Source organism: Ammospiza caudacuta, chromosome 4, assembly GCF_027887145.1.
Source record: "Ammospiza caudacuta isolate bAmmCau1 chromosome 4, bAmmCau1.pri, whole genome shotgun sequence".
Taxonomy (NCBI): Eukaryota; Metazoa; Chordata; class Aves; order Passeriformes; family Passerellidae; genus Ammospiza; species Ammospiza caudacuta.
The window spans coordinates 28,601,167-28,745,345 of record NC_080596.1 but is presented as its reverse complement, the minus strand read 5'-3'; the positions used below and the strand labels follow the sequence as shown (position 1 = coordinate 28,745,345).

At 40.6% G+C, this 144,179-nt stretch overlaps 2 protein-coding genes across 4 annotated transcripts in view; both read left to right on the top strand.

Moving 5' to 3' along the window:
- The window catches only part of NDNF (neuron derived neurotrophic factor), a 20,295-nt gene extending 11,759 nt beyond the window's left edge, over positions 1-8,536 (top strand). The window contains exons 2-4 of the mRNA XM_058803869.1: positions 4,402-4,596; positions 5,530-5,654; positions 6,518-8,536. Coding sequence (XP_058659852.1) covers positions 4,403-4,596; positions 5,530-5,654; positions 6,518-7,908 — 1,710 coding nt within the window. The 5' untranslated portion in view covers position 4,402 and the 3' untranslated portion in view covers positions 7,909-8,536. The remainder of the gene's footprint in view (positions 1-4,401; positions 4,597-5,529; positions 5,655-6,517) is intronic.
- An 18,257-nt stretch (positions 8,537-26,793) lies between these two features.
- Positions 26,794-84,921, top strand: PRDM5 (PR/SET domain 5). Of its 3 annotated transcripts, XM_058804079.1 has the most exons (16): positions 26,794-27,029; positions 31,198-31,281; positions 38,089-38,211; positions 42,872-43,055; positions 43,780-43,954; positions 44,687-44,779; positions 45,052-45,173; positions 46,906-46,985; positions 50,270-50,354; positions 51,620-51,777; positions 56,682-56,775; positions 57,802-57,962; positions 59,413-59,506; positions 70,997-71,082; positions 79,856-79,960; positions 84,536-84,921. In XM_058804079.1, the coding sequence occupies exons 1-16, from the start codon at positions 26,937-26,939 to the stop codon at positions 84,698-84,700; spliced, it is 1,902 nt and encodes a 633-aa protein (XP_058660062.1). In that variant the 5' UTR covers positions 26,794-26,936; the 3' UTR covers positions 84,701-84,921. The 3 variants fall into 3 exon arrangements, with proteins under 3 accessions (XP_058660062.1, XP_058660064.1, XP_058660065.1); XM_058804081.1 differs by lacking the exon at positions 44,687-44,779; XM_058804082.1 differs by lacking the exons at positions 44,687-44,779; positions 79,856-79,960.
- Positions 84,922-144,179: the final 59,258 nt, after the last annotated feature.

Here is a 144,179-nt window from a genome sequence, read left to right as displayed (position 1 = left end):
GTCTGGGTGACAGTTGAGGAGTAAAGCAAATTATTTCCATAGATCAAGGAAGATGACTGTGAACAGGTACCGGTGTTGCGTGTGGTGAATCCAGTACTTTGCTCCCTTTTTCCATGGCATGGGTGTGTTTGGTAAGTACCTGTGTGAAATAAATGCACACTGAAGCCCAAACAGATCCAACTGCTTGGATCACCAAGAGCCAAACAAAATGGATTCTTGTCTTGCTGGGTGGGGTTTCTGTGGTGGGATGCAGGCAGGGAGCCTCTGATCCCTTACAGAGTATACCCTGCACAGCTGCATTTCAGTGCTGGAAAAAAAGGTCAGCCAGAAAATACCATAGGCTTGAGCAGGGAAATCAAAAATGGGGGGATTTCATTTGGCTTGGGTTGAGGATGTGCCCTGCTGAGCCTGTGGGAAAACCCCATGAGGTGCTGCCACAGCTCCAGTTAATTTGTCCCTCAACTCAGGACCCAAGCCAGCTGTAAATCCCATTATCCTCTCCACTTCTGGTCCTAATTGCAGTTTACCTGGAGATTTGCAGATGGAGTTTGATACCTGGAGGTCTCAAAGGCAGGAGAGAAGTCTGTGTAGGGCTTTTGTACATGGGGTTTTGGAAAAGTTGGGTAAGGAGATTATTTAAAAGATAGGAATTAATTGTAATTGTCATAAAACCCACGACCTGACTTAACGATTATTTTCGTGTATGTGCTTATAACTCAGCTTGATAAAATGCCATTTATAAAATGGTTATTTCTTCTTTGTGAAAGAAGGAAAAAGCCCCAAGCCTCTGGCAAGGTGGTGCATTTTGAAGTGTTTAAAATCATGTATCTCCCTTTCCAATGTACAGCATGTATTTTTCATCTGTTGATCTTTTTAGGTAAATACAGCTGGGCTCTTTAAGCAAATATCCCCTGAGGTCTGGCTCTTGCTCCTGCAGTGTTTGTGTAGCCTGGGAGCTGCTCACCTGGGGACGGCCCTGCCACATTCCAGGTTCAAACCCAAGGAAACCCTGGCCACCTGCCCTGGCATCCCTCAGCCTGCTCGGGTTCCGTGTCCTGGTGCCTGGCAGGCACAACCGAGTGGCCCTGTCCCCTGGGAGCAGCCCTGCCTGGAGGAGATGGCACCCTCGGGATGCTCCATGCTCACTCTGACTCCCCAGCCAGCAGCACTTTTCCCTCTGGGTTTGAGGCTCGGTCGAGGCAGAGTTTGGGGAAGAAGTGAAAGGTAAAGACGGGCCATTAGAGGGCACTTTTGCAATCCTGGAGAAGGAAAACGGTGCTTATTATTTCACTTAGGACTGTTTGTTTTAGCACTCTCTTAAATTCAGTGATAAACAGCAGGAAAATCCCTCCAGTCAGCAGGAATATATCAATAAAATATTGACTCAGAGTTTAAAAGAAAAGAAAGCAAGACAAACTTGTAGAAAACAGAATAAAAGACATTTAAGGAGGTGGCACAGCCTGGAGAACAAAAAAAACCACAACGTATTTCACGTATTTTGTGTGGCTTAGCAGTGCAGTGCTTAGGCCTCAGCTTGTACCTAGATTCTAAAAACGAATCCAAGGCAAGAAAATTGTTGTGGGATTTTATGAGGACTGGGTGGCAGAGCATGAATTCATAGGCTCACATCTAGCAAGTGCATTTTCTGAGGGACTCTGTCAAAGTCACTGGTGAGCTTGCCCAGAAACAAGCATAGGATGAATAAATGGGCTTTTTGCTTTGCTCTTGATGTTTTGCATGAGTAAACTACAGAGGATTTAGTTTGAAACCCTGCCAAATTATAATGAGTGCTCGGCAAAAACTAAAATCTGTTTATTAACTGGTGTGAAAGGGTGGTGTAACACTGACAGCACAGCTTCCAAAAACTGTGAGCCAGGTTTGGATGCCTCTTTGCTGTTGTCCTGTTTCTGGAAGTGTCGTGCATGAAAAGTGGGCCCATCTTAAGCCTCTGAGGTTAGCTACCTGAAAATGAAAGCACTCAAAATTCTATTAATTTGTCAAAGAACAGAGATTATTAAAGTTTCCTTTTTCAGTAACAGTTGACAACTTTGCAAGGTATTTCATGTGTGGGATGGGCAGGGATATAGAACTCAATTTAATGTGTCTTTTTGGAGTTATTTTTAAGCCGAAATGCTTTTATAATTAGATAAAGAAATTGCAGACAAATCTGTACCTTGTCACTGCTCTGTAGCTGTTAAGGGGGGCGGAAACACTGTTTATGGGAGTTTTTGAAGTGCATTAGCTAGTGAAATTATTTAAGAAGTGAAGCTTAGCCTATAATCAAAATGGTTTATTTTAGTAGAGGTTCCATTGCACTGGAACTGACTATGGGAATACACAGGATTGCAGTTTCAGGGGGTTCATGTGGAGGACGCTGTCTGCAGAAAGCGTCAGAGTTCCTTACCTAACCAAATAATCTGCTGTAACTGTTGTGATTAAGTTGGAAGGAATTTCATCCCTGTTGGCCAAAAATAATACTCGGAAAATCAATAAACAGCGTGTTAGAGCACACGAAACTCATCGTGCTTTGTGTGAGAGGAGCTTTCTGCTGGCTTTGGTGACTCAAGCCAGCAACTATTTTGACTTATGATCTTTGCTCCAAAAGGTGAAATGTCTTTAACTTTGCTGGTGAGTATCAACACTCCAGTCTGAATTTGAGGAACTATATCCACTGTGATCAAAAGCTAACTCAGGACCTGTTTGGGATAAATTTTGACAAAGGCTGGGAAAGCTAAATCAGGATTTACCTGTAGGTAGCAATGGCATGTGTTGGGTAAAGCCCTGGACTCTTCTCCCTTCTGTAGGGCAGAGCACTGCAGTAGCCTGTCATTAAACCATCCCAAATGATAACAGAGCACACCATTTGAGAGCTAAAGTTGCATCCTGTGAGGGTGCAGGTCACTCCTGGCTCATGGATCCTGCTGAGTTTGCCATGTGTTTTCCCTGTCCCATCACTGATTTCAATGGGAAAATAGAAAGATCAAGGAACTGAGCTGGACAGCAGGAGTTGGAGAAAAGAGTAGAAAGGGGGAAGGGAACGAGCTGATATCAGGGGCGAGCCGAGAGGAGGGGTGAGTGGGGGGGAACCTGCGTGTTGGTGGAAGGAATGACTAAATAACAATGGCAGAGGCAGCAAAGTGAGGGTGAAAATGGCCCTCCATGGCCTTGCTGGTGTCAGCAACCCTGCTGTGCAGCTTGTGGGTGGCTGTTTTGCTGTCCTGAGGGCAGGACAGGCAGAAGGGGAGCTGGAGGCAGCAGGGAGAGGGATTTAGGAAGAGCAGTTGTAGTGTGGCTTGGACTACAGTGTGCCGCTTCTCAAGGAGCTTTATGTTTTCTACTTTTACATAAAATATTAGGGGTGGTGGGAAATATCTCAGTGACAAATTTGGTCTTTGAAGTAAAAAGAAGAGTTTGCTAAAAAATAGTAATTGTTTCACAGTGCAGTACCCAGAGCACTGCATGACTGCACACTCAGCCTAGAGACAAGATAAGCTGTTCCTGGCAGCTCAGCTTTGAGCGTGTTTCTCCCCAAAATCAGTGTTAACACAGCTAAGGTAATGGCCTAAACATTTTTTTTCCTTTCTTCTCCTGATTAAAATTGGTTATCATTTAATAATTTAAACTTGATACATTTGTACCAGAAATGGGCTGTTTCCCCTTCCTCCCCCCCATTCCACAGCCCTTATAGATGAGATCATCTACTGTACTGAAAGGAGATTTTCAGCCTGTCCCACTGTATATGTTAGGATAGTAATTTCTGACCTAGTTATAGACATAATAATGAAAGGCTAAGATTATGAATTATTATGCCTAATTTGTAAAGGATTCTCTGCTTTTGTGTTTTGCAATTCCCATCAGGCTTGAGGATTAAGCCCTGCTGAATTGCATGCTAATACCAATGTGCTTTGAATATGTGTGGGTTTGTATCACATGTTTTCCTAATTCGCTATTTTTGTCAAGAACAGTTTCACTGGCAATATTTACTTTCCAGAGGATTGTTGGGAGCCCAACCAAAGTCTCCTAGGGGAAGCAAGGGCGATGTACCTCCATCTGCTCTGTGCTTGCTGTAGCTCCCAAGGCCAGCCTGCTCCGTTTCTGCCATGGCAAAACATCAAAGTGTTACTCAGCAAAGCACGTGGAAGGCTTTGCTCTTTGGTAGCAATTCCAGCTTGAAACCAGTGCCTGGGCTTGCTTCGGTCACTGCCCAGGATGGGCAAATCTTGGTGCCACCCAAGCGCGGTGACAGTCTGAGCTCAGTGCTTACAACGAGTTTTCCTGGTGTTTGTGTGGCAGTGGAGGTGCCTGCAAAGCACGAAGTGCAGTGAGGTTGTTGTGGGTGTGCCCACGTCCCAGCACAGACGTGGTGCCCCTCCTGAGGTGAGACCCCCCTGTTTGCTGCAGGATGCTCCTGCTGCGCTGCCCGCTGCCGCTCCTGCTGCTGCTGCTGCCGCTGGGCTCCAGGCCCCAGAAGCTGCCCACCAGGGATGAGGAGCTCTTCCAGATGCAGATCCGGGACAAGGCATTCTTCCACGACTCCTCAGTCATCCCTGACGGGGCTGAAATCAGCAGCTACCTCTTTCGAGACACCCCTAAAAGGTATTTCTGCCTGGCCCAAGTGAGGAAGCTGAACTTTGAAGGCAGTAGCTCTGGTTGCTGGGTGCTTTGAGATCAAAATTGAGTCTCAACCAGAAAAATATAAATGGCAGTGTTCTGTTTGGTGAAGTAAACATGTGAGCCTGCAGCCCAATCTGGCCTCCCCAGCTGAGGGTCTGTCCAATTTATTTGATTCCTCGGATAAGCCCAGAGCTCCTCCAGACTGCAGAATTTCCCTGAAGTGGGACCACTAACCATGTCTGGAGGCAAGGGGAGCGGGAAGGAAATGAGAAACTACAGGCTTGACCCACCCCACTTGTCCCTCTTCATTGTTCCCTACGGTGCTTTAAAGAAGCAGCATTAGGCAGCCTGGTCTGAAATCCCCACTTCCCAAACTTCACCCTGTGGGTCAGAAAATACTGGGGAAGAACTGAGGCTCCAGAGAATTTAGGGAATTTGTGCCTCATACCACATACCTCCTCCAGCCTTCTTTGGGGAGGAACATTTTACAATAGGCGGTGTGTGGTGCCTGGAGGGATGTGGGAGGGCAGCTGGGTGTGTGTGCACCTCTATATGCTTGCCTGGATACAATGTGTGTCCTGCTTGGAAGAGCATCTCCCTAAGTTCCAGGAGAGATCCTGTTCCCCTTATTAATATCTCTGTGATTATTTGTATTTAGGTAGTATGGGAGTAGAAAGTAAAGCTGCTGGAGGGGATGGCAGGAGGCCAGAAAGCCCTCTGCTCTGCCTTGACACAGAAGCGTGAGCCCTGCTCCTTAGCTCTGGCCCACCAGCCTTTCCATGCTCCCTCTGCCTGCTGGTAACCCTTTTGGCTCTGTGGCCCCACCTAGACCATCCCTGGTGGTGTCCAGTCAATCCCTGCCAGCTGGCTGCCACCAGGAGTTCCTGACATGTGGGTCTGTTACCCTCCCTCTAGGTATTTCTTCGTGGTTGAAGAGGACAACACTCCCCTAGCAGTGACAGTGACACCGTGTGATGCCCCTCTGGAGTGGAAACTGAGTGTGCAGGAGCTCCCAGAGGAAGCCAGTGGGGAAGGATCAGGTAACAAACCATCAGCAACTTCCCCTGTCCCCTTCCCTGCTTTTGTCCTGGATTTAGGGTTCCTCAAACACTGAGTCTCACAGCAGGCCTGTCTTTATGATCTCCTGCTTTTCAGTCTTCCAGTGCAGGAGATTGACAACAGGCAGCAACATGGGAAGGACAAGGACTACAAAGAAGTAAAAGCTGAGGTTACAGTCACAGGGGCCTGAATGCTGCCAGAGCAAACTGTGTTTGCCCAGAGTGACTCATTTTGATGGGGGCTTTGCTGTGAGGTGTTTACACAAGCTAAAATTGGAGAGGCAGGGCTGGCATTGCAGCAGGACTGAGCCCACCCCTTGGAAGGACTCGTCTCCAGACACTGAGCTGTGTAACTGCTGCTCAGGAGAGAAAAGGGCTGCCAGAGCCTCTGACACATGTGCTGACCTGTCCCACACACCACGGGGTATGGCAGGCACACCTCTGGTCCCCACTGTGTTTAGCAACAAAATTTTAGTGTGACTCAGCCAAAGCCAAGGGTCCACATCCAGGAACAGACAGGTGAGTGAGTTTCCCCTGGGGAAATATGCATGGCAACTCCAGGTGGGATGCCTGACACTCCAGTGGAAGGTGTTAGCTACTGTTCATGAGAGTCCATTAACGCTGGTCAGGTGGAGTTTCTTTTGTGTTTGGGTTTAACCTGAGTGCCAAACCAACTTTCCTCTCTGTTTTGACGTAAGTGTTGATCAATTACATCTTCTTCAGAAGACAAAACCTTCCTTTTCCATCTCACTTTTGTATCTTATGTAGTAAAATGTGCCTTTTAGAGTTGTTTTTTCACATTTGCAGAGAGTGTGTACAAATGTTTTCTTTTGCTTGTGTTGCAGGTGACCCAGAGCCCCTTGAGCAACAGAAGCAGCAGATTACCAACGAGGAAGGCACGGAGCTCTTCTCCTACAAAGGCAATGATGTGGAGTACTTTGTGTCCTCCAGTTCCCCCTCTGGGCTGTACCAGCTGGATCTGCTGTCCACAGAGAAAGACACCCATTTTAAAGTGTATGCAACCACGACTCCAGAGTCAGACCAGCCTTATCCTGAGTTACCTTATGATCCCAGAATCGATGTCACCTCCCTGGGACGTACAACGGTGACACTGGCATGGAAGCCGAGCCCCACGGCCTCCTTACTGAGACAGCCCATCCAGTACTGCATCGTCATCAACAAAGAGCACAACTTCAAAAGCCTCTGTGCTGTGGAAGCCAAGCTCAGCTCTGACGATGCCTTCATGATGGCTCCAAAGCCAGGTCTGGATTTCAGTCCCTTTGACTTTGCCCATTTTGGCTTCCCTGCAGACAACAACTCTGGCAAAGAACGCGGTTTCCTAAAATCGTCCAAGTTTGGGCGGCAAACGTCCCCAAAGCCGAGAGTTGATCTGCACAGAGTTTGTATTGGGAACAAGAGCATCTTCACCGTGTCTGACCTGAAGCCAGACACGCAGTACTACTTTGACATGTTTGCAGTGAACACCAACACCAACATGAGCACCGCCTATGTCGGCACCTTTGCCAGGACCAAGGAGGAGGCGAAGCAGAAAACAGTCGAGCTGAAGGATGGCAAAGTTACAGATGTGTTCATCAAAAGAAAGGGAGCCAAATTTCTACGTTTTGCCCCTGTTTCATCTCACCAAAAAGTCACCTTTTCCGTTCATTCCTGCCTGGATGCTGTTCAGATCCAAGTTAGGAGGGATGGAAAACTCCTCTTGTCTCAAAGCGTGGAGGGCGTGCGGCAGTTCCAGCTCCGGGGGAAAGCAAAAGCCAAGTACCTGATCAGGCTGAAGGGCAGCAAGAAAGGCGCTTCCATGCTGAAGATCCTGGCTACAAGCAGGCCTAACAAGCAGGCCTTCCCTTCCCTTCCCGAAGACACGCGTATCAAAGCCTTTGACAAGCTCCGCACGTGCTCCTCGGTCACCGTGGCGTGGCTGGGCACGCAGGAGAGGAACAAATTCTGCATCTACAAGAGGGAGGTGGATGACAATTACAACGAAGAGCAGAAGAAGAGAGAGCAGAACCAGTGCTTGGGCCCAGACGCGAGGAAGAAGTCGGAGAAGGTTCTGTGTAAATACTTCCACAGCCAGAACATCCAGAAGGCAGTGACCACAGAGACAATCAGAGGCCTGCAGCCTGGCAAGTCCTACCTGCTGGATGTTTATGTCATAGGGCACGGTGGGCACTCAGTGAAATACCAGAGCAAACTGGTGAAAACCAGGAAGTTCTGTTAGTGCCCCTGGACAGAGGAACACGGGGAACTCCGGACTGAGCATTATCCTGCTTCCGAGTGTACGGATTGACTACTCGCACAGCTGAGAAGTTGTGACCTGTATTTGTACTGTGTAGAAAAGATATCAGCTTGTATATTTATGTTTACATAAGTCATTGTCTGGAGGAACTGAGGCTGTCTGGTAGCACCTGGCAGCAGTGTTACCGTGTGTCCAGTGACCCACATGTGATGCTCAGTAGATGTCCAAGGTAGGAGAAAACCTCGGAGGAACTGGCACGCCTTTGCTTCCATATTGCATGAACTGCTTCTAAATTATTTTATACTTTAAGAGGCTGAGATACATCATTTGTTCACCTTGTTACTCACACACACAACTCACAGACATATGCCCTTTCTCTCAGTGTAGATGGTAGGGTTTCTGTAAATTATTTTATAGAGTCTTGTTTTAAATGTTTATGTTTCTATGATTGTAAACTATTAAAATCTCCCCCAATAAAATACAGATTTAAACTAAGTATTAACTGGGCTGCATACGAAGCAGTTTCATTGCTAATGTAAATTCTTACCTAGCTGATTTTCATGTTTAAATACTGTATGTATTTCATGTACAAAGTTGCCATAACGTTATATTCCTGTACATAAAATTAAAAAATATTAGATTATATATTACTGACTTTTTGTTGACTGCTCCAAAGAAAGTGGCTTTTTTTTTTTTTTTTTGACATTCTATGTGCACAGACAGGTGTGGGGACAGATGAGACATGCTGAAACTTGGACTGAATTTAGTTTTCCTGTTTCATCATGGCTTGCAGTCTGAGTTAGAGGCCATGCAGACCTTTTGTACAGTCATTTGTTATTTTTTTTGCTAGATTGTCATTGGAATCACTTGCTTTCTGGATGCTGCTGGGTTTGACCACAGTAAGCTGAAAAGATGGTATTTTTTCCATTGACAAGAATGGTAGTGCTACCAAAACCCCAGATACTTTCTTTTAATTTGCAGTTATTTCCATGGTGTAGATTTCTTTAAGGTATTATATTTCTAGATATCATATTTTCTAAATTGTCTTTGTTTTTCTATGTCATCTCCATTGGCTCAAAAGCCTGCAGAGAGCTGGTTAATAGAAAACACTCCTCAGAGAAGCAGCTGGGCCAGCCCTATTTCCAGCAGTGAAGGTAGGAGGGAAAGAGACCAAAATCCATATGAAGGCTGAAACAGGTTCCTCTTAGGCTGCTGACAGGGAAAACCAGACCTGTCCATCCCTGCAGAGGTGAGCTCCAGTTTTCCTTGGCCCTGCAGTGTTGAGCTCCTGGCATTTCCCTTTCTGCTGGCCCCAGCACTGGTGGCTGACAGGAGGGTTTTGTGGCTGCACAAGATCCTGTGCCGCTCCACGTGCCGAGCTTGTGGTGATTCTCCCCACCCAAAAAAGGAATGGGTGCCATATGAGGGCTGATCCTGCTGTGTTTAACGTGGTTATGTAATAAATGGAATAATGGGAATTCAGATTTCTCTGGAGATGATCTCTCTGATTGCTTAAAGGAACTGAGAAATACACACTTGCTGGATTACCATGCCAGGGTATACAGGAGCAGTAGGTCACTCCAGCTGAGAATCCTCAAGGACAGGACAGTGGTAGCAAGGTTAGTGTTGGAGAATTTTGCTCAGAAATGGCTTAAAAGGCAGCTGTGAGGAGCAAATTCTCACAGCCTGTTTCTGTAAACAGCTAAGTTCTCAAGTCTATCTTCAATAACATGGAGGCCTTGAGAACTTTCATAACAGGGTGAGAAAATAAATCTTGGATTCAATAACAAACCACAGGTATTGAAAACAAAAGGAGGGGTTAGTGTTTGTTCTGTAGCCTATCATGAGCTCGAGTTTTGCAATATGCATGAGCCTAATTAACACGGTCATAAAAACCTGCATTTTGGATCAATAAAAGGGAGTTTGATGCTGAATCAAAGGATGGGTCGTCTCCCTTCGCTTTCAACAGGTTCGATCACCAGTTGCCAGGGGGATACTTCCCCTGTATTTCACAGTCTGGAAAGATACTGGATCCTTAAGCTAAAGACAAATTTTTTTAGCATTTCTCTCTTTACTGCTGCCACTTGTGTGGGGATCAGTACCCCTTCCACTGCCTTAGTATGGTGTTTACTTCAAAACACATGTTTTACCACAATTCCAGCTCTGCTTGTTCCCTTTGGCCAGATTTCTCTGTTTGGATATTCACCCAGTTCACTTGGCTTTTCTGCCTGCTAACTCCTTATGTTTGCAGCATGTCACAAAATTTAAAATCTCTCCAACCTGTGTGCAGTTTCTATTTCTGAATGTGCTGTTTTCGAAGAAAAATGTCACAACAGTTGTCTTTATTTCCCACTGGAGTTCTTTTCCTGAACAGCTAGCTCTATTTATTCTTCTGGATGAAACTGAGACCATACTAGTACTACATTTATTAATCATCATGTTATTATTCAGATCTTAATAGTGTGAGAGAAGCTGTTCTTTGAAGGATAGAGTTAAAATAAGGGCACTGTTTTATACAGGGCAAATATAAGTCAGCCTTTACCTGAGAGGTGACTGAAGCAAGTGTTAAAGTAGAATAGGTCTCATCTGCTGGGAAAGCTCCAGAGTGAGTTTTTGTGAAAGCAGAGAGCCCATGTGAAAAGTCATAGCATGGGCAACTTCAAAACAAATATGAAAAGAATTTATAAAGAATGTAATAGATGGATACCTGGTGTAAAAGGTCAAAAAAAAAAAGCCAGTATATCAAATATATATAGGAATATACATACAAATATACATAGGGGCTTTTTAAAGCACAAAGCTGGCAAGTTAATTAAAATAGAAACCCAAGCTGGGAAATAGAAGGTTAAATGGAGCTGAGTACTCATAGTGAATGGTATGTGTCCCTTTGGGGCAGAATGCCATGCTGGAATTTGCAGCTGAGGAACACACAGGGCTACAGGAAAGCAGCAGAGGTGGCTCACAGGGATGGCAGCTCCTCCTTAAGGCCCATCCATTGCAGGACTGTAACAGAGAAATTCTCTACATACGATGTTTGTTTCAAAGCTGCTGAAGAGTCACTGAGCCATGGCAAACCACAGCAAGATAATCTCCAACACCTTCATCAGTCAAAGGGGGCTTACTTAGTTTTACTGCTTTACTCACTGGCAAAGGTGGCAGCTGCCTTACCGTGGAAGCTCCAGGGAGCCCAAAATGGTCCATGAGTTACAGAACAAAAGGTTATGATGGTGGCAAAGCTGCAGAATAAATCCATCAGTGATACACACAGACATTTCAAGAACTCCACTTGTAGCAACAGTAGTTTGGTCTCAGAGCCATATTTCTTTGGGGTTTAAGTAGCTGTTTTAAGACTGGTAACACAACAGGGGGAAAGCAAATCTTTATTTTGAACAGCAAACATTTACCTTGGCACTTCACAAAAAAAATGCAATAGTTGTGGTTTCTCTAAGTCTTTTGACTAGTTAGGGTTAGGGTTATCATGTTTGGATACACTCAGTTAAATGGGATGTGAAAATGCATTTTATTAAATTCAGCACATAAGCCATACTGGGGAACTCTGTACCAGGGACCCTGAACTCTTCTTCCTCTCTTTGCCTAGAAACCTATTCAGAAACCTTTGTGCTGGCAGAGGTCAGCCCTCAGTTTTGTGGCAGTACAAGAATGTGGTCTGACTGAGATTGTCCCAGTGCACAGCACAGCTGCTAACTCATGGTCTCAGTTCTGCAGCTATTCAGTGAAATTCCCATCTTCCTTCATGTCCTCTTCCATTTGATAATATTTGCTATTACTTACCAGGTGTCCTGACATTCCAGTGATGTTAGGAGGCTAGAGAAATATTATTTTTTTTAATTCTTGACTATTACACATATTTTTTTTTTTTTTGTGTCTCTTACTTCTTGCTCCTGGTTTTCTTTCAAACACTTCTGTGTAGAAGGTGCAGGAGAATAAGATGCACAGTTTTGCCCAATAAACAAACTCAGAGCAAGTTCTCTTCCTCTTCTGGGTGGCAGGTAAAACTGATTGTGTTAAAAACCATGGAGCTGTGGCACATCAGCAAAGGCAACTGAGGCCATAGAAATCTGAGGAAAACCTTGCAAACATGCCTTTTTTTGCTGGTTTTCCCTCTTACATGGACATTTTTAATGGCAGTATGGGTGCAAAATAAAACTGCTCCAAAGAAGGTGGTTTTTGCATCTGGTTTTACCCCACTTCCACTGATTTGAGCAGTGACTCGAAGTGCAAGCCAATTCCCCAGGGAATCATCACCCAGAGCCCTGGAGGATACAGCTGGGCTTCGTTAGCAGCCCCACCCCTCGGGCCAGGTGATCCTGCTTCCTTTAAGGAGCCTTTGCAGCAGCTCTGAAAATTCCTTTCCTTCCCCTGCTGCAGGAGGAGAGCAGTGTGTTCTTAGAGGTAAGTGGGTAAGTCTGTCTTTGCTTTTCTTTAAAAGTCTGTTTTTAAGTAAAAGGAGAGACCTGCAGAGGCTTTGTGTTTATGTTTTAACTCTGCCAAAGAGAGTTTCTTGGTTTTGTGTTGTGGTACTGGTGTTTCAGCCAGTTGTTTGTGAGGGGTTAATAAGTGTGGCACTATTAAAATACATTTTCCCCTCTTTTTCTCTCCTTTTGTCTGAAAAGTGTGAAAAAATCCACTTTACTTGTATGAGGTCTCCTGAGCCCGCTAACCTTGTGCATAAGAAGTTTAACTTAAGCTATGATTGTCTTACTTCAGAGAACAAAGTAAAGAATTATTTTTTCTGTTCACTGAGCAAACAGGGAATAAATTATATCCCAAATGTGTGTGGATAATATAATGGCAAAGCTGCTGAAAGGCTGATAGGGAAGAAATTATTAATTGCTGTTTTTTGAGGGTTTTACGGGTGTATTGACACACACTATGGCTGTGTCTTAATTCTGGGTTTGAATGTTCATGTAGGGTAACACCTGCTGGAGGTAAACAGTCACATGCTTTGTTGTTTCCTTGATTTAGAGAAATGTGTTTGTAGCAACAGGCAGCTAAAATGACTGTAAATTTCTGCTCCAAAGCCTTAACTTAAATAAATGCTGACAGGATTATTAAGTATTAATCTTATAATGCATACCTTGCAAAGAGACCTGAATTCTTGTTTTCATTGTGTTAAAATCCTTTCTCTAAGCCTAGCAAGTGTGGTGGTGAAGAGTTTGTCTGACTGTATGAAATCTGGTTGTAAGGTGGGAGTAACACCACAAAGGGGACACAGTGTTGTACCTTGCTTTGCTTCTAGAATGGAAGGCAAGAAATTATCCTGCTAATTCTCAAAGTATGGATTTTTTGGCTGGGGGAGAAAGATCAGAGAGTCTGAAATATAAAATTATATGATTCTGGTACTCAGGGCTTTAATGTAATTCCTAATTAGTACTGATTTTACTTGTGCTGTTCCACACTCAGAATTGCACATTATTTCAGGTGAAAGAGGGATAGAGAACTAAAACTGAGATATTTTTGTGAAGTAAATTATTTTATCCCCTCCCTTCTGCCTGTTGATTTCTTTAGCCGTTAAGCAGGAATGAGTGTGTTGTAAATAATGACTTCCCCACTCCCTGCCTTTTTGAGCCACTGTTTTTCAAATGTTGGATTTTCCTGTTGAGCTCCAGCAGCTGTTTCTGGCTGTGTAATTTAATCCTATATGTAGAGGAGAAGCAGAGCTTTTTCCATCATTTCCATTATTAAACCCTTTCCCCAGTAGCTCTCTGTTGGTGAGGAGAGCCTTTCTTTGGTTGTCTTGAGATGCTCCATGGATTTCAGAGTCCCTTCAGAGTTTCAGTGAATCTATGAAAGGCTAGGGCAGCCACTGACACAGTTCAGGGATGGTTTAGTCTTCTAAATAAGTGTTTAGACTGGTTTATAAACTTGTGGTATTAATCCTGTCAGGGAGACAAATTCTGCCTTCATTTCATGTGTTTGATGGTTCCAAAGCCTGCTTTGGAAGAAGGCTTTTATCACTCCTCTGGAGTCCACATCACTGGCTATAATAATCATAATCCTCAGCCTGCCCAGACAGCCACTGCTGACACCAGGCTGTGGGGAACACCCTCCCTCCCCTTTTTTAGGCCATTTCCTTAGAAGAGAACTGTTTATAAATCAAAGTTTAAGTGACCCAGTAACACTGATAGTTTTGTGAATGCAACTTGTTATTACTTCCCAGCCCAATTTGTCTAACAAAAAAGGGACTTATCTGTCTCAAAATAGGCACAAGTGAATAATGAATGTACAGCTGGCATCTGATCTTGCCGTCATTGTGTATTTTGGCAAGTCAACTGATTGACAATTTGATTTCTGCCTGCTGAAAACTGTAGAGTTGAGGTACCCTTTGATGAACTGTGAGACAGATGCTTATTGTTCGCTTCAGAAAGAGATTGTCTTCTCCTCTGAAGACTTCCCTTACTGAGTCTATCTACAGCAAAGAAAACTGAAGAGGAGCAGGTGGAAGTGTTGGTACTGGAATATTTGCTGTTTATGGACATAAAATGGCATGGCTGTTAAAAAGGCTGTTACATCTCACAGGCAGACAGCATGAGGGTGGGAGGGTGGCTCATGCAGTTAACTACGGTTCTTATTGTGCTTCTTAGTGGAATCAGGGCTTACCTCCTGTGTCCTGGGAAATGAGTTAATTCTCTGAGGACACAAAGCATGGGGTGAGGGATGAGAATCCCTGCTGAGCACAGGCAGGGCTCACACAAGGCTGTGGCCACTCCTGATGTTTTCCTCCCACGTACCCGTGCCTGTGCCAGCTGCAGTCCTGCCCCACCATTATTACTGTGCTCCTTCTCCTCCATTTGCCATGGCACAACTGGGGAGCTGAATGTGAAATAAATACATTTGCTTGGCATGGTATTGTAATTAAAAGGTGGAGCCAATTCTCTGCATTTGTTCAACAGGGAGGCATTGTTCCTCCTCCTGGCTTTTGTTTTCCCAAGTATTGTCTCTTCATGGCCACTGTCTCACAGACCACAAGTTTTGTTTTTGTTTAGTTTGGTTTTTTTTTTTTATTTTTTTTGGTCAGTGTTTGACTCATTTAAGACTATTGGGCAGGTACACTGAGCTGATGCAGAGATTGTGCTGTTCTGGAGGGCTGGTCTGGCCTGTGCTGAGAGCAGAGCAGCTGCAGACCTCCTGCAGATGTGGGCTGGACAGACAGTTGCTCATGAGTGATTCCATTATGTTTCCTCAGATCTCTCTTTGAGCCACATTGGGCAACTGCTCTCAAGCTCTAATGGCTTCCTTATGTTGTCTCCTGCTCTGGTTCAAGCTGTGCAGCTGGCTGCCAGGGGGACAGCACGGTGACAAAGGCTGCTGCAGCACGCTTGGCAGGCAGATGCTGCCTGACAGGGCATGGACAATGCAGGGGCTCTGCTCCCTCTGTAATTGGTGGCTGCTGAGTGCTGGGTAATTGGGCTCATGCCCTCTCCAGAGCGGGTGGAACGGGCTAAAGGACATGGAGAAAAGGCTGCTTTGGTGGGAGCAGTGGATTAAAGCGAGACACAACTGTTTCTGGATCCTGGGTAGGCATAGGTTCCCTGTTGGTGCTGACAAAGGCCCTTTTCTCATTGTGTTTTGGAGCTGTTTGATCACTGTCCTCTGGCCATGCCCGAGAGGCACCACAGCTGATTGTACAATAACTCAGTCTAGCATTCAGGACAGCCTTTGTAGGAGGCTCTGCCCAGAGCTTTTCATCAGCAGCTCCTAGCTCACAGGGAGCACAGGAGAAGTGGAGGAAGACTGGAAAGTTATCAAATTTTTTTTTCCCAGAACCTTGTGCTGCCTTTATTTCCAAGTGTGCAGGAACTGCTTCTGAGATCCTGGCTGTTCCTGAGCCCAGACTGTGCTCTGGTGCTTGTGATGTTGGCACCAACTCACCCTTCTCCAACAGGTAAAACTTGACAGGGCCACTACTTCTGTGCTGCACTTAGCAGCCAAGCCTTTGCCAGCACAATTGAATGAAACACCAAAATACCTCTGTCCTTAAAGAACACAAATCTTTGACAAGAGCATTGAGGTAGGTCTGTCCAGAGCTCTTCCCTCAAAGAGCTTTTAAACCTCAGGTTTTCTTTGAACAAAGCCTACATCAGACAAACCTCTTGCAACAGAGATGAGAGAGAAAAGACAGACTAGACATGGGGAAGGGTTTGTAAACAAATCCCCTGCTGCTCACTTTGTCCCTGCTTCCAGTCTTGCTTTCAGTCAGCTCTGTGGCTTTCTAGGCTGAAGCAGACTGCAAGCCCACTGTGGTCCCTAGGGAACTGTTCCCATTGTCACTGGGGCTGGTTTCTGGCTTGTCCTGCTGCTCTCAGCTATCTCCTGAGCCTGAGCTGTGTGCCTGTGTCTCCTTGATGTTTGCTTCCCCCCTCTTGAGCACACCAAGGAGCTCGCACATGGAGATACCTCATCTTTTCCCCTGCAGAGGGGCCCACTTGGTTGTGTTGTCCCCTTTAAAAGAACATGATATACCAAGAGAAACAATTAAATTGGATACTTTGTCCTAGGCCCTAACCCAGATATTTTTCTGGAAAAAGAAAGGTTTGTTGTGATAAATGTGAAATGTGCAATATAAATATTTAGCTACTGTTAACTCATCTGTTAATGGTTCCTGCTGTCTTTTCAAAGATGTTTGTGTACTTCTTTGTATGATGGAAACATCATACAATACTGTTTTTTCCCATCTCAAAATAAAACCCCATCCTTTTGAGTTTTCATATAATGGAGAAAAAGAGCAGTTGCCCACACCTCGAGTTTGTGCAAGGTTAATAACTGAGTGATTTATTTGACTGTCCTGTATTTCAGCAGGAATTTGTGTTTTCAGGCCCTTAGTTGGTTATTTTTGGTGGCCTGGGCTGCTTGTTTCTGCCAGTTCAGGAGATGTGCTTACAATGAAGAGTTTGCTTTAGTATTTGGTGTATTTTCTGAATGGGATGAATAATTCTGCTCCCAATTTCTACTGTTGTAGACCTGTGTGAATGGAAGTGTAGGGGCTTTGATAAAGAGCAAAGTTCTGATAGGTGGTGATCCCATGAGGAGTTTCTGGGAACAGTAACAAGCCTTTACCTGCTGAAGTAATGGAGCTGTGCATAAATGAATATGGTTCCTTTTTCCCTGCTCCAGACTAAATCTTCCCAACAAGTTCTAAGAAGTGGCCAAACACCCCTCTGAAAATGAGCCACCAGTGTAGTGAGAAGTTACACAAATCCATAACATCTTCCCAACCCCATGGCACCAGAACAGCAAGACACTTCACAGGACAGGGAAAAACAATGATACTGAGGAGGAGGAACGGACATGAAAGAAACAAACATTAATAACAAGAATAGAGACACATTGTCATTAAATGAAAACATCTTAAACAATGACCTTTCTGACAAACCACAGAAATAGCGAACATGCAGCCTTTTTAATAACTGTTCCATACTGGAGTTTTGCACACATACCCCCTGGAAGCTTAATGCAATCCAAAAGTCTGTCCCTTGGACAAGGCCTGGGGGAAAATGCTCTTTGGTGCCTGAAGGAACAAGTGAAAGCTTGCACGTTAGTCACACCTGCAAAAAACCCACGCTCCTGACTATGCCTCTCTCCCTTTCAATGTGAATTTTTACCATTTGATGTTTTCTTCATCTTTTTCGTGGTTTCTATGGGAGGGAAGTGAGGGGAGAGAGGGAAGGAGATTTTTAGTAAATGTTTTGTCATAAAAGGTATGCTTAGTGTCTATGCTGAAAATAACTTGTGTGGAATTTTAGTTAGCACTGATGCTGGGCTGCTGCAGCCCTCAGCAGTGTCATAGTGCATTTGAAATGGATAAATGTCTCCATTTGTATGATAATGGGGGTTTTGGATGAGTTGTCCTGTTAGGCAAATAATACAAGCTGAAGGGATGGACAAAGTAACACATGGGATAATACTAAAATCAGTAGCCGTTGCTTCCTAGACCTCTCAAAACAGTAGATTTCCTGCGAAAAAAATTCTGATTTACTTTATTCAGATTTTTTTTTTTGGTGTATTGAAGCCTTTTAAATTTTCACTTCTTTCTAACAGCTTTCAATAGTGGGACCTATCAGATCCAATAACCATCTGGCTCTTAAATCAGGGATCATTATGTGACTTTAATCTCTCATAACAGTATCTATTAAATTTTGAAAGAGCCAGCTCAAGAGCATTAGAGATTGTGTTCAGCTAAACACAGTTAAAATGTATGTGATGGAGGAATGTTCACCCATTTCTATATAATGTTTTTAGATTGTTGTATCTTTTTCCTGTGTCTTTTATCACAGTTCAGTGTTAGGTTATTATAAATATTCTCCAACCTTCAGAATTTCATTAGGAGTAATGGTAATGCTCATAGCCTCCAAGTCTGTAGAGAGGTGAAACAAAGTAAAATTTAACTACTGCCAATGTTATTTTATGGTGTTTTACCACAATTAAAATGTGTGGTATATAACCCAATAACTCTTACTGCAGTTTGTAAACTAAAGGCAAGTAATGCAGTGTCAAGAAATATTGCACAAATAATGGAATTCAGCAAGTCCAAAGTGCCAAAAAATGATTTCTCTCTGTATAAGATGTGAAGGGAAATACAGACTCTGCTTCTGTTTTCTGCTGGGGGCTCTGTGTGCATAGATTTGTGTGTATAGAGGACCAGGTTGGTGGTGGGTTCAAAAATTCATTGGTTAGGCAGGCAGGATCCCACCAAAAACTGCACATGGAGTGCTCTGCATGCAGTGTCCTCCCCTGCCAGGGCTCCCTTGGTGCTGTAAGGATAACCTGGCTCAGGAATGCATCAGGCACGCGATGCATCCTGTGGCTCCATGCAGGTGAGTGCCTTTCACCCCCAGGGACAGACCAGGGCTGGGCTGCAGGCTGGGCACAGCCATGGTGTGCAGGGACAGACTGGGGCTGCTCTGGGAGTGCATGCACGGCTTGTTCCAGACTTGCTGTGATGACTTATTGCAGCTTGGGCAGACTTTGATATAATTTCCAAAAGGGCATGTTAGTGCCTTGTACCGCTTGAAAGACACACTTTTAAATAAGATGCAGCTGCCCTGTACTTTCAGCCCATTCCCTTGCTGCCTTATGAGAAAAGATGACTAACTCATTTATGGCAATCCTGAGCAGTAAGATCTTTGGATTTATGGTGCACCCAGTGTCCAGATGCCTCAGGGTGCCTGGCAGGCTATAACTTAAAACGTAACTTTAAAAAAATCCCGTGTGATTGGACACAATGGAGCCGAGGGAGGAACAGAAACCCCATTGTGTGACAGAAGAACGGCGTCCCACAAACAATCCCCGACCCCAAGTGGCTGCAGCCCGGCCCAGGGGGTGCCATTGTGCTCTCTGGAATGCCAGAGGGGAGCACTGGGACAGGCAGGCTTGGCATGGAGAAAGCAGAACCAGCTGCAGCCTCAGTCCCAGGAGCTGTGGGTTCTGTTAACCAAGGGTGAATACTTCAGAAAGGAAGTGGCAGGCAGCTCACAGATGTCTTTTATAGCTGTTGCTGTTCTTCAAAAAGCCTGCTTTTCAGAGTACACTGACACTTATTAATCTAATGATTCCTCTGTGCATACAGACACGAACATTCTTCCTTTGGTCCTACTCTAGTTTCAGATACTTTCAGAACTCCCTGTGACTTTAATCTGTTCTCAAAATCAACTTCTGCCCCAAAGTGCAGGTGTATCAAGGGTTTGAATCAGCTGCTGCTCTTAGGTAGCTGCTGATAGGGGGACATGTGAGATCCTCTACCCACTTACTTCAATCTCTATGAATAGACCTGTAAAGTTTAAATAGAAGGCTCTGTCTGAAAGAGGGAACTTATTTGAATCATGCTATTGTTGCTTGTAAGCAAAGACATTTCTAATTTTTGTCTTATTTTGAAAATGTAATAATGAAGGGAATAAAGACAAATCATATTCCTGCCTTTAATCCTCCTATTGCTTTCAAAACTGAGCAATTTCACTATGAAGTACTTGTAAGAACACAACCTTTGAAATAGCTATTGGTTTTCTTCATTTTTTCTTTGTTTGTTTTTCTAAGTACTGCATAAATAAATTTACAGTTGATCCTTGCAGACCTTGGCAATAATATCCAAAAATCATTTGAGCCAGAGTCATCATACTTGATGATTCTTATATTTTTTTTTTAGAGTCTAGTCTGACATATTGATGTTTGGTATAGAGCTGCTGAGTACCCCTGGTGTCAGATGGAATATAATGAGGATGAGAGTTTTTAAATGGAAGCATTCAACAGAAAAGTCTTTTTCAAACACTCATCCTGCGCAGTTTAATGAGAACTTAATTCCTGACAATGCTGGTGGTTTTAATTTTTTTTGTTGCTGTTGTTGGATTTTGTTAGGCTCAGTTCATTCTAAATGTGCATGTGGTGCTCCTGATTATGCAAGCCCTTAAGCTTTATAAAGCAGCTCATGCCCAAAAGTATTATTGAAGCTGGTTCTGCTGAGGCCTCTAGGTGCAAAACTCCCAGATTTGTTTAAAATTTTCCTATTCAGAACAGAATATGTACTTGTATTAATATTTCTCTTTCTCAGAACAGAACATGTATGGAGTGGAGCCAAGACCCAGAGAGCAATTTAAGTGTCTGTCCTCTATGCCTGTGTTAAAGCAGTAAGACTTTCCCATTCTTCCTGAGGAATTTCTTAAAGCACTGGGAGGGAAGTATTTTCTGGGGGAAAATGTTGTTAACTGAGAAAGTGACTTCAGGGGAGGGCAGGCAGGAAAGTGAGAACCAAGGGAAGCACTGAGGTGTGTTCAGCATAGCTGTTGTCCATTCTTAAATCAGTAGTTCTCACCTTGGTGTGTGCTACTCCCTCTTAGGACATGGATGTCAAATGGCATGGTGTGTTGATTTCAGCTGTTCTAAAAATAACTAAAACCAGCAAAGAAATATAAATCCAGCAGCGTTACAAACAATACCCCAGTTCCCAGATCCCTGGTGTCAGTGGGAATTCCCCTTGCATTTCAAATCTACTGTGTCCAACCCTAGTGGTTTGGGCTTTTGTAGGCCTTAAAGCAAACTGTTCTCTTCTGGGACCAGGTTTCCTGAGCAGGGGAATTAAGTTGTTCCAGCTCACAGTGCAGGAAGAAATGAGCACATCTGTAGTGTGGAGATTTAAGCCCTTCACTGGTGGGTCAGGCACAGCTGAATAGTGCAAGATAAGAAGCTAGGGGACACTCACCCTGTTGAAAAGAGAGTGACTCAAAACTGTTCTTCTGAGAATGGGAAGGAGATAGTGAGGCCAAAGTGCATAAAAATTATGTGAAAGATGATCTGAGACAAATGTCTAAGCAAAGGACAGCACAGATTGTGAAAATGTGTGCTCAGAATGGCAAAATGAATTTTCCATAGCTGGCAGTTCTGAGAAATACCTTCTGTGTGTATGTAGCCACTCTCCAAGGATTTAAAAACATTCTGTCAAGCAGCTTAATGATACTCCATGTAGTGGAGATTCATGGAGAAGTGAAAATAGGAATATCCAACAGCACCTGGCAGACATGAAAGGCAGAGGTCAGTCATGAGAGTTGTCATCCATCTGCTAAAATAATATCGGCAAACCACTGTGAGTTCATAGTAGTCAGCTGTCTTCCTGCTACAGGAAAACCCAACGTGGTGTTCCAGCTTCATGTCCTGTTGAGGAATGGTGGAAAAATATTTCCCAGCATTAGTGCTCTTCCAAGGTTTTAGAAAAAACTTGTTGTATGGTTGAACTGCCAGACAGGATGAGTTAAATGACTGGCACAGAGCAGGTACTGAAAGGGAGCCTAATTTCCATGTTTTTTCAGCAAATAAAATTGGAGAGCTCAGCGTGGGAATTAGCTTGGTGATGAACCTCGTGTTCCATGAAGATCCCTCTCATGATTAGGGAGCAAGCAGAAGAGGAAGCAGGCAAGTTTAAGGCTGATTGCTCCCAGAAGGAGCCCAGGATCGGCTCCAGAGCAGGCTGTAATGGGAATTGGGAAGGTGTAACCTTTATGCACCAGGGCATGCATGGCAATGGTTAGGGCTGAAGGATGGGGCTCACCAGGGAGAGGCTGGATCTGGGAAGTCACTTTCCATTAATGAAGGAAAGGCTGAGTCAATCCTGAAGGGGCTGACAGGAAAAACAGGGGGGTGACATCAATTAGGGAAGTCCCTCTCAAGCTGAAATAAGATATTCCTGAGCTGAGGAAGCCACTTCTGGGATGTGTAAGGATGTGGCCCAGTTCATGTGCTACTGCATAAAGTGTTTCTGTCACTTGCTGTCCCTCAAGAAATTTATGGAGATGGTTTATACTAAATGTTTTAAAGTAAGTATTTTTAACCATTCTCTACTTGCTTTTTAGACTTCTTTCCTGTATCACTCGTGTGAAGTTTTCATGGGAGATAGCAAAAAAAATTAAATCTACCACAGTCCCATTATACTGGGCTCCTTTTAGGTCCATCACTATGAAACCTTAAGTACCAGCTTAATCTCCTACCTACTCAAAATTTTGTCCGGTTTTTCCTTTTATTTTAATCCTACTTTCAAAACCTGTCAAACAACTGAAGTGGATGCTTAATATGCCATCAGCTGGAGAATGTAAGTACAAATGCATGTCTGAATTTTAGTATATTCAAAGGGGAAGGAGAAAAAATTTAATTCTGAAATTCTGGCAGCAACTTCTAGGACTTCAAATATCTGAGATAGTTTGACAGCAACTACTCTGTGCATGTAAGCAAAGAATGAGACAAGTTTAAAACTAATCTTATAACGTACAGCTTTTCATGGCCTTGAATATCACAACTCAAGGATTCTGTATTAGTTTACAGAAAACCCAAAAAGCCAAGAGTGCATTGATTAGAAGAGAGGTTTTGGTAGGGAAATAATTTGTTTGTTGAATTTAAAAAGCTTCAAAAGAATCACTGTAGGAAAAAAACCACAACACACCACAAAAAAAAAAAAAAAAAAAAAGGCAATCCTTAAAAATAGCTCTGAAAGGAATTTTGGTCAGCAAATCAAAGTGCATTAGGGAAAGATCAACTTAAGCTTTTCAGAGCACCAAAAAACACAGACAAAACAAACAGAGCTGGAAAAGACCCCAAGACACTGAGTAGATGCGACTTGTTGTCATATTTTAAACAGGCACATTTAATTGTTTCAGAAAGTAGATTGTTTCACATGAAAGAGAGTGAGTTCTGAGTGGGTAGTTTGACATACGGTTTAAGTTGACTCCATGTCAACACAATTTGTTCCAGGTACTTCAAAGTCCCTGTGCCTGGTGATTACTGCTGGCAGGAGTGCCACTGTCCCCAAAGCAGGGCAGGCTCTAAAGGTGTACACAGCTCTCACCAAGTTCAGGTTGTTCTGTTTTGTTTTTTTCAAGTGGAACTCTGTACAACTGAGGAAAGGAAAAAATCCCCCAACCCTGATAGTTCTTTATGCTATTTCTCTTTCCATCTTTCACTCAGATTCTGCCTTGAGGCGAGCTGGAACCTTTCCCTCCTGAAAACTTTCAGTGCAAAATGAGTCAGGGCAAATCCTGTTTACATGTTGGTCCAAGCACTGCAGGGTGGAAGGTCTGGGAAGTCACTGTGAAAAAAGAACAAGGTACCAAATGAAGTTCAGGACTTTGTACCAAGGCAGAGAAAGGGGCTTGGCAAATTCCAGGGAAATACCTGCCTGAAACCTTTGCATTCCTGGTCAAGCTAGGTGTTATCTGCACACCTGAAACGTGCAGGTACACATGAGCTAAGAAGGAACAATCTGACAATCTATGTGTCCTGCACATGAGGTACAATCCAGATAAAATAAAGATTTGCTTTAGAAGAGCTGCTCCTGATCACACCAGGTTAAGAGGAAGAGGATGGGGTTGGAGAGGAGATCCATAGATTCAGGAAGGAAGTTCCCAAAACATATCTGCAAACTTGCAGAAATGTTTTGTGGACCAATTCAGACTGGGAAGGAGAAGCCATTATCATGAATATCACCCTGTCTCAGGGGTGTCAGCTGCCAGAATCTAATTCTGGCATTGCTAGGGATGCTGCAAAAGTTAATATTTTAATACTGCTCCATGCAGGGAACTCTTGAAAGGGCTAAAAGCCATAAGCCTCAGATTTCAGTCCAACTGCCTGCAGAGCAAGGGGAGGGAGGATAGAAATGTCAAGTCCCTGAAAAGTTTTAGAGATGATACCACACCATCTAAACAAGGGATTGGCAGTGAAAAGGAAAATGCGTTGGAGACCACATTTTCCTTCTAAGCTGCTGGACACTTCAGGGGCTGGCATGTTTACTTCTGGCATCCTGAGGAGTATTTTGGTCTTAGATCCTTTTGTTTGTTAGAATGTGACATATTAAATATGACACTTAATTAGCTGTTCCTCAAGTGGAGGCCTAACATACCGTGCCTCCTCTATGGTGTTGCAACAACAAGTAGTGTAACTCCAGACAAAAGCTCTTGCAGTATTTTGTCACCACAGGTGGATTCCTGCCATGGAATTTCATGTGGGGCACAGCAGCATTCATGACTCCATAAGAGCCTCCATCTGAAAATACCTTATTCCTTTTCCAAGGAAGTTATGAACATGAATTTTGACAGTGTAAGGCTTCAAGTCTGAAGGCTGCTGGATTCCCTTGTGTTTCTCCTTGGTTTACTGTATAGGGCAACACAGAAACAGAGGGTCAACGTGTTCAGTTTGTTTGTGCTGCACTGCCAGTGAGTCACAGCTGTAAGGGTAATGGCTATTAAATGGGGGAAAAGGTATTTTGCTGCAAGTGGACAGGCAGTTGTGAGTTTGTGATCAATGTCACACCGCCAGTACACCATGAAAGGAAAGACTGGTGACAGTTTTGTCCAGTGCTACAACATGTTTTTCCTAATTTGATTAAACAGCATAAGACACAGGTAATGGCCTTCCATATTGGAGTAATAATGGCTGAAATTTAAAAAGTAAAACAGTTGTTCTTGTGTACTGAAAGAGCTTAAAACCAAGACACAAATGCATCCAAACTATAATATTACTTTTAACTTCCCATAGAAGAAATCTTTTAAGGCTCAGAATGAAGACGCCCCCGGTAGATTTTTTTTTCTCTTCTGAAGCAAAAAATACTGATGCCTTTGTAAAATGCAAAATTATTTTAGAATATTCATGACCTTTGGAAAAGGTCAGAGACAGGCAAAATGATGCTAGCATTTTAACCTGATATATATTAAGAAAGACTGGCATCCAATCAAGGAAGTGTTCTGGTCTCCAGAAATATTGTGTTCAGTTATGCATGGGGAATCTTTAGAGCTAATGTTAATTGAAAGAATAGTTAAATTTTTGCTCTTAGTCATAAAACTGAAGCAATTGCCCCAGGCAACTTATTTCCTCTCAGTTCAATTTATTGTTTTTGAGATGGTAGAGTTCTTACTTAGACAGATTTACATGCTCCATTTCTATTACTAAATTAGTAGCCAGTGTCCAGGCTATCAGTGAAGGTGTGAAATCTGTGGGTCTGCTGCAGTTTTATTCCTAAAATTATTCTTTCAACCATGTTGTTAGAGCCTTTCCTCCTTTTTTCTTGTCAAATTAAGGGCCTCATGAAATTTACTAGAGCATTTGCTCATATATTGAATATAATGAATGAAGTATTATATAAATTTCTCTGTATATACATGTGTGTTGGTGGAAATATACCTCACATTTGTAAGACATTTATGATAGCTAAACTACGACACTGCAGATGCTAAGTACAAAAAGCCATTGTGTGCAAATAGATAAGGGAACAAAAATAGTCAAAGTGAGTTTCATTTTCAGCTAGACCTGATTTTTTAAATTTAATTTTTGCCTTAATGTCCACCTGTGGATGGGCAGGAATCCAACTGATCCAAAGCACTTTATGATGATTTGATCCCTGGCATGTGGTATCTAAAATTCAGGATATTTGTTTCATTCCTTCCAAACGACCCTGACACAGAACTTTCCTAACATTTTGCTGGAAAACTGTGAGCTTTTAATATTTAACTTCTACTGTTTATACATCTGTTAACGTAAAAAGACGTAGAGAGAAAATAGCTTGTTACGCTCCGGTGGTTTAAGTATTATCATTACAATTTTAAAGTTTGTCTATAAATGGTTCTTTTCCCCTTTTCTTCCTTTTCCTTCTGCTTGCCTCACATGCCTTCGTACTTATTTTTAATTCCTTAATCAGATATGATTACATATTCCTTTTCTAGCTACAAATCCCTATTCTAGCTACACCACCACTTCAGTTTAGAGAGCAACAATGAGTATGGCGTGACTGAAAATCCCAAAAATCCCCAAGAAAGCCATTCAGCCTTCTAAAAGGTCAATGTATATTGTACATATATATATAATGTGTATTTATAATATATATTGTGCATATATATAACGTGTACTTATAATGTATATTGCAGTTTTGCGAAAGAGTACTGGTGTGACGCCAGCAACCCGTGGAAGTCGAACTTTTCCTCCCTGTTGGACTACACTGTGCGTAGTTTTAGTCAGAAAAACATGCCTTTGCTGGGTATGTCGTAAGAATATACAGAAATATACAGAATGTTTATTTTTTTCTTAGACAAAACGTCACGTTTGCACGTTTGCGCGTTCGCGAGGATGCCCGATTTCTGCCTTTAGATCCGCGCTCCCTCAAAACCAGCCGCCGAAAGGGAAGGATTACTTGGTTTAGGGACGAAGCTGCCTTCACGCGCTGGTGGAACAGGAACAAGAGGTGGGACAAACCCGGGCTGGGGGACAAACCCTCACGGGACCCCGCCGTCCCCTCACGGCGCCGCCGCTGCCCCGCCGGGCGCGCGCGCCCCCTGCGGCCGCCCCGCCCCGCCCCGCGGCGCGCGCTGGCCCCTCCCCTCCGGAGCCGGGGGAGCCCCCGCATCCAGCCCCTCTTCCTGCCCCCCTCTCCCGGACTCCCGCTCGCCGCTCCCGGTGGGATGGAAGTCCCCCCGTAAAAGCCTCTTCCTTCTCCCCGGTAGCAGGCGGCCGGGCCCGTGTTCGGTGCAAAAATGCTGGGCATGTACGTGCCGGATAGGTTCGCCCTGAAGTCGTCCCGGGTGCAGGACGGGATGGGGCTCTACACGGCCCGCAGAGTGAAGAAGGTGGGTGATGGCGGGGGAACGGCCTGGCCCGGCCCGGCGGGGAGCGGCTGCCACGTATCACCGGGGAGTTGGGCGGCTCTCCCGCCCCTCTGTCCCGCTCCAAGTTCGCCTGAGCTGCGCTGTGCCCGCCCGGGCTCCCTTCGCTCACGGGAGGCGCCGCCCGCCCGCTCCCCCTTCCCGGTACACGGAGCCTCCCGGGGTGCGGGGGCCGGCAGAGGGTTTGCTCTGAGGAATTTTATGTCCCCCATTTTGTGATTTATTTATTTATTTAATTTTTAAAAATAGAAATCTTGGTTTGTGCGCCTGGCACAGTTTTGAGGCAGAGCTCTCCCGGGCGGGACCGCCTCCGTCAGGGTCCGGCTCTGAGGGCAGGGCGGCCGCCCGGGGTTCTCGGGCTCCCGTCACCTCCCTCACGGCTCTCCGGGCTCGCTCGGCCGGACCGTGCTTTAATTCCTTTTTTCGGCGTAATAAAGCCGGGCCCCTGAATCATGTCATTCAGCTGAACCCAGTCTCGTACTCCAACCAGGTGATGCCTCTTCGCACTTGATAATTGAAAGTATTTTGATCGTGTGAAATTCCAGCTGAGACTGCCCAGGCGGCTTGTTAGGACACATAAAGGCATAGCAAAACTATGAACCCTTCATTAGTATACACTTTTCTGTGTTTTGTATGTTTCGACTTCCATCTTTGTCCTCGTTTCGGCTCTGATTTTTTTCCTAATTTTTTACTGGTTTCATCTACAGGACTTGGACTCGATGGGGTGGAAGTCTCACATTTTTAAGGTGTCCCTGAGTGTTAAGGGGACCGTGAGGGAACAATTTTATTTCGTTTGGTTTAATTATTTAAAACTTTTCTACTGAGGTTCTGAAGTTTCATTTCAAAACTTTTTGGGTTCACAGAGCAAGGAAGGTTGTACACTATTAGCATTTGTTAATTTCTGGACTCTGAAATAGAATGAAATAGAATGAAACTCATGGGAATTAGTATCCGCAATTCTGGGCTGGGGGTCAGAGCTTCTGTCCTTTACACTGTTGACAACTGAACCATTAGAGCTGCTTGCTGGGACAAATAAAGTGTTTTCCTGCCTAAATTATTCCACCTTACTTAGGAACTTCATACAGGCAAAGCGTGTGGGGTCAGAGCCGTGCAACCACCTAGAAAAAGTGTTGCTAATGCGGTGTGTACTTCATGTGGACTGCAGAAGGCAGAGGCAGCTGCAGTAGGATCTGCTTGTGTTAGGAGTGTCTGGTGACGGTGTCTGTCACAGACCTGTCCTTTGGCACTGAGTCCTCTGTGCTGTGCAAAGCCCTGCTCTGAAGAACAGGCAGAGGAACCAAGTCTTGAGTTGCTCTGTGGTTTATTAAAACATACTCCTAAAATTTGTTGGGACCTAAGTCCCGTGTTCTTTGTTGGGAGAAAAGTGGATGTGTAAATAGCACAGGTGGTACACTGGACACCAGTACATGGAGCCAGACTCCATGTTGCTCTTTTCCATGGAAAGAAAATTTACACCTGAATTGCTCTCAACTTGTTCCCCAGTCTAGTAATGAGGCAGAAGTACCACACTTTGTGGCTGTGATTAACAGCAGCTTATAGGTGTTAAATTAATTCCATGGACTTTTGGGATTGGGAGGAGGTGTTGAATGTGACACTTTATTGTGAAGTAAAACCTAAGTTGCTAAGTATTAAACATTGCACTGTTTTCTCTCTGTTGCTGCCACACAATTGCAGTTGTCTGAACTGAAAGTAAAAAAAAAAAATTGGTTGATCTTATAATCAGAAATATATTGCAGTACCAACTGCAGTAATTGCAGTACCAACTCCCCAACTGTTGTGAAGGCCTCTGAAAATTCTGCTATTAGCAAAGTTTTGGTAGTAATACATTCTGAACTGCTGCTGCCTTCCATCTGCTTGTGCACCTTCAGGCGTGGGGGGCTTTCAAGATTTTGTTTGTAATCATAAAAGGTGCAAACTTTGTTTTGTTGCCTTAACAAAGCTGTGATTCCCGAGTACCTTCTGTTTTCCATGAGCTGGCCCCAGGCTGCAGAGCACCCACACCATGAAGCTCTCAGTGTAATCATCAGAGAGCCATTGCATTTCTCAGTGTTTTGCTGCAACTGGAAGATTAGTCACTGCTGCTTTTTTGAAAGCAACTGTTGAAAATAGCCTTTTCAGCACTGGAAAAACGTGCTTTTCTGTACTGAATCATTTCTCTGCCTTCAGACTGTGTTGGGTGCTCGCTTTTATTGAGCAGAGGGGAAGTTGAAGTCTTGAGTGTGGTTTTGATTAATGTATGTTGGCATATAACAACATGTCTATTAACCAGAGATATTGTGGGGGTGTGTGTGTGCGTATATATATCTATGTGAAGAAAATGGTCTGAAAAGCTAAACAAATAATTGCACTTATCCCCATGGACCAAGACATCAGGTTTTGGTTACTCCCCAAATTTGAGAAGCCATAAAAAGCACTCAGAAATCTGCATCACCTGCTGCTTTTGTTATATTTACTCTGTGTTCAGAGGTGGATGTGTTGCTTTTGCCATTGTTCTGAGCTTCCAGAAGGATTTGAACGTTGCAGTGGAGATTTGCTGGTTTGGAGCGCTGAGGTGGGAATGGTGTGTGGAGTTTGCAGTTCTGAGCTGTTGCTGTGCCTCAGCGATGGGTGACATTGGCCCTGTGGGTGCTGTACACATACAGCTGTATTTGCCCATTTCCACCTTCCTTGCCCATGAGGTGAGAGAAGGAGGAAGTTTCAGCCTGAGTATTGAATCCCAGGATCTGAAAAACTGGCAGGGCAAGAACTCTGACATTATTTATCAGCAGCATGATGAAGGCTGGTGTGGAAATCGATGAGAGGTAAGGCTATGAAGCCCCAGAGTGCCAGTTTTTACTGCCACTGCCCCTGTCTGGCTCCTTTCTTGCTCTGGGCTCCAGTTGCTGACTTGTGCTGTTCTTGTGCTTTTACCTTCTGCTTTGCTGTTCCTTGTGGTGAAAAGTTCTTTGTGCACATTTAAAAATTTGTCCCTCAGTTCTGTGCCTCATTCTGCAATGTCAGTTTCCTTTTCCTTCGTTTATTACCAGTTCAGGTTTAATTTTAAATACAAGTTGTTTGTTTTTCTAAAAAAAATTGATTTCCTGTTTCCAAGACGAACAGTCCTGGATGCTTTCCATTCCACTTTTTTTCTTTACCTGTAGGCAATGTGTAAAAACTAAGCAAGAAGGAAAGCATGTAGCAGGCTGTTGCTGGGAATATGCAATGTGCCTGGAGGAAGGGATAAGTGGACAAGATCAATACTTTTTTTTTAAACCAAAATACTGTTGCTTTTAGAAGAAACACCAAAGTTGCTTTTCTGTCTACACTTAAAATCTCTAATGCTTGAAAGGATAAGCACTTCTGGATGTGAATGCTGCCTGGAGGAGCGCAGCATCCTGCGTGGCAGGTTTTAGGGCCTGTCCCTGTGTGTGGGGGTAGGTTGAGCCTGTGGGAGAAGAAAGTCCTATTTAATTGTTTTGCCCTGCTGCTCCTGTGACGTGTGTGCAGGAAAAAACCCCTGATGCCAAATACTTTTGGAAGAACACATCAATGGATACTTTCACAGCGGGTGTTATGACTAGCAGGTGGTAGGACATTTTAATTTTGTTTATGAAGGCTCAAATTAATTCATAAGTACATGCGTACTCCCTTACAATTTCAAACAAATCTCTCTGTATGATCAAGCCCTCAGTTATTCAGTCTTTTGATTTGTGGCACTTCAAAAAGTAGCGTTGCAAATAATCTCACAAATAAATCTAATGTAAACTTGGTGCGTGCCAAGTTCTTTGTTTTAGTTGGATGCCTGTTGCAAGGTGCTTCCTGAAAATTTTGTAAGAAATATAAGAAATTTGACTTGTAGATTTCAGCCTTATTTAAAATAAAGAAAAATCCTGCTTCCCAAAGGAGAAATAAGCATGCAGAAGGTAGATATGGTTTTATGAGTTTCTTCAAAGTATGAGAAGAATGGGAATGAGCTTCAAGTTGAACCCTCAAGGATGTGCACCTTCTTGGCAATAAAGGAAAACTCTCCTGTTTAAGGCTAAAAATTACTCCTCTGCTGCAGTTTGGTGATTGACTTGGCTTTTTCTTTTTTCCTCCTACTGATTCTTGTTCTTTTATAATTTTCCCTCAGGGTGAAAAGTTTGGCCCCTTTGCAGGGGAGAAGCGAATGCCGCAGGAGCTGGATGAGAACACAGACTGCAGGCTCATGTGGGAAGTGAGTAAAGTGACTTCATTGCACCTTGTGTTCTCAGAATTAGGTTTTATTGTAACAAATCCTTTCTATTTTGTGTCATAGCTTAAAGATCCTGTAATGAGATTTGGTACTTTTAAATTACGCTGCCTGGGTGGAGGAGGATTGACTTCCTTAAAGCTAAAGAAAAAACAAATGATGGTTTCTAATCAATGAAGTGTGAAAAAACATCAAGTCGTGCCAAATACGAATATAATAACACTGTGAAAAATCATTAAAACATGTGAAAATAATTAGAAAAATTAATTTGAATTGGGAAGCAGATTGTAAGTTACAGAGATACTGATTTATGCTAATCAGCAGGTACCAGCTTATGGCTTCTTTCTGCTGTAATATGAAACATTTCCTTGTGTGACACTTGTGTTGGGATTTGGATCAAACTGCATGAGCAAAGTTTTAAAATTTGACCAGTTTTTAATGCAATGAGTAGGTGTGAGGTCTGTAGCAAAATAGAAGCCTGGTGCAGTGGGCAGGCATTTCACTGTGGAACAGCAGTTTATGCACTAGGTCTTGTCCTTGGGTACATAACCCATCCTAGCTCCTGTTGTACCTCTGTGTGCCAGGAGTAAAACCTGAGTTCAGTTGAGGAGATTACACTGACTGAAAAATACTGGCAATAACAACATTTCCAACTTGCTAAAAATGCCTTCTTTTTTCTGCCTCTGTTATGTCTTTGTAATCTTTATTTACTTCTCTAGTTCTTTGAGCAGAATTTATTTTTTCTTTTTGTTCTTTTTTTCCTTTTTTTTTCCTCAGCCAAGCAGTTTCTATTGAATGCACATTTAGTCCTCTTTTACACTGAGGAGAAGACTCATTTCTTACTTTTTTACCTTTCTGTGATTAGAGGTGGAAGGACTGTTTACTGCATGGTATAAAAAAACTTATGTTTGACATCTGGCATAAAGCACTATCAGTGCATTTAGCACAAAATACAGGTTTATTTGAAAAATCTCTGGCATTAACATCACTGAGCAGCTTATGAAGAGAGCAGAGTGTTGATGCAGCCTTAGCAGAGCTACAGATAGATTCCATGCCCTAGAAAGATGTGAGAATGCTCAAAGCCCATCTCTTTTAACCCAAACTCAGTATTAATATTGTGAGTGGTGACATATTCCTAGGTGAGTGCTCACTCCAGCCTCTGAAGCTGTTTTCTCCCTTTGTTTTGTCGATTTCAGTCTAGGGGTGTGCCCCAGATGCCCTTTCCCAGAGAAGAGGTGTGGACAATTCATTCCCTTTTGGGTTGTGTGCTCAGAGGAAGCAGTTTGATCCTCTTTGTTCCCAGCTGGAAGCAGAGCAGTGCAGTGTGCATTTATTGCAGGTGTTTGCTGAGCACAGGACATGTGGGTGTGCCCTGGCTCACTTGGCCCTGCCTGATGTGTCTGCAGGTTGTTTTAAATCAGTCAAATGCTTGTGCTACGACAAGGTTTTCAGAAGAGACAGAGGGTGGATGACAGCAGTGAGAAGGCCTTTAGGTTTGTTGGAAAGCTTTATGATTTTCCAGATTTCTCATTGCTCATACTTAAATAGATTTATCTGTTGCTGCACGACAGGAAAGAAAAGGCAAATACGTTTATTTATTGGTGACACTAATGTGACCCCGTTGACAGCAAATCAGAAAATGAGGTTTTTATGAGCTGTTTTAGAATCATTTCATAATATCTTACTGTAACCTAGTTTTGAGAGCCTTGAAAAGATTCCTGCATACCAAATTTTATGACTTCCTGAGTGTTTTAAACCAAGTTGTTCATGTTTACTGAAGTTGATCTGAACGTGAGCTTTATAATATAATTTAAATCATGCTGGGAGTAGTCTGAAGTTGAAAATTGAGACCAGGAATGCAGAAAGTAAGGCTTGGACAGCTCAAGTAGATGGTTATTCCAGAGCCTGTGGGAAGCACGCACAGAAACTGGCCAAGTTTGTGTGTAGTCAGCTGTACCAAAGATATTAAAAATAATTAATTTGAAGGCTATTGGTGGGAGGCACACTAAAGCCTGACTTCACAGTCTGATGGCCGTCAAAAAAAATGTTTTCAGAGAGAACACCTTCAGAAAGAAGTCTCAAGCAGTGGAGGCTTTTTGTAAGTCAAGGGAAAAATTTGGGCATTAGTGCAACATTTCTCTCCTTGGCATGTGATGCCTGGGATCCAGGCTTCAATTTTATGGAATATTTTGCTGTGAGGAAGTTTGCCACGTGCATTTCTAGTTGTGCAGAGTAGTGCACTGTGATGTGGTGTGTTCTGATCCAGCCATTCCCTTTTCTCCGAGACCAGCATTGTGAGTTGGCATCTCTAAGGCATCGTGTTGAGATGGAATTGTATGCATTGTTTTCCTCTGGTCTCAGGGAAAACGTGGCACCCAGAACATTTATTGAGCCCAGTGATTTTGTTCAGTAAAATACTGAAGATGTTAGTTTCTGTTTAAATATAGCAGAATACCATTACTCTGTCTGTAACGTGCATAGTTGTGAAGAAATCAAAGGTTTATACTTGCTCATTCAACAGATTCCTGGGAAGTGGAAGATTCCAGTGGGTGGGAAGCATCCTTGATCTTGCTGTTATCTTTGTAAGGAGCTACAGGCCTAAATGTTGTATTTATGAGTGGTGTGAAAGGGAAAAAAAAACCTCAAACAAGCCTGTGGTAACCATTTAGTTAAGAGTGCTAATAAAAAGCCAAGAAAATGCCCAAATTGCTTTGTGCTTTCTCTTTCGTTTTGGTAAGAAAACACCTCTGTGTTATCCCTCAGCTCTCTAAACGTGCTGGTGAAGGACACAGCTTGTTGATGGTGATGAATTGAGAGTTTTGTTCTTACACCTTGGTTAAATACTTCTTTGTGTGTATTAGTAAACTTGGCATAGCAGCTTTGAACTGTGTTTGCTGGAGAAGCAAGTGCTTAAAGGCAAGCAGGAAATAATCTTCAGGTTAGAAGTTCACAGAGGTTTTTGCTCTGGAGGCTCAGATGTGCCTTTGTGAAGGGAAGATATCAGTTCATTTATGCGTGTTCAGTTCCTTTTCTTCATTATCCTTAACCAAGAAAGGGGAACTCATTTCACTCCTACTGGATTGTGGCAGGCATGTACTTCTGGTGATGACTTTGGCAAATGTTGAAACAGGGAGCGCTGGAAAGATTTGGTCCTTCTTCAAATACTCTGACACTCCATGAAGAAATGTTGGTCAGGGTTGGATGGAACATAATACACCATGTAATGCTGAATGTTACATATTTCAGGTTGGGTTTCTGTCTGTCTGCCAGGATCATGTTTTCTTCATTGTTACACTGAAACCAAAGAGATCAGAAAACAGTCTTTCAATGGAAGCCAATGTTTGTGTTTATTTATATAAGGAAATGAAATGAACTTACATTTCTACTGCTTCACTTGCATCACTTTTGCTGTGACAGTTGTTTTCAGTTAAATAAGCCTGCCTGAAAACTGGTGAAGGCAACAGAAAATCTGCTATTGGCTGCAGCCAGCTTCAGATCAGAGCTGTGGTGTTTAGGATTGAGGTATAAGAAGTCAAGCACATTAAACTTGTGTTTTGTGACTTTTTTTTTTTTTCCTTCTTTCTTTGATATCTTGCCTATAAAATGTGCTTCTGGCTTAGGAAGGCTCTTACACACAAGTCATTAAGTAAAATTATGTCCACAGATTAATGATAAAATAAATCTTAATTAGGTGAATTCTGTGTTTGCTGTCAAGGTGAATGTAAAACCATAAGTCTAATTCTGAACAATATAGTCTTGAATTTTGCTGTGTGTAGACTACCTTCCCAGTGATTGTTCCTCAAATACTGTTCATATTGAAAACTGTTGGCTTTTAAATGTTTTTGGCTGAATCTTTTTTAATTTTCAGAAATGCTTTTGTTTTTCTCATTTCTTAAATGATCTGGGCTTTTACACAAATCAGAAATTGGTGCACTATCTCAGCTGCAGTCTACATCCCAGATTTTCAATTTTTAGTAAGTTATTCTCTAATGGGATAGATAGATGTCCAGAGTATTTACTAAGGTCATAATCAGCTCTGTTAAGACTTGCTTTAGTCATCTTTTGCCATGTTAAATGTATGGCTTTGTATTAATTTTAGTGACTTTTGGAGCAGGCCCATTACTGATCTCTTGGTTTGTGTGATGAGAAGGATCTGTGCCTGAAAGTAGCTGAGTGTTAACCTCCCATCTTCAGTTATGGGATGTGTTTGAGATGCTGGAAAGCACGCGCTGCTCGGCTGAGGTGTTTGCATTCCAGTCTGAGCTTACTCTAGAAGATCACACACAGGAGAGAGGGATATTTGGGTGTCATTCCAGGGAAAGGGAAGTTCAGCCCTGCTCCTGAAAGCTCCACAATTTGCAGGAGTTTGGGAGTGAGCCTCCTCTACCCTTCTGCCCCTGGCAGGGTCAGGTGATGTTAGGCACCACAAGGAGCTTCATTACCATGGAAAACTTGCTGTGTGTTTTGGCTGAAGGAAAATGTCACGGGCTGTCTCTGTCCTAGACTTCTTACTGAGCAAGCAAATCAGCAGTTGCTGCCTCAGGTTTCTTTTGCTGGAGTTATTTTAAATGTCTCCAGCAATGTTAAAATGTGAGTTTCCCCTCTGCAGTGAGCTCTGTGATGGTCTGAACTCAGGATGCAGAAGTATTGCATCTAGCTGTTTTATGCTGCAGCAATAAAGGTCATGTTTTCAGCTAACCCAAAAAGAAGCAGTGCAGAAACCAGTACTTTCCTCTACATGATTGTTTGATGAACATAGATTTTTTGATTTAGAAGCGTTTAGGAAATTGTTTCCAGAAAGCAGCTTAGATGTTATTTAGGCCTGTGTAGGGTTTCATATGGGGAGCTTATACATTGACCAGGGACACATCTTCTCCTGATCTCTTCTGTTCCTGAATTCTTCTGGTGCTTGTTAATGTGGCATCATTCAGACTGTCCTGATTGGCTTTGGGGTGGAACCTCACGCTGTGTGGTGACAGTGACAGTGAATGTCCTGTGTTTCCTGTTACATTGCAGGCATTTGGCTGAATTATTTCAGTGACACCTTGTGTGTTGATTCTCAAGAAGGTAGTTCTTGGGCACCTCAGTTTGTGGTACGTGGTGTGGATGTGTGTATCCATTTTAGGTGCTGGTTTTAAGTGCTAGGTTTGGGGTCCTCTGCCATCAATTCATTTAGGAATCTTCTGTTGATGCATCCAGGAAAGGACTGGTTCATGTCACCAGTCTAGTCCACGCAAAGTGCAGTGATTTTGCACTTTTTCTTGATTTCTCATGCTCACATCTGTATATTCAATGCAGCATTATTTCTTTATGAGGTGAAAGAAGCAGTAGAAAATACAGAATGTTTTTAAGGGATTTATTGTATTCCTTTATCGATAGTTTCCTTATGTGTTAAAGCTCTGCTTCGTGTTTGGCATCTCTCTGTGGATTGGCAGAGACTCTGGAAGCATAACTGAGATGACTGTGATTCACTGAAGCAAATATAAATTATATAATTTAAGGATCAAGCCAATAAAGAAAAACTGATGAAAAGTTAGATAGTGTCATGTATAGTTTTTATAATAGGACCTGGATTACTTCTCATTCCAACTGAAAATCTGATGGAAGCCTTTCTAGGATCTACATGGTGGGCTCCTGTAACTTGTGCTTTGGTAGCTGAAGCACCAAGCCTCTGTAGAGCTGGGTGATTATTACAATATCCCAGAATAGTTTGGGTTGGAAAGCACCCCGAAGAGCATCCAGTTCCAGCCCCCCTGCCAGGGACAGGGATGCCACTCATTAGATCAGGTTGCTCAGGGCCCCATCCCATCTGGCCTTGAACACTCCCGGGGTTGGGACATGCAGGGCCTCTCTGGGAAACCATTAGTGCTTAAGGTCAGATAATATTGTTTCCAGATGCATTTCAATGTGTAGGTTTGACACTTTTCACTGTGGTTAATCCATGTGCTGGAAAGTAAGAGCTTTTAAAGTTTGAATGTTGGCACCTTTTCATGATGTGTCCTTTTTCCTTCAGAAGAGCAGTAATGAGTTTTGAAGATCCTTATTTGTTTGCAGAACTACAGTAATTCTTTTTTTGCTTAATCTGAGAACAACGTGCTGTCACCAGCTATTATTGTAATGGAATAGAGTTTTTGTCTTTTTAATGATACCCTAAATGTTTAGGTAATTGAAGCAGTCATACTGAAGAAATATGATATTGCATTCTATTAGAAACAAATATAGCAAGAATGTGAGCAATTTATATACAAAGCCATGAAGACAATCTAATTTTGATCTTACATAGCCAAATTCCCTAGCTCTTAGGAAATACCTGCCCTGGATACTCCTTGTTGACAGATGGAAAATAAAATCCATTCATTATATAAATAAATCACATGGAACAATAGTGTGGCTGTATGACCTTTTTGCATGGCTCTCTGTTGTCTGGATCAGTGGAGATTCAAGTGATGTGTTATTTAAAATGAAACAAAAGGGGTTTTTTGGCAGTGACAGATGTATTTGTACAGCAGTATGTCTTTGTGTTTTGAGGGGGAAGAATGACTTAGTTAATATTAAGTTTTTATTTCTGTTATCTTCCTTTTTTCACTGTAAGCTGGAATTCTGTCAAAATTGTAGAAATCATATGAATTATATGGATCTGTAATGGTAGCCAGAAGGTCTTGATATGGAGATGGATATATCTTGTGTGCCCAATTCTTTTTCTAAAGTGTTTTTTTCACTGAATGGACAAAGCCTGGACATATTTGGTTTTTAGTTTTAATTTTGCTCAGGGATTTGTTTGGAATGTTTCAGGTTCGTGGGAGCAAAGGCGAGGTGCTTTATATCCTGGATGCCAGCAACCCTCGCCATTCAAACTGGCTGCGCTTTGTCCACGAGGCCCCATCCCAGGAACAGAAGAACCTGGCAGCCATCCAGGTAGATTTGGTGGATTTCTACCATTTGATTCCTGTTGCTCATTTACTAATTGGATTTCCTCTTTGGCCTTCGTGTCTTGTAATAAAATTGCAAGATCTGAGCAAAGTAGCAAACTGCTTTTCCCTTTCTGCCTTTGTTTTTAGATGAGAGCTCTTCTGCTTAAGGTAATAGCACAAATAAGAGTGGTAGGGTGAAAGACCAGAAAAGTCCTTGGAATCTGATGCTATTTGAAAGGCATAAGTATTATAATTATTTAGAGACCTCTGTGTGTTTCATGCCAAACTTGGATATATGGGCTTATTTGTGTGTAAACCAGAATCATGCATTTTACATTGTTGTTCAATAAAATTAGTAATATCATATAATATAGGTAGCATATTATATAGTTAATTATGAAAGAGTGACAGGCTTGAAAGGAGGTATGGTGCTGAAAATATTTAAGTAGAAAATAGATAATTGAACAATCTTAATTGTCTGATAGGATGATCATATAGTGCCTGAGGATGAATTAATAAAAAAAAGTTTGTTTTCTTGTCTTTGCTGTTGATCTGTTTATCCAGCTTATTTTTTCATTTTTATAGTTGTCATTTGCAGCACTCTCTGGTAATGAGTTCCACTGCTTTGATTATGTTGAAATATGCTTCTGTTTTTCTTCTAGACACTCCTTAATTTCACTTGATTTCCTAGTTCTGGTATAACAGTGAATAGTTACTGTATTTTTCTGTGCCATCTTTGATTTTATGGAACTCTATTATATCCTTTCACTTCTATTTGATAGCTCTTCTCTCAAGCTGGAGAATCTTACTCTGTTTAATTGCTCATTTTTGGAAATGTTCTGTGACTTTACAGGATAACACAGAGACAGGGATACCTTTCCATCCAGCTGTTGTTCTTTTGGAGATTATTAAAGAAATTAGCTATCTGGGTTTTTTTTACCAGCACAGTTTCCCAGTAAATTAATTTCCACTCCCACATAAATAAGAATTACATGACTCTGCATTTTTTTTCTCAAAATGTATACTTTACAAAATGTTGTTTCAGGTCAACTTAAGGTATTTGCTGATGTAAGCCAAACTGGAAAACAGTCAGGAAAAGGAGAATTATTTATCAGCGTTTCTTAAAATTACTGTTCTGCTTTTTCATAATGAGATGACTTTCTTCCCCCAGGATTAGCCTGTGTGTCCCTGACAAAATAATTATAGTTTATTTTGAGGCCAGACAAAAAAAAATTTGGTGTTTCTATGCCAAGAAAGCAGAAGTTGGTTTCTGATGAAATTCGTTGTCCTCCTTATGGTAGCAGACATGAGGGGCTCTCATGCAGGAGGTGTGATTGGCACCTCATCAGTGCACAGTCATTGGCAGCAAAGGCAAAGTGAGGCTCACAGCAGAGAGCAGTGGGAACAATTCATGTTCATCGTGATCTTGCCAGTAAATGACCTGAACTTCTGAATAGAACTTTTAATGGAATATCCAGTGCATACCAGTGGGTTTCTTTATAAGGAAAATGATAGAAACGAATAAGAATTTGCTAAATTATCTCACAGGGTTTTTTAGGACTTTAAAGCCTATCCTAATCCACAGTGTTCAGATGGAAAAATATTCTAGCCTTCATTGGGAGCTGTTACTGAAAACTGGAGCATGGAGAAATGCCAGGATTGCTGTAGTAGTTTAGCCTTGTGTTCTGTTCAGTGTCACATTTGTGTCTCCGAGGTTTTCTGCCTTGCCATGCAATGTAACACCATAGGAATAGATCAGGAGAAAGACCTGAGGCTTCTGGATCTTGGGGCTGTGTGTGGTTCAGGTGCTGTATTTTAGATGAGGTATGATCTGAAATCTGGGCTCTGTGTGGGGATGTGTGAAGTTATCTCTGTGCATTTCCTGCATTGCAGTTTCTGACACTGCCTGTGTTGGTGTTACCTCTGCCAGACTTGACATCCTGGAGCTGCGGGGAAGGACTGGGAAAGGCAGTGTGCTTGTTGGGAGAGGGAGCCAGGGAGAGCTGGCACAACAGGTAGGCTGAAGAGATGGTTTGCTGCCAGGAAATCAGATACAGAGGGAAATCAGCTAACACTCTGAGGGCACAGAGGGAAAATGGGTAAGGATTAGAAAGGCTGGGATGCAGCCACCTGTTCTGGCTCTGAAGGGTGGAAAAGCCCTACACTCCCTGAGGTAACACAAGACTGTGCTGCTTCCTCCTCCTGTGTTCTAAATTTTCAGGAGTGATGACTTAAGTGTTTTATGCTTTTGATTAAAGTGTGATGGGCTGTCAGTGGTCCTGTGTTCCCTCTTATAAAGCAGATGTGAAGGTGTTTAACTGTATGGAAAAGCCAAGAGTCTGCGTGGAAGACTCCTGTAGTGGACCAAAAAGGAGATAGCAAGGGCTGTTGGGCCTGGAAAACTCTATTTGCTGAGCAGGTCTGTGTGGCTTATGGTGTAAAAGAGGACAGTGAAGGCAGAGGTGAGAAAAACACAATTGAATAATAAACCAGGAATAACAGGAAGGGAGGTTGTGGTGCCACCATGATGAGCAAGCACCTGGAGTTTTCTCCCAAGGACAGTTGTGGTTTGCTGCAGGTGAGTGTTAGGAAAACAGCCAGCACATGGGCAGGTGGAATGGCTGCAGATGTGTTCTTAGAGGGATTATTCAAATAATTTAAAAGGCTGTTTGCTGTGCCTGCATGCACATAGATTAATGTGATTCATACAGGTGCTGCTGGTGGGGGGAGAGAGATTTAAATTCTTTTGTGGTTTCTGGAGAGCTTCCATTGCTTTCACTCAAAATGCTGCCTTGAGGAGCTACTACAGCTAGTGGGTATATCTTGATTAATTAGCTCTCTGAATACGTGGCTGTTAGCATTTGTTTGGATGGAAAAACCAAACAAATTAACGTTGGAGGAGAAATGAGTTTAGATTGGGCTGGGACCAAAGCTAATTTCTTTCTAATGCAAATGTAACCCAGAGCACTCTAACATTGACAGCTCCTAGTACTTGGGGCTTTATTTTTGCTTGGGATACATGACTTTTTCTTTTTTTCTTTTTATTTCCAAATTTTGAAAATCTTTTATTTTTTAAATTCTTTCCATTATTATTTTTGGTAATCCAGTAATAGATTGTGCTTCCCTTCATGAGGTTGTCTTCCTTTTAGAGTAAGGTTGTCCTAAACAGTGATGTATTAGAGATTTACCCCACTGGTTTTATCCTGTCTGTGTGGAGACTGAGTGTAGAGACCACCTACTTTTCCTCATGTCAAGAGGATTTGTTTTGACTTTAGACTGTACTAAATTAAAGGTTTCTGCAGCTTGACAGAGACATATGAAACCCAGCAACTTGTCAATGTGTACAGAGGTTAGGTTGATGTGCTGATAGATATCTGGACTGCAGAATAGATCTTGAGGAAAAAAAAAAAATCATAATTTTTTTGTTTTCCAATGCTGCTGTTGAGATAAGGACAGAAAAGTGCTGCATCCTTGAAAGTAGCAGCTCTATCCAGTCTACTGAATTAAGTAGGTTTCACTCCTGTGTGACAGTATCTTGTGTAAAATATAACAGACCTACTGCAGCTCAGGGAATGCTACATCCTTGTTGACAGTTTAAATTAATCTTATTGTGTCCCAAAAATTAAAAATCATTATCTTGTCCTTGCTCAAGGAAGCTTGTAACAAAATGTATGGCTAGGTGCAGGGCGAAGAAGCTTCAGTTAACTTTTATGGGTGTTACTCAGATAAGATTTAGGATTTATGGTAGAACTGGGAGTCTTCATTGCATAGAAATGAGTCTCCTTCAGTGCTTTGGGCAGCACTTCAAGCAGTTGGTTCACATATAGAAAGAAGAAAAGGCATCTCCATCCCCCAGAATATCAGTTTGGGGAACAGATGTACAGATTCCTCCCCACACCCCATAGTGCTAGCCTTGGTAACTTTAATGAAGTAGCGTCAAAGCCCAAAGTTGTTAGTTTATGTAGCTACTTGGAAGCTTGTCCAGGCATTATCAAGAAGCTTTTGGAGCTTTTTGTTTCATAGTTTGTGCTGTTGTGCAGAATGGGGCTGGATCCTTTGGCCTTTTGTGGATCCACACTGATTTAAACCCGCACAGGGTTTAAAGTGCATTTTCCAGATGTGCCTGCTAATTTGATAGTGAAGATAACTGACCAGGGGTGAAAGCCCATTGGAGAAGGCTGGGAATCTTGAGGAGAGGGAGAAAGAGAAAATAACACTATGTAAACATGGTGCTGAAAGCTGTGATAGAATTCCTGCAGTCAGCTGGGGAGAGAGATAAAGCTGTGCTGGTTATCTCAATTTTGCTGTTTTTCTAATCCTCAAATCTTTCATTTTCAAACCCTGAAGTTGTTGTCAAGTGGACTGTGGCAGGAAAGGACTTTAATGCCATCTCCACCTTGGTCTAAGCTACAGGGGAAAGTGGAAAAGCCTCACAGGTGAGGCAGGGGAATATTCTCAAAACAGCAGAGTACAAAAGCATCCTGTCCATGCAGCCACTCTGGGAAACAAGTCTTTAGCAAGGCTGTTGTAGCATTGTGCTTCCTGAGGAGTGGAGCCAACCCTTCTGTGGTTGAGGGACAATATTAGTTTAGGGTCCCATACTTGTCCAGATTTTTGTTTTTCTGACATAATTGTTTATTGCCTCTACTTCCTGTTTGCAACAGGAGGGGGAAAATATTTTCTATCTGGCTGTGGAAGATATTGAAACAGACACAGAACTTCTGATTGGGTACTTGGACAGTGACATGGAAGAAGAGGAGGAGGAGGAGGAAGAAGTAACTGTTATCCAGGAAGATGAAGACAGTGGCAGCAATAAAGAAGTTCAGCCAGCTGGTGAAAAAGTTGCAGGTGGGCAATATGTAAAACATAGGGAAACTTGAGAGCTTGAAAGTGGTGATGAACAAAGAGAGCATTCACTGTATAGGACTGGGGAACTGAAGAGACCCTGGGGTTGAATCTGAGTTCTTGCTTTATTTTTATCTCTTTTTTGGGGTTTGGGTTGAACTTCTTTGCCTTATAAGGAGCAGCAAGTCTTGTGAATTAGTGAATGAATGAGTGAGCCTGGATAGTAACCATTAATTTTTGAACTGAAGACAGAGTTTGTTTCACCTGACACACAGGCTTATAAATGCAGAGCTTTTGCTCTAAGAGGGGTAGTTTCTTTCTTACTTAGTGGGAGAGAAATAAACCTTCCCATAGAGCTATTCAGCCAATCCTAAGGCATGTAGGAAAAGGAAGGTGAGCTGAGCTGTCTGGGGAATTCTCAGCATGTTTGTCAAAGATGAAGGTGAATTCATAAACGACAACTTGCATTGAGGTTCTGATTGAGTTGAATGACTGATTTGGGCCAACAGTCTAAGTCACACCCATCTTAACACTTTCCATCCATTTTCAGTAATGCTGGCAGTAATCCATTTGAGATAGGCTGTCTATAATCTCTTCAGAGACACTGTTTTTTGTGAGTTTCATGCCACCCTTTTGCATAATCTGTTTCTGGCAGAGAGTCTCTCTTAATGTAACCAAAAAACCTGGGACCTACTCCTTTACATTGGTGTTGCTTCCCTTCATGCAGCTCCCCTCGCCTGTAAACAGGATCATGCGTGCCCAAACTGTGAGTCCAGCTTTGCCAGCCAGGAGATCCTAGCAGAGCATCTGCAGACTTTGCACCAAAAACCCATTGAGGAAAAGGAATTTAAGTGCCGAAATTGTGGAAAGAAATTCCCTGTTAAGCAAGCTCTGCAAAGACAGTGAGTAGAAACAGCAGTGTTTTCCAGGGACCATTTAAATCAATTTCATTCAATCCTTTGTTTCTCTTGACCTAATCACAACCTAAGCTTTAATTTTTTTTGCATCTGTATTTATACCCTTACCCTCTGCTTTAATCTTTTAATGTCCTAATTTCTTGTATTTGTTGTAGAATTTCCAATGGGAATTAGAAAAATATTGACCATTTTTTGTGTGTTAAAGTCATACACTCTGGAGACCAGACCAGAGCAAGTTTGGTGCAGCATTACTGGTCTCCATCAGTGGAATATTTAGTAGTTTAGGAGGTGTCATTTTCAAGCTGTGGATGCTGGTGCTGAATTAAAGTAAGATTTAAGGAAAATAAAAGGAAAACCAGCACTTTATGTTCATTTAATTAAATATTTGCGTGATGGAAAAACAAAAATGGAAACATCAAAGATGTGAGGTTTAAGAACATGACTTTGTTGTCCTTGAGAGTATAAATATGCAGATTTGTCACTAAAGTCATATATCTTAGAATTATGCTTCTGCACAGAAACATAACTGGTTTTCTTTTGTTGTTTATATATGCATTTTCTTACAATTAGATAGATGTATTACTTTTTATTATACATTTAATTACAGATTGTTAACCTATATTTTGTAAAGGTATATGTAGTTTGTACTTACTGCAAGCCTGTGAAAGTTGTAGGACGTTGCCCTTACTTCAGTTTTTCTCTTTTTTTGTCTCTTAGTGTCCTTCAGTGCACAGAGAATATCAGCCCAGGAGACTCCTCAAGAAGTTTCCAGTGCTCTGTTTGCAATACTGCCTTCAGCTTGGAATCGAGGTTTTGTGTCTGAGTTACAGGACTGCTGTCATGTCCTTGCTGGCCTCCCTTTGCATGCTAGCTTTCCAAAAGCTTGGGAGTGTTTGGGAATCCTAACAGGGCAAGGACTCAAATGCTTTCCTTCCTCTCTGCTGTAAGTAATGCATGAGGTGGCCTTGGAACTCTGCAGTGCAGCATGTGTTCATCTCTGAGTACTTGCTACAGCTCTGATTTCTGGAGACACTGCCTGATGTGTTTTTGTTTTTTTCCCCTCTCTTTGTTATCCCATGTAGTTATGAGCAGCACAAGGAGGCGTGCAGAGGGGATGCCAGGTTCATATGCAAGGCAGATAGCTGTGGGAAGAGGTTCAAGAGCAAGGATGCCCTGAAAAAACACAAAGAAAATGTTCACAGTGGTAAGAAAGAGTTTAATGTTCCTTCAGAAAAAATCCCCACTGATGTGTTTCTAGCTTTAAATTTGCAAGTCAGAGTAAACAATGTCTTTGATTTCTTTTTTAATGGATTCATTTGTATCAAATAGAAAATTAAGAAGTAACTTAATTGCAAGAGTTACTATTCCTCCTCCCGCCGCAGGAGAAATTACTGTAGGCCACATGAATCATTAGTCTCCTGCAGAAAATGTAATAGGAATCTTGAGGAGTTTAAACTAGGCAAAGAGTAGATGAAGCAAAATGTTACTGGAGTGAGGAAAGTCAACCACTGCACAGGAAATGGTGAGTTCTTGATTTTTTAGCTTTTTCAGGACACAATAAATTTTTTTTGCCTAATCAAATGATTAAGCTTGATGAGGGTTGCATAAAACCCTGTAGCATCTGTTTTGCAGAAAGCCAGACCAGACCATCCACTGGTCCTCTTAGGCCCTGGTGTTTTCATATCTGTCTGCTGTGAGTGGTTTTCACTGAAATGTCACCCTCTTCTCATGGGAGGGCAAAGCACTGCTCTCAGGTGCGCAGCACAGATCCCAGTTCTGGCATTCTGCACTCTGTGTGTCCCCTCTCCTTGTCAAAGGAATACCTTTATGTGTGGGGACAACAGAATTCCAGAGTGCACAGAAAACCGTCTTCTGTTGATGGTGACAGCACTGAGATGCTTTTTAAAATCTTAAAATCTTTTTAAGATTTTCACTCTCTTTCTGCTGCCAAACTCTTGCAGAGTAGAGAAAACTTTCTGTCATTTTCTTACAAAAATTGTCTCCTTTTTTTGGTATCATTAATAATTTTTTTCATCTATGAACACTTATGTTTAGGCTTAGTTTTTGTCAGTTATGTAGTAGTATATGAATTCCACATTGAAGGATTAAGTATATTCCAGTCGTATGTGTCTATTTGTGCATATAAATACTTGTCGTAAGTTTTGTAACTTTTTACTTTTATAATGTTTCTAATGTTCAGTGTAGTATGGATGTGTTTTACCTAAGCTAGGAACTATCTTGCATAGGCATCTTAAATTATAAACAAAGAATTAGGTTTATTTGTGGCATACTAGAAAGAATCTGTAAAGGTAAGTAATAGATAAACTCAATTAAGTGGTCTGTGACTTTTTGAAGCAGCTGTGAAAAGGGAAGGAAAATGTCTGGTAGCTGACCTATAGCTTGTTTTGTAATTTGCATTTTAGGAAATATTTGAATTCATTATCTGGTGCTAATATGATTGCCCTGATTAATTCTGCTAAAGACCATTAATGATACTTTATGTAGTAGGATGCTTAATGCTTTCTAAATAAACAAAATAGGAAATGGTTTTGACTTAATTTTGAGGGTTTTTTTGTCACTGCTGCGCTAACTCCTGTATTGATTTCTGGATGAAATGAACTGTTCAGTTGCCAAGTGAGCTGTTCTCAGCTGTGAACTGTGCTCTTCATGTGGGATTGGTGGGGTATGATAACGTCTATTTGAAAGGTTTTTTTCTTTATTGTTCTGGTTTTCTTAATTTACATTCCACCAGTGACTGGTTTGTTGGACACCCACAGAGAACTCCTGATACAGAGTACTTTGAAGATGGGATACAAATGTAAAAATCTTATGTCAGTCAAATGACCTGTGAAATGTCACAGGCTCAATGGAAATATTTAGGTTCTTTCTTAGCACTTCCTCTTGAAGATGTTGATGGTATTTCGTTTCTGTTTCAGGAAATTCTAGGAAGAAGCTGATGTGTTCAGTGTGCAATAAGAAATGTTCCTCAGCAGCAAATCTGCAGGAGCATCGAAAGGTCAGTGAATTGAAGGCTGGCTCACAGCAGGCACTGACTTGCCTGAGATGTGAGGCTGTGCTGCTCATGTCACTTGAAAGCTGCTGTAATTCAAGCCTTTGGGTGATCTCTTTCATGCTTACAAAGCCAACCTGGTGCAGTGTGGGTATTTGCTTTTGTAGTCGCATTTGCTCAAGCCAAATATCCCCCTAAAGTTTTCATGTATCTCTTCCCAAATGCTAATATGTTACTCCAGCATTAAGTCACAGTTGCCTGCTGTTCTTCAGCGTTCTTAAAGTGTGTTATGTAACCATGGCATACATGCAGACCATAAAATAGGTTAATGAGCCTTCAAAAAATATTTCTACAAAATACAGTAATTTTATTATTGCTTTTTGAAATACCACTTAGGGGAGTTACTTCTGCTGTAGTTATGCAGTAGTAAAAAAAATTCTTCCTCAAACCCAGATTTGAATGTCTTTTTTTAAATGCACATAATCTTTTATAACCAGAACAGGAGGGGTTAACAGATTGAAAAGCATCTATTGGAAATAAGGGTGTTCATGTAGAAATACAGATGGACCATGAATATGAGATTCTGAATCCATTATACCCAGAGGAAGTCCCTGCAAGATTAATTTGATAAGCCACTAAAACCCAGGAGAATCTGTTTTTGCAAAAAGCTGCATTGTACTGTTTATCAGATTAACTGTAAGTCTTTAATAATACCCTGGTTATAACCTGAATCCATTGAGGATATAAATGATATCAATTAAAGTATGTTGTTGCAAAGGAAATGGTGGGGCCCCTCCTTTTTAATTTGTTTTTCTCCTTACTTGCGTTAGTATGCCCTGCACTTCTTGTCTAATAGGGCCATATTTTGTTATAGTGGTGTTCCTTGCCACATGTTGTTACAAGTTTTACACATTGGCACAGGTCTTGCACATCAGGCCTTTAAAATGCAAAATATTCTGGTTAGAGTGTCCATTTTATTAAATGTTTGTTCTGTTTAGGTAGTTGTAGTTCTGGGCAGACATTGTGACACACAAGTTTCTCAAATATGATTGATGTTATCAGTTCAGCACTTAGCTAAAGAATCACCATGAAGATTTTGTGCATAAAACTTTCTTTGCTCTTCTTTTCTTTTAAAACATCCAGAAAATGGCTATTCCAGACTTACACACTTATATCAGAGCGTGAAGGAGATTGCACATACTCACACTGTTTTTTTGCTTGAATTAATCTCCTTATGTAGGAAGAGGGGCAGGATCATCAGCATTGGCAAAAACATTTGTACAGGCAGTAAGATCAGTATGAAAATAATAGGTAAAACCAGGAGAAAAAGACAAATTTTTTTCCTCCTACCCATTTCAATGTAAAGAAATAAAAGTGGAGAATAAAAAGTTGAAATATAACAGAAAATAAGCCCAAACAACAGAAAAAGTCTGACAAAGACAGAGAAGGGAGGTAAAGGGGCTGGCTGGAGGGGATTGATGCATGTTACTTTCTGAAGACATGGTCATTCACATCTGTAGTTTTCATGTCAAATTTAAACTCATTTTTAGCTTTGTGTGTCTTGTGCACTGCTTGTGCCTTAACTGTCTAACTGTATTCTGATACTTGAGTTCTGATGTCTGAGTAAAATGCTAAGTTCAGTCACTCAACAGTGATAATAATGAGAAGGAAAGTGAGGGGACTGTTAATCTTGCTGATGCAGATTACTGCTAAATGATTCCTTTCAATATAAGGATCTCATGTTTTGGATTAGAATTATTCACAGGAAGTCATATTTCAAAGTGAGCAGGTACGTGTGAGTAGCACAGGCTGCCAGGCCTCTCCACTGATGCTCCACTGTAATGGAAAGGGGAGAAACATTCAAACCAATCTCAGGGTGGCTCGTTCTTTTCCCAGTCAGAGTTGGTAGTGCTGCACTTCCAGTGTTTGTAGGTGGGCTGGGGGAGTCTCTTCCTGGCTGTACAGCTGTGGACTGAGCTTCTGACTCTTCATGTAATGGTAAATGATCACACTCTTAATGTGTTCACGGTAAAGCAGCTCATTCTTCTTTTAAGAAAGAAGATTAAGGACACTTGGAGTGTAGGGCAATCAGGCTTTTTTCGATTTGGAATTGCAGGTTTTGTGTGTTATGGTTAAGACTGGTGCTGGTGCCTTTCTGGATTTCTCAGCAGATTTCTTACATGGACCTGTATAGTTCCATTCAGCTGTAGTGCTGTCTGCCAAGGGACCAGAGCAGGGTGTAGATCCTGTAGGCGCACAGGCTGTGGAGACTGGGGTGGGGCTGCAGCTGAGCCTCATCCCCAATGTGCTACAGCTGTGAGCAGCAGGTGAGCAGCATTGAAGGTAACGAGAGCCCAGGGACACTGCCCAACCACCAAAGGGTGCAGGGCATCAACAGGAGGGGATAAAAGGCTGGGCTGAAGACCAATAAGGTGCTGGTGCTTGAATCCTTCTGCAGTGTTAGTCATGCCTCCACCATCAAGATCCTATTTTGGTCAGAATTTGAGAACCCTTGAGTGCCTCAACTTTTTAAAATTTGTCGAGCTGGACTTCCTGCAATATTGGCGTGAGTAGAGTCACACTTGAAAATCATCTTTGCTTTCCAGCCCCTGACCCCTTTTTTTTTTTTTTACCTTCCAGTTCCAAGCATCTTTTTGGGTTAATTTCTGACCTTTTTGTTTAACACTGAACAGTGTCTTATTCTACTAGGCAATCGTTATTTTTTATTTACCAGTCAGCTGCCTCCTGGTTTTCCAGCAATTGGTCCTAAATGCTGTCATGTGCTGTGATGTTGAAAAACCTGTATTTGGAGTTTGAGACAATGCTGCCCCTCCACTGTCTGGCCTCTAAAAGCTTTTAAGAGAAACAGTCCTGCAAGGGTGTGATAATACTTGTTTTTTAAAATTCTGACAGAAGCTAAGAAGTGGTTTCTGTGTTATTTTTACATGTATCTTGACTAGAAGAAAATGTCCTGACACGTTAGTCTGCATTTGGTTCTTTAATGCTTTCCTAATAAATTTTGAATGGCTCTGGTAGATAGAAACACAGATTATACAAACTGGCAGTATAATTGTAATGATGATTTTTTTTGTTGGCAGTTACGAATTTTTACTTTTGGGAGATGATGTTTTCCAGCAAGGGACAAGCAAGGGTGAAATCACAGAATATTCTGGAGTACTAGTAGAGCTACTGGCTAATAAGTAACTCCATTCTGTTAGAGTATTTATATCTGTGTAAGTGGTATAGTCTTGTTTTAGCCGCACATTTGATTATCATAAAACATTTTGCAGGTCCATGAGATCTTTGAGTGTCAAGAATGTGACAAGAAATTCATTTTGGCGAACCAGCTGAAGCGCCACATGATAACTCATTCAGGTAATGTACAGAAATGCGCAGAGCTCTGTGTGTGTGGATATGTATTTCATGCATGTGGAGTTTTACCTGGATTAGTTTCTTATGGAAGGCTTCATGAAGTCTCTGCTATCTAAGTTGGGCAAGCCAGTCTCAGGTTCCAAGGAAACTGTCTAAGGCAGCCTTTCCAAGCCTTCCAGGATTCCAAGTGATGTGGTGTAGTCCTCTTCCTACTGCTGCTTTGTCTCAAGCTGTTTTGTCCTGCTAGCTAGATGAGGTCAGTGAGCTGCAGTGGGGCAAAAGGTTGCTACATGGCAGAGAGAGGAGGTGAGAAAACAGTACCTGAGATTTTCTGCTGAGGAGAAGAGGCTGGGAGCTGGGTGTGCTGTCAGTGATCTGTGCTACACTGTTTTCCTGTGTATCTGTGTATGTGTTAGCGGGCTCATAGCTTCTGGTCAGAGGAGAGCAGCTCATGGGCCACCCCATCCACAGACCACCCGCAAACGTTCCCTTGTGCCAGCACGAGTCCCCTGTGAGCAGGGAGTGTCCCATCGCTGGGTTTGGCAGTGTGTGACACGAGGTGGCTCTGCCAGGATATCTGGCCACTGCAAGTCCAGCATTTTCTGTGTCCCTCACCAGTGATTAGAAACATCAAGCAACACAATAGAAACACAAACATTGTTCTGTCAAATGCATTAGCATTTAAACAAATGCAGATTTTTACAGCTGCACAGGCTTACAGTTGAACTGTTTTCTTGGTATCAGTCCACAGCAAAATCTCATTCCTTGTAATATAATCTGTATCTCAGAGGCTCCTGGCTTTCTTTTGACACTTTTGGATGAGCATTAGTGCAGTTAAGTTGCAGTCACCAGTTGAAGCATAAAGGCTTTTTGCGTAGGAACTTCTGGGTTTGGAAGCTAATATGTATATCGTTAATTAAGTTTTAAAACATTTAAACTGTCATGGCCTCTTTCACATTTGTAATCTGGAAACACAGTTTTCCTCTTTGAAGTCATTCTCTTTTGATTTAAGCTAATTAATCAGAGTTTAGTTTTAGCAATGAGTATTGCAAAGAATGTGCCAATTTCTTGAGATACGCCATGGCTCATCTTTTGTGAAGTGACTTAACTGTCTAACATAAAGGGCATTAGGTGTCTTTCTAATTGGTTTAATCTTAATTGGGTTGACTTAATTGCAGAAATCTCTCTGAGGAGATGACTGTCTCTGCCTTTCATCTTCTCCCCCTGTATAAACAGGAGATTAAATGTCCCCCACTCATTTTCTGCAGAAAAACGCCCCTACACCTGCGAGGTTTGCAGTAAGTCCTTCAAACGACTTGATCAAGTGACTGCACACAAAATAATACACAGTGAAGATAAACCTTATAAATGCAAGCTTTGTGGAAAGGGATTTGCCCACAGAAATGTTTACAAGAATCACAAGAAGGTAAAGCACTCTGCTGTTGTTGTTTACAGGTCTGCCAGCCTCAGATTTGCAGATTATTTTTTTTTTAAGTGGTTCATCGTTAAGCTCTGCCATGCTTATGAACATGGGATTATAGTATTGGAGAATGTAGTTTTAGTGTTCTTTGTTATATCCAAAATTTCAAAAGGCTGAACCAATTCTCGTAAACAAAAAAGTTAAATAAGGAGAAGTAAAGCATAGTTGCTTGGTTAAAAGCATCAAATAAATCCCATTTTGACTTTTTTTTGTTTTGTTTTGAAGTTTTTGCTTTGCTTTGGTTGTGGTTTTTTGTTTTTTTTTTTTTTAATTACTAGATTACCAAGTTGATGTCACTGATTCAAAGATGTCTTCAAATACTTTTTTTTTTAATAGTGTAATTGAATAAAACTATGTGTAGTCCTCTTGCAATCATTATTGGACTTAGCAGCAGATGCTTTCAAACTGCACTAAATTTGAACTTGGTGCAGTGTTCACATATTTAAGCAACATCAAAAGAAACATTACCTGAAAAATAGACTCACAAAGGGATGTTCTGCCTGTGTTGAAGCTCAGATCTGCTCGGCCTAATTTTTGTAATGCCTGTCATTAGTTTTGACCTGGGTTTGCCATTTCTAATGGCAAGGCTCTATCCAGGACTGCTGTTTCAGAATTACAAGACTGTAAAAAGAAAAAAAACTCCAACCTGATATAGCCATACTTCCAAGCCTTTCACAGTGTGGCTCATGTTATATTCCATCTGGGAATTTGGCACAGGATCTTTGCACCATCTCTTGCACTTGCAGTCATAAATCATGTAAGAGCAATAATAATGCCTCTCACAGGATGAAATGGTGATGACTGTCTAAAACAACAAAGCATGCAGAAGCCTGCTGAAGGACAAGATTATATCCCATTCATTATATTTTATGGTCTAGACTTTAAGGAAATTGGACAGAACCTTGCAGATTGGATATATTCTAAGAAAAAATGTATAAAATATTACCTAGAAAGATAGGTCTATATTTTAAATGAATACTTTTTACATGTTTCCTGATGTTAGCCAGCCATTGATGACTGGTAAGGAGTTTGGGTTGAAAATGGACTTCAGGATTAAGTATGAAGGAGTAAACACTTTGACCCAATTCTGTGTTTAAAGCAGCAGTACCACCAGCGTAAACCAGGATTAGAGGTTCCACTTAATGGGAAAAATATTAAAATTTAGACAGCTTTAGTGGGTACCAAATTTTGATGGAATTCCTTAAAGCATTTTGGAATGCTGGTTTCCTGGACCTGTTTGCACCTAATACTGGCTGTAAATCAACTCTGCTCTATATTGAGAGAAACTTGTTCCTGGGTTTGCATAAAGATTACCCAAACAGCTGTGGCTGTTCACTCATCCACATGTAGGTCTCTAAATTTACTTGCTGAGTGAGGAGGTGAACAGGAGAGGCAGGAGACTGACATGGATGGCCTGAGTTGCTTTTTTAGACACACCTCTCTCCATTGAGGAAACAACGGGAAGAGAGGGAGCAGGCAGCAGAGCGGAGTCTGGGTGTGTGTGCACAAAAGCCAGTTGTACCATACAGCTCAAAGAGGTGGTCGTTTGGAAGGCTGAAATAGTTTAGAGTGCCATGATTTTGGGAAGGCTGTGCCTGGGGAAAGAGGACGGTGGTTCTCTTGGTTGTTCACAGGAATGCTGATCCAGGAACGTGTAAATGTAAAACTTTATTGTGTATTATACTTCTATGTATTTCTTCATCTTATGTTTCTAATGATTTTTAAATGTGTGTTTCCTGTAAGATGTCTTCCTAGGTTTATTTTCCTTTGGAGGAGGAGAATTGAATTTGAAATAATTTCAGGGTTCTTTTCTGAGTTTCAGGATTATGTTATGGGCTGGTAGCAGGGAGCATAGATACCTGTAGTAGGAGTGATGGGTATAGCAGTTAAAACCACTTAAATCAACAGCATTTAATAGAAAACATACCTTTAAATTTGATAGCAACATACTTAAAAAACCTTGGGATTTTCCAGCAGACTTGCATCCTTTTTATATATAAGAGAGTCCAGATACGTTTTGTGCCTTTGAATTCTTTATTTGTGTTTTAGATGGAAACTTGTTGCTTTTGTTTCTGTAATTCCTGTGTGTGTGTGGTGGGGGGGGTTAACTTGATTTCATGTTGGAAGTCTCAGAATAAAAATGGCTCCCACAACATGTGTTTTTAAACATCTTTCAGATGTGGATGTCTGTTGGGTCATTTCAAAAGTGCAGAAGGAGATTAGTTCCTCTCATTTCAGAGGATTTCACTGGGAGATACAGTGGAGTTGCCAAGAGCCTATCTGCTCTGTTCAATGTAGCACTGGGATGTGAACCTGAACTTAGCACTTGTTATGCTCTTAGAGCTGCACATGTGAGGCAGGAGCTGTGGTGCCTCTGTGATCTGCTGCTCCTGCAAGCAGGTGCTGCACTGCTCTGCGTAGGTGCGTGTGCAAGCTGGCTTTGCCACTTCCTGGAGGTGTCCAGGCTGGGAAGTGTTCTGGGGTATGGAACCAGCTCAGATGTCCTCTGGGAAAGCTCAGGCTGTGACTTGAATGCTCTTAAATGATGGGACTTAAATACAGTTCCATTTCTGTGACAAGGCAAGAGAACAGTATCTGAAATGTGGAGGGAAAAAGGGATTGTGCTACTGATAAAAGTGGTCACCTTTCATGCAGGTTAGACTGGATGAGGGTGCATGTTCTGAGCCAGGTAATGCAGATTACCTCCATACAGGAGATGGTTTTGCTCCATCTGTTCCTTTGTTGTTATGTACAGAGGATGAGTTCAGAGAACAAAATATGAGGACATGACAGTCGGCAGAAATAGGTCATCAGACACAGGATTTTAAAGGGTTTATGGCTAATCCAGGGTTGTTTGGTCCTGGGGAGCATAATGATTTGAAACAACTGTATTCCATCAGTTTATCTATTGGGAATAAGTAGCCTTGGGCTGGGCTTAAGCCTCCACAGATGCTGTGGTAGGAAAGGCTGCCATGAAATGCTGCATGAGAGCCCATCCTCAGTTGCTGGGATGATCTGTGGGTATGCCTAGTTAGGAGATTTTGGGTATGTGGGTATGCCTAGTTAGGTGATTTTCTTTGTAGGGAAGTTAAGATGTGCAGATCAATCTGTGTATTTTGATCAAAAGGTGAGAAGAGTATAAAGGAGATGCTAAGGAGGAGTTCTGAGGAGCACAGTGACTTGTACAGACCTGTCGCTCACGTGCTGAGTGCTCCAAAGCAGGGCATTTTTTAAAAAGCAGCATGACTCTTGCGCTCGTGAAAGGTGCCAGATTGACAGCTCTGGAGACTGAACCCTTCTATTTATCCACAGAACAGGTACAGCACAGGCAGCAGCACTGCAAGCTTCCCCACAGTGTCTCGTCCATGTGTCCCAAGCCTGTTCTGGAGGAACCCCCTGTTGAGGTGAGAAGGCAGTTCAGTCTCTTCATGTCCTGTCAATCCTTGGCCTCACTGCCAGGGGGTCTGAGCAGGGTGCCAGCTAATGCCAGCCTGCTGGAGAGTCTGGGCTGGAGCGTGCAGCAGATTTCAAGGAACATGAGATATGTTCCACACCTGTGATGGTCTTCCAGCAGCCTTTTTGCTTTCAATGACTTAGGTTGAGGTCAAGGAATTGATTTTGAGCCCCAGGCCTCCCTATACCACTGCAGGACATTCAGGGTTTGGTGCTGTGTGTGAGAGGACATTGGTGTTAAAATCAAAATGGGTTCAAGGCCATCAGCCAGCCTCTCAGGAATTTTACTGTCTGCCCAGAGCCTCCTTTTTTCCCCCAGTTGAAGGGGTAGAATAACAGTTGCATGGATTCTGGATAGCAGAAATGGATTATATAAATATGTACTATGCTGATATTTGCCCTTAGTCTACCAGATTAACTCATTTACCTAATTTCCTGTATATTATAAAACACTTACTGTCCATCCCCTTTTCCTCTGGGCACTTCAGCTTGTAATAAGGTTCTTGTGAGCTAATAAAGTATTTGGATGCTGATGCTTTAAAAACCTGCTTTCCTTTGCAAAAAATAGTAGGAAATTGGGTAGATAGTAAATTAATCAGTACAACTTATTATCTACAGTGGGACAGCTGTTGAAAACACTAGGAAGCAGGGAAAGTGCTTTGGAATTTATAAAAGTAAAATAATGCTGGATGTTTCCCAAGATTTTCTTTTCTTCAGAAAAGAAGTTTCCTTCATCAACTCTGCAGTTGAGGAGATTCAACCAAGCTTAGCCTTTTATTTTATTCATAGCTTTGAGACTGTTTTTCAGCTACAATGAATTTTTCTACAGCCAACAAAAATCTCGGTACTGTTGCTTCCATGGCTTTGGTTTTTTTTTCTGGTGGTTTTTGTTGTTTGTTGTTTTTTTTAAAAAAAGAAGCTATATCAATATATAAGAGTAGTGTCACGATTTGAGGAATTTTCTTTGCCAAATTTTAGGTGTTGTCTTGAAAATCAGATTGGTTCTCCCTTGAAACTTTAATGAAAAGAAAGAGATTTGTGTGCGGACAACTTCAAAGGATTTATTCATATTAATAAGAATTCCAGGCCAGTGTTAGTACTGCTGAAGCAATGCAGCTGAGCTTGTAGTTTTTTCCTCTGTTTATTCTGTGGTTTTATGTCTGTTTATGTGCCCACCTCATGTGACACTGTGAGGACCGGGATGGCACAGTTACTGAGTAGCTGCTGTGCTGGCTTTTAGGATCCTGAATAAAGGTAGAATGATTATTTTACTTCTTCATCCCCTGGTGCTTCCAATTGTGATATCCCCTCCTGAGTCCCATCTAGAAAATGAAGCAGTTACTGCAATGGTGGATTTCCATGAGCCTTTCCTCTGACACGTTGTCTTTCATCCACAGACCCATTCTGAGGAGAGACCGTTCCAGTGTGAGGAATGCAAAGCCTTGTTCCGAACCCCCTTCTCTCTACAAAGACATCTGTTAATCCATAACAGTAAGGGCAAAGTCAGAGGAAAAACAACTTTCTCCATTCTCATATGTGACTGACAAAAACAAACTTGCGGCACTTTGCTCCAATATACAGCTTGCTGTGTTAAATTGGTACTAGGACTCAACTCTGTATCCAGGGAGTTAAAAAATTCAGAGCCAAATTTAAACCTTGCCTTCAGATGCACCTAAATGCAAATCCAAATATGCTGTAGAAAATCCAGCAATTATTTGAGGTCTGATGGCAAGAAATTTGTTTCTGCATTAAGTGTGATAGTGTTACCTCCATTTTAAGAAAGGACAAATGCAAACAGAGATAAGTTGGTGACTTGCTCAGCTTTTGTAGGAAATCCAGTTTAGAGGTTGACTCTGATATTGTCTCTCCTGTGCCAGCCCAGGCTCATGTTTGCTGCCTCTGGCACAGAACTGGAGCAGCTCAGGGAAATACTGTGGCCATTTTCACTCATGAGTAACTTTTCTTGGCATTCTGTGCTTTTTTTTTTAGTTGACTGTGTTATGATTTATTTTTGGTGGAATTTTCTCCATCTTTAATACTTGCAGACTATCATTCAAACCTTTGAAAATCAACAGTTTTGATTTTAGAAAGTGCTCATGATCTAAAATCCTTGCAGCTTGGAAGACAGTACTTGGTTTGGGGGAATATTCACACTGGCATAACTAAGAAAACCACAAATGTTTCCTTTTTTAATCCTGCATAACAGTGTTTCTGTTAGATGAATTATTGGATTGGCATGTTCAGTTTGTTCTTTTACGATTATCTTTCAAAGCTTCTGCAATTTTTTGGATGTCATAAATGTTTTTCCCAGTGTTAAATGTTAAAAATGGTGAAGGAAAATATTAAAAACCTGTTCAGTAATGTGCATTCTAATGAACAAGCATTTCCAGAATATCCAAAATATTCACCTTGTGCAGAATTGTAGTCTTTCCTGAAGGTTTTTCTAAAATCATGTGCTGTGACTTTTTTTTTTTAAGAGGATGGTAGTTGAGGAAGATGTGTTTTTCTCTTTGTTAGGTGAGAGGACCTTCAAGTGTGATCATTGCGATGCCACTTTCAAAAGAAAGGACACATTAAATGTTCATATTCAAGTTGTACATGACGGACATAAGAAATACAAGTGTGACCTGTGTGACAAAGCTTTTGTGACACCCTCGGTCCTGAAGAGCCATAAGAAAGTGAGTAGAGCAAACTGATCATTTCTTGTGTGTTCTTAAGGTTGTTATTCAGTGTAGAATCCCCAGAGCTGCTTCTGCCTCTCTGGCTTTTCAGTAGATTGACTTTGCCCTGAAATGCTGATTGCAGGTTATTGGTGCCCAGCTGAATCTACAGCTGGTGCTTGTGTATAAATTCAGTGTAGGTGCTCCAGCATCATGTGTGTGGCAGGATGGGCCTGGCTGCACTGATCATTTCCACCAAACTCTGCCAAGGAATTGGGGCAAACTTCAGGAGGAGGCTTGCTCACTAGTTTAGTCTGAGGTAAGATTGATGTTATGGGGAAGAAATGCAAAGAAAATAATTGAATCAAGAAAAATCAGCTGAGAAAAGTTAGTTAAGGTGTTGCCACCTAATTCAGATTGTGAAAATTTGTTTAAAAAGGTCATGCATGTAATGCTTGCCATGTAGTATGTGCATCATACATTTGTGTAAAATCAGAATTGCTTTTGCTTTGTGCTCCTGTCAGACCAGGACTGGCTGTGTTTGTGAGCCTTGTAGTTGTGCTGTATTGCTCCCAGAAATCCTTTTGGTATTTAGGTGTTTGGAATGAATTAGTAGCTGTGGGTCTGGTACATCCCAATGTTGCTGGAAGAGATACAAATGATCTCCAAATAACTGTATCCTAATCAAAGGGAGTTTAACATTCATATCTTTAATGTCAGGGAATGAAAACAGTGCAAGTCCATCCAGTATTGAAATGAGCTCTCATTTACTCTTGCTTCAACTGCAGCATAAAATGTACTATGTGAGAAAGTTTTTTTATGATGTAATGAAGAATTTTGTGTCATTATGGTGTTTTTTCATCAACATAAGGATTAATTTCCCTATCTGAAGAGGGTCATGTGCTAGCTGGAAACCAAAATAATCAGCTGCTCATATAATTGAGTGTGTTATCTTTCCTATCTCATTTAAATTAACACTTCTAAATGAAGTAATCAGAAATTCTTTACTTAAAGAACAGGCACAGTTACAAGGAAAAGTAATTCAATGCGCTGATAGATCTTCAGTTTAGAGTTGTGTGTTGAAAGTACAGTGTGGAAAATGATAGTGACCTTGTGTGTAATTGATTTCAGGGTGATCTTGCCATTGACCACACAGGTTGGATGGAAGAGTTTGTAATACATTTTTTTTCCTATTATGAAATAATTCTTCTTATATCAGTGAGGCCCTCCAGCCTTAAAAGCTTGATTTCAAAAGACAAACTCAGTGATTTAATGCTGGTGAAATTTACAATGTTGTTTTTGTGATCAATTCTTTAACACCTAGAGCTAATTAGAATCTTTGCCTGGTGTGACAGTAAAATGCATAATAGAGGTAATAGCAGTCAGTGTCAATACAATTAAAAATTCCATATTTCAATTTTTTATTTAATGCTGAACAGTCATTCTTGTCTATCCCCTCCCCATGTAGACTCACACAGGAGAAAAAGAGAAGATTTGCCCATATTGTGGACAGAAGTTTGCAAGCAATGGAACATTGAGAGTTCACATTCGAAGCCATACAGGTATTTATTATGATGAACAGAGAAGATTTTCTAAATCTGTAACAAGATAGCTCTATGTCCACAATTTATCTATCTACAAACAGGCAGATTTACATGTAGGCTTAACACAGCACCTTTGTCAGGCATTTTACCTGCTTAATGTGTAAAAACTGTTGTCAGGTTTCATTTTGCAAGTTTACACTTTCATTCAGATAAATGGCATCAGGCGGCTGAAAGAGGTTTCTTTGTGATAATTTGTTTACAACATAAAATGGTGTAGATTTGCCTTTGGCATGCCATTTTCTTGCCTCTGCATAACCAAGTTTGGCTTGCAGGGAGATGGCAGTAATTTCTGTGTGCTGCTTGCTGATGTTACCCATCAGTTTGCCTGGAGCAGAAAGTTCCAGTTTTTCAAGCTCATCGTGCAGATGGCTCTGGAGATATTCAAGCAGAAATACTTTTCACATGTGTGCTGCTACCAGTTAGATTTCAGGTCTGTCAAGCAGACTTTCCCAAATATAGGAGTTGGACTAATATGAGTGTAGGGGGATACAATATAAGAAAATAAAGGTAATATAGAAAGTAATTTTACCACATAAGAAGTTGCAGCTAAGCCAATTACTAAAGATTAGTAGCTGGCCTGACTTTAACAGGCCACAGCTGTAGCCAATAACAAGAAGAGTGCTATAAAAGAGTGGGTTGGTTGGTTGGCTGAGGGGAACTGGAGTCAGCTGGTTGCTGTGAGGAGGAAGAGTCAGTGCTTAGAGGAGCTGTCTGTGAGAAACGTCAAAGAGGTACAAAACTCTAGCAATGTGGAACCCTTGCACTGTAATGACAATAGAACTCTTGCACTGTAATGACAGCAGTGAGTTTTGTGAAACCACACACGAGGGACCTCTAACCCTGAGTAGACAGCCCTGCAAAATTTGTAACCTCTGTTATAGGAGGCTGTGACATTTTGAACTTAGTTCAAGCAGAAAGGCACCGAAGATTTCTAGTGCCTTTGTAAATTAAGTGCAGGGGGAGAAACTGCCTTGCCAGGAGATGATACAGGTTGGAATTACAGCAATTTGGAATGAGGAAATCATTTATGAATGAATAATGGTGCAGGTGGGAAACTTTCAAGGCCTCTTTTTTTTACCTGAGAAGCTAGAAGCAGTCATTGTACAGTTACTACTACAGGAAAAATGCTGTGCTAAATTCATTTATAATGACCTGAGAGAGAAACTGATTTGTTCCTCTTCCAGTCTTGCTGCTAGTCCAGTGTCAGTTACATTTTTGGTGGTTTGCATCCTTTACTGTGAGAATTAGCCAAAATAGATGTTTATGGTTGTTTTTGTCACTCTGTTACGATTTCTGGCCAGTTTTTGATTATCCTGATGAATAACGGAGGGGGGGGGTTGCTCCTAAGTTATGACTGTAGGTTTAAAAAGAGTATCTTTATTACATGGCAAAATTCCTAATGTAAGGTTGAGTGAGAAAATGGCCTAATTGGATTCTTGTTGTAAATCTGGAGGGACGGTTTTGTTTGGTGCTGTACCTGAAGGCTTCAGCCATGTTGTTCTTTGTCATAACACAAGCACACTGATCACGAGAGGAAATTGTTGTCCAGTGTTCAGTGAGCCTGAGGGAACATGGATTTCTGAGGAATACCTTGCATCATTCCCAAAGAACGTAAGGGGAGCTGCTGAAGGAAATCCAGGTCATCTGCGAGCAGGGTAAAAAAAAGTTGAGCACTCTTAAGTTCCCTACAATGAGAAAATTCTTGATAGCTTTATAGGGAATTTCTGAGCAGTAAGAAATCTTCAGAACTTAATTTATTCAGAGATGAATGTTTGGTTTCTAAATGTTGCAGTGATTGGTATTGGTGTCTGTTAAATTATTTGGATTTGAATTAATAATTTCAAAACCGTGCCATCCTTTTTCTCTTTGGTCAGACTTGAAAGTATCACTTTTCATTTTAAGCAGCCACTGTCTGTTTTCAGGAGATGATTCATCCTTCTGAATAAGCCTTGAGCTTTTGGTGCAACTAAGCAGTCCACCATAAATGTAAACATTGCCAAGACCTTTTGTCTTTGTGGTTACAGGTGATGAGGTTTGAGGTCTTTGTCATATTATCCCATTATCTTTCTGTGGTCAGCTAGACTTTGCTTTATTGTCTACTTTGTGTAGAGGTTTTGTTCTGTATTTACAAAACAAATTCAGGTAGAGGTTATTTTAAAAAGTGTTGTACATCACTTTTTCTCCTCCTTATGTCTATGAAATTCTTCTTTACAAAAGCTGAGGTTTTAGGGTACCTCTCAGGTTCTGCTTTGGAATGATATTTTTGATATGCTTAATAATCAATATACAGAAAGAGAAGCTCAGTGGGGTTTTGTCTTTTATTTAATATGCAGCATGTGCTCTTGAATGTTGTTCCACACAGACATGCACGCTTCCTGGATAAGCAATTTCCTTCCCTCTTCTGTGTTAGAATAAGACTCTGTAAATGAGCCCAAGAAGCACTTGGCCTTTTGCAGCAACTGAGCTGGTTTGGGGTGAGTGAACATGTCTGCATGTGCATGTACAGAGGGAAGGGGGTGATCTTTGCCTCTGAACCTGGAGTGTTGCTCTGTAATTCATCATCTGGGTTTCAGCCTTGGCATGACACAGACAGCGCTCTGCAGGTCAGCTGAAACACTAGAGCACATTCTCCCTCTCCTGTATCCTGTTGGTTTATGACTTCTTAGGGTCACAGGGAGCTGGGGTTAATTCAGCAAAAGAATCCTTTGACTGTGATATAAATTCCTTGGCTTGTTCATAAATTTTAAAAGAAATCCTACGGTCTACTCCACGGGCTGGAAACCCAGGGGCTGGGAGGTTAATCGCTTCCCTGAAGTTTTAAGCAACTTTCTGGCTGCAGTTTGTGCAGCTTCTCAGTTGCCTTATGCATATCTGTTTAAAGGTGTTAATTGCTGTGGGGTGTGTGTGGATTTGTGTGTGCCTGTGTGGGTATCTGGATATAAAAACACACATTTTATCTGTTTGCTGTTTATGCTGTTGCCTTCCTAATTAGTTGTGTCTTAATCCCTTCCATCCTTGGGATGTAGCACATCGAGCTGTGCAGCAGTGAAAGTTGTTCTGAAGTGGTTTATATTTGCAGGTAAATTTCTTTTAGAGCTAGGGGAATTAAGGGACTTAACTGTAATTCTGTCCTTTCTTTCCCTACTGATACGGAACAACTAATGGCCATAAAGGTCTTCCAGAAAATGATGTGTAAATATAGGTTAAAATATAACCTTATTTTGCTTTTACCATCACAGTTAGTCCAAGTCCTGATAATAAGCCAGTAAGATAACTTACATCTGTCCTAAATGTTCTCTGAAAAGATGAGTTTTTCAATTCTATATAATTTGAAAGCCATGACTTATTGTGTCTTTCTTACATGTTACATGCTCTGCTAGGTGCAAAAAGCAGGTTGGTTTTTTAAGCATGACTTGAGAAGGTTCCTTGAAAATTGACTTCCATGTGTATGAGTAAAAGATAATACCGAGAGATTACATTAAAACAGCAAAAAGCATTTGGACCACAGACTTTTTTATCCTTTGTGCTAACACAATGTTTTTCAATTTATGTTAGAGATTGTTTTATAAGCTTTCAAAGATATATGACTTGAGTTGCTGATTGCCTTCTTGAAATGCCTCCTGCACTGAGAGCCTGATGTTATGCACCTAATTTTGCCATTGTAGTCCCATTTCTACAAGTTAACTAAGCTTTTGAGCATATTTACAATCCTACTTAGTCCCAACTACATAAATGTCTCAGTTCAGATTTTGCACTTCTAAGACAAAATTCCTGGGCAAGTAAAATTTTAGTAGTGGAGTTGTAATAATAAAGATCTTTGGTTTTTAACAGTAGTTCAGTCATCTCTGAACACAGAAGACTTCAAAGTAGTTGAAGGAAGTAATGAGTTCAAGTACAGGATAAATTTTATTTATTATGGTGTAAAATATATCACCAAAGGTTTAATAGCTAAACAAGCAACTGTTTGTTCGTGTACATAATAATGTACAGCCAGGATCCTCATTCCTGCAGATCTTCTGCTGAATTACCTTACAAGTAATTTATATTTTCTTACATAGGAAAAAAGATAAAAGGCAAGCTTGAGGGAACTTCCTCTCATATGCCAATGAAGTATGTGAAGGAATGTATCTGTATCTAGTCAGTGAACAGCTTGCAAATGTCTACAGATAGGTTCTTTCTATTAATAACTTATAAATGATCCCACTTTTATCTACCCAGTTTAAAAAGGAGCTTGCAGAAGGCCTCAGAGGTAAGGTTCTGCATTTCTAAACCTTTCAGTTTATACATCATTGTCTTGTTCATCTCCAGACAACAGCTAAATCTTTAAAAATACCTGTAAAGTTTCATGCAGCTGTCAGCTTCTTGTTGTCTGTACCCATGAATGAGGAAATGTTCTTTTGAGGGGTAGATTATTTGAATGAGACCTCTTTAGATCAAATGAGTTACTGATGGATTAATGCTGTTCTTTAAAAGACTTAGTTGACCATTGGGTTCACTGAAGTAATAGATGTTACATTTTCCATTCATAGAGAAATCAGATTGTTTAATTCCACTGATATCTGCAAAGAATGGAACTGTTTTTTTCTTCAAAGTTGTGTCTGGTTTTTATTTCTTACTTAAGATTACTTAAAATCTTGATACCACTGTAGAACTGATGAGAGGCTGTAAGTAAGTAATAATGGTAGTTCATGCTTCACTGCATGGATTCAGATAGTCTTCTTATTTTGTAGGATTTTTTACTAGTCTTTATGATTCATTTAGTGGCAAATAGCCAATATCTCAATTATATCATTATAATTTCAGTGGACCACATAGGGCAAACATTTTACTGGTCTTAACTAGAAATAATCTGAATTCTTTGAATAAACCCTAAACTTTGCAGAAAACAAACCATCTCAGCTGTGAAAATACCACTTCTATACCTCAAAAATTAAAGCATTACTAAATACTAGGAAAAAGATAAGTAATAGGAAAAAATATTTCAAGTCTTCTGTTTTTTTCTTACTTTGCTAGAATAGGATTTGAGGTTTTTTCTTAATAAATATGTGACTGTTTTAGTGGATGGGAAATGCACGTTGTTGATTTACATGAAACCAATTCTAGTTCTCCCTGGTGACTGGAAAATGAGTGTTGGAGTTTGGTTAGAAAGCATTCACAAATAGACAAACTCAGAGTTATTCATCATCAGTGAGGAAACAAACCACCTGAAAAAACAGAGGCATTTCATCTCTTGTCTTCAGAGTCTGCCAGATTTGAATGTTGGTTAAAATGAAGTAAGAAATGTCTCTGAATGTCCCATACCTGAGGAGTGTTTCTCAGAGCACAGGACTGTTCTCAGAGCAGTCAGACCTATCCCTTTCCTTATCTGGCCCATGATGAGTATAAAGTTACCTGTGCTTTTGGTGTTTCTGGGACTTGTCTCAGCTGAGGTCCTCAAGATTTTATCTTTCAGATCACAAAGTTGCTTAGCTCTTGGCATGAGAGAGCTGTTCCTGTGTGGGGACTCCTGTACCTTCTCAAGAGCTAAATTTTGAGTGTTTAGTGGCTAAAAAAGAGGCAGGCCAGGATTTTGCACAGGCCAGATCACTTTTTATTGTGTAGGCTGGATTCAGACTAGTCCAGATGTCGTAAGGAAATCAGCTCATTGTTGCAGTTGGCCAGGCTTCTTGATTACTCTTCCGTTCTTTTCCCTCCCTGGAATCCCTGGTCAAAATGACAGAAATGCCTGAGAGATGCAGGCTATTAAATGCTTTTGAAGATGCTCCTCAGGATGTAGGAAATTGGCAATTCTACACAAGAGGAACTTCATTATTTTAAAGAGGTGTTGGTTTTCTCACAGGACTGCAACACCAAAGTGGTGAAATGTACTGAATATTTTCTTGACTTGTGAATTTTTAATCTTTCCTCAGTGAATGGTTTCCTGACATTTTCTAATTGAAGTTCTGATGGAATCACTGGGTTCACTGAATTCCTGTTTAATTTAATTTTGATTCCTAATGAAGTCCCCTTCCAAGTGGGAGAAATTCAGAGCTGTGTATTTTAGGTTTATTTGTGTTTGTGTGTGCATATTTGTATAGTGCATTAACTGAACCATGTTCAATTAAGGACACACAGTTTTTAATTGAATGGGAACACTGTTTAAGGGCAAGAGCAGCTGAGAATAAATGTGTGAAGCTGTCAGGTGCCCTCTCTGAGCAGTGTTCTGAAGCAGATGTCACAGATTATAATTTTGTTACATCCATTAACCTTTTGCCCATCCTTACTTGCTGTTGAATGCTGTCATCACCCCAGATTATCTCTGACTAAAAAAGCCCCCTTGAAATTTCCATTCTGGGCTGCCCTGTGGATCATCTGGTAAGGAGTGTTAAATGTGTGATCCAGATGGCCTCCAAATTCCTCCCCAGGTGAACTCTGCTCATTCCACTGCAGTTGGGCAGTGGTAGAGGCTCCCTTCTAACCCTCTCCCCTACCCCAGGCTTGAGTTAGGACTTGAAAAAGGATTATAATTAGCTATAACTGTTGTGAAAGCTGATGTTTTGAAATAATGCACATATATATCTATTTATACAGAAAAACATAACAATTTTTTTATTTAAAAAAAAATCTTCTAATCCCCCAAAAAGTTATAGTTCACCATCTGAAAGGGAGAATAAGGGAAATAGTCTGTGGAACAGTCTGAGGACCACATTGCTGTAATTATATTTATTGATTTTTGTAAAGAAAACTAAACAGAGGAGTTCTTGAGACTGCATATGCTGCACATGATCTGATGTTCTGTGCAGTTTGTTGTAGGTCTTTTTCTGGTGTTTGTGGGTGTTGACCAAAATCATTGATGCTCAATTCCCCAACTGGGCAGAAATGTATTTAAAAGTGTATGAAAAACCCCACCTTGATAATTTCATTGCTTAATTCAAATTCTTCATTCCTTAACTGAACAATTGAGTTCCGGACAGCAAGCCAGAGAATCCTGCTTGAAGGCTAACATGAATACCTGAGAATTGTATTTGTGTGTATTTGTGTCTAAGCAAGCTGCAGGGGAGCAGGGACAGCAAGCAGGACTGCAAATTTCACAGATGAAATAAAATCAGTGCCTGGTATGGTTTGAAAGAGCAGTGAGACTGTTTCTTTGGTTTGCTGGGCCCTTCAGATTAGGACTATTTCTCAGATGGATGTTTCCTTTTTAATTTTTTTCATTGGATGGGAATGCATTTCTCAGCTGTAAAGTACATATTGGCTTAATCTTATTTGAGGCTATTGTTCTGAAGTAATCAGTAACATTGGTAGTTCTAATCAGGTTTTCACCTAACTTGAGAACCAGCTTTGTTTTTGCGGCTCAGCTGACTCCAGGGAATGCAAAATACGGTATGAAAATAGCAATGCTTATGACCAGCTTGATTAACTGTCTCAAAGTCCTTATTAAATGTCTACCTGTAGCCACTGAAATCTTCAAAAACTAATGTATATATAGATTTGCTTCTTAATTGTTTTGTGTCTGAGTTTGGGAGATCTGTGTGCTAAACTCAGTGTAGATGCTGCCTTAGAGCACCTCTGATGGCAGATGTCTCATGGCAAGCTGTCCTGAACCCAACCAGAATGGGAGAATCTGCTATTTAACTTCTTAAGCCACATTAAGGTCCACTAGGTATTGTCATCTCAAGCTAGAGATGGAGAGGAGAAAAAAATATGTCCATTCTGTCATGACGTAGTTTCAGATCAAAATCCCATATGTTTTTCAATCATGGAATTGTTTTTCATAATCCTTGTATTAAGGTTAAATTTATTGTTATTATGTTAAAAGCTCTGATTTTTTTGTTCATACAAAATCTGGAAGTAGAATGTCTAGACTTTGAATTATGCTAAATCCACTGCAATTTATCCCAGGATTATTTATTTGGGGTTATTTGTACCGAAGTGCCATTAATGTGTTGAGCAGTTTGTTCTGGAACAGCAGGGACGTGACAGTCAGCTGTAACTCAGGGGTGAACTTACACATTTGTTACGTTTGACTTGCTTGACTGTTCTGTTATTTTAATGAAAGCAATAGCTTTGTTTAGAAAACAAATTTCAAAAACACGCAAACATAAAAATACTTCTATGTTTTGTGTATATAACTATATATAAAAATGTGTTTATGTAAAAATGCAGAGTGCAAATGGCCTAGTTGTTAATTGGCATTGACTTTACTTAAAGTGCACCCCCTCTTAGTCTGGTGTTATCACAAATTGACACCATCTCATAAATGTTCTTCTAGCAGCAAATCCAAGAAGAAGTTGTAGTTTATCTAGGGGAAATCTTTCTTTCACTTCAATTCTTAGTAACTCCTTCTTGTGAAGACGAGGGAAATAGAGGTTCATGACTTGCCAGGTATTTAATTTGCTTTTCTTAGTAACTCTTTGGTAGAGATCCATTCATTTTCTGATCAGAGGAATTTTGCATCTGGAAATCTCCACAATTTTAGTGCACAACCTGAAATTTATTACTGCAGTGTTTGTAATGGGGTTTTGGTAGTCCTTGTCTGGCTGTAGATGGATGTGAAAGCCCTGCTGGACAATGTCACTTTGCCAGCAGCTTCTATCACATGGCCCTTGCTCTCCAGTTTGTCTCAGTGACAATTCTAAACTTTGTGCAAGCACAACCCCCTCTCCTTTGTGGACACTGGCAGTAGTTTTCTATGAAATGTTGCACTTCACAAGTGCACAAGCCTTCACAAGTGGGAGGAATATTTCTAGCATTCATTTTTTCAAATCTGTATTTCCCCTCGTTGCCATCTTATTCCATCTGCTTATAACACGATAAGAGGAAGTTAAACTGTTCCTGTTTATCTTACAGGACTTAGAGTGGGACAGAGTGTGTAAGACTTCTCTTGGGGAACACCTGCTTCCCAGTAATCTCCTTAAATGTGGAATCATTCTGATGAGAAGCTGACTGGTAGCATGAATAACATTTGCCTAGGCTGGCTCAGAAGCAAGGAAGGAAGTTATTTTTTATGTAGAGTTGTAATAATCTTGCCAGATCTGCTGTCCACAAGATCAGATATTTAATGTAAGTTAGTTAGCTGGGCTCCTGAGACAGTAAATAGCAAAAAAGATGCATTGTCAGAGGGCAGTTTATTCACTTGTGAGACAGACTACAGAGGCTCTGCCCAGAGAGCAGTTAGTAAGAAATTTATACTAAGAAACTTGGTTGTTGCTAGCACAGATGTATTTTAAGTGGTCCATTGCTAATTTTGTAAAATCCTACAAAACTGAGGTAGCAGATAAGTTATAAGTTTAAAAGATGTTTATGCTCAGGGTAGATGCTTGTGTCAGCACCAGGGAACTTGAATAAATTCTAAGCATGCAAGCTCCAAAGGTGAAAGAAAATAACAAAAAGTAAGAGCAACAGTAAAATTACTTAGGAATATCTTTTAAGTAGTTTTACTGGGAATTTTTTCACACAAGTGCATGAGAAATTTATATAATTTAGAAAAACAAGATGGTTCCTAGTTTGAATGTCAAGTCAGAGCTGGCAGTCTAAGTTAGGCAGTAAACTCGATTTTTGGAGCAGTGGAGATTTTTGGCAGTGGACAGTTTCTAACAGCAGCTCCAAGCCCGACTTTTTCAGGTGTGACTTTTTCAGGTGATGTGGAGTCATTGTTGCCCTCTGCTGGCATCTGCCGAAAGCTCCTGAGGCTTTCCTCATCAAGCACCATGGTGTCCGTGGTTGATTTCAGAGGGACGCTGTTAATCTGTTTCAGACAAACTCAAGCCCATCCTTTGAAGGCAAAAGTCTTTCTCTTTAAAGAGACATGAGGGAGAGGGAGGAGGGTACAACTCCTACCTGTCATCGCTCATCTGCTTACAAACTGCTGAAAGCTTTAAATTCTCTGTTCAAAAGCCCCCAGACATAAAAATGTCAGCTGAATTAATTCAATATTTGAGTACTGACAACTGTTGGAGTGTTTGAATTTTGGGGGCATGAATTAAAGGCATCGAGGGTCAGGAGAGAGAGGATCATATATCAAACTGCTCAGTGAAAATACAGCTCTAACACAGAGGTTGTCACCTTCCTAAAAAGAACCCCAAAACCCCAATTCACACCGATTCTGTTATCTCTCAGAAAGCTGAGCTTTCTGAGAGATAACAGAATTCAAGAGAGAAGAATATTTGTGTTTACAAGTGCCTTACTGGCCAATCTTGTGCTTCTGACATTCACAGTTCCCTCTACAGAAGTAGAAGACAAAAGAGCAAAATAATTGTTCTACAAAATAGAGGAGGGTGGCCAATCCTCTTCCCTAAATAATCATCTCACCTCAGGTGCCCTTGAATCTCTACACAATGTGTGAAAATGGAGATTTCATGTCCAGCAGTACCTCTTTGTAAATATTTTTGGTATATCAGAGAAATAGTGTGGTTTGGATTTTTTAAACTCTGAAATGGAGTTAATCTTGCTTGCCTGTTTTAGAAGATTGAGTGTGAGTGTTAATAAGTGCCTGACATTTGGTCTGTGTCAAATCTATGCATGCAGAAATATCTTTGTGAGCAGAAAGCACTGCATTGACTTTTATAAAACAGGCTTTGCTTAACTTGTGACAAACCTTTATTTGAAAAGACACCTTCAGCATTATGGTTGTGTAGAACAAAATCCATTTTGTTAACAGAAAATTTTCTATCAATTTTTCTACTGTGTTTTGTAATGGAAACAGCCTGATCTTTGCTTTTAAAGTGTTGTATGCAGGAACAGGAGGCAGTACACTCAGATACTGGTGCATTGCCTGAAGAGGTAAAAATTCAAGTACATGTCTTCCAAACGATGGTGCTCAGAAACTCTTTGCTGTTTGTCTCTGAACAGCTCAGTATCCACATTACACTAATGTGAATTTGGGAAAATGGATGCCAAATGACACCGGCGTAATGGAGCATTAAACAAATACCTTTCAGATATGGGATGCTGCAAGGGAGATGCTAACACTGTTCTGCTTCTACTTCAGTCATAAATTGGGACTCAGATACTGCAGAAACTTTTGATTAACCAGCTTCTAACACAGATCCAGCATTATAAAAGAGTGGATTTTATATTCCATTGGGATTCTGACACCCAGAGGCCTCTAATGATGACCAGATGTGAAATAGAAAAAATATTTGGGAGCAGTTAATGCCTAACCATAAAAGTGACCATGTGTAAATCACTGTAGAATGTGGTTTGAGCAAGGGCATTAGGTGTTTTCTTTTTGGTTTTACTTCCCCCAAGGCTGTGTGTATTCATATATTGTAGTGCAAGATCAGTCAGCCAAGAGGAATATTTTGATCCAGCACTCTATCCCACTCAGGCAGGATTATTTGTAATTTTTCTAAAGTTTAAATCTGCTTTTTGTAGAGAAAAGCAGTTCAGTTTGACCAAGAGCTGTGCTGCAAGGCCTTCATCCTCTGAGGGCACATTTCTGGGTCCTGATGCTTCTCTTGTCCCCAGGTGAGCGTCCTTACCAGTGTCCCTACTGTGACAAAGCTTTCAGCAAGAACGATGGCTTGAAGATGCACATTCGCACCCACACCAGGGTAAGTCCCCCACAAGGGGAGTTTTTATGCTTGCTTGAGGATTGTCTGGGACTCCTGTGCTGAAAAGCAATTAATTGCTGTTTGTGTAGTGATTAGGCTCTGCCAACCAAGGTATTTTATGCCTATCAAAATAAGAGGCAAAGATTCAAGTCATTAACTTGCAAATTCTAATTAGAACTCCATTACCTTCTTTTTTTTCTGTGTTTAATTTCTTTTATGTTGAAATAATAGCTGTACTAACCTCTTCATTTAAGCCATGGTTATTTATAGATATAAATTAATGTTTACTGAGTAAACAGCTCTGTAAAGGCTTCACTGTGACTGAAACTTCAATATCCAGTGCTTTGATTCTTACTGTGCCTGTAAAGTCCAGTCACTGTGAGCTTTTCTAGAGGAGCACTTTATTAACTGATGACAATTTTTATATAACTTTATTTAACTGGGAGCTGTTACAGCTCATAGAGATCAATGCAGCCTTGAGGCCAAACCAAAAAAATTTTGCATCTACTGGGAAGTAGGAAAGGTGACATTTGACTTAGTAGTCTCCATATGCAAGTGGGCACACAGAATTGCTTTCTAAATAAGTACAATTAAAAACTGTTTAAATTTCTGCTGTTCTGTGTTGGTTTTAAGCATATTAAGTCTAAGGTGCTAGATAAAGTTGTAGCTTTTGTACCCCAAGCTACGCAAGTAATGAGTAGTTTGTGCAATACTCTTGGTAGTTCATTGGGAACAGGCTAGTCTCATATTGTTAGTTGTTTCTCCTTTTTTTCCAGCTGTTAAATCACTTTAAGTAGTGCTATAAATTCTTTTCTGTTGTTACTGTCCCCTCTTAACTGTGTTTGCACTATGAGAAATTTCATGACCCATCTAAGTTCTGCATGACTGAGGAGTAAACAAGCTCTGAAATGGTGCCAAATCCTTTTTTTTTTCCTGATTTTTCATACAGTTTGAGTAAGAACAACAAACACTCCCTAGCCTCTGTAGAAGGAAAATAGAGGAAAAATAATGTTATTAGGCTTTTAGAGTCTACAGTGATTTACGCCAAGTGATGTTTTCTTCTAAGCATTTTTTAGCTGATAGGAAAGGAAGGAGTTAGGAAAATAAATTTTAAGGAGCGCCTATTTCTTTTTAATATATGTAGACACTGTAATTAGACAGGCTTTAGACATAATAAAATTTGTTTTAAAATGTCTCAGGAAATGCTCTACTGTACCATGGAGGCCAAATACCATTCTTAGAGGTACAAAGAACTCAGTGCACACCAAATGTAATCTAAGTATTTCCATATACTTGAGATGTGTTGATCATCTACATCTCAAGGGTCACGTTTCAGGTTTTTTATTTTTGTGTGTGAAGGGGCTATGAAGACTGCTGGTCATCCCCACAGCTATGCTGTAGGATTAAAATGTGCAGACCAAACATGGTTTTTTAGACTTGATTAGATTTTGGTTCTTTTTATGATGATGCTGCTCTTACCTCAAAACTGGACAGTGAGGCTCATTCCTATTGGATTGCCATTACATATTCATTTATCTCCATGTAAATATTTTTTTTACTTAGAAGTAACAACAAGCAGTACTGATAACATTTACATTAACAGTAATTTCTTAATTGAGGTCTGTTGCTATAATCTTGCATGTCCCAGCTTCCCCTTTTCCCCCCAGTTCACCTTGTTTAATATCTGAGTAGAACTGGACAGCTAAAAAATCAAAGGAGGTGTTAGGACAAGGAGGGGAAAAAAAGGGTTGAAATTATTAATAAAAACAAAGTTTTTTACTGACTTCCATGGATTTTCAAGCCAGGAAAAGGAGTTATGCCAGAGTCTGTTCTGCAGAACATTATCCATGGAGTACTACAGGATAATAAGCTATTGTTGTTTTATTGTTCAGGTGAGTAAATATTACTACCAGGTATTTGTAAGTAGCTTGTACTAATATTAGTGCAGGTACAAGGGAATAAATATGTATTTTAGCTGATGTGGAAGAACAGAGTGGTGAAGGGAACTGGAAAGGGAAGGAAAGGAAATGTGGGAGCAGCAATACTGAGAGGTAAATGGGGAAGACACCATTTGTGTCTTGGCCAGAATGTGAAGATTTATTTAATCTTAGTAGTAGATTGATGTTTGTCAGGAATTCAGAACCAAACCAACCCCCCTTGAGCAGAGGAAAGAGCTGCTGAGCTGCCCAGGGGTGTCTGTCCTGAAGTGAGGGCTTGTGATCTGAATCCTGACTCTGAAGGAGATGTGTTCTAACTGCACCATGTAAGGACTTCTCCAGGGAAGAAAGAAACCTGTGCAGAAAGCATTTGAGACCCCTGAGCACAATGCTAATGCACCAGGACTTCTTCTATATTCCTAGGCTGTTTAAACAAAGATGAACTAAAGATTAGGAAATAAAAAATGCACTGTGTTTGCCAAAGGTTTGGGTCCTTCTGTCAGTTCTAAGAACTAGAAAAACCAGGAAGTCCCCCCTAAAATTTCTCTTTTCAGTCATCCCATGTTTTGACTTTTAAAAATGGTGTAAGGTTGTTTGCTCTTTCTTTTTTACCCTTTCCTACACATGCATTTTATTTGAAATTGCATGCAAAATCATTGTTGAAAGTAAATAGCGAGATGTATGAATACTGAAAGTATTTTTCTATCAGCTGAGCCTAGCAATGTGGAAATAAACACAATCATAGCACTCTTCTGCAATGATAAATTTTTTATGTATAAATATCTTGAAAAAAAGAATCTGGTCTTTTGGCCAGAAAGTTTGTGAAAAGTAGCTTTAAAGTAATACTGTGGCATTCACCAAAGACGGTAGAGATTAAATCTCAGTGTATTTTACCAGTGGGCTTAAATGCCAGACCTGATGCTGGGGATCAGGAAAGGCTGCTGGAAAAATCATTGGAGAAAGTTGATTAAGGTCTGGCAGCTGCTAAAGTGAGCACAGCCTGGGTGGCCACAGGTGTCAGCTCCAGCTCTGGAAAACAGTAAGAGTTGAAGCTATTTGAAAATGGCTTTTCATGACTTGATTTGAATATTTTATATTTATATATAACAGATATATTTAATTTTTATAACTGCTTTAAAAATCTGAGTTCCAGTGGGTGGAAGCTGCCAGCCTGTGCTTAAATGAGGTACATTTCTGAGGTAATTTAAAGATTGGAGGCATTTCAGTGTATAATTTTTGTTTCATGCATAAGTGCCTACTATTTTAAAACACATTAATATTTAAATAGGTTTAAATTACAATATGTGTAGGAATTAACCAACCTTGAAATAATTTCGAGTTTTATTTATGGATTTCATGGGCATGGGGATAAATCATGGTGAGTGTGGAAGTGAGGCAGTTTCCTGTAGAGGACTCTTGCAGACAGTGTTTTTGTTCCCTGACCAAGAACAGGTCCTGAGTTAAACAGGCTCTCCAAGGCAGTCATTTGGAACTTTACACTGGCCCCCCTTTTTAACCCAAGGAGTATTAAGATAATAATAAATGAGAAATAATGCAAGGACAGTATTGACATAATTTCACTTTTCCTGTGTTTCTCAGGTAATATTTGAACGTAAAGTTTGAGGAAGTGTTGTGTGTTTTAGAAGCACCATAGAATGCTGTTGTAAAAAAATATGTCTTTGTGAAGATAGACTTCACATGACAGTGAGTAATGAGATAATATGATGTGTTGCTTGAATTTGGAGGGGTTTTTCCACCTTGGATTTTATCTATGTTTCCCTGTTGGTGAGATAGGGGTTGAGTTCCCATCCATCTGCCTGAGGATGATGACTTTGCCAGGGCTGTGGTTTCTTTGCTTCTGGAATCTGTGTTTGCACATAGACTGTGGAAGGTTTGAATACCACTGCACTTATATTTTCACACTTTTTTATGTGATGTTGACTGATGATCATGCCTTCCTCATAGAGTGAAAATGTACTTTTTCAATATTGATATTGTTGTTTTCCAGGAGCAGGTGAACATCTATAGAATTTTCATCAATGCTGATTACATAAACTCTCCTTCACTAAATTTTAGGGCCAGAAATTACCTCAGAAGTTCAAAAAACTGCAAAGGAACAAGAACTTTTCAGTTTATGGGCAGCAAATGGGCAGGACTGTCATGGAAAATTGAAAGTTAATGATATGGTAAAGCCCAGTGAATTGCATATACTAGATCTTTCTAAGAAATGCAGTTTTTTTCTTGCAGGCATTTGAGATAAGATTCATGCTTTTGTTTTAATTATAAATTTTATTGCAAAAAAGATTATTTTTAAAATACTCCTAAAACTGAATTAATTGAGACCTGTTCTAAAAAAACCATTAGCCATTTCAAATAAAAGTCACATTTTGTTTAAATCTGCCAGAATTATTTCACAGTTGTTTTAACAGGAAAATTTTTTGGCCTGCTCGAATCGTTGGAAATATTTTTTTAAAGGATTGTGCTTTTCAACATGTTCTTGTAAGTGATTTTTAATTGAGGCTTAATATTATAAGTTTCCAATGCCTACTGTTTCTGTAGAGCTGTAAATTCTCATCACCCTTTGTGTTCCAGTGTCAATGTTATGTCAGTAATTTAAGTAGGCCTCTGTCTCTGGGCCAGCCACTTGCTGTAACCTGCAGAAACTTTCTAGTTCTGAGAGAGCATCTTGTTAGTTCTTGAATTTTTTTTCACACTTAGATACAAAACTGGAGTCCATTAACTTGGGCTATCTGTGATTTTACGTGTAAGCAGATTTCCTGCATTTTCAGGTTGGCAAAGCTGAAGGATTTCCAGATTTCTCTTTGTGAGTAATGAGCTCCTGGTAGCTACAGACATGGCTGGTGTATTTTAATGTTATCTGGCTGGTCATGTTTGTGCATTCTAGGCCACATTTTTCCATTTGCCTGATGTTTTTTCAAAGCAGGTTTTTATTAAACCTTCTGTTCAGGTGATAATGCAAGTATATAAATCATATTTAGTAACAGTAATATGAGTATTTTCAAAATTTTCACATAAAATGCCATTTAAAAGCAGATAATGTTACTGTAGCAGTGTCTCATGAACAGACATTTTAAGATTTTTCTGTGAGCAAAGGAAGACTTTGTTTTAGAATAATGGAAAGAAAGGGATTATTTATTTATTTTAATTGCTTTTTGTGTCCTGTAGCATCACCATTATTCCTGTCAGTTGTCACATTTACGTCACAAGTGTAAATATTTACATGTAATACAAGACCTGATCGGCTTTTCCTTTTTCTCTGAGCTTCTCTCAAGTTTCAGTTTTCAGCATGTTGAAAATATAGGCCCATCAAGTTGGTAGTTGTGTTCCTTACTCTTATTTTCATCTGAGATATGTTTATTGGGTAATAATTATAATAATAATATTAATAATAATATTTAAATTATGTTTGTCTTGCTGTAACTGTTGAGCTGATGAAATAGTTCTAAATTCAGATTTAGAAAGCAACTTGGAGAGACTCCTACTGAAGTCACTCCCGTTTCACCTGTGTAACCAATATTGCCAGGTTTACAGAGCACAGGTGCTACCTTAGTGTGCATAATGTATTTATAGTTCTTAAGGACCATACAGGCAGCTGCAGCAGCAGCTGGCAGTTCAAATATTCTGCATTTGAGTAATTCCATCTGCTGGGCTTGCAGGACACTCAGTGCACACTTTGTGTCAAGCCGTTGAAGGTTCACCAAATGTCCTTGAGATTTGTCATGTTTTGAGTGAGGTCTTTGCTAGTGCAAAGCACAACTTGCTTAGAATTCAAGGTGTGATTTGTGATTGAGCCGTCCACAGACACAGGAGTGTGTACTGCAGGCCCTGTTTTATTTGATGTGGTTTTGAAAATGTTTAATTTCTCTCAGTTTTAATGGTGAAACCCACCAGAGATGGGAGCTTTTGGGCCAGCATGGGTCAGTCTTACAGCAAAGCACCTTCCAGAGGATCATTGGGCTCTGCTTGGCCTTTCCTTGTTCAGAGGCAGAAAGGTTGTAAATCCTGACCTGCATATTTCTGTTCGTACCTGGCATGCTTAAAACTGAGGTATTAAATCACTGCACTATCAGCCATGTCCTGTTTCTCTCGCTCTCCCTGCTCCCTTCCTTGTTTAGACGGTCAATAAAAGAAAACACATGTAACCCTTCAGCTTAGCTGCCACCACAGCCATGGCCTGGCAGAAGCTTCTTCAGCAGAGGGCAGTTTTATAGTACCAGCACTTGCTAACTCCACTGAAGTCAGATTTGGATCATCTTCCCAATGAGCTCCTGTTTTGTTGATAGTTAGCAGGTTTTTCCTTTTTCTTCATGTTTTAAATTTGTCCAGCTTTTTTCTTATCTCAGTGTTGGCCCCTTTTGTCCTTTGGTGGTGGCATTAGCTTTTTCAGACCTGTTGCTGTGGTTTTTATCTTTTTTTTTTTTTTTTTTGTCTGTTCACATTTAAAGCAGTGATGATTATGCCAAGCAAATATCACTTTTTCCATGTTACAAGTGTTGCTTTCTCCAGCCGTTGTGCAATGGAAATTTGACATGAGGGGGAGAAGAAGCAGAGAGAAAGGGAAAAGCACAGAATGTTTTGTTTTGAAGAAATTGATCTGTGAGGATGATGTTTTCTTCAAAATCAACAACAAAAATAAGTCTTTTTCTCTGGAGATAAACTGAGGGCCAAGTTTTGCTCTGGAAAGCACTACTGGTTTTCCTGAAACAGACACAGATGTGAATGGAGGGCAGCTTCACTCAGGAGAGAGGAGGCTGGTGTGAATCAGTCATGTCTGCTGAAGTCACTGGAATATACAGATGGAAGGTATCTAAAATTAGATCAAAGACAGCTTTGGATGTGTTTCATGCACTACAGATGTGAATTTCAATACAAATGCCAAGGGGGTGTTAGATACACCATTTTAGCCACAGAGAATAATACAAATATAAAATATAGAATGGCCAAACATAACCTGGGGGAAGATAATACAGCCCAGGTTTGTGACTCCAGCTTCCCAGAGTTTAAAATGGCTCTTTGTCCAAATTGGAATCCTGGAATCCATTTAGCACTGGAATGACTGACCTGGTCCTTATCAAGTCAGTTCTTCAGTTAGCTGAAGACCAAGATAATAAAAAGGGAGCCAGTCCACCTGGGGCAGCTTGCAGTAGTGAATGCTTTTGTAGGTGTTTAAGATGTGCACATCGTATACTTCACTTTGCGCTTTCTGGGGAACAGCCTCCACACAGAAAGGCTGCTTTTGGAGAACTCACAGAAATGTGGTTTGTGTTAACCACAATGCAAAACCAATTAAAGGGTTCTTGCAGAAACCTGCTTTTCACATAGCTTATTCGTACATTTCCCTTAAAAACAGAGCAGACCCTGCTCCATGAAATTGTTAGTCAAGTCAGCAAAGCTCCTTGTGACATGAACTTCTTGGTCTAGATGATATTTTTTTTTTTCTTTTTGCAGATCAATTCAGATCTTTTTTAGGCAATTTGTTATGTTTTGCTGTCTACTGAAGAATCATGGCAGTAACACTGCCTTTTCTAGGAAACTTGGTGGGAGGAGACTGTGAAATAAAAGAACCCCATCTTTGCCCCACTGAGGTCTCTGGACCTGCCCTAAAGAGAGAGACTGGGACACAGCCAGCACTAATTAATTGTGCACTGTGTTAGGTGTATGGTGAATGGAGACCTGATGGTTCCCAGAGACTGAGAGTAGGAATTCAATAACCAGACAGCTTATTCTCTTGGTTGCTTTAATGGCTGAGTTATTCCATCTCATTCATCCTTGCATCCCACATCATATCCCCAAAGAACTTGATTACTGCCTATTATTTGTTAATTCATAGATCTAGCTGCTTTTTTTGGCCTATTGATTTATAGACATTGCTTTCAATTTAATTTAGTAAAAAGCATTTACTTTTCTTAAAATACCTTTCTTCAGAACTTAAGCAGTACAGAATTAGAGACCACAGAAAAAGGTAGAACAAGAGTGAAGGAAGTCTAGTTGGTGCAAAAATAAGGGTGCCTCTAGAACATGAAAATTTTAATGAGGCCATGTGCACTGCCATAATGCTAATTTTTGCATTTAATTGATTTATTGTTGATTTCTATACAGTTTTTCTGTAACTTTAGTGGAATTGAGGGGGAATTACACCTATAAAAATTTCTACACGAAGGAAGAACATAAGAAAAAAATCTTTACATAAGTGGGTTTCCTTATTTATCTCTAATTATTTGTTTCAGGTTAATGAGATTGCAACTTTTCTAACATCATGTTTTACAGTAGCTGCTAACCGATAGTTCTAATAAAAATACAGATGGTTTGGTTGCCATCTGCAATTCTTTTGAGATTCTGCAATGAGTATGTGATTAACCTTCTGTCACCACTTTTCAAAGTAAGTTTTTCTGCTGCCACAAGCTTTCCTTGTACGTCCTCTTCCCCTGCTTGGAAACCTCCAGACAAACTCAAAGTTTCTGTAGATGATCTTACTTGTCTGTGTGCTTTAAGCATTTTTGGGGGATAAATGAAAGAACATTGGAATTGTATGTTTCTGTACCTTTCACGTGACAAAAAGCAGGCTCCCCAAATGGCTGAGTCTGAAAGACTGGAACGGATAATTAATTCATAAGTGGGTGCTGAAGTGGAAACTGTCAGGCCTCAGCTTTCCCAGCTTTCACTTAATCATTTGAAAGTCGTTTTCTGTTGTTTTCACTGACTGTAATACCTTGGAGAGAAAATAAAACTTGCACCATCCAGCATGGAATTCCACTCCTTTAATGGCCTGGGCTCTGTGTTGACTCACTTTCACTCGCTGTTGTCATTGCGCGCAGGAGAAGCCGTACCAGTGCTCCGAGTGTAACAAGGCTTTCAGTCAGAAGCGAGGGCTGGACGAGCACATGAGGACCCACACCGGGGAGAAGCCCTTCCAGTGTGATGTGAGTTCCTCTCCTCTTTCCCCTTTGTCTTCTCAGCCTCAGGATTTAATTGCAGGGGTATTGTGGCCTTGTACTTACAGCTTGTGGCATGGTTACACTTCACGTGGGCTCGGATTGCCCAAGGAATTCAGGACCGTTCAGGGAATTTCATGTACCCTCTTTGCTTGCCAAGAGCCATGCACACCCGTTCATTTTATGGTTTTGGATCCCATAAGGGTTATTTTCACCATTAGTAATGCAATTTGTACATTACCATTTACAAGTTCGTGCTGCTTGGGTTCCTGTATGAATTGTATGACAGGTTAATAGTTGGAGATTAGCTGGTGTAGGAAAAGGGATTTAATTTATTACATGGAATCTCAATGCTTCTGATGTTGAATGACACAAATATGAATTCAGAATTGGCTGTTTCTGGTGAAATCTGGTCTGATATTTTCAACATCTGCCCACAGCCTCTAGTTGCTCAGTGAGGGGATCTGGGATGCTGTGCACACTCGCAGGGCTGAAATGCAGCATATCCTGTGACAGTTCATAGATCACTGTCAGGTACCCTTGGTGCAGCCTGCCCCCCTTGTATGCAACATCTCTCAGCTTTTGGGAGGTAGGTGGGAAGGCTGAATGTGCAGAAACTGTTGGGGAATAATGTCTTCCAGAATTATCAAATGCCAAAATTGTTGCTCAAGGATTTAAAGGCAGGTATCAGAATGCGTGTAGAATTAGTGTAGGTGTTTTGTTTTGTGATACTGAGTCTTCATGAGGCAGTCACAGGCAAGTGCCAGCTCTCAATTATATCCTAGATGGCTCAGTCTCAGCAGCTGTAAATTTCCTCAGAAATTTATATAATTAGATGCAAAATTAGAATAACAGCTTGGCAGGAAAGTTTCAAGGGTCTGTTAACTGTTCTGGTTTTTAATGAATGATCTGATGTCATTTCATTGAGAATAAAATATATTAATTTCATGAAAAAGTTCAACTAAGATATTTTGTTGACGTCTATAAGTTAAGAGATTTGCTGTATTCTTTTGGGATAATCTCAGCCTGGCTCTGGGTAGTACCTTGAGGATTTCTCTAACTCCAAATCATTTGACAATAACTTTTTCAGCTTTCAGATTGTTATACTGTTTAGCAGCTCTTGGCCAGCTTGCTGTGTAAATGCAGTTTTTCCCACACTGTGGATCCAAGGTTCACTGCTATTGGATTCAGAGTGTGCTTTTGCAGACTGACTTGGTATGGTGGTTATATTTTATCATTTTTCCTTGCTTTAATTAGCAATAGGAGCTGTATGAAAGCATACTTCCCTTTTTCAGCTTTTCCTTCAGTTTTCCTCATTAATCAAGTAGACATGTACTTTCCCAAACCATAGCATTTCTAGAAGCAGCTGTAATCTGTGTCTAATCCTAGTCCTTCACTTGAGAAATCTTCAGAGTGTGCCTTCAGTTACTGGTGATATTTTTTGTACTTCAGTTTTCTACCTTGTTTCACCAAAATCAGCCTTCAGAAGGAGCCTTTTGTTGAGAGCACAGAGGCTGCTGAGCTTTTGGGGTTTGGACATAGGAGCAGTTGCCTCCACTGTTGACTCCTGCATGCTCCAGTCACCCAGGTGCCCACCATGGTCTGTTACTTAATTCACACTTGTAGATGGCTAAAATTGATGTTTTCAGTCTTTTCTTCTTATTTCACCTGGGCTCCTGTTCTGCACATGCTGGGGACACAGTAAATGTCCCCCAGAGCAGCCTATTCCTCCAGAGCTGTCTTGAACATTGCATGATTCCAGATGTTTATGCAGCAGTTACAGGAAAAGCAGTAGTGGACAATTACAGAAAAACATCCCTGTGGGAGGCATTTATTGTGGACTACCTGATTTTTTACCTACCATTTTTTATTCTGCTCAAGGTAGCTTTAGATGCTCTCATTATTTTTTCATATAATGACTTGAGTGGTAATTTATGACAGCAGCTTCCACAAGTTCTTATCTCTGGAATACCACATACCAATTCTTTTAATCTATATTTTTGCTTTAAATAGATTTTCTTTTCCAGGGTCAGAAATAAAAATCATGTCTTCTCTTCCTGTCTCACTCTGTCTCAGGCACATGGAACAGGCATTACAGTGCAGGACTGAGTTACATGTGAAATTAATCCTTGTACTCTGTTTGAGGGAGGTGCTGCAGTTTATTTATGCATCCATTTCTGTGTCTTATCAGTCAGCAAAAGCATTTTTAGACCCTAATGTATCAAAGCTCTCACATCCCACGGATCATAGTGGAAATTGAATATTCCCATTTTAAGATGGCAATTCTAATACATGTCACCTAGAAAAGTGAAAATAACTGAAATATGGAAATAGAAATGCAATTTTTCATAGAAAATTAGATATCTGCCCTCTCCAGTCCAGCCTGTTTTTTACTGGAAGGCCAATTGAACTTCAGTTTCTCAGAGACAATAGATTATTTTTGGGGGGCAGAAAGGTCAAGTACTGCCTGTCCTGGTTTCTTTCCAATACAGTATTTCCTTCCACTCTGCCTCTGGTTGACCTTACACTTTATTTCAAATGTCAGTCTTTCCGTCCTCCCTACCTGACCAAAACTTTGATCATTTTCAAGAGACTGATTAGAGCTCAAGTGCACATAAGCAAGAGTGATTGTAAATCTGTAAAGTATCAGTTGTGCTTACAAAATCGATATACAAATCAAACTCTTTTAAAAAGTCCCCAAAACTTTTTTCTGCATAAGAGCAGCACAGGATGTGCCATACCTATAACAATACTGTGCATTCCATGTGTTTTTTTGAAGAAGGAAGGTAGCACAACATGTTAGAGCCTTGGAGGAACAGAAGGACACATTACATTGGTCGCATCAGCAGAATAAATGAATGACAAGTACTTTGAGGCTGTGTTATAAGCTGTTTATTTTAGAAATGAAGAGATGTGTGTAACATACACAGAACACCCATCTTGTCTTGTGTGTATCCCTGATTGGCCTCCTGGCTCTCAAGAAACATGGAGTATTTATGAGTGTGTGACACTTCTAACACACTGGGATTTGTGGCTGTTGTTTATGGGTTCCCCTTGTGTGCTCTGTGAAGGGGCAACAAACCTGGCTGTGGCAAAAGCGGTGCTCAGAGCTGGCCGGTGGGTGCTGCAGTTGAGGTTCTCTGTCATTAATGAAGGGTGGCTGTTGCTTGGGTCTCAAAGAGGTTTATTCAGAGATTATTCACTGGGGGAAAGCTGGAGAGCTGCAGTTGCTACATGAAGGTCTTCAGCATTACGTCATGTCATAAAGTCAAAAATGTTCTGGTGCAGCAGCACGCACAGCGCAGGGAGAAATTATTTTGGGTACAAAACTTGCCTCTGGCCATTGCCATTTTATGGTCATTTACTGGTTTAGCCATAATTGGCATAAAATCCAAATGCTGGAGGTCAAGATAATCTAACTTGGATAGTCAGCTCTTGTTGTGGTTTCAAAAGGAATCAGGCCTCATTCAGCATTTGCAGTAGTTGGGTGCCAGTATTAATTTAAAGCTTTGTTTTTCTCCAGAGGAATTGTCCTGGCTTCCTTGAGGTTTTTTCTGCATGAAAGAGATATTGTCTGGAATGAACATGGAATTTTAAGAGTGCAAGCCTATGGATGTTCATTCTTGTTTAATTGTATAACTTCGGTCTATTTCATTTGTCAAATCAGCAGCTGCTTCTTTTTCTTTTTTTCTTCATTTCCCTGTCAAATTCCTGCTAGAATATTTCCTTGCACAGTAGGTGAATGTGACAGTATAACTGCACAGTTTCAGTCGAGTTGATGTCATGCTTTAACTTGTAATTCTAACTTTTCTTTGCTGAACTTGTTCTTTTAACCTTTTGTTTTTCATTTTAACTTCAGTACAGGGGTTTTTATAAAGGAATGGCTTTAGTATGGGCAGAGTCCCTCATGCCTCTGTCCATCTCTTCCAATGGCAGAATGAAGTGGACTGCTGGGAATACAATGGAGGAGAGAGAGCAGCACACCAGATAATAATGCAAAGGAATTGCACCTTCATTTATCAAATGTCTGCCATTTTCTGAGCCAGGCAGAGAAAGGATGAAACAACAATGTTTCCTTTACATTAGTAGTTAATCTTGCCGTTTTCAGAACCTGTTCATTCTCACTCCTCCCTCCTTGCAACTGAGCAATTGGAACTGATTCTTTTGGAAGCTGCAGGTGTAATTCTGGAGGTCAGGAAGGAAATACTTCATTTGAACTGATGTTTGCTCATGATGCTTTGTCACAATTTTTGCTGCATCCCAGATAGAACAATAGCATTAAAAAAAACCTGAACAAAGCACCACAATGTTACCAGGACACCTCAGTGTGTTGGTGTTTTGAAGATCGAGTCTTTTTAGACAGACAGCATCCCTGTGCCTGTGGTACCACTCCTAATATACAGCATAAAAAGATTCCAGGCGGAATAAAAATCTTTCAGGTGCTCTGAAGGAATTTTTCTTCCAAAGACTAGCTCATTTATTAAGTACTGCAGGTATGTGTGGCTGCAGTCTCAGTGATGTAACCTTAGGAGTGTTGTCTTTGTCTTGTGTTCACTGCCTCAGGTTTGTGACCTGTCCTTCAGCCTGAAGAAGATGCTGATCCGGCACAAGCTGACTCACAACCCCAACCGCCCCATGGCAGAGTGCCAGCTCTGCCACAAGAAGTTTACAAGGAATGACTACCTCAAAGTACACATGGAAAATGTCCATGGAGAAACTGAGAGCTAAATACAGCCTCAGTGAGAAGGGTGGATCCAAAGTGCTGCGTTTGTACGTGCACAAGTTTGAGACTTGCCACCTGGCCAGTAAGCACAGTCAGGAGAAACAACTGTATTGCCTTCACATGTTATTTTTCCCAATTTTGTTGTAAATATGTTAGTAGGAAAAAAACCCTGAAAGACATTCTGATGTAAAACAGCTTGAAAATTAAAAAAACGAAGATACAAGAACTTTGGAAAAATTTTATCCTCATTTAAACAAAGAAGCTTTAAAAAAACTTTTCTTTGTTAATGACATCCTTAGAAACTTAGATATTAGTAGCAGTGCCTGGAAATCCTGGACACTTGCAACTAAACTCTTGGCTGCCTGCAACTGTATTTCTGTATCTAACCTACAATGCTCCATTAAAATTATTTAATTTGAATCCACACAGAATTTGTCATTCTAATTGACTGCTAATTGTATCCAGGCTTGTTTTATTTATATCATAATTCGGCATTTTGTTGTAACACAACTTTGTCTCATTTTATTTGCAGCTTTCTCATTACTGTATGAAACTCATTAACTTGAATTGATTCTTGAGATGCCAAAATGTGTGGGTAGAGAACTGTGGAAATGTGTCAGCATTCAGTATTCCTGCATGAGATTGAGGAGGATTTATTTCATCTGGTTACACGAAACAAGACTGAAGTGAAAATGTTGAGCAGTTTAGTTTTAGGTGCTGTATTCATACTCATCACTGTGGCTGGCAAGGCAAGTGAAAAGACATCTGAACAGGGTGGCTTGAGCAGCTAGAATTGTTGAGTTTACATATGTTTGATTTCCTGGTGAATAGCTGGTTCCCACAGTGTTTCTTCCTGCTGAATCAGATGCCCTGGATTTCTTCATATCACTTAAATACCTTTTTCTTTTTTCCCCGTAGTACTGTTCATGAGCACTGGGACAAATACTGCTTTAAAACCAAGTAACAATCAAGTTCTTCGTGTTATCAGAGTGAGTTGTTTGCTGCAGAAGACTTTTCAAAAGAATTCCCACAGACCCTCTTGTACAGCCAGATTACCAATAAATTCTTATCTACAAGGACAGTAAAACTGTAACTTCAGAGGGTGATTGCATGTGGAATTCCTGAGTTATCAGCAGTTAATATTAAGGCTCTGGCATTAGCAAACTGTTCAGATTAATTTTGGACCTGTCGGTGTTTTGCAAAATGAACAGGGACATGTGTTTTGCAAAATGAACAGGGACATGTGTACAGAGTTCCTGCAGATTTTGGAGAAGTGTAATTATGAATAATTCTCTCGTTTGTGGCAACTTCTTATGTGTAAAAGTATCCTAAGCCTTCATGCACTATTTGCTTCCTGAGAGGTAAGAGAAACTTGGAGACTTTGCCAGTTCCATTCCACAAATCATTTGTTCACATAAATTAAATATGTTCTAAGTGTCCAAGACAAATGTAGTTGAAATAAGCATTACAAAACTGAGTAAAGAATATTTCCTCATTTGTAGAGATTTTGTTACAATTTATCAAAACAGTTTATTTCTAGGTCCAGAAAACTTTAATTTACTGGTAGTTGATATAAAAAAAGAATATAATTTTAAGGGTTAGAGAGCAAAAGCAACCAGTATCATATACTGAGTTGTGTGATAGGTTTTTAGCTATATGTTCTTGAATGTCTCCAAGGAGAATGAGATTGGTCACTTTTTTGACATGTCTGAAGTGGGTTCCTTTGTTGTTGTTGTTGTTTGCCTTTTTGATGCCAGTGAAAAGAATTGAGTCATAGGAAAACCAAGATTCCAATTGTTTGTTTTCCAGCCTTTTATATTTTTCCTTCTATTTGGTCAGTACAAACTCAGGCAAAAAGAACAAAAGGAAATTAAAACACTAAAAAAACCCACCAAACCAAAAAAACAGAAGTGAAGGTTTTCTAAGGAATTCTTGAGGAACAAGTCTGTTAAAATACAAAGAAGAAAATTCTTTTGAGGAATAAAAGAGGATAATTTAACATATTTACATGTTTTGCATAAGATTTTTGCCAGAGCTGTACTGCAAAGTTGCTTTGTGTTTAGGGTTAATATCTACCTTTGACAAGAACATCTAGTTGTGAAAGTCAGTAAGTAGAGAGGAGAATATCCTGTTTTTTAAACTGTTTCTAGGTGAGCTACAATACATAAGGATTAATCTTGCTATGTGTAATCAGCAATGCCAGTTAAGCAGCTGAAGCTTTGATCTTGTTAATGGTGTCAACAGAACAAGGGATTGACAGGATCCATGAGGGAATTCAGACCTTGCTGGCAAACACAAGAAGCAGGTGCAGGAGGTTGAAGCCCAGCTCCAGGTGAGGATCTTTTCTATCTTGTCCTCCAGGAACTTTCCCTTTGGGCTGAAATGACTGCAGCCCTGAGCTGCTGCAGAGCCAGCACCTGGCTTGGCAGCTCCAGGTCTTGCCACAGCAGGAGCTGCCCTCTTCTTTCCATGGGGGTCTGAATTTCTCCCAGTCAGAGGTAATGTGTTTCCCGTTACTGGATTCATGAACTGTGTAATTGATTTTATATGCAAGGCAGACTTACCAGTATGCTACATCTTTTTATTTGATCTGTAGTTTTCTTAAAGAAAAAAAAAGCAACAAATCAAAACAAAGAGAAAGGGGGAAAAAAAGCAAACCAGCAAACCGTTCTTCTTTGAGTAAAAATTTCCATTGGCAGTGTCCCACTTGGTATTACCTGGAAAAAATAAAGAATGTTTCCTGCACTTGATTTTGAGAAGTGATAAAGTGAAACCTGTTGCTGTAAAGGTAATTGTAAATTTTTAGTGTTGTGTTTGTATATTTGTTTGTTAATCATAATTTGTTAAAATGCTGACTTTTCCTTAGTGAGTGGTGCCTTGTAGAATAATATGAAAATCTAGAGATATTCCTGTAAGTGTGTAGTCACTGCAATTTAAGAAGGTTGTGGGGTTTTTTTCCCCATTTTCTGTAATTTTGTGCAGATACTGTTCCATTTGTTCTCCTAATTTTTCAATTACCTTTGGCTCCTCTTGGAGAGAGCTCCATTTCTGATGTTGGGAACAGCAGCACTCTCACTAGTTCCTTTTGCTTTTCGTTCTGATCAACTGTAGGGCCTAAAGGTGATATAAATCATTGAAATTATAAATATCTTTTAATTTTCTAATGTTAGATTTCTGGTCTGTCTGTATGACTCTGAAGGATTTCATAGATTCTTTAATTTAAACTATCAAGTCCTAAGCAGAAATCAGATAAAGGAGGGGATAGTGTAAGTTAATCTCTGCTAGGCATTTTGTGTTGCTTTAGGTTGCAGCCTTTAGTGCTCTACATTTGTGTCAATAAGTACCAGTGCTGTTATTCTTCCAAGACACCTGACTTTGTGTTTATTTGAATTTTCAGTTTGAAGGGTAGCATAACAGTCCCTCTAAAGCACCACTTTCAGCAGAGGAGCTCAGTGTGCTGCTGTCAGGGTGTGGTCAGGGTACAGTAAAATGTTTTCAGTTCAGTTACAAGCTTACTGCACTGAAGTGTTGAGATTTTCTTCACGGTGAGATTTGAGATCTGCTTGTTTGGGTTTTTTAGGCAAATGTGAGCTCAGAAGTTGTCTTCTTCATCGTGAATTCTGGCAGCTGTATGTCCTGTGGTACATCAAGAAGATGGGAGAAATTTAAGTAATTTAAGTCACAGCTGAAGAGTTGTCATAGATGAAGTTTTCTTGACCTGGAAAATTATTAACTGAACATTTTAACCTGGGATAGCCAGTCTTTTATTTAATAGTTATTGCCTATTTAGTTCCTCTTATCTCCTGTCCCCTTCTCTTTGTAAGCTGTTTCTGACCCTGTGCAATACTGTGGGCAGGGGCAGACAGTGACCTGGCAGAGCTCAGTGTTTGCCAAGTGTTTGCTGCTCACTTGACTTTCCCTGAGCCCTGTTTGTTATGCTCAAGTAGCAGCAGTGTCAGGGAGTTTGTTCACATCAGCTGCCTATCACCTTACAGCAGCAGAGGGATCAGAGCTGGCCATGATATCCAAGCTGTCATCACCCTCCAGAGAGGAGGGAAATGAGGAGGAAACACCTGCCTGTGTCACAAGTGCAGGAGAGACTTGATGGTCCATTTGTCTCCATGGACTCCAGCTGAGGTAGCAGGAAAATATTCCTGGATCTCCATCACTGCACTGTGCCTGGGCCTGGTACACCACAAAAATCTAGGTAGTGAGATGGAGAAAGAAAAACAAAACCCCTGGTGTTACTGTGTAAAACCACAAGGTCTTTCCAACAACTATCCCAAGAAAACTTGGATTTAAGAATTATTGTTCAATTTAAGAAAGAGAAAAATAGTAAGAGTTGCCACCTAGGTTTTTGAAATGGTGTGATCCCACATGGCTTTCACCAAAAGTGTTATATAGCTCAGATATATAAAAGGCTAGAATGGGAAGGTGAGATCACAGTTTCATGGGGCTCTGGAAGTCTGATTGTGTGTGTGCTCCTGGAAATCAGTAGAGTTAACTAAATTTTGGCATTTGATTCCATTTTCTAGGTTTTCCCTAGCGGGATGTTCTGATAAGCAGGAACTTGGTTCTGTATAAATACAGCAGAAAATGTCCCAGTTTAAATTTGATACTTTGCTCAAAAAAATTTAGAGCAACAATGAGACAAAACTGCAACTTTTTATTATTGTTATATTTATTGTTGTTATATTTATTTTATTATTGTTATGTTTGTTATATATAAATTTCCCATAAGGCATCTTAATTTATCTATATATAAATTTCCCATCTGCATCACAGACAGATATGATCAGCTGTACTTCAAATGTCATTGGTCATGTGTTCAAAGCCTTTATCTTTCAAATCTTAGAAGCAATGGAAGTGTCTGAGCATGTTTGTACAGCAGCAACATCAGGTAGGTGTAGCACATAATGAACTGGGAATAACTGATTTTCAATTTTCTAATTTGTTTTGTTGCATGGTGAAGCAGCATGTTCTTGGCTGAACAATAATTGAAGAGAGGTTGTTTTCATTTCTGGTTTTCTCTGAGAAGGACATTCAGCAAAAAGGAACCAATAATAAAAGTTGGTTTGGGTTTGTGGATTCAGGGGGTTTTTTGGTTATCCTTCTATAGGGAAATACTATAAGCCCTTAAATCCACAAGTTCATTTCCAGTTACCAGCTGTTCAAACAAAACTGGGAGGAATTGCTACAACAGGTAAGGCTGCTGCTGGAGGAGAAACCTCCACTGCAGCATTATCCAGGTTTGGTTCTAATTGTTGTGATCATTTGCTACTAATGTGATCATTCTCTGTGTCATGCCTCAGAGAAATATTCTTTAACAAACTTGATCTGCCAAATACAAGGTAGATCATAAATCCACTGAGCAGGACAAGAAGCTCCAAAGTCGTTTCATAAAATGACATCTTGTTCTAAATGTTTTAAAGCATTCAAGTCCTTTTGTCTGGCATGTTCTGACTTCTTAACATAGGTCAGTTATACTGTGATAAAACTTGGAGGGTTTGGTCCCTACGTTACCTTCTGCCTCTGCGTGCAATTTGTTCAGTTTCATAGTAGGTAAAGGGGGGATTAGGTGTGCTGAGATGAAATAATAAAAGCTCTTTTGGGCATGGAAGAAAAAAATTGTGATTACAGATCTCAATTTGTTTTCTTCCTTTAGCACTTATAACAAAATTATTAAAAACTTAGAATAATAAAGCTGTGGATGAAAATAGCTATTTAATCAGATTCTACCTAGAAAAGGCAGTAGGAGAATGAATTATTAAATTAAGAGTACACTAATCTTTAGAAGATGCGCATTTTTTTCTGTGTTCATGGGAATTTGCTGTTTCAACCAGGGCAGGTTGCTGCCTTCCCTTCTAGTATTGAGCATAGAGTTTAGCTTGTAACTTAGTCTTGCCAGGTGACACTGACAGCTTATGCAGAGGACATTTTCTGCTGTTTGGCTTTTGCAGAGAAGAAGGTTCTTGTATTACTGGCTTATTCTGGGCAGAGGGTGCCAAGGCCTGAACTTTCCTATCGTTCCTTGTGATGTGAACAACCTTGAGCCATGTAATGACACCTTCTTAAAATCTCCTAAATCTCTTGCTAGATTTTTATTTGCTAAACTCACACTGTTTGTCTGAGGGAAAATCCTGCAGTTTTGAGTAATCTGACCCAAAAGTTTTCCTCAAACGAGTGCAGTGGGAAGTTTTCTCTGCAGTAAGGGCAGTTGTTGATAAGCCAAGCAGGTGAGGTTATCCCTTTCTAAACGTTTCCTCAGCTAGGTCCTGAATACTTGTGTGGGATGACCGGGTTGGGCTTGGCTCTCCAATATAGAAAAAGACTCTGAGATCAGTTCTGTTGGAGCTACAAATGAGACGTGGTGCACTAAACTAAACCTTCTGTAAATTCTTCTGCCCACACATTTACAGTGCAGCAAAGCTTGAAGCAGTGATTCTTCTCCTTGCTTTGGTACTTTACGTTAGCCTAGCAATTATAGGGTTGAATGTGACTATAGAATTCAGATGAGAATTGGAGTAGAAAAAGCTGTGAAATCGATGATTTGAACTTTGTTTGCTTGTTTGTTTGCTTGTTTTCCTTGTTCTAAATATCAGTTTGTAGAAAGCCACCACAAAACAGGACATGACTGAGCCAATCACTGTAGGGGTAGCAGAGGGGTTAAAATTTATCTGTTCTCAGTCAGAGAGACAAATTGCTGATTGGTGTGCAAGTTTAATCATTTCTTTTTAAGCATAAGCAGTTAATAGCCTATTAGAAGTAAAAAAAAAAAAAAAAAAAAAAAAAAAAAAAAAAAAAAAAAAGCTTTTCCCTGGTATAAATTAGTGCATTTCCTTTGTACCAGAGTGATACCTTCCTGCTGTATATTTCAGTGACACTAGGAATTATTTATCTCTTCAGCTTCAATTGTCTAATTCATCTTTTTTTGAATTGACAAGTCATACAAAGAATCATCCTACTTAAGTTTCAAGCTAACAGCTACCAGCCATGTGGTTGCTCAGTGTGGATGGTGGACCAAGTTATATTTTCTGAGTTGTGTTAAATGTTACAAGGCAAGATTTTTCCAGAAACAGAAAATTAGTAGTCAGTTTTGGAGCCCTTAGTTGTGATTGTAAATTGCTACTCTTGAGCATAGTACTGATCAAGTGTCAAGTTTTCAGTCAGGTGAATAAATTTATTAAACCTAAGAAAGTTCCAACCACATGTGTGTTCTCTAGCAGACTTATTTCATAATTGCTGGTAACTTCCCTTGTGAATATAAAAACCCAGTCAGTAGCTAATCCTGTAATTACAAATTTCCTATGATTAGCTGTGCTGTTTCCTAAATTAGAGTCTGGCAAGGTCTGCTCAGGATATGGGCTACTGTCATGTTGTCCATGTTAGCCACAGTTCACCCCTCTGTCAGTAGAGTATAAACACATAAATGTTTTGCTTCAAAAGGTATTTTCAGAAATATAAAATCAACTTCTGAATGTGCTTACTCTGAAAGAATCTGGAGCTGTGTATTTGCTGTGCACTCAAAGTGGCTGTGGCATTTGCATTTGCTTTTTCTGAAAGCAGATTCTGGCTGAATTAACTGCTTTCACCATCTCTTTTTCTGCTTGGTGTTCCTCATGCCATGTTTTGAGAAGCCCCAGACATAAAGAACAATATTTTCTAGAAACCAAGCAAAATAGGTCACAGATGAATCCTTGGGTCTGTGTTTCATTTCAAACTTACCTTAGGTGAATCCACAGCTGCTGTAGATTTTGGCAATACATCCTCTGAGAAAATGAAGAATGTTTTCTTGTTCTCATCTTGTACTTGCTTAACTTTGCTTTGGGCAGTTGATTTACGCTCATGTAGGAAGAAGAAATTATTACAGTAAATACATGTGCCAGAGTGTGGTTATGGAGTTCACTGTTTACAGTAGGCACAAACAGTATATTAAACAATATATTTGTGTACTATACATGTGTGTAGCATGTATGCGCATACCCAGATCAAACCATGGACACTGAAGGGAAGAGTTGCTGTGGATGTGAATTAATTTTTAATAATGACTGAACAAGGCAAATTATGTGGTCATTATAATTATCTGTGGAGCCAAAGCTGGCTTCAGAACAAATGAAGAATTGCCTGAACCTGGTTAATAGGATTCATATTTTCAGCATATGGCAAGGTTATGTTTTTGAGTAAAGGCAATCAGTAGTCTAAATGCATTATTAATAAAATTGCCCCTATCATATGGTCAAATTCTTCTTAAACCACAGAACCAAGACAAGCCCAACCACACATATTTCAGAACACCGGGCAGGATTTTGAGGCTTCTTTTGATCTGCCGTCTTTGAGTGTCTTCAGTTTACCTCTGTGTCTGCCCTCTTGTGGATTTTAAATGCATTAAATACTGTAGATATAAATTACCCAGGTTTTAAGACAGCAGGTCTTTGAGATGATCTGGTGACTAATTTGCATTATCTAGAATAGAAAGGGATGTATGTATTCTAGGATTCTTCTGCATTTCTTCTGAATGCATTATTTGACTAAAAGAATTGTTCTGCCTACTCTGGTTTGGGAAGTTCTTTTGTTCTGTTTTTGAACCATATTTGTCAACCATTTGTTGTCATTTCTCACCCCATACTGTCACACAATTGCTCTTCAAATCTGTCTTAGGGAACTGTGAATGGAAAGATAATGACAAGGCATATCAAATACCACTGATACTGTCGCAGCTTTAGGAACTTCCTCTAGTGTCATAAGGTAGACAGGCAAGAGCCTTCTACAATGTAACACTTTTCCAATGCCACCTCTAATTTCTATCTAAAATATTGCTGTGTTTGCAGTAGTAGTAAATTGCTTTAAAGTTGGAGGCCAAGGATCACTCCTGTTCTGAATGCATCCGAGAGGATTAGTGTAGGTGAGCCTGCAAGGTAGAATATAATAAATAATACGAAGTGTTGCTAATGTTTTTAAGCTAATGCAGCTTTGAATTTTGCTACAGAAAAAGGAGGTGGTGTTTGATGTTCATGATGTGCAGCAGAGAAACTTAGCTAATGTAAAATGAATGACCTATCAGGCAGTATCATTGTGTCAACACAAAATAAAAATAGAAAGCCTCTTAGATTATATCTTAGGAAGGATAACAGCCAAAGCACAAGAAAGGAGAAATGTACACTATGGGGCCCAAGTCAGGAATTGAAAAATAAGTGTGAAAAGTGAGCTCTTGAACAGAAATTGTAAATAGTTACTGGTTTCTCACTGTCCAAGGTGCTGATAGCACCTGAGAGACAGCGACAAGCTTTGCACCACGAAGGTGGGGACCTGCCTTCTGGGACCAGTAAATCCCAGATCAGGGGCAGATCTCACAGGCAGATTTTGTTGTTCTGCACAATGCATGGCATGAGGAGCTGTCAGAGCCTGTCCTACTGATAGTGCTGATATTCTGATAGGCACCATGGAATCATGGTTAGAGCCATGACAGAAGCTTGGCCAGCTGTATTTTGGCATGAATGTTAACCTATATTAACATTATTCATCTGTGCTTACATTAAATACTTTGTGTGACGTTCCAGAAATTTTTTTTTCCATTTAATTTTGAGAAAGTAGTAAAAATATTCAAAGTGTGTGAAAATTTATTTCTGGATGATTACTGAGCTTTAATGTGCCATATACTACCTCACCTAGACCTGGCTTGTAATCTCTGATTTTGTTTTCTCTGTTTACTTTGGTGTTGCAGAATTGCAGTAGAGGCTTTAGAGGTCACTTTGGTTAAGGTGCTGCTGTTACAAATGGTACAACAACATATAGAAACTGAAAGAGATAAAGGCATTGAAGTAAATTTATGCAATTTCTTTGACAGAGATCACACAGACCACAGCTCCTGGATACCAGCAAGATGCTGTTGTCATGCTGTGACACGTATTGCAATAAAATTTCAAAGCACATCCATCTCTACACATGAAACTGCTCACATAAATGATAAATGGTATTTTGATAATTAATTCATTGTTATAGTTACAACCATAAGTGTGTGTGTTAGCCAATACTGTCCTGCTGTTCTATGCTCTAGTATGTGTGTGGAACTATTTATTCCTAGGACATACATATGTGTATGTGTTTGCTAAGACTCCAAGGAAACATTTAAATGCATGTTAGACTTCTGTGAAAGTCCATAGAATGCACATGATTTTTAGAAAATAAGGCAGAGGCATTGAAATGCCTTGATAAATAGCAAAGTAAGGATGTGAGAAGTTTAAGGCTGTTTTTGATGTCCTTGCTAAGTAACAACTTGCTTTGTAAATATCTTGGGGGTTTTTGTAAAGCACTGTTTATTCTGAATTAGTGATAAAAAACTTCTCCACATATTTTAATACTGACAACAAATTCCCTTCTTCTGCCAACACGACATTCTCATTTTGCTGAAGAAACGTAGCCTGTTGCTGTTTTTTGCATCTCAGCTTTCAGTTCTACTAAATCTTTCAGTCACTTCTCTTTACATCTCTGTTTTCAGCACATTTAGGTAATCTGTAGGGTTTTAAGTTGTTTTAGCTTGGGTCCATTGTGAGCCATTAATACAGCCTTGACAAGGTCCGTGGTGTGGAACGTTCTGGTCTCAAGCAGCAGCAAGAACAGATGGGGGAGCAGAGCCGTGTCTGACATAAGGCGCGCAAAAAGGTGCAGCTCGCCAATTAATCACTGCACACTGCTGACAAATAAGTGACAGTAATTGATGCAGCCCTTTGAGAGACAATCTGGAACTACTGCAGCCTGGGAAAGCTCATTCATTTCTGTTCCTTTCCTGGCTTAGTGGTGAATAACTGCCCTTCCTTAATTGCTGCCCAGTGTTGCTTTATAGGGTGACAGTGTCAGTGACAAGCCAGGAAGTCAGAGTCTCGCTGGAGCATTATCTGGCTAAGTCTTGTCTGCATTCTGCTTCTACAACTATTGATGTTTTCTTTTCACTCTGCCAAAGGGCTTATGCACATACACCTAAAGTGCATTTGAGTACTTAGAGGTGTTCTGTTAGGTTTTCTGCTTGCCAGTCTCACTGTCAAAATGTTTTCATTATTTATGTTACACTCCTAGGCTGGAGTGTCAAGGTTTCTAAGATGCCCAGTAGATTCCAGTAATAAAATCTGTACACTCTGACTAGGTCTGATTTGCACTCTGTGCTTTGTTTTAGGTGAACTTATCTGACTTTAGAGGAAAGCCAGAAGGGCTTATGGCTGTAAGAAAATGTGTAACTGTTTTAACAGTCAGTGTGCCAGACCAAGGCAACATATATTCAAACCACTGTCTGCTGCTAAGGTCCTGCTTACAGAGTATTCCTTTTCCTGACAGCAGGGCGGAAAGTCCAGGCTCTGTCCACAATACCAGAACAAAGAGAGATTTTTGCTGAATTTTCTTTCCAGTAGGCAGTGGCTGCTTCCATCACACTGAGCAAACTTTTCTTCCAGAACAATTGTCTGCCTCGGTGATTATTGGAGCGAGGCCAAAATATTTCACTTTGGTGCAATAATATTGTTACAGCAAAAAGAGCTGCTGAGCAGAACCTGCTAGGACTGTTACATTTGTGGGTAGGGCCACCTCCCACATGGTTGTGATTTAGATCTGCTGCCATTTCCTTGTAACTATCAGGCTGGCTCAGATATTTTCACATCCCTGTTACTCCTGAAGGAGTCCTCTGACTGTTTCCTTGTCTTGCTTTCTCACCTCTCCACTGCTGCAGAAGAACAGGTGTCCCCATCTGAGAAAAGGAGGAGATAGATTGCCCCCACTTCCTGGACTGGGGAACTAAAGCACAAAGCAATTAACTGCCCTGTTCGCCAATAATCCAAGCATTTGCCTCTTGCACTGAGTGAAACAGGAGCTGCAGAAACTTGGGGTTTCTGTGAGCCAAGCTGGTTACATCTGATTTGCCCAAACCTCTGTAGAGATTCAGTGTCAGAACAGAATAGATAACTAAGTGTAGGAGTGAGGAGGGGAACAGAGAGGAGCTGCTAATGGATCATGTGTTTCCTTTCACTAGAATCCTTGCCAGTGGCTCTGGCAATTTAGATCTTCCTAGCCAAGAACTGCACTTCCTCTCTGGCCACAAATGACAGATTTTTTTCATACTTTCTTTTAGCCATATTTGTTTTCTGAACACAAATTTGCCTCTTTTGAGAAGGCTGAATTATTTCCTTGCAGCATTCTTGTTGCAGTTGTGTTGCTGGAATAACTGGTGAAAGTGTGCTAGCAGCAGACTGCAAGAATGTTATTGTTCCCTAGCAGAATGGTTAAAATGTGGGGCCTTGCAGGGTAGGATGTGTGAACTGAGGAGAGAATATCTCAGAGTCTAGGTGTATGGCAAATAAGATGCAGAATGAGCTGTCATTCTGCATGTCTTATATGAGCTACTTTCATCTAAATTGAGGTGTTTTTTTCATGTGAAATAGAGGAAAATTGAATTTTAGCCATTGCAAAAGTTCTGGCAAATGTTTTGTTCTCACTTCCACGGAATCTCTTATTTTAGTAGAATTCTTGGAGTACGTTAGGTATGATACGAAATCTGTTTTCCCTCTTAGCTTTTTTTTTCCTCTTTGCCTTTTCCCTGCCGGTTATTGTTGCTGTTCCATGTCACCTTCTCAACCCTTCCTTTCCTGTTCATCTTTCTCTGTGTTTAGATCGTTCTCCAAGAAATCTGGAAAGATGCATCCGTCTACTTGCAGAACAACAAATGTGCAAAATGAGTGGTGTATTCCCTGCTGATTTCACAACTTGAACCAGTATTTTTCCCAGTGTTTCTGCAGTCTTTCTCCATAGGCACCTGCCAGATCTTGGTCCCTGCTCAAACTCTCACTGCAGTGGCTGTGCACTGCTGTGGACTTCTAGGATAAAACGAGACCTAGTAAAATGCATGTGCAAGCAGTAGAAGCAGGAATGGGGGTTTTTTGTAACATAAGTAATTATGCAGAGTGCAAGATCCCTAGAAAAGCTTGTATGCTTGATATAACTTGCAGTGTTTTTAACTTTGATGCAATGTAGCTGTTACTATCACCTGCAGTGATATATACCTACTTTAGTGAGCTGCTCAATTAGGATTGGTAGTTTTAGTCACTTTTTCCTAACCTTTTCAGAGCTGCCTGAATAGAGGGCAGACAGCATTGTTAGGTTCATTCAGAAGAGCACTTGAGACTGGCTGCTTGTGGTTGTGCCCAAGCAGGTACTGGGAAGATAAATACCAGGATATTTGGTTCCTTACTACACTTGTGGTTATCCAATATTTCAGTATTTCCAAAAGAAGGAGCCAAATGACACCCATAAGTGTTGGTGGGAGAAGGAGCATTGTGTTGAATGAGGAGGTGCCATGTCCCTCTGGAATTGCTTCCCTGCTGCCCACTTTACCCAGCCAAGAGGAGCCCCCTTGGTGGCAATCTCTGTGGAAAATTTATTGAAGGTTAGTAAGGTTTTGGTTTCTTCCTAGGTGTTTACTTAAGAAAGAGAAAAACAAAAGCATCTTAATTGCTTATTACTGATACTTTATTGATTCTGTCTTGTGCTGGATTTCCCCTAAAGCATCTCCAGTTTGCATTAATGGTGCTTGTCTGAGTGTCGGAGTCTGCATGTAATGGGGGCATTGGGTAAATTTTTGTGCATGTTTTTCTATTTGGTAAAGGTAATACATAAGCTGTAATAAAAAAAAAAAGATCTGAAAACCCTGTTTTCAACTTGTAATGGTGTTTGGGTGTTACATGTGTTGTCAGCATTTTCTGGTGAGATTACAGTTTTATTTGATGTGTGCACTGTGGTGGTCTGCTTGTTCTTTCTCGCAGCCTGGGATGTTAAGTCTCTTTCTATTGTAACTAGTTAGTTATTCCTAAGCAGTGAGCTTACAGCTTAGATAAATAGTTGAGAAAAATGAAGGCAAATACTATTTCTAGTTTGCGATTGATAGATGATGAATGAAATAATGAATTGGCCTGGCCATGCTCTGAAGTCTGTGGCAAAGTTAGAATTTGAAACCCTTCTGAGTCAGCTGTTAGATCAGACTCTTTGACTGGGAAGAGTTTCAGCTGCACAAAATGGGGTTTTTTATATGGAGTAGTTTGAATGTCACCTAACAAACCAAGTTCTCTTCTTGTTTTGACATGAACAACTGAGATTTCCTCTTTTGCTGGCAGACTTCATTAACTGTGTGGCTTTTTTAATCACCAGGCACTCACCCAAAATAGCCTGTACATTGTTGGAGTGTCCTTAGTGGTAGGAAGCATGACCTGCTCTCTGATACTGGGCCATCCAAAAGAATGTAGTAAATTTTAATGCGATTGTAACTTGGCCAGCATTTACATAAAAGACAACAATGATCCTCTTGTTATGGAGATCATTAATGAAACATCAGCACTGGTCTGCAAATGTGCTACCATGTTGTGATCCAGCTGAAAAAACAGCCTTGTGTAACTTGAGTACGTTGCATAACACAGGAAGAGGAAAAACAAACTAAATTTCCAATGGTTGTTTACATTTTAACTAGATCCCAGTGAAAAGTCTACAGTGAGTAGCTTTTTGAGTTATTTGACTTCTGTGTCCTCTGAAGGAATATCTGGGAGGCTGAATGTGTTCTTTTCAGGGCTGATATTTGTGGTTGCCTTTCTCAGTGTGTTAATCTGATGTTAGAAATCCAAACACTGATTTCCACATAAGTCATGTGGCCCCATTTGTATTTCTGAGTGGAGAAGGGAGGAGTGCTCTGCTCTGGGGCTTGTGGGTCATTCAAAATCCATCTTCCTTGAGCAGTCAGGCATGTAAGTTGGAAATTTGCTTACCAATTGGTATCTGGAAAGATGAAAGCAGTAAGTCACATCTTGTGATAGCCAAACTCATTGCAGTAAACAAATGGGAACATAGTCATTTGACAAACTCCTTTCCCTTCAATGGTGTTCTTCAGTTTTATCTCACTGTAGCAAGGCAAAAGTTGCAAAACTCAGCAAGATTTCAGGAGCACACAACGAGTCAGGAAACTCTGCAGCTATCTTTTGTAAATTCTGCCATTTTCAAGTGTTTAATTCCCCTGAGGATTGTGAGTGATTTGATCAAAATCTGTGTTGTGGTGTGCTGTAATGTCCCATTTTGGCCTTCCAGGTCACTTTCCCAGGTGTGCCTATACTCTCTCCCTTCCCCCTTACCCCCATGCTGAGTGAGTCCTGTCACCCAGACTTAGCATTCCAGCAAGGCATCGTGTGGTTGGTCAAGTTCAAAGGATGCCACTCAGGCCCAGGGGTCATTGGCCTGTCTGGGTGTCATCTTCCACTGGGCCCCTGCCCCTCTCACCTGGTTGGTGGCTCACCTGTACCTCCCCTCCCCCCGTCCCTGAGCTTAAAAAGGTCATCAGACCATGCGGTCGGGATTCTGTTGGAGCAGTTGCTCACGTTCAGACCTCTGTAACCATGGAATAAACCTCTGGACATTAAACCCTCCAGCGGAATCCTCTCCTTTTTCTCTTCACCATCGCCTGAAGCTATTCCTCCTGAGGTGAACGGGGTTCCAACAAGCCTGGACTTGTTCAGTGCCCAGCTGCAACCACCAGCTAGCCAAGGTATCTCTGGGGTGACACGCCGCAGTTGCTGCCTTTGGCCCAGCAGCGAGGGTCAGACTGGCCCAGGCACAATCTAACTGGTAATATTGGGAGCCTTTTTTCCAATAAATCTGAAATGTTTGTTAACTGTTTTAAAAGTCCTCTGCTCTTTTTAAACTGAGATTTCTTGAGGAAGTTTATCTTGTGAGAAAGTTTTTGAAGGAAATTGCATCCAGGTAAAAATTGAATGTAGAAAACTGAACTGCAAAATGAAACTCTCAGCTCCTGCTATAGATGGTGTGCAAACTAACATAGGCATGGATTTCAAGAGACCAATGTTGACTTTTTTTTAGCAGGAGATTTTTTTCTGTGACCTCAGCAGAAGGGACACAGACATTGCTGACCCAAAAAAGATTGCTCAGCATCACTCAGCAGATTGATATTGCCCTACATGTGAATTATTGATGGATGGAACAGCCACACTATGATTTGTTTTTCGTTATTAGCTGAAGAGGAAGGGAGGGTGCTGTGCTGGCTTGTTTCAGTAAATACTGTGCAGATGGAGACTTTAAATTTCTTCTGAACTGAACAGAATTGCAGGGCACACACTCATTACAGTTTCTTGTGTTATCATTAAAATTAATGGCCCTATCATCTTCAGTGGAAATTTCTTTAGTTTGGTGACCCTTCAGTGGGTGAGTGAGAGCTGCAGAGGATCTGAATCCTTTCAGACATGGCTTGGCCTGGAGTATTTTGTGCCAGCAGGACCTCAGGGTAGATGGTGAGAAGGCATTTGACAATGGATATAACTGCTGTATACCACAGGGCTAAAGCAACACTCAGCCTATAATATCGGCTCAAATAAACTATGTAGTATTAAATTTGCAGTAAGTATTGTGGCTTATTTGATCAGTAGAGCTCTCCCATCTCTCCCATCCCTGTCCCCCAAGCCACAGATGCAGCAGTGGCTTTTCAATTGACTGAGGACACCACATAATTAATGGCTGCCTGGAGATTATTATTTGGATTTGGTTTAACTTGGGATCTGGTGATGTTTTTGTAATTATTTTTTCCTTTATTTTATTTTTCCCATATGAGAATAATCTGCTTTTGATATATATTGTTACCCTTAGATTTAAAATATGTGACAATATGCAAACTGTATTTCAAATGGTGCAGCACTGGCCAGGTTCCAACCTGGGTTAGATTTATAGGATAACAGTGTATTGTATTGTTTTGTGTCAGATTCTTGGAGGGACATGACACTTAGTTAATTTTCACACCACCACCACCCATCTTTCTATATATAAAACAAATGTTACAAAACTCAGCAAATAGGTGAAAGCTGCATGTTTCTATTAAAGGGCTGATTGTTTCAGGGAAGATGCTTGATCTAGAGATTTGCTGAGATTGACCCTGAGTGTGTGTGTGTTCCAGTATCTTATTTGTCTTCTACGTTTCAGTACAGCCTGGAGGTCCTTGGCAGCTGAGCTAAGGGCTGTACACACATAATAAGACAAGTGGTCTTCTCTGCACTTCAAGAAGAGAGAAACAAGAGCTGGAAACCAAGAACAATAGTATAAAGTGCATCATGTCCTTGGTGAAGGTACATTTCTGGTGGTTTTGGGTTTTTTTTACTTTTATAGCATACACATTATATGGACTGAGCTTTGCCCTCTGGTTGTCCTATTTTCTAGAGCAATGACCTGGAATAAAAAGTTGGTTATAGTTGGGGATGTGCCACTCTGAGGAGAGAGAAAAAGGGAGGCAGGTGCATCACTTCCTTTAGAGTGTGTTTTGTGGTTGCCTATCCCTGGAAAAGCTGATTTTATAACCCAAGGCTCTGAATCCCAAAGTGGCAAAGGAAGGACCCCTGGGTTTCTCTATGAACTTCTGTTTCTGACATTACAGCAAAGACTGTCTTAACAATCAGATAGGACAATTTTCAGGTTAAAAAGAGACATTGGTTTTGTGCTGCACTTTGTTTTGTTTGGTTTTTGTCTGCTCCTCAGTCCATTTTCTTAGAATTTTCTGTTTCCAAATCTGTACAGTGAAACAAAATATTAAATGATTGCTACAGTAGGAAGTAGCACATCAGAAATCTAAAGCAAAAAAGGCAGCATGGTTTGTTTATCCTCTAATTAAAGGTAGATTTTTCTTTAAAATACAAAAAAATCATGTTTGTAGACGGCTAAATACTCTAAATCCTGAACTTTAGTGGGAATACTTTGGAAACAGCTATGATCTAGAACTCTGAATAATTTACTGTGGCTACTTGATTCTGTGATCTATCAAAGCCACACTGCAGTAATTGAAGCTGAAGCTGCTCAGCCACTGGAACTGCATAAGACAATAGGGGTCATTGTATTTCAGCAGAGAAAAAGGGTTTGATCAAAGTTCTGTGCGTTATCAGAAGTAATTCCCTCTTGTAACAGGAGGCTTCCTGCTGATACACATGTTTTTAACAGATACCAAAGCCTATTTTCTAGTATTTTTGCAGGAGGATGTACTTCTGTTCCACAGCCCATCCTTTAGTAGAAGTAAGTTCAAAGAAATGTCGAGCAAATGTCACTAATCCTTTTGAATTAGCGGTGCAAGTTCACGAGGTCACTTGTTACAGTGAGGCAATACACAGAAAGCCTCTAACAATTGAACATGTGTTGCATGTAAAGCCAGAAGCAAAGAGAACTGGAACCCTGACATGAGATTGAGCAGCGTGTAGTCTGCATCCACATCAAAGCTCTCACATGCCTTCCGCCCAGACAAGGACGTGGAGCTGGTAATGTCTCTCTTTTCCTGGCTGTAGCCTCAAACATCAGCCTCTTGGAATCAACATTCTCAACTTGAGCCTCTGAAAGTGTGTCCAGACGTGAGGAGATTTAGCATTGATGGCACTGTTGCAAATAACTGGATGTAGTTTACTTTCTGGTTTACTTCTTTTATCATATTTATTACATTTGTGCACGTGGTGGTAGGCATTTAATGAAATCGTGTTTGGAATACCGTTCACGATTTTTCTGTTGTTTTCCTCCTGAATCATATCAGGGGTCGCATGCAAGAATTCTGATGCCATTTGCAGTTTTACTAAGATGCACAAAGTCATTCTACATTAGATGAAACTACTAGAGATCAGCATGCTCTGAGTTTGTCATCTCTTCTCTTGAAGAAAGCAGACTGCCTTGCTGCTTGATGACATCCACCCCTCTACATTTGCTGCTTAGGTTTCTTTATAGGCCTGCACTCAAAAGTTAGGACAAAAGTAACAGGAAAAGGAGTGCCAAGATCTCTAAGTTTGCTCTGGCTTGGAGCTGCCACAATGTGCAACTCGGTGCAGTGTAGATAAACTAGTGCTGATCCCTGGAGCATCAGAGCCCAGCTCTTGGCCTGAGTTAGCAATCCCACTGCTCAGACCTTACACTTGGAAAGGGCTGTGCAGTTTAAACTGCTGTGGTTTTCAGGTTTGAAGGTAATTCAGTGCATCATCACTTTGGGTGTTTGCTTTGGAGTCCAATCTGGAACATGAATCCCTGTGGGATTTCCTTGGAGGGGGGACAAAACATTATCCTCTCCCTGAAATGAAATGAGATTCCATTGACTGTCGGATAGCTCCTGTTGTCTGAGCGCCAGTGCAGCACGGAGCAACTGATTCATTGCTCGCCTGTGCTGGATGTAGCTGTTTTATGCTGCTGCAAAATGAGTGTAAAACTCATGGCTTACACTGGGAGGTGTTTAATTGCACCTCACTGCTGGATTTATGGCTCTGTCTAGGTTCCTGAGTTTAGTGGAGCTTCCACTGCAAAGCAGCAGTGGAAAACTTTTGGGAATTTATGGCATATAGACGTGTAATGCCTGTTTTCTTAGATGCAGCTGGCAGTTTAACTGAGGACCTTTGTGCAACATTGTTTGCAATTTGATTTATTTTGACTATCAGCCGTGGTGAGCTCTTAGAAAATCATTCTGAGCTAACTCAGGACGTAAGTCTTTTGATACCTTCAAGACATTAGTGTTGTTCTCTGTCCTTGAAAGTAGCAAAGAGAGAGATTGTTTGTGTTCACTGGACTGACTTTTTTCCAAGCACAGGGAGAGCACAGTGCCTCCAAAATGGCTGAGCATTGCTGTACACAGAACATGTGTTCAGAGAGCAGAGCATCAGCTGCCCCTAAGTACATCAGCTGGAATTAGATGGCTGTGGAGTCAGTAAGATTAAAATTCAGAGGCAGATGCCAGCAATTGGCATAGGATGATTTCTGGTCTTGGAGCTTTCATGCAAAGTGCACAATATTCCTCCCCTCTAATCAGAAGCAGATCTACTCCACCCAGCTGTCCTCCTTACTCTTGCACATTCTTCCATGAGTAGCATGAGCCAGGCAGTAAAAACTTCATTTCCCATAATATCTTGAAGGAAATCTTTGGGATTATCACCGCCTGTTACCACTGTGCTGCACTCAGATGCTGCTCCACGCTGCAAGGTGAAGTATACAGTAAATGCAAATGTGAATGACAATAGGAGGAGCAGATACCTGGGAAAGAGAACCTTGCTGGCAGGATTGCTTTTGCCTCAAGATCCCTGTCTGGATATTTCAGGACTCTGCACTTCAGTCCATATTCTCTGTTTTTCTCCTTCATCTCTTTGTACCTGCTCTGGTTAGATTGTTCCCATAACAAAAACCAGCCAGAAGAGAAGATGAATTGCTTGTAACAGACCCGACGCTGCAGGCCTGATACTGGCGAGTCGTGCTCTGTGGGTGGGATTTGGTTTCCTGAACGTTTATCCCTGCTGTGCTCTGGAAGATGCCCCAGGACAACTCACTTGGGCCAGCATTTGCCCAGAAGGGCATGAGCTCCTGGCTCATTTGTCAGCCTCTTGGAGACAAGGAGACATGGCCTGGGGCAGCTGAAATGCCACTGCACCCCCCTGTTTACACAACTGAGTGCTGCCCACAGTGAGCCCTTGCACTCTGTGCAAAGGTTGAAAGTTTCCTGATGAGGTTTGTTTTTAGACAGAAAATTGAGGTTTCATTTATTCCTTTGTGTGATACGTGCCTTTGCTGTGGGCAGAATTCCCAATTCAAACTTGGTTGTTCAGCTCACAGCACGAACACAGCCTGCCAGAGGGAAAGAAACATCTTCCAAGCAATTCCACAGCAGCAGCTTACACCAGTGACTCCCGTGCTCTGTTGTACATTATCACCACTTAGGAAGCCTTGCTTTTCTAATGGAATATTGTGCTGTTTGGAGGATGGTTTCCACCGTTTGTGTGAATCCTTTTTTTGCCAGAAAAAAAAAGAAAATAGGAACAATTAGCAGAAAAACAGGCAATAGCAGGAATATGTGTGTTTCTGTCATAATGCTAAATTCTTATGATTTCATTTGCAGATTTAATAATTGTGTTTTCCTTGGTGATCTGAGAGCAAGTAATGACAAGGTAAAGAAGACTTGAATGTTTCCAAACCCAAGAGAATATATTCCTGCAGGAATATGAATTCAAGTGCTGTTCTGGCTCCTTTTTGTTCTGTGCACTGCCTTGTGCAGTCTTTCTGGAGGATGCATAAGGATTTATTTAGAAATGCTGCCCTTACTCCTGTGATCATCTCCACATGGGGCAGAGGTCGGTCTCTCTATCATTTTTGCTGGGTGGGGGTCTTAATTTGGAAAAGACCTGGCTAACAGTCTGCTTATATGTTTCTGATCTGTCTTAATGTGATTATGGTGACTTGTGCTTCCCTCCTGTTGCTGAGGGGGGGATTTTCACAAGTGCTCTGTTGGCCAGAGCCTGTTCCTGTGAAAGACGTCAGGGAGACTCTTCTGGGTGTAATGGAGGTTGAAGTTGGGCAATAATAATAATAATCAGGTCTTTTAAAAATTGTTGTTGTTGTTGTTAATTTTGTAGGCAACAGGTGGAACAGTTGAAATTAAATACTCAGGGCACAGGCAGCCTGTCAGGAGCTGCTAAGGAAATGTGTGTGCAGGAATTCCACAAGGAGAAATGTAGTTACTGGTGTGTGCTGACTAAAAGCATTGCTTGACAATTGGTGTTGAAGAATAGAGAGAAAAGAGAAAACAAGGGTAAAATATAAACTATATGGTGAGAACATAGATGCTGATGTCCAAAAAACAGATGAAGATTACTGTTTTGTTACCTGTCTACAGGTATTCTTGATTTCAGTACTCTGTTGTCATTATCCTATTATAACCCCACATCTTTTGCAATGATTTAGTCCATCATATGCTTAACCAGCATCATGCACAATTGAAAAATATTGGTGTAGTTTATACAATACATGAACGAAGAATGTCCACCAAAGTGAACTAGAGCAGATGAAGTACAGAAAAGCCCTGAAAGCATATTTATGATTCCTCTCAATCATGTCATGTTAGCCATGACATTGGTTGTAGCTGTTCTGCTTACCTGAAGATCACATTAGCAGTATTTTATCTGTAGCATAAAACAGAATATGGACATAATATGCATAAGTAGTGCCTGTCTCCATGGAGAAGTTAAAAGGAGAGGATGCAGACATCCTGGAGGCACTCATGGTTGCGCTGAAAGGGACAGGATTTATGTCCACCTCTTCTACCAGGGCACTGTATTTCAAGCTTTATGGATGCTGTCAGTCCCAGGCAGCATTGCTTGGAGAACTGCTACAAGATGTTGTAAGGACTGTTCAGTTCTTTTCTGCAAACCTGTGAGAGGATTCTGACGAGTATTCAGATGATCAGAGCTCAGACATTAACTGCATTATTCCTCGAACAATGCTATTAGCACCTGACTTAAGAAACCCATTTGACCTTCCTGTACGTGGATGCAAATCTGCAGTTTGACAGCCCTGAGCTTTTGCTACTTCCCCAGTTTCAGCTAGGAAAGCTATTAGCTGGAAATCCTTGATATGGTTTCCTATTTTGGGGATTAGTGTAATCAGATGTGTTTTCTAATTGCCTTGGACAGTGCCAGTGTTGAAATATTTCTCCTACAGCTTTCCAGTATCATCAGTATTTATCAGTCACAGTTCCTCATTAACACAATACTACATTTCTAGATTATCTGCTAGGTTCTCTACATACATAACAATGCAGATCTCAGCTGTTTCCTTTGTGTTACTTTGTTAGAAAAATGGGACATTTATCGGTCTGCAGTGATACAGTTCCTAGTAAAAGGATCAAAGGAGGAGTTTTGCTTTTTTCAGCAAATGTTTTTATTAATCAAGTTAATCTTCCAGGAACATTTTTTGTCTTTATCTGCTGTCTTGAAAGGGAAGAAAAAGTGATACTGAGTTTGAGATTTGCTCAGTCACATCTATCTTGTATAAAATTTCTGTGCTTGATTGGAAGTTGCTGTGACAAATGTGAATAAAAGAGGGAGAGATAATAACTACTTTGCCATACTGAAAAATGTAATTGCAGAGTCAGTGCTACTGTCTAAATAAGCTGAAAGAGCGCCAAAAACTCTGCTAGTGTTGCAGAGTTTGGGTCTGGATGCCAAAATTGAATTTGATCTTCTCTGTTGGTATTCTAGTGTAATTTTCTAATCCTCTCTTATTCCAGAGAGAACTGTGGCATTTTGATTTATTTTTCCTCTACAATCTACATTGCCCTAAGCTAAGCAGAGGGTTTCTGGAGAAGAATGCAAGACCCTTGTCACAAAGCAGTGTTCCAAAGTCCCAAACTGATGCTCTGCTTGCTAAAGTGAGCAAGGCATGCTCTGGCACCTGGGTCTTGTTATATTGGCCTCTCTGGCAGTGAAATACCACCTTTTTCATGAAAAAGAAATGAAATAAATCCAAAATCCACCTCTGACTACCTCTAGTGCCAGCTACAGATCCTTGATGAGACTTACTAAGCCAGTTGTACGTGTCTGAAGCTTGGAGCTGTTTGATGCAAAAACTGTCAGGATTATCTTCCCCACAGTGTGGCTAAGCTGGCAAGTGGGGAACTAGTTAATCATCTGTCTCCTGGATGAGGGAGTTTGGGGAATTCCTGGGCTCCCAGCTGGGATTTAAGTCTCACTTGCTTTGGTGACAGTTCTGCTCTGTTTGTTAACAGTGGTGACAGTCTCAGGGAATCATTCCTTCATGCTCACATAGGCTGTCTCTTCCCTGTGCTTAATTGTGTTCAAGTTCTAAAGCAGAGTTCAGCAGGGAAAAACACATCTTTTAAAAATGGGCAGCATTATCTGCATTGATCCATGATGAAAAGAAGTTAAAGTAAAAAACCTAATATCTTTAGGTTATAACCTAGAACCATGCAGCTCCTGGCTCTCATGATGAGGTGTGGGCATGGACTGTGTTCGGGATGGGACTGTGAGAGCTGTGACTTGGAAGGCCACATTGTGACCAACATTTGGGAAAAGAGATCTTTGTGTTTTTTGACCCTGAGCTAATTTACGTGCTTCCAGGGACTGCAAGCCTACTGGTGCTGACAGCAGATGGCTCAGAATATTCTCCCAGGAGAGTGTGAAGTAACTGGAGGGATGGGATAATTGAATTTGTGCTGTTGGCCCTGAAGTCCAGAGCTGTTACAGGCTGTGAAGGAGCACAAAGAAAAGAGTTGACCACGATGGATGTGCAGCAGTAACAAGGTGAAATTGCATTGCCCTTTCCACAGGACTGATAGCCTGTTAAATATTCCACTGTAAACAGGAGTAAATGAGCAGGCAGAGGTTCCTCAGATGTCTGGCAAAAGTGTTGTTAATTCAGTTGTGTAGCTGGGGTTGAACAAGTGGCGCAAAGCTGAGAACTGTCTTGCACTCCATTTGTTTATTTTTAAAAGTTTGTGCTTCCTCCCATTTTTCTTGGCCATTCTGTTGAATATATTCGACAGGGAAATAGGAACTGTGTGTAACTGGAAGCATTTCCAGATGGGTTCTGTACTACAAGAGTGAATACAATCTGTGGGACATACATAATATATGGAAACAAAGCCTATACACCTAAGGCTTGAAAGTACATTAAGCATAGTAAATCTGAAGTGAACCCACACCTGAAGGAGTAGAATGCACTCATCATCAGCACATATGGCTGCTAGTGCCTTCCTCAAATAAAATTTTCGAGGAGGCAACAGAAGTGACAGTAATGAATGCCTTGCCATCTCTTAAGCCAAGTAGTAAAATCTCTGCTGGTGAATTGATCTGTTTTGCTTCTTATCTTATATATGTAGAGCTGGAAACACATACAAGAACACAGCATCAGAACCCTATCCCACTCCCCAAAGTGTTGGCTCTGTAAGCTCCCTCCAGGGGATTTTACAGAAACCATGGTCTCATTGCACATGTCTAAATAAATAGTAAAGACAAGCATTTTGCATTAGAGATGGTACAGTAAAACAGCAAGGTTATTAATTTATTTACCTCTGGCAAAAGCATTTCATGGCTGTAGCCATCAGCTCAAATTATTTGTTACAGTGTCTTGACTTCTTTGAGTATTGTTTATCCGACAGTATTTACACAGAAGCTCATTTGTGAGAGGTTTAAACATTTTTGCAGGGTGAAGTTGGTATGTGTTTAACATAACATAAATACAAATTATTTTAGAAAATGAGGGCAAGACACAGACCAAAACTGCCTTTAAACTTCTGCTGAATTCACAACAGGGAGCTGGACTTACATGGGTTTTAATACTTCAGATTCCTCCCCAATCCTTTTATTTTCTCTAAAGCAATTTCCAGCAAAACCTCATCTTATTTTCCCTTGCTGAGACAGACCTAAGCATCCCTCATTCTTTGAGAATGTCCAAATTCCCTTAGGCAGACACCCAGGAATGTGTAATTTAAAAACAACAACAAAAAAGGAAAGAAATAAGACGAAAAAAATTATAGCTGCAAGGGTAATACTGCACTCATAACCAATTTTAAAAAATAGACAAATATAAAATATCCTCTTGAGTGTAAAACCTTAGCAGGTAGATATTAGCACTTGATTTATATTTGTACATATTTGATAGGTAAAAATTAATTTGCATCTCATATGCATACTACTGCTATTTTTGAATCTCATCTTACAACGGATACTGCTGTGTAAAGATGACAGGTGGATAAATCTCTGATTCTTTCATCAGAATGAAAGTGTCTGTAAGTTTATCTCCTTCCTCAAGAAAAAATGAAGCATTCTCATTCCTGCCTGGATGATCATGGGAAAGGAAAAAGTAATGTTTCTAGGGTGTTTTAAGTTTTCATTTTGTTGTGGGAAATGTTAGGGGCCTTGTTCTATCCTGAGCTACCTCTATTCTACCAGCAGATTCCAGACACTCCCTGCAATGTTTTCAGAAATTAACTTCATGGCTAAGTTATGTATGAACAAGAGAGTGTGCAGAAAGGCGAAAAATAGGGAAAAATTTAAAACAGCAAGATTGCCATTTTGTATTTTTTTTTGCAGAAAGAACTAAGGCGACTCTTTCTCAGAGTTCTTTGCCTGCTCACGTTTTTAGGGAGGGTTGCTTTTTCCATCAATTCATCTGTGACCTGGAGGAGCCATGGTGACAGATTCTCAGATTGTCCCCAGAGTCATTCAAGCCCTGGGGTGATGTTTGTTCTGCCTCTAACTAAGGCCAAGATATTGGATTATAGCATAGTCTCTGCCATAAATTTAGTGTTTCCTCTCTTTAAAACCATCAATTTAGGTTATACTGTCATTATGTTCCTTCAAAAGTCTTTGCAACTGAAACCTTTCCAGAAGGTGAAAAATTAAATTTCCTGTCTGAGGAGCAGAGAGATAAAATCTGCCTGGGTTCCTGTTTCTGTACAAAAGCCCTACCATTGGATAAAATATGCCAATTTAACTTCTTTTGGTATTATTAGCATCATGAATTGTTACATGGAACTTTTGGTTCCGCAACCTTTGTTGAATTCTTTTGGTGATATGTACATTATTTTAGAAATGATTTTGTGTATGACACAAAAGAGACAAGTTGGTCTGCTGATGACAAATGCATGTGCAATACCCCTGTAAGCAGTTCAGACTTTATAATTCAAGATTTATTCCTGATGCTTGGTCATTCCCTGTGTTATATTGTTCTTTTTATGATGTGAGGAACAAACTTTGAGAGAAAGGAAGTTGTCTCCTGTTTTTTGAAGCACTGTCCAAGCTAAAAGCCACTACTATGACTCTGTGGGTAGTCTCACACCTTGGTTTTTGATTGTCCAGTGCTGCTGGAATTGTAGTTCCTGGATGTGTGTCTAATTTCTCCATTGTGTAGGACACATATCATGAAAGTGATGTTCTCCTTCCAGAAGTTCTCAGCTTGAAATTATACAGCAGAAGTAAAGGTAAGAAGTAGTATCACAAAATCAGTCAAAAATGATAAAAAGATCCAGTTACTCAGCCTGCTGTGGTCTTTCAGGCAAAGTGAAAAGTGAGGTTTTTATCCCAAAGCAAAAAGATTTGCAGGATTTTCTAAAAATAGCCTTTTAGCTGTGAGTTTTTTGAAGCAGACAAGCAAAGCAGATTAAATTAATACTCAAAACAATCAGCAAACATGACGCTTCTGCGGGCACAACTCTGAGACAAAGACACTATTTTTCTGTGTCAGTGATATTCCTGAAATATGGTTGGTGCAGTTAATTTCAGATTTGATGGTTATTAACATTTCTGAAGTGTCTGAAACGCTGGCTTGGCTCTACTGTCATGTACTTTTTGAATTGATAGTGTTTTGTAATCCTGTTGTTTGTTGATGAATATTTGCACATTTTCTTGGGCTTCTGCCCATAATTTACAAGGAGATGCTTTGTAGGCTGCAGAAAACCCCAGAAAATTTCTTGTCTGGGTATACTCAGACAAACTAAAATAAACCTTCAATTCCAAGATATGATACATGCTATTCCTGCTTTGAACACTGTACCTTCATCACATGTGACCTTGGTGTTTGCTGATTTGGTACAGTGCCACAGCAGAATTCGATGATCCACTGGAAATCGTGATTCTTTCATGTGGAAAACAATAAAAAGCATATGGTATCAATTAGACTTCACTATTTCTTTGAGAATTCAAGCACTAGAAATAAAAAACACTGTCTGAAGACTTTGAATTTCCATTAACTGGAAACAGTTGGTATAAATTATTTTTACTGAAACTGCTCTACTGGCCCTGGGTAATAAAAGCAAAAAAAACATTGGCATTTGATTGACTTCATAGTTGCAAGATATGTCATGCTCACAGGGAGCATAAAGTTCCAGGTTGGGCAGTGGAATCATTTTATTAAATACCATATTTGTCATGGAGAAGCTCTTGGAAAAATCAGTGTCCTCTTACCTTAATTTCTACTGCATGTCTGCTGAGCTTGGCAATTTATACAATTTATACCCAATACACTGGGTAGTGAACATGGTGGTAGCTGCACTCAGTGTAGGGAGGTAAGAAGAGAGGCTTCTAGAGTAATAGGAATTTTGGTGAAAATTAAAGCTGAGTTCTTCAAAGGAACAGTTTTGCTGGCAGTGTATTACTAAAGCATGGCTTGGATCTGGGTTTTGGAAATTTCAGAGCTGTGTATGTTGTGGGGCTTTACTCTCCCAGGGAGCACATTCATTAGAAATGACCCCACAGAAGTCAGTAACTATTATGCAAAAAGTTTCTTTTGTTTCTTTGTTCATTTGGTCATGATTGAATTACTCTGCTGAATTTAGAGTAAGTCTGAGTGGTGGCATCTCCATTCAATTTCAATCAAATCAAACTTAGATTACACTGTGTTTATCCTAACGCCCAAGATTTATCTTCAGTGCTTATTACCACATTTGGTAAGCAGTGTTTTTTTCTATGGTTTCTCTAATAGAAGCAACTCTATAGAAATAATAGCTGGAACTAAAATAGAAACTTAAACTCAGCTGATAGCAGCTTTGAGATAGAAATTTGAACAGAATGCATCTGCATTTGTTGTGGGAAAGCAATTGACAAATCAATAAAATGTTTGGTAACCAGGAGCTCAGAGGAAAGCAAGTTAACTTCCAGATTTCTAAATTATGTCTGTGAGGAATAGACTCTTACCCCTGTTACATATGACTAGAATCAGTGGGGTTGCTTGTGTAATTAAATACCACCTGGTATTCAGAGGTTATGCTTATATGGAGTTACAGTGTAGGTTTATTAGGCAATAAAAAGGGGCACGGGTAACTCACCTGAGAGCAGCCCTTGTCCATGCTGTTCCTTATGTGGGTATGTTGCTAATAGGGCAATGTCTCAGAATTCACTGTAAATTACTCACATTTTCTCCAAATAGTTTTAGCTCCAGTCCTGATGGCTCCATATACAAATGCTTTTGCCAACAGATCCCAAGTTTAATAATATTAAGAACATCATATGTACTTGGAAAACATTAACATTTATTTTTATGAAATGGCATCTGATAGTTAAACTGCCATATTTTTTCCAGACTTCTTTCATTAGAGAGACTGATGACTATTACTACAAATATCCTATGGAGTATTCAATTATGCTGGGAGGAGGGTGAAAATGATATGCCAGAAGCTATGCAAGAGAGATGATGCACATTATTCTAATTTTATGAGGTTGTAGATCTTGGGCAAAGCAGAGATTTATAATGCCACTCCCTGCAATAATTAAGAAAGTGTGTGTCTGATTTATGTATATGTGGTGGGAAGCTGGAGAAGTTGACTGAAAATATCATGGAAAACAGAATCTGTGTTAAAATGATCTGCCCAAAACTCCAAATATAACTTTATTCTTAGAACTGAAAAAAGTCTTTCTGTGCTTTGGTTGTCAGCCATTGTTTTCTCTTTTGCTCACAGTGGTTTGAAGTTAGCTAAAAAGAAGTGTCAGTGAAAAGCACCCTGATAAGCCATCAATGTGATGTTTTGTAAATCTTGCCTCTGAATGAGAACAGAAATCAGATCATGTTTCTTTACTTCAGACTAAGGATTGGCATGATTCAGCAGGTAAGTTAAGTGTATGCTTGCAGTTGAAGTAACTTTTTTGAGAAATGAGTCATTTTTGTCTTTGGAGGAATTCCTATTTTTATGGCTCAGGGGCAGAGAACAGAGGCAGGTTTAGGTACAGCATTGACTTGAGGTCAGGGACAGCTGTGTTCTTGCAGATCTTGAGGCAGAGTTTGGTAAGGCCAAGTTATTCTTCAAGCTGGTTTTTTTTCCTCCCTTTAAGTGCAGTTCAGGGTTCAGTCCTCAGATGACTGTAGACAGTGAAATTGCTCAAGTCACTTGAATGGAGTATATTTTTTGTGGTTTTGCATTTTTTGATAATTTACTTTGCACTTGTTCCAAGAGCACAATGGGGAAAGCAGGCTCTCAGTTTTTAGGGGAAATTACAGGTAAAATTTTTCTGTTTGCCACTGAAAGTGCAGGGACAGTAAATTAATACTTCTTATCCTCATAGCTGTTAATTAACATGTCAGGCTGTGTTGCAGTATTGATGAGACTCTCTCATCTGGCAGTGTTTTCAAGGGAAAAACAAGTCTCAGGACTCTAGGTTTTTCCTTCTCCAGCAAATTCTGGATTTGACTCTGATCTCACTTCTGGTTGTTTTAGATGTTGAATAAAAATATTTTTTCTTAATACAGGATTCAATTGGCAAATTAAAAGTGTTTCTCACATTTCCCATTGTTTGTGTTCAGTGTAAGTATTAGGATGTGGTTCGAGCATTTTTCTATGCAGCATTAATCAACTTTTTATTAATTCAAACTTTGTAACAAATGTGGAAACTGGCTTCATTGCCTGATTCATAGTTCATTGATATCAGTGGTGGGATTCCCATTAATGGCAGTGGTAGTGAGATAATAGTTATTGTTAATTTAATACTCTGAGCTTGAAGTGTGGAAGTAACCTAACAATTTAGAGTCTTTGATGGTTTTTGTTGTTGTGCTTTTTTGTTTTTCCCCCAATAAGATGAAGGAGAAGAAACATCAGAAAATTTTTGTTTGTTTACTAGCTATAAGAAAGCAGAGGAATTAAAACTGTGTGTATTGGTATCTATATATAAAAATGAAAACACAGTATCTGTAGAGCCAGTTCTTTCTAAAAGTAATTTAGTTTGTATGCTAATAGCATTTAAATGTGCCATTTACATTCTGTAGCAAAAATCTGTAGCTGGTAGATACAGATTATTATAATTTAGCTAAGTATTTTAAACCCAAATCGGGTAATCTAATTAAAGTGAAGCAAGAGAAAAAAAAGTGTTGTTTTGCAAGTTCATTTTCTTATATGCTTCTTTTTTTAAAGAAACAAATCAGTAAATATCTCTCAGGTATGTGATCTGTGATTTCTCTGCTTGCTAGCACAGAGCAAACATTACCAGGTGCTCAACCCAGCACTAAGACTCTTGTGTTGAGATTACAACTGAAGACAGACTTATTCTTAATCACCTTTTTTGCTTTTTGTGTAGACAAAATGACAGAACTAGCACCTTATTCTGAAGAAAATGTGTATGTATGTGTCAAATGCACGAATACTCTGTTTTGGGCATGGCAGAGAAGGAGCTTGTGTTCTCCATCCTCAGCAGTCCAGCTCTTCTCACAGTCTTCTAAGAGAAGTCAGAAATGTGTTTCAGGGTGACAGAAGTTTTTGTTACAGGATCCCAGCAGGCAGGGAAGACTGAGACCTCCCATATGACTTGGCAGCAGAATTCATGCTCACCTGCACCCAGCTCTGCCTGTGAAACAAGGACACTGAGCACTGGTAAGTACCTGCTGTGCTTCTTACACCAAATTCCCTACAAGGTTTTTTGCGGCTGCTGGGTTTCTTCCACCTTTCTGAGTAAGTTTGTTTTAAAGGCCAAAGGTGACAGACTCCTTTCCTAAGCTGGTGTTCTTGTGTGTCCTGAGGCATCAAAAGGAAATATTTGAGGTGAGGGAGTGATCTGAAGAGAGATAGGAATCCTCTGTGAGTAGGATGAGGTTATTCCATGTTACTCCTTTGATGGAAAGGTGGGACTTGGAGGGTTGTCAGTGCTGTGGAAATGTGCGTTTGTGGGAAAGGAGGAGGCATCTCTTTTTGATTAGTCTCATCAAAACATGTCTGTCTCTTTTCTTCTTTCTTAAATGTGAGTCAAAAGTGTATTTGGACAGCTTGAATAAAATTTTGTTTTTTAGCTGGAAGAGTACAGCTAAATCCTTGTACATTATGAATTGGCACCACTGCTCTGAAATCAAGGAAGCTTTGTTGATTTATATCAGCTGTTGCATATTCTTAACTAGATGAGAGTACAATGTAGTGTAGTGAATGTCCAGATCCAAATATTTTCAAGTCAGTTCTTTAGCTGGCTTGTTTAGGTAACTGAAATATCCTGAAAGTACATTAAAGAAAAAATTAAGGGTTTAAAAGAATATAGTGTGTCTAATTGGGCTGTATGCTGTATCACAGTAATCCTAAGGCATACTTCCTTCATATTTATGTTCTAAATACTGTAATATTCAGCTCCTTCATATTTATGTTCTAAATACTGTAATATGCAGCTCCTGTTTTGAGGAAGGATTATATGTGTCTAATCTTGCCTGGAGAAACCACAGGATGTGTATAAACAAGTGGTGTTTAAACTGAGGCTGTGACCTTGAATCTGACCGTGGCACTGGTGCAAAAAGAAGATGCAAACTGCCAGAAGTGAGGCTCACAGCTTTATAGGGTTTGCCCACCAGGACAAAGCATCGCACTGGATGGATGGATTGATTGGTTGGTTGGTTGGTTGGTTGATGGATTGCATGCCAAAACCCACTCAGGGTCAGACTTGGAATTACCTGCCACAGTGCTCTTCTGGCCAGAAACTTAGATGAGCAGACTGTGAGGAAAAGTGTTTGCAAGAGGCAGTGACCTCCCCAGCCCTGAGTCAGAACTTGGGGGAAACCAGAAGCAGTTGGCCTGGAACAGAGTGAGTGTGATTGGTCTCATCTTGAGAAGAAGGACTATTTTTGCTGGCATGTTTCCTCCTCCATTTGGCAAAGACCAGTGTATTATGGTAAAATCTTGGAAGTCCATACACTGGCTGTGGGCTGTTGCCCATCTTTCATATGATCTATCTTCCATACCACAGCAGTTTTCTTGACAAGATAGCAGTGTTGCAAAAAGGATTCTTTTTCTGATATTAAAACAGTTCTATGTTGTCTTCCCAGGATTGATTATCTCTTGGGCCAAGAAAGCTTCAGTTTGGGTGCTTTGAGCCAGGCACACACTGCTTTTGGCTCTGTTTGCCAGGGTTTGGCACTTATATTTCTGTCTGACTCTTTGCCTCCAGCTGTAGCTTTTCCTATTCTTACATTTGCATGTGAAAGGTACTCTGGGTCTTTTGCTGGTCTCCTGCACCTTAGGCAGTTTCATAATGGCCTTTAAAAGGTATAAAAGAGGCTTCTTGGCATAGCAGCTCATCCAGACTTGTGCTGCCAGAGTTGCCCTGCCAGTGACAGCAGCGCAGGAGGTCTTTGTGTCCTTGCATGTTTAGCCCTAACTCCAGAGCATCATTGTTTCTCTGCTCCTGAGAGAAAGGGATGTGGGTTACAATGTTTTGGCACCCATTCCATCTCCTGAGAGATTCCCAGGGGTAAATGAAGTCAAGAGAAACGTGGGCTTGTGTGGAGAGGAATGGTGTGAAAAGTGTTGTGAAAAGGTGGAAGTAAACTGCTGGAGAGGGCTTAGGTTTAACATGGCAGCGAATTAAGAATTTGCAATTTCAACCTCCCTTTTTTCCTCAGAGTGAAAGATTGGAAAGGAGAGGCTTAACTTTGCATTAAAGTAGTTATTCTGCTTTAATGTTATCTGACAGCAGGCATTGGTTGGAGAACAGGTTTCTCAGCCTTCCAGGCCATGAAGGGCCTGCTGTGCCCACAGAGTGTGGGAGGATGCAAGACCTAATCTCCTTATTGACAGGCAAGGGTTGTCTGCTCTTAAGAATACAAGGCAGAGGTGAATATAGAAGAGGTGGCATTGAAAATAAGAAAAGCAATCAAAAAATTACTGTTGGGAGTTTGTGGAATAAAAGTTAATCCTGCTGTTGAACAGAAGTCCTTCTGGCAGGTTGGCTGGCTGCCTCTTTAATCTGCAGTAGAGCTGGCAGAGGAGGACAGCTTCGGGAAGTTTTGGGACAGGCCACCATGCAAAGTCACTGCAGAGCTTCATCCAGCTGACTTACAGCTGTTCTCTCTCTCTCTTTCTCTGAAATGGAGAAGTAGATCCATTTACCTAGAAGCTTGGAAAACACCTCACATTTACTAGTCCTGCAAGAAAGAGGGAATCAGAATGAGCATAGAAATGATGGATCAGCTGGACTTGAAGAATTCAGGAAAAAGTTAGGCATGCATTTTGAGTAAGAATTTTATTTTAGCTCCACAATATCCTTGCTCTCTGTTTCTTTTGGTCAGTTGCTAATTAGTGACTCTTTTCTGCGATGGTTTTCATAAATATCCTTCATTCTTGAGTGCCCAGAACTCTCACTGCCTTAATGCTGGTTTGTGTTACACTTGCAATTCATGACTAGGTTTCATTTTAGGCATCTATATTTAGTTTTCTAAGGCACCGCTGAGGGAAAAGAATTTGCCCCAATAATACATCTCCAAGGAGTGCTGGTTGTGTGGAACACTTTGTTTATTGAACAATTTAGCAGAGTAAATCAGTGTTGGGTATAATTGCAGCTCTTGTAAAGTACATGTTGCACTAAATACCAAGATGATACGTTGCATCTCAACACCCTCTTTTTATCTTGCATGTTACAATCATCTCTCTTAGTTGTTGAATTTAGAAACTGGAGGGGAGGGGAGGTTAAGATGCCATAAATACCAATGTATGTACAGATTAGAAGTCAGAGAACACTGCTCTTAAGGTATGTTGGCACTCCCTTGGTTCAAAATGCACTTATTTGTATTCAGAAATGGCACAGTGAGCCACGCTCATCATTGAATGACAACAGGATGGGTGCGAGCTCCTGAAATGTACACCACAGTGTGACAAAATGCCCCTGCACCACTGTTAGATGCAAACAGATAAGGTTTCTAAAAATTGGATGCTAAAATTTTAGTTTTGAAAATAAATGTGGCAATAGTAGTAAAAATGCCATTATACTTTGAGTCAAGTCAGTCCTACACCAAAAGTGATCTGTTTAAAATACCAGGTTTTTTAGTGCTTGTCTGTATAAAGTGATTCCATTCTGGAAAATGGCAAATGCAATTCAGTGTTAATTGTTAAGAGTTAGGGTAAGCTGGAAAAACTAATTGAAAGTTATACCCATGTTGCAATATCTCCTTTTTATGTTATGTACCATGGTAGAAAAATAAAAAAAGGTAGTTAAATTTGTACTTTTACAGCCAAGTGGCTCGTACAAATAGAGTGACAAGACATTGTTTATTCCTGTGCAGAGCTGCTAGTGTAGATATCAGCACAGTTAGCCAAGTATCTGAACTACCTAAACAAGGAGTTAAAGTGTCTATATTTACACCTCCTCTCTGAATTTAAGCTGTAGGCCCAAGAATGCTGGCTCACTCTGGTGCAAAATCCAGGTGCAAATTATTCTGCAAAAGAGTCTGCTGAGCTGAATGCAAATTTAAATAATAGAAGAGTCTGCCTCCATCTTTTTTCTTCTTGTATGTGGCCTATTTTAGACTCCCATCTCTTCAGAGTAGGAAGAGATTATTACAAATTGATACACTTTATTATTCTGTACTTGAGTGCATTCCTCAAAAGACCAGTAGTAAAGCTTCAAGGATCTAGACAATAATATGTTGCAAACAACTGTTCTGGTTCCCCAGCTACTTTATTTTCTAACATATAGCCTGTGATTGTCCCTGGAAGATAAGATCTGGGTTTAATTATGCCCTGGGACAGCCCAGCAAAAGCAGAAATGTCAGGAAGGGGGATACTTCAGGGAGCAAAACATTTGGGTGAATTTCCACTTGTATATTTGGAGAAGCATAGGACTTAATTTCTCTGAAACATAGGCAGACTTTTCTTCCTCTCCCTGGAAAACCTGTGAGTAATTGCTATGCAGAAGTAGTAAATATATTCAGGAGTTTAATCCACAGCATTTCATGGCACTTTACTTGTGCTCCTGTCTCATCTTTGAAAAGCTGTGTGAGAAATGAATTGAAGCCATTAGAATTCTTGAACACTCCTGTATCTCTCTAAAAATGTGTTTTCCAAAATGACAGCGCAGTGACTGCAGACCGGCTGCTTAATCACCCCAGCAATGGCTCAGCTCCAAACCAACAAGGACAGGCAAGCACAGGAATAAATCTTCCCCTCTCCTCAGACCCACAGAAGAGATCTCTGCCATGGCCAGAAGTCTCTGTTGCTCAGAGCAAAGTTCCTCTGTCAGCCTGCATCCTTATACACATTTACACTGCCAGGTCTTGTCTTCAGCCCTTTCTTGTGTCAGAGGTTTGCCAGGAAAAATGATCCTTTCAGCCAGGGAACCATGTGTTCTATGCAAATGAAAGCAAATAGTTCTGCTGTTAATCATCTCACTTGCCATTGAGCAAAACAAAGCTTTTGAAGCTAATTCAGAAATTATCATCGCATCAACATGCAAGCTTTGCTGGCTCCACTTACCTGTGCCAGGTCATTCCCATGCTACACATACACAGGGCTGTCTTGACTCAAGATCTAACAAATATATCCCAGTTTAGTAAAAGTCACTTGGAAGATGGTGTTGAATCTGGATTTTTTACTTGCTTTGAAAGAACTTGCTGGATGAATGTGCCAAAACTTGGGAAACATTAGTGGGTATTAGAGGGAAACTGCTCTCACTGTGTCTTAGCAAAGGCCTGTGCTCTGGTACAGCTTGGCAGTCCGCTCCACTACTTTTCCAGTCTTTAGTCCCTTTGCAATACAGGTGCTACTTTCTTTCTGAGATACAAACCAAACACAATTTAAAAAGCAAAAGATGTTCTTCCTGAAGATTGCAGAGATTGACATCTAGGTTTCTCTTTCTCTTAGGGAAGCTCAAAGCCTTTTACTCTCTTTAAATAGCAGTGCTTTGTGTCTGTCACCTTACCTGTCATTATCTCATTGTCAGGGTTTGTATGTTTGGTTGGCAACACATGCTCATTCTCCTGATTAGCACCATGCTTTAATTTCATTTAATAAGTGTATTTCAGAGCCAGAATGATCCTCATTAACCAGAGTAATTTCACTTTGCCATGTAGAATTAATTAGGATGAAGACTGTCAAATGAAATGTAAAAAATAATCAGTGGTTCTCATTAAGAGATAATAACAAGATTTTTTGTGCTGTTTAGCAGTTTGGTTTTGGTCCCAGCATCAAATGTTAAGAACTTTTACATGTTGTGAACATTAATTTTAATACATTTGATCTGGCACCATGCAAATAATTAAATCCTTAAACTTCATTTGACAACCAATAATTTAGACTTCTAGCTAAATACTGAAAAAGAGCTTTAAGAATAGGTAGCTAATTTAGGCATACATCAGAGTTTGATGACATGTGTAAGGCTTGAGAGAGAAGCTGAAGCAGTCAGCTAATGATTGTAGCCAACAACTGAGTCAGGCCTGATACAGTTTTGGAAGATTTGAGGCAAACAAAGAGAAGTTCTCAGAGAAGTGTGTCAGGGCAGTAAGGGATTTAGGAAAACTGGAGGATTTTGAGTTGTTTTATAAAGGCTACTCTGACATTTCTCTTTTGATAAAGCTGGATGTAAGAAGGATGGTGCAGATTGATTCTCCACGTCCTCTAGGGATAGGGCAAGAACTGGTTTGCAGGAAAAAGGCATTTGGATGTCAGAGCTGATCTCCCAAAACAGCCAGCTGTTCAAAGCGGTGGTGTGTCTCCCTTTTCAAGACTCTTTTTCTCAAGAACAAGGCAGACAGACATCTCCCAGGAGTGGTGGGATATACTTCCCCTGACTGGAGAAACCACTTGGCACCTTCTCTCTGCCTTTGTGCCTTTGTTCTTCCAAGGCTGAGCCAAGTATGGAGAAAGGCAGTAGGCATTCATAAGGAGTACACTTGCTTAATGGTATTGCCTCAGCCAAGGAGTCAAAGTGTGGTCTAAACACCCAAATTCATTAAAACTTAAGTAACAGTCATGAGATGAAAGGGGTTTGTAGCTTAAAACACAGATGCCTGTTGAACCAGGACAGACATTGTGGACTGGAAAATAATTTTAGCAATAAAAAGTTTTGGCTATGTTTGAAGTTAGGGAAATTCTTCCTGTTTAAATATGTAGGTTCTATATGACAGCAGCATCATTTGTTTTCTGGATTTCCTTTGTGTTGTGACATTTTCAGGATTACAGTAAACAAAAAAGTCATCATGAACAATTCAAGGAATATCAGCTTTATGGTGCTAGAGATGTCAGCCTGATTGCCTTCAATTAAATCCAAGAAATAAAGTCTCACCCTTTCCAGCTTGTTATTGGGCTGTGAGCCCAATGAAGTAATTTTCCTTTGATTATGCAGCCAGTCCTGAACATATGAATAGATTTGATGGCTGCATGCTGTGGTTTGTTGTGGTTTTTTTTCATTTTCTGGATTTTATTCTGCCTGGAGGCTATACAGTCTGTTATGCTACCCATCAGCCCTGGCTACAGAGTCCAGCTTGGAAAACACTGTTCTTTTCCTGCCAACTTGTTCAGCCTACAACAGCTTGTCAGCTCGACTGAGAAAAGCCAAGTAAGACTTTACAATCATGTTTCTTTCCCTGTCCTTTGCAAAACACAGTATGTTTCTTGATTCAGATTGGGCAGAAGTTCTTGTGGTGCATGGCCAAGAGCTCTGGTAATATCTCCTGTGTTCAGAAGAAGCAGCCTGGCCCTGTTAACCACTGAACTCTGAAGAAGAGCCAGGAAGAAAACAATTCTTTCTGGTGAAGTTACAAGAATGTTCTGTTCATAACACAGCCTTGTTTTTATGAGCTTCAGCAACCTAAACACAAGAGGGAGATGTAATTGCCACCATTTTGCTGTGGCAGGGAGAAGCAGCATGTCCTGAGATCATGGAAGGAAAGGCCACTGAACTACACAGGAGTCAAATCCTCCCAGGCATTCACACAACACATGGTGTCATTGTTTGTACCACAGAGCAAAATGCTCATCAGAAACACCCTCAGCACAGCCCATAAAATGTGCAGGAAAAGCTCATTTTAAAGTGATGTTGTTTCGAGCACCCTGTCAGCAGCAGAACAGAACTGCCAGTGAGAGGAGGGAGGGGTGACAGGAACAAACCTGGCATCTGTGTTTGGGAAGGACTGGCTGCCTGCAGCTCTGCACACCTTAGATAGCTCAGCATGCCTGTGCAGGGCCATATGAAGCTAGCTAGTATCACAATTCCACAGATTCATCCCTGGCCATTCAGCTTCATCACTCTTAGGTACTTCATGAGCTCTTGGGGTTGGAATGTTTGAATTTTCTGGTAAAGGAATCCAAATCCCAGCTCTGACCACCTTTTCCCTTGCCATTTCTGAGAGTCCATTGCATATTAATTTGTTGAGCATTTTGGCATGCCAAAGTACCCACTAGTTCAGTCAGTGTAGGCAGGCATCTTCAGTTCCAGTGCCAAATGTGTTAGTGCAACAAGTGGAAACTCTGCATCTGCCTGGCCATGCCAGTGATGCGCACAAGAGCAAGAAGTGGTGAGAGAGCACAACAACAATTGCACCAGGATAAGAGCATCAAAAAGACCTAGACCATTGTCCCAGCTCTAAAATTAGAGATAGGGTCAGAATTAAAACCTCCTGACTTAATTTAGGTTCTGTAAGAACTGCAGATGCTTCCATGTCACAAACTGGCAGGTGTATTTATCTGCATTGCCTGCTAGCCATGACAACACATGAGGCTGGGAAGGTCTTTGTTTTGTGGCCAGCCAACACTACAGCTCATCTCTCCTTCTCTCGTTGCCTTTTTTCCCAGTCTCAGTCCCACTGGGGCTTTTGTTTCAAGTTCTGATGCCAAATTTTCTACATTTGTCCTGGAAGTTATTCTGCTTGTAAACTGCCAGAGCTCTCTTTTCTTCTAAGTTTTTACTCCTTTCTTCTTTTCTGTAGTCTTTCCTCTTTAATTTCCCATTAAATCCTTTTTCTGTGTCTCACTCACTCCCCCATTTTCATCTTGTGCAGCTTTTACAGCCTACAAGTTTTTGTAATTGCAATTTCTTGGGGAGGCTGTGTGGTTTCCTTTTCTTCTGACTGATGTCAATTTGGATCAAATGTTGACACAGCTTGTGCTTCCAGGTGACACATATAATACCTCATGGAAAAGAGGCGTTATATCCTATAAAAGTACCAAAGAGTGAGTTGAGTAGTTTCAAATTACAGTTCCTTATAATTAAATTATTTTTCCTAAATGTCACAAGTTATTACGAAGGAATATTGATAGAGGAAAAAAGAAGTACTTTAAAAGTAAGGTTTTCTGCAGTATCATATATTCATCTGCTTTTCCCAACTAAATGACTTTGAAATGCTGTGTTAAGCTGAGAGTAAATGCAGCATGAGAAATAATGCTCTCTCTGTAAATGCTGATGTGTGTATTTTTAAAATAGAGTACACTATTATCAAAACACATCCTATCAATTGCTGAAAACAACTTTGTCCATGTTTGAGTAATGTTTTGTATTCATTTATTTATCTAGGATGAGGAATAGCAGGAACAAGAGAGGCTTTCCTGGGAATGCATCCAAGGCGCGCTGGTGGAGGCTCTCTAGTTAATCACTTTGTCAAAAGGAGTCCTTTTTCCAGTGTGCAACATTATTCACTTAACTTTTCATTAGGCCTTTTCATGTGAGTACTACCAAAGCAAGCAGCTGTGATATGGAAACCTTCATTTATGCCAGATCACTTGAACCTCCTGCCTTTTCATCTGTGCATCAATAAATACAGAATATTAGTGAATATAGAGCTTGTGCAATGCTAACCCACAGCAGGCTAAGGTCCCCCAAATCCCAGAACTTACTGCAGTCTTGCTCAGAGTTTGTTCTCTGTTCCTGTATCATAAGTGAGCGTTACTCAGAAAGGATATGAAGTCCCCAAGCATATGTGTTCACTTCCACCATTAAAGTGGATTCAGGTGCTTGGCATGGCTGTCTCCAGGCAGATTTCCCTTAAATAATTGATAGCTGCACTCACACTGCCCATGCTTCTCTGGCTGGCTGTACTCATGTTGTGCTTCTAGGGCTTTACAGAGCACATGGTAAGGATCTCACTTTCTTGTTGATGTGACCTATTTTCATGTTTTCAGGTGAAAAATTATGCCAAATGAACTTTCTTACACCTACTATGATATGATCAGAAGTTTCTGTTTTTACAACCACAGCTGTCCTGAAATGTGGTAAAAATTTAGTGTTGTGAGCCCCTAGGGTTTGATTGCCAGAAGATACTGAATGAGGACATCTTAGAAATTAACCTGACTGGTGTCACATTAAAATCTTCTTATGGCCAGAAGGAAACACATCAAATGAGTTGAACCAGGGACTTACCATTAGTTTAGTTGATATCTTGTTACTCTAGTCAAACATATATGATTAATTCAAAAAAATCCTCACAAATGTTGTAGTAGAAATGGTACAGCAGAAACTCTTCCCATTATCCACCTCTTTTCTCTGGCATTTTCTCTGGGCCCTTAGGGCATTGGTTTTGGTCACCCTCAAAAAGAAGGGGGTATTTACAAATTGGTGTCAGCATAGTAAGGACAGAAAGGGTTATTGTTTGTTAAGGAGTGAGTAGCAAATTGTTTTCTGGATTCTTTATTATGCTTTATAAACAGATACAAAATTTATTTTTTGCTTTGGGCACAGACTCATGGAGCTTGAGAGATGAGGCTTAGAGCGGATTTGCAGACATGGTGTGGGCAAACAAAGCAGAACTTTGCGCTGGCTGGACTGGTGTCAGCTTTAAACAAGGCCTTGATGATATAATTCTGTGCAGTTAATAATGGGTGTTTGGTGGCTCTTGCAGTGGAATGGCTGGTTTCTTGATAAAATTCATTTTGTTTGAAAACCAAAGTACCTAATGACTTGCAGATGGAATTAACCCTTTTGATTATAGCTGTGTCACATCCTGTGTTGTGCTTTTCAGGTGTAATTGCTGTGTAAAGGAGCCGCAAGTGAAGCTTTATGGCACCAAGCAATAGCTACTCCGTGTATTTGGGCTCCCCCTAGATGAAAGGTAATGTCTGTTTCTTAAGCATTTCACATTTTTCAGAATTGCCTTGAAATTCTCTGCAGTTCTGCAATTTTGGGGACAAAACCAAAACTTATGTAGAGACTGAGCAAACTGATTTATGAAACCAGTTTGTTTCTAGCAACTATTTCCCATACAGTTGTATATGAGTATAATCTGCATATATTTGAAAGATATGAGCACTTGAGTCAAAAGAGATGACCAGTGTTCTATCAGTCTTGGGCATAGCTGATTGTGTTCTTTTAGTCATGTAGCAGACTGTGCATCTCCCTTTAGGAAGCTCTTACAGGGGATCCCCAGGAGTCCATTGTTTCAAATACAAGTTTTCCTGCAGAGTAAAACACGTATGACACAGTTTGTCTTCATGTGCTTGGAACTACTGGGATGCTTTGGAAACTTCCTTGTGCTTGATGGCTTGAAAACCACAGTTTTTGTCAGGATTCTGCAAACCTGTAACCTCCATTGATTTCCGGGATTTGCAGTCTTGGTCTCAGCCTGTAGCAGCTGTTCATCTGGCTCAGTGTCACCTTGTTCATCACAGGCAACACTTGTTGCACAATGCAAAGGAACTTGATTTCTTTTTTCCACCTTTGCTGCCTCAGTCCTCACAATGAGCTGAAGAACTACATTTTTGTTTGACCCCCGAGTTAAGGACAACTTTCATGACAAGGTTGGTTTTGTAGACAGGCCACTGAATTTTGTATTTCTCTGGCACTACAAAGTAGATGCTTTGTGCCAGTGGTGTTTATGTTAGAAAAAAGAGTCTTTTATGTACTATGAAGGCAACAGCTTCAGTACAGTAGCTTGTTCTGCATTTTCTGCTGACTGTTATTAACTCCACATCATTTATTCCTTTAAAAGCTGACTTAGAATTTTCAGTTGTGTAATTCTCAGTGTGCTAAAGGCTACTTTTGAGCTATGTGCATTCAAAAATGGTTCAGTAGGGGTAGTTTATGTCCACTGGTTATTACTTCAGACATGTTTGCAATAAGGAGAAAAAATGTTTTAATTTATTTATTTATTTATTTATTTCATAAGAACGCAATCAGCTGTGTTCTAGGAAATTCAAGCACATGCTTTAAAAGGGTAAAAACCTGGAGAGGTCACAGAGCAAAATCTTTCTAGTCTTGGAGGCCAGACAGCTAGAAGGCCTTTTCTCCAGTCTTCACATTTTATACCCTGGGGTAAGTGAGGTCATTGTCTTGTTGCTTTATTTTGCATGAGGAACTAAGTGTGGTCACCTTTTAGAACGTTGACCTGCAGGAATGAATTTCTTTCTACCAGAATGACAGCCTGCTGCAGCAGGCACACCATGCACAGCATGATGAGGGGCTTTGGAGGGGCAGCCCAGTTTGTAGCTCAGAAAACCCTAATCAAGAACCAAGGAGTGTCTTATAGCAGATATTTTCATATCAGTTAATGCAGTGTTTGGGGTTTTGTTTGGTTTAGATTTTTTTCTTCAGAAGGTATGAGAGGCTACTTTATCTAAGAAGTACAGTATTAAAATTTATTGAATGAGAAATAAGCTGGTTTGTATCTGTTCTGGAGTTTCCCTCTGCCTTATTCATCCTTTTGGTGACTTAGGTGCCTCTTTGCTGCCTGGAAAAGCAGGCAGTGTTTTCCTGCCAGGAGAGTGGTATCTAAAGGAATGGCTTCCACATGGAGAGCAGTTGCACATCTTGAAGTCTGTTCTGTCCCTTAATTAATAAAGGAGCCTTCTAGGATGGGTATGAGCCCATTTTAGTCATTGTTTGTCACAGGGCTTTGAAAGTGTCTTTAGAAAACACTTGTGTGTGTCTGGCATGAGCTTTGTGTGGGGAAAGACACGTGGGCCGGCTGTAGAGCAGTGTGACAGATGGACAGGGTGATGGATTGGGAGGGATAGGCCAGTGCAAAGCTTGACAGTTGGGATAAATGGTAGGGAAAAGAAGTTTTGACAAGGGACACATTTTATGTGGTACCAGATGAGCATCTGGCAGGTGGATTTGAGTGGGGAAGGAACACAGATACTGGGCAAGGAGAGCAGGTTGTTCTTGTTACATCTTGTGACACTGCAAGAAAGGCATTTTGGAAAGCTGGGAAAAGCAGTGACACATTGCTAGGACTGAGTGAGGGTGTGAAGCAGAGATTAGGGGTGAGGGTGGAATGCAAGAAGCCACCCCCAGAAGTTTTACAGAAGTGCAGCCAATAAACAGAGTTTGTAGGTGGAGGCCCTGGGTTTTCTATTCCAAGTGAGAAATCTCCTGGTGGATCTGCAGAATCCCTGAGGGTGCAGGGCTAAGGAGGAGGAAATGAAAGCATGTCAAATATGAAGAGTCATAACTTGGTGTTTGGCTGCATCGTTGTGCGAGTCTCTCCATCACTGCACAAAACCTCTGTGACAGGCACGGATTTGTCAGGAGTGGAGCCTGGTGTATGAAATCAGCCTTCTCTGCTGCTCTGTCTGAGAGAAAGAGAGCACCTCGGACATACAACCCCACTTCTAATTACAAATATCTTATAACCCACAGCCCTAATGGAACTTGGGAGGAAATATTGCAACAATGTATTCTTGACAATGTATTGCAAGACCAAATTGGAAAAATGCTTTTAAACCTCAAACATTCTGCATCTGATCTAATATTACAGCTAATCCATCAGAAACTGATCCTGAAGTCTCTCAAAAATGGCTGTTGCTGGTGTAAATGGATATAGTGAATACTAGTGTTGTCTTGCCAAATAGGAAGTGATACCCTAAGTCCTCATAGTGGCAAAAGCAGATTGATAGTTTGTGGAAAGATTATCCCCAGCAGCATCTATGGGCTCCAGTCTTCATCTCTGGATATCAGTGCTGCAGTGCCCATGTCAAAAACAGGTAAATGTAGTTAAAGAAGAATAATGGAATCATTAAAATAGAACAGGAGTGATCACACTTGAGACAGGACCAACTGTACCTAAACCTCTGCACAGGCACTGAAACTGGGGACATGCATTTGTTCTTGTTCCCTGTTTTTACAGTAATAAATGGCATTCCCTTGCCTGTGCTCTGAGGAGTCTTTCCTTCATAACAAAATTGCTCCTTACTTTGTTTTTCGTGAGCAAAGCAAGAAATACCATAGACAAAAATGGACAACAACTCACTAGAACATTGCTGATCTTACAACCAAGTAAAGAGAAAACTTCTTTCAGAAAGCACCAAACCCAGGTATATGCTGTGTTTAAAGAGTGAAAATAAATATAAGAATTTAGGGACTAGCCAATCTACAGGCTTGCTGATCAACAAAACAGGAGCTTTAAAGCTTGCAGATAATGCAGATATGTTTGAGTCACACTATTTTTATGAGAAAATATTGAAGATTTTGGTCCTGATTATGGCCTGAGTATACGAGTTGTGATGAATTATCTCTTTCCCAGTGCATTTGGGTGACACATGCTATTAAACATTAGTGAAGTAGCTTCTCTCAGCTCAGCTGTTGGAGCTCTTGTCTCTCTGCAGGTGTTTTTGTCTCTGTGTTTACTCAGAAATGAACTGCTGGCCTCCCATTTCATATAGAAACACCGAGAAAAAGAGAGGTTTGAGTTATATGTCAGGGAAATTTTGCTGGAACAATTAGATTTTGGGAAAAAATTGAAGCTAGTTAAGCGAAGTGGACACTGAGCCATTTGGGAACTGGTTAAACATCACTGAAAATTGTACAGGAAGGGAGTAATTCTACAAAATGAAGTGTGAAAACTGGATAATCCAATTGATCATTTTTTATGGGGTCCTTACTGTCTGTTATTTGGAGAGAGACGGGTAATGTTCTTGATAGTAATCTCATGGAAAAAGAGAATGCAGACACCAGCATTTGCACAATCTCAGTAAGTAATAATTGCAATTTTTAAGCTGTTAATTTGCTATTCAGGATTGTATTGGAATGGAGAAAAAAATGCTTTTCTTTCTTAAAGCTCAGATAGGAAGAGTGATAGAGAAGGAAGTGAGTTAAACTCAAGGCAAATGTGCAAATGATTATTAGTACTTTCTTTAGTCTGAATTTTCTGTCACAGTTTTCAAAAAATGTTTTAGAACAGAAGTAATTGTTACAATATTCTGGTCATTAGTTATCTGGGAGTTTTGTGTTCAAACATTTATTTTAACATGACAATATTGGTTATTTTACAATATTTTCATAGTTTAAAATATCTGAGGACTGTGCCTCTCTTTTTCACAACCCCATATGTTTTCCTTCTCTAAATTTAAAGGAAGGTAACATGATATTTTGCTTCATTTAACCTCTGAGCTGGCAAACAGATAAAGATGAAATGGATGATAGGAGAATTGGTTTTTAAATTGCAGAGCACTAATTTAGAAACAATGTAGAACAATCTCATACAAGCTGATGTTTTACTTTTTCCATGCCTGGATGATAATTCTGTGGCTATTAAAGAGAAGAGAGCTATCTGGCAGTTATGGATGTCATCAGCTTTTGTCCAACAGCTATCAAGGACTGTATCCAACTGAAAAGAACAATGGTTTAAATCAGACAGGAAGAAGAGAGGGTTTGGGATTAAGCTCTGAAACAGAGAAGAACAAATTCTGCCACCTGCCATGGCTTTAAAAACTCTGTTTTTTAATTACTGGTTTCTCTTCTCACTAACTGGAAGTCCTGTAATATTTTTAAATCAAAGTAGCAGCCAGTAATGTGAATTGAAGTAGTTATGCTGGGAAATACAGTTGAAGGACAAGTTGCTGTGCAGCCATGGGGTGGGGAAGAAAAAGCAGAACAGTTCACAGTGGCATACAGAAAATTTGATACTAAACTTTTACTGTGTAGAAGTGAAACAAGGCCTCCATGGCCTACTTGGCTCTGGAGGGTAATCAGTGTAGTAATAGTCAGGCTGATACTCCATGGTGGATTGCTCCAGTGTGCTCTGTAGACCCTAAAACCGAGTAACATTTGTTTGCCTTAAAAAGGCATGAGAAACACCCAGCCTAAATGAAGTTTTGGCATTTTTGTCCAAGAAATGGAAGTTACTCCACCTCTCACACCTGGTTTTCTGTCTGAGTGTGAGGTCTATTCCAGCAAATACTCACAAGAAATCAGAATTGTGACTACGGGTTCAGGGCTGTCACAGGAGCTAATTTTCATTAATTTAGGACTGTGTTTTGTGCTTTTAGGATAATAAGGTCTTGAAGAATTGCAAAACTCTCAGCTCCCATCCTGGCAGGTAGATACTGAATAAATAATCCCTGAACTATTTTAAACTCTTCTGAATAATTAAGTATAGTGACAAAGATTTTTCCAAATGAACTGTCCATGCAAGGTATTCCATTGCATTGTTCTTCTGTAGAGACTGCCAGTTTATTTCTTGCACTCCTTATCTCATGTTCTGCTAAGCACATGCTGTTACCTTTCTTTGTGCTGCTTCATATTCCCATTATTGCTCCTACACTCAGTCAGGCCATTCCAACATACACATTGCACCTGCTTGAATATCTTTGAAACTACCTCCACAAATCCCTAAATCCATTACAGATGCAAACGAGAGCCTCGCAGTGAGACAGTCTGTCTTTTGGACACCAGGTTGTCATCAGAAATCTCACCATCACTTCTTCACCTGCTCATGTGGTACCCAGCTGTGCCTTGCTGGCCCTGCTTTTGCCTGGAGTGTGAGATTTGCTGTTCAGAGGTGAGACTGCCATTTCTGAAAGAGTCTGTGTCAATCCCTCGTTGGCCTCTCTGTGTTCTTCCAGAGAAGGCACAGAATTAGGTTTTGATGGGGGAGAGGGGAATGCTTTAGTTCTTCCATGTGCATTAAAATATAAGTGCATATTGTAAAGAAAATAGAGCTGCTTAAGGAAGCACAGTGGTTAGAGTGAAAACTTCCAATAACTCTGGAAGCCAGGATCTTTACATGTTTTACATTACAGTTCACTGTGTTAACACTTGGCCACGGTGCTGTGCAGCTCCTAATGCATCAGAATTATGGAAACATCTGGGCTAAATAGCTTCATGCCGATCCACTGAGGAAATTCACCAAGGATTCAATACTTCTGAAGATATTTCATTTGCTATCTAGGATAGTAGGTTGCATTATGCTTATATACCGATTTATGAAACACACAGGAACATTTTGTTTCTTTTTTTTTTTTTCTTTTAGTCTTTTAAGTTCCTACAGGGCACATCTGTGCTTTTTTATTAAGAGCTACGTTATGGCTGGGCCTTGCGTGGCTGCAGTGTGGGAGAGGGAGCAGAGAAGTTCCTTTTCCCTTTGCACAGCCCATCCTGAGACTGCCAAAAATTACAAACCTCTCCAGAGCCAGGAGTAATCCTTTGAAAGAAAGATATTTCTGCTGCATCTCTGTCTTGCTAGCCAGGAGAGCTGGCTGGCCATGTGGGAAAGTACCAAATTACTCCGTTGCAGCACAGCCAAGGTGCTGTGGTTGGAAGCCCCTTTGCTGCAGGCATTGCTTCCCACACACTGTCTGTCCCTGGCACAGCCTTCTCCTGGGACTGCAGGAGCAGCACGTCCACTGGCATCCTCTGATCTTGCCCAGGTGCTGCTCTGGGGCCACCCAGATCTGCTTTGGTGTGTTTGTGTTGTGCTGGTACAGAGAGGATGGTCTGTAGCAAGCACTGAAATCTGCCTTGAGCTCTCTTGTAGGGCATGCACAGCTCCTGCTGGCCGTGAGGTCTGTAGTGTTGTAAGCTGATCCCATTTAGGGTCACTAGGAGCTTTTGGGTTGCAAAGCTTCCCTGCCTCCCTGAAAAGCATTCATGCTGTGCATTGCTCTGCTGCATAGCCCTCATAAAAACCTCATAGCAAGGTGTTGTTCCAGGTATGGCTTTGGCCTGTGTCTTGCAGGTCAGTGGTGAGCATCTGAATGTCTTGAATTTCAGTCCAGCAGATGATCAGCGTGGGGCTGACTCTGACACCATGTAAAATAACTGCCATTAAACTTTTATTGTTGGGCAAATCCTACATTCTTGTTCTTAAAGAGGTGAGGAATTGCTACAGAGCATTCTTTTTTTTCCTGGAAGCATTCATGTGCTGGATACATCTTTTAATTGCTTCCTCCTAGCTCTGAAAGCTCAGCCTTCATAGGGTGTTCAGGTTGGACCTCAAATGAGGCAGGGAGCTGGAGAAAAGACAGTTTGTGTGTAAAGGACTGGACTGTGCTATGGCCCTGCCTTCCAGGGTGACAAGTTTGCTTAAGTTAACTGCTTGATCAGGACTGAGTCCCAGTCATGGACTAGAGATCTTCAAGTGTGAGGACCCAAAGTTAGTCTGCTATGAAGATGACATCTTTCTGTCTGGAGGAGAGAATGTCATCATCCTTTCTGCAAATGTAGATACAGCAAATTCAGCCATGCAGCGTGAAGAATACATAAACTTTTTTTTTCAAGTCAGATCTTTCAATTTTACACATTTGAGAGCACTAAATTAAACTGTTCCTCGTGGTGTGAATTTCTAAATAGTCTGATATAAAATTTTTCTTTTGTCTCCTTAATTAATTTGGATGTCGTCTTTTCCTTCTAGTGAAGGGGATGATTTTCACTGACTGTAATGTTTTAAGCTGACATGATAGTCTTGCTCTAAAGGAAAACCAGTTAAAAAGCAGACTGGGAGCAGCAATACCAGCTTCTCACCAAAACTGCACTCCTTAGGTAGGTATGTGAACTTTATTATCCCTTCTCCCAGAGGTACATGTTTTGTGGGGTATAAATAAGGACCTTTCTATGTTGTGCTGACTTTCCCTTCACCAGGCCAAAGAAATGTAAATATAGATCAGGAAATGTTCAAGGCAATCCATGGTGTGGGGAGTTTATCTATTTTATATGCATATAAAAAGCTTTTATAGGGATGATCATCAACACAAGCTCTTGTCTGATGTGTGCTGTAAATAAAGTTGGGTCCCAGGCCTCTAAATCTCAGCAGCCCAAACTGCTGTGAGCATTGAGAGACAGCCCAGCTGAGCACTGAGAGCAGAATGCTGGCACGTAGCACTTCAGGTCATTGTGAATTTCCCAGCTTTAAACTGAGCCCTGAACAAAACTGCAAAACTCTGCAGCTGAGTTTGTGTGAGCTGAGCTTCCCTGGGTGCACTGGGATTTTCTGGGATGAGAACAAAGCACCTCTGTCTGAGGGCTCAGCATTCCTGGTGACTAATCTGGAGCTGGAGGCTCAGCCCCAACAGGAACTAGTTCCTCTGCTCTGGGTTCCAGCTGCTGGGCACAGTTTGTTGACTTTACCCTCTGCAAACCTTGTAATGTGTATACTTAAAGGGAAAAAAGTCTACAAACTTCAGAAGATGAAAGACACCACTTCATAATCTCCCACCTCTGAGCATAGGAACAAAGAGCCAACATGCAGCCATGATTATATTTAATGCATTGCTGCCAAGTATTCTGAAAATATATTGAGGTGTGCTCCATGATTTTTGTATGCACTGGACTATAGATGTGCAAAACTGAACAGAGCTTCATTTCCTTCTTGTGATTGGTGCTTGCAATGACTTAGAATCTCTTAAAATGTTTTGCCAAAGTGAAGTCACATCTCCCTATTTAAAAAGGAACAATGATGGTGAGTATTTACTGGAGAGGTGATGTTTTAAGGTAGTTCTTTTTTGGTTTCTTCTTTTTTTTTTTTTTTGTAATTCTGATATGAAAAATAAAGAACAAAAATCTCTTGCCTGGAGTAACTACCAGGGAAGAGACATAGCACAGTGTGTTTCTTTGCATTAAATACCAGGTAAATGGTGCAGCTGGATTTGTTCAGTTGGCATTACAGAAGTTTTCAAGTCCCCAAATGTACTGGTGACTGGTGTGTGTTTTGACATTCAGGAATACCCATGTGCCAGTGAAAATGAATTTCATGTCCTTCCTGCTTTGTTGAAGATGCATTTTTCTCAGCTATTCACAGTACTGAAAGAGCCAAGTATCACATTCACACTGGTTAAAGAAATCATTCATTAAGTGAAAACATATTTTCTAGGACATTATTGACTGTGTGTCCAAGAGGATCCCATCAGCAGCCCAAGAGGGAAATGCTGTTCAGAAAATCACAGGATGATGCCTTGCAGCTCTTACTTGTTCTGAGGACACCCATGATCTCCATCAGTTTTCTCAGGTATTTTCAGTTGGAGAGAGATAAACTGGCACAAACTGTTGTATGGAACAGTTCTTTCTTTATTCAGAAATATTTATTCAAACTTATTCATTTTTTACTGTTCTAAGTGATCTTTAGTGAAATTGGTGCAGTGTTTTGGAAAATACTATATGTAGTGTATTTATCTCTTAGGCCTTTTTAATGGGAAGGCATAAGGTCAGATTTTCTGCGTGTTCTGCATTCTCTGCTTTTTTAATGGCAAGAACTGCTGTGGAAAGTTGGAGGAAGAAGTTGATCCCACAGTACAAGTTTGGCACATCCTCATGGCCTTGAGATGGTGTTTTCCCTGGAATGTCCAAAGGCACCTAAAGGTAGGTGATGACTGTTACTTGTGTTTTACAGTTGGTAAAATGAGACCACTAGAGGTTTAAGTGGTTCACCTGAAGATCAGGTAATAAATCCAGAGTGTGTTAAGCCCCAAACTCCCCATTCTCAGCCTCTGGCAGCATAGCTCCACTTAGAAAAGGAAAAAAAAAAAATCCCCAAACCCTCTAATTAGTCATGGAAGGAGTGAATGTGCAGGAATCTCATACACTTTCAATCACACAGTTCTTTTTCATTGATGCAAAGCATTTCTGGGGTGTGAGTTCACAGGGAGAAAGGGTGACTGAGGTGAGAAGTGTTCAAACAGCTGAACAAACCACATATGCACTTGAAATTACTGCAGGGTTTGTAAGTTCATAAAAGCCTCATAACTGTAAGGTTTATTAGCCAGCATAATAATTTTCTAAGGGAAATAGGGAGAGTTGTGAGTTAATTATCCCTCCACTATGCTGCATGCTGTAACACTGGAGAAAAAGATGATTTTTCTTTTTTTTTTCTGCATGTGATTGACCAGTATTGTGGTGATACAGAGAGGTTATATGGCTATAAAAACAAAGCAAAAATACCCAGGAAGCCAGAGAGTGACACTGGGGTGTGTCATGTTGAAATGCCACCAGTAGAGATAACTCATTATTAATGTCCTCCACACAACAAGGGAGCCTTTGGGGAACATTTTTCTGTATGGCTGTGTCATTTTTCTCTGACTTGCAAAAAAGCTGCATTCACATTGAAGCTCATTCTGAGAAATGAACGTGGCAGATCAGGAGAATGGATTTCAAAGCAAAATCCACGAGTTTTAGGTGGATTGGTTTATTTTTCTAATGTGAGATTTGTTAGGGTATTGATGTTCAAAAGTGTGATTTCTGTGGTTAGAGTGATATCCTTGGTGGGCTTTCATACAGCTGGCAAGTATGAGTCACTAAAAGTTTGTATTTTAGAGATTTTTTTTTTTGCAGGAAAAGTAATTTTTTCCACAAGACTCTGAAAGAAATTTATAATGCATATAAATGGAGTTTATTAAGGCTTTGGCAGATCATGACCCACGTTAATTTGTAAAACTCAGGATCAGCAAGTAGTCAAGTTTAGTGTTCTTGGGTTCAGGTAATGACTCCTGGACACAATTCTGTGATCCTGACCTCAAGGAGCTTAATTTCTTGGACAAGAACATGTTTTCTCCAGTAGCTGTGGGACAAAAGCTTGTATATTGATCAGACCAGCTGCTTCCTGATTGAAGTCTGAGAATAACTCACATGTCCAAAGTGGGTAGCAAATATAAAAATATCTCAAAAGCTGCATGAGCTAAACAGACATTTGCAAATAATGTAATTTGTACATTCCTAAAGCCTCCAAAGACTAAGGATTATTGGTCAGCCTACTAATTTTCCAAGGGAAGTAGGTGATGTGAGTTAACCCTCCAGTACACTGCCCACATTTTGGCACTGAAGAGAGTACCACATGGAACAGTGTTTCAACTTTTTATTTGCTGATGAGAAATCAAAATCACTGGGGGAAAGCACTGAGAACTCAAAAGCACTGGGAAATCCCTACACTTCGGAGTTTTTTTCCCAACTGTAGGCTATTATGCCACTTTAAATAAACATGGTAATCTAGCAGACTAGTATTAAGATAAATGTTTTGTGGCCTCAGCTAAGTCCATTTCCTGCACTCATTTCTCAGTGTGCAGTTGACAGTGGCAATAGCTGGAGCACTTGGGAGGGATCTGGACAGACACTGATAAAGTACTTGGTAAAATGAAGTAGCTGATCACACCCATGGGTGGTCCTTTGCAATGGTTTGTTTACAGAAATCTCTGACACTATTTGCAACAAAAGCATTCTTCTGATTGGAGGCTGTTCAGGTTGTTCTGAAGTGTTCTGTGTCAGTTAATAGGCTGATGTCCTGAAAAGGGAGATTGAAAGGGCTGGGGTTCAAATCCACTGATGTAAAAGATGGTGCACTTTTCCTGACTGTAGCACAGGATATTTGTCATTTAGAAAGGTGACTGATTGGTAACCTGGTTATGTCACCTGAACAAAGGAGTTAAAAAGGGACCACTCAGCTGGGTGGGTTTATTCCTGAGTGTATCCACTGGCTAGGCTGGGAGACTAAGGGATAATGCATGGCAGGGCTGTGGACGCTGGGGATATCCATGAGATTGAAAGGCCAGGTATTCAGTAAGTTTTCCTTGGGACAGGAGGAAACAAGGCAGGTCTGGCTGTACAGAGTGGTTTGCAGGCTGAAGAGAGTTCAAGTTTAGCAGAAGGTGTTAGATCACTCTAACAATTCTAAAATGTTTCCAGATAGTGACAGGAGACTTGACAGCAGAATACCAGAAACAGCAATCCAGATGAAACAGCCCTGGAGTCCCCTTTGTTTGTTTTTAACTTTCTCTTCAATATCTATGTTTTTTCCAGTGAAACTTCTGTAATGGTGAGGTGCAGTAGACAATGATCCCTCTGTGGCAATATTTCTCCTAGATCTTGAAGGAATACTGATTTGGCTTCCATAATTTATTTACTGGCATTGCCTGTGCTGGCTGTAGGAAGACCATAACAGTGTAGTACTGTGAGTAATGATGCTCATGGGGGCCTGATGAGCTCCCAGCAGATCATCTGAAGGCTGATGCCATGTTGCAGGAAACTTAAGAGAAGCCCTTCAAATCATTAGATACTTTTTCCCCTCTCAGGACTTGCTGCTGCAGAGTTTCAAGGCTCCCTTTGAAGGGCTTATCATCCCTCTTTGTGTCCTGTGGGAGACAAGAGCTGCTGGATGTAGCTGGTCATTACAGGATTCCTCACAGGTGTCTCACTAGAGTAACATAAGAGATGCCATTGAAAAAAGATGGATTTCAGAATTACATGTATACAGTGGATGATAAATGCAGGTGACAACAAAGAAACATCAATAAGAACTTGGTGTAAGAAAGCTACTACACTGTCTCTGTCTCCTTCAGTAAAAATGAGTGTGGTCCATAGATTTTGGTTATTCCAGCAAAGCAGAGTCTAGTTTATCACATTTTCAGTTTAATTTAAACTTGCAGAAAGGTTTATTGGAGCCTTGAACTCCACATCAAAACAAAACCTTTGACAACTTCAAAACTTTGAGGATTTTTTTCCCCCCATTCACTCATTCCTGTTCCAATCCATTTCTTCCATCAGCTGAGGACATTGGCAGATGAATTGGTATCCCTGAGCTAATATTCATTCTGGTGGGACCCCAAACTAACAGAGACCGTGATGGGTGTTCCCCTCCAGCAGCGACCTGTGGTTCTTGGCAGCCCTGGGAAGGAAAGGGGCGACACCAGCCAGAGGAAGGGTTTCTGCTTTCAGTGCACCAGCCAGATTTTGGGTGCTGCTGCCAAGAATGCAGATTTTATTAGTGCTGCAAAAAGAAACTTTGTTCAGGGGTCTTTATTTTCAATTCCAGTTTAATTCATGTTAATATTGCAAAGCATATTCTCCACTACCCTAATGCCATTTCACAGCCCTGGGGGGAGTTGCCCTCATGTTACAGAGTGGAAATGGGTTCAGAGTCTTTAGGGAGTTGGAGTTATTATACCAGATCTAAAGCATAAATGGGCAAATTATGTTGGTAGAGGAGAGATGGGGTAGGGAGAGCAAAGGCCTGGGATATGTGAATTGGTTTGAGTAAGAACCAGTGTGAAATTTCATCCACTTCTCAAGAAGACACCAGCCTTTTCAAAGTCTCCCTCATTTTTCCAGGCTTAAAGTAAATAAGTAAATAGCTTATGCTCCCACTTGATGGCTTCCAATGGAACCCAGAACCAGGGGGTACAAAAGAGACACAGAAAATCATTTAATGGCTTAAAATGAAGTAGTTTACAAATGGATGAGGATGAGGTAAGATTGGTTCTTAAGAATTGCCCCATTTGGTTTGTGTAGCAGAGGATTGCAGCACAACAATTTTGTTCACCTATTTCTATGTCACTATGTTCACCAAGCAGGCTGTGCCAGGTGCCTGAGTGAAGAAATACTTAATTACTGAAACTTGCATTTACATTAGCTCTAAACCCTCATTTTGTTACTTCCCTTAATTACCCAAGCCAAATAAACACTGAGGAGTGTGTCTCACATTAATTTAGGCCCAGGCTCAGCAAGGTAATTTAATTAAGGACCAGTGTAATTCACAGCATATTAGAAGTCCCACTGAAACCCAACTTGTGCCGTTTTACAGTTGTTTTGAAGCTGATTTTACTTCTTGATGCTCCAGGACAGGCCCAAGCCAAGCTTTTTTTTTTTTTTTTTTTTTTTTTTTCATTTCAGCTTAAGTTATGAGCAGGGGAGAAAGGCAATTTGAGGTTAAGTGGAGAAAAATTTTACAGACTACTTGGGGGAAAGCTGAATTTTAAGTAGAAATGAATATAGAGGATCTGAAGCACATGTGGGCTGGGTGTCTGTCAAGCTGCAGGTGGGGGTCCTTGCTGTGTACCCAGTTCCCAAGGAGCTGCTGGGGTGGCTCTGCCCAGGAGGGGACAGGAGGCCACTCTTTGTTAGATACCCTGGGGCTGGGCTCTTTTGTGCCCATCACCAGGAGTGCCATGGTAAAAGCTCTGTTGGATGCTGGCAGAAACCAGATCTGCACTTGATTGCTCACTTTGCTTGTCTGGGTAGCTCAGAGTGTGCTGGGGGAGCTCTTTGCTGCTGCTGCTGCTGCTGAAACTAGGGAAGAGGAATTGGCTGGATGAATTTCTGTTGAAAAGTTCTAAAGAAACCCTTACCTTGGCATTAGCTGGGTTGAAATACTTTTAAGATCCAGCTTGCTCAGAGTGTGGTCCTGTTCATGTTGGTATGAATAACTCCATTATGTAAAAAAAATTACGACTGCATAAATTAGAAGCAACTAGGATCCTGTGCCATTCTTTCAAGAAATTGTGAATGCAGTTGGGGAATTGACAAATATCTGGAATATTAATTGAAAACAGCAGACAAAATTTTGTATTTCTTTTATGGCTACCACAGTGTTACAACTCACTTTCTTTTAGCTCTAAATAATTATCTAGATAATTAAGCATCTTGTTTTAAACCTATTAAGAACATGCTATAAAAATTAGAGACAGTTTTATATAAAATGTTGGGAAACTTAGCCCATGAAAGTTTTAGTGGAGGAAAATACCTTAAACAACTTTCTATAAGTTTTGAAACATTTTGACAGAACTTCTGATGCATTGATAGAGAAAATGTTGAAAGGTGAGTATTTTAAACCAAATGGGTTTTTTTGTGTAAAACAAGAAGAATTAATCATCATGTTTAAGGGGAGTTGTTATAACAATGAAGCAATTTATCAAATGCAAATGCAGGGTTATGAATAGATTCCAAAAAGCTCTTAGCTTCTTGTCCAGAGCTGCTTTCCCACAAAGTTACCATTAAGTCACTGACAGAGTTGATGAGAAAGTGGGATACTTGGACCTAGAAAATTTGTTTGGAAAATGTTTCTATTTTTGGATTTATCAACACATAATTCTGAAAAAGACTTTTCTCTTTCTCTCCATACCCACTCCCTCTGCTTAAAATTTCTAATGGGAATGCTGCTGCCTCAAATGAATAGTGGTGCTTGGAAGCATTTTAACTTTGCATTTCACTGTTACTGTACAAAGTTGTTATTTAAAAAATTAAAGAAATAATTATTTTAAAATAGCACTGCTGTCCTTTCAAGCACTTTTCAGTTACTACCACTTATTTTAACTGAATTGTTTGTTTAATTTGCAGCACATCTTCTGTGCAATCTGGTCAGTCTGTGGAAACTGCTGGGTTACTTTATCTGCTGTTACTGTTTCTTTAGCTGCTCCAAGGGAAGTGTTTCTGAGTCAGCAAAGGGAACCCAGCACATTTTCCAGCTTCCAGGAGGAAAGGCTCAGGAGAAAGACAGGCAAACCACTGATGAGCCAGTAACAGTAAACAGAAAGGAGGAAGAGCCAAGTGGAGCAGCTTGGAAGGAAGGCCCAGGTGGACGCAGGAGGGGGAGCTGAGCACTCTCACTCTGGCAGTGGAGTAAGAAAACTTAGAGGAAGCACACACAGCAAGATCATGATGAACTTCTCAGAAATTAGCCAAATTGCATTGCACAAATTTATAATCCCTGCTACACTGAAAGTCACAGCAGGGGTGCTTGTTTCAGTCTTGTCTCTGACACTCCTGCTCTTCAGAGGGCTTAATGCTGTCCAGGGACTGGGGGTGTGAAGGAAACCCTTCCTTCCTCCCAGCTGCTCCTCACGTGTCCCAGGACTGCCACAAAGGGGATTGAGGTTAGGGTTCTGCTCCTCAACACAAGCAGCCCTAAGTCTTCTCTAATAGGCCCCTCATTGTCCTTGTCCCTGTTCTCCAGGATTTTTGTGTTCTGCCCACATCCTGCTGGGATGGTGGTGCCCACAGCCGAGCCCTCCGCTTCCCCCCAGCGCGCTGAGCGCGAGTGTTGCTCCATGTGTTCCACAGATGACACTTGGTTGTTTGTCCCACAATGGTTTTCCATTTTTCCCAGCAGCATGATGTTGTTGACTCATATCTCTGATTTAATGTATTATAGCTCAGTAGTGAAATGGTGGAAGATTTGTGGGTTTGATTTTTTTTTTTTTTGCCTTTCTGACTGCTTTAATAAAAAGAAAAAGAAGGTGCTATAGGATCACTGGCAGACTTAGTTTATTTAATTTATTGGTGTTCTCAATGCTCAGGTTGAAAAGCCACATTCACAAAAGTATCTGCCGACATCATGAATGTCACTAAGACTGGGCTATCAGAAGAGCTGTACAGCCCCTTTTAATCAGTGAGCTGAGAGGGTTGTGCTTGACTGTAGGTTTGGTTGTCTTCAGAAAATAATTTTAATCAATTTTTTATTGGTTCTGAAGTCAGAGTTTGAAAGTGAAACTAAAAATATAGTCCTTACTTCTCTTTCATTTCTGTGAAGCCAAAATATTGCTGTCCCCTTGCTGTCTGTGTCAACAGCAATCTGAACTTGTTTTCAGCCCAAATATTATTTCTGTGTCCAAGCCTTCTTCCTCCTGTCAACAAATCCATGTTGATGGAAGGCTCAGTTTTGTTATTTATGCTTAAAACTGTGTTTTACCTTGCAGGCCTGTGCTGGAGGCATTATGTCATGAGAAATATCAGAGATAAGAAGTCCTGAAAAACCATGTGCAAGCTGACATGTTTCAACAGCATGGACAGATATGAAAAGGTTATGAGGGTTTTTTGGGGGGTGTTTGTTCTTGTGTTGTCTTGTTTTGGGGTTTGAGGTTATTATTTTTTTTTTAATTTTAAACATGATTTGAAAACAGATGAGTGCTTAACCTCTTAAGACCAACCATGTTAGTGTGAAGTATCAAACTTGTCTGTTTGTTGCCCACTCCATGACTACAAGCCAAAAATATTTTAACATCACTAGTTAAAGTTTGATAAAAGGTTTCTATTGGCATAGAAACACCCAGGATGTTTGCCATGTTGGCTGCCTTTCAGTGCATCCCTCTGAATATTGCAGTGCTTTCCAGTCAGACGTTTGAGACCATTTCATGAATGCTTACAGCAACCTGTCAAAATTTCCTGCCACTGTATGGGCACTGGCTCCATAAATCCCAGAGTATTTATTGCTGGGGCTGTCATTTTCTTCTTAGAACATTTAATACTCAGACTGTATCTTCTGCACACATTCAAGTGAGAAAAGAAAAGAAAGAAAAAAGAAGGAAAAAAAAAAGAAGAAAGTCTTGCAATAGTTCATTTTCAGCTGGTGTTTTGTGTTTGTGGATGTTGCAGCAGCTGTGGACTCTGCAAAGCAAAGTGACTCTTGATTTAGTCTGGGACATGATTTTCTTCTTCTCCCACTGCTTCCTGAGCTCAGCATGTCCCAGTGTTGTTTGGGAGAGATACAGAGTCAGCTGGCTGCTTTTCCAGGCAGCATTACTCTCCCCCTGCCTCTCCCTGCAGACAGCAACTTCTGTGTGATAAGGCAAAGTTTTCAGCTCTGAACATTCATCAAAACACACCATTCCTCTAGTAAGAGCATTAAACTGAGATCTCTGATGCATGGCCAATTTGTCTCCTGCACAATGTTCCTCTCAGTTTGCAGCTTTAATGCAGCAGGGTTGGAAATAATCAGGCTCTGAACCAGGACTGTGTGGCTGAGCAGACAGAGCAGGAGGCAGGAGGTTTGACAATTGCATCATTATCTGTGCCATGCAGGCAGAGCTCTCCCACCAGAGAGCTCTGTATCACAAATGTAGTGGTGGAAATGGGAATCAGTCCTCTCTCTCCCCATCCAGAATTCTGGGCAGTGGGCTGGACAACAGCATGAATGTTCAGAGCTGCACTGTTCAGCTTCTGAGATTTTTTTGTTTTCTATTTTTGGTTTTCTTTTGTGTTTTTTTTCTGCCTTTGTAACTTATCGCTCCCTCTTCTCTACAGCCTCCTCGAGGTTGATGTGCTGCTGGTAGAA

Excerpts from the sequence above, each read along its gene's own strand:
- PRDM5 (XM_058804079.1), top strand. The coding sequence starts at position 26,937 with ATGCTGGGCATGTACGTGCCGGATAGGTTCGCCCTGAAGTCGTCCCGG. Across the intron at positions 31,282-38,088 it reads ACTGCAGGCTCATGTGGGAA|GTTCGTGGGAGCAAAGGCGA; the intron begins GTGAGTAAAGTG and ends GGAATGTTTCAG. Across the intron at positions 57,963-59,412 it reads TCCTGAAGAGCCATAAGAAA|ACTCACACAGGAGAAAAAGA; the intron begins GTGAGTAGAGCA and ends CTCCCCATGTAG.